This window comes from Hoplias malabaricus, chromosome X2 (assembly GCF_029633855.1).
Source record: "Hoplias malabaricus isolate fHopMal1 chromosome X2, fHopMal1.hap1, whole genome shotgun sequence".
NCBI lineage: Eukaryota > Metazoa > Chordata > Actinopteri > Characiformes > Erythrinidae > Hoplias > Hoplias malabaricus.
In genome coordinates, this window is record NC_089819.1 from 53958355 (window position 1) to 54101458 (window position 143104).

A 143104-nucleotide genomic window follows, 5' to 3' on the forward strand; every position below is an offset into this window, starting at 1 on the left:
CCATGCACACCTTCTACACACCCTCACACACACCATGCACACCTTCTACACACACACCATGCACACCCTCTACACACACATACCCCTCACATACACGCCCTCACACACACCATACACACCCTCACACACACACTATGCACACCCTCTGCACACAAATACCCCTCACACACACACACACATCATGCACACCCTCTACACACCAGAATACATACACTCTACACACAAATACCCATTCACCATAAACATTCACTACACATAAACACCCCCTCACAGTGCAGACCCCAGGGCCAAATTCACATTAATTTCTCTTGCCGTTGTTTCTCCTGAGCCACTGATGTTATTCCCTCAGGAATTATTTTATTATTATGTTTAGTGGTTTTGTAATTTGAGAGATTTGAGAGCAGTTTGTGTATTTTTCCTCGAGCTGTTTACATTATTTAACATCGTCAATGTTCAACTTGCTTCCCCAGTTCTAACCTTTACAGGCCCAGTTTGAACCCCAGACACGTCCTACATCAGGACAAAGTGGAAAACTGTCCATTAAACGACTGAGCAGTTCAGGAGAAATACAGATTACGTGATTTTAATACGGTCCCCAGTAAGAGTCCAGCCTTGTTGGGCATGAGCTGAAGACTCCTGAGATGCCCTCGCTCTCTGAGGACGTATTTGACCACAGAGGAATGAGTAATCCACTTGGCTTTTGTTGTTGCTTTAAGTAATAGATGGTGTGTGTGCAACAATCTATAGGCTGTGACTAAGTGACCATGGAGAAAACGTGAGTCATGCGTCTCGATGCTGTCCGTTGCCAGGGAAACTGTTTGAGACTGAGCCATAGAGAGGTGTCTCTACATCACTTACACAGGAGTTAACCAAAAAAGAACAGTGGATGAAAGAGAGAAAAGCCCAGTGACGTTTTTGATATAAATCTCATTTTAAGATTAAAAATGACTTGGTCACTGCATGTGCTCATTAATGTGAGGATCTGGAGCTACACACTATGAAATAACATCATCCTGTCAGTTTCTTGTATGATTCCTTGATTCATGGAATAAACCGCCGTTCTGATGCTGCTCCGCTTCTGACGTCAAGTGCAGAGACTTTAGAATTGCCCCGCCCCCTCGTCTGAGTCTGTCCAATCACAGCGCTGGACCTGAATCCAAAGATGATGTTAAATGTAGCAAAACAGACACAACGAGCGCGGAGAAATAAGAGCACTGAGTAAAAACGGAGAAGAAAGAGAACAGAGTGAAAACGACTAAAAACCAGAGCTTCTGCTCCTCGCTCCTCACTGCTGTGCGCTCGGGGTCGGGGTGAACAGCGAGCGGCTCTTTGTCATTTAAAGGAACAGGTGCTCAAAGCGGGCTGTTTACACAGGGGGAGAACACTACTGTGGGGTTTGGTCCTTGTGTTATTTTGATCAAAGGAGGTCACCCACATTTTATAAAGAACCCAGTGTCCCTTGTGGTGAAGGGTGTTCTATATCTCCTCCTAAAGGTGCCTGAACGTAACTAACTTTAAGCAGTTCTTCCATCATTAAATTGAGTTTCTGAAGCAGCAGGTTTCATACGAATACCCTCATTTAACCCTCTGATTTACACCCTACTTGACACAGTTGATTCCAAAACTGCAGGTCATAAGCCTCTAGGAACTATCACAGATCTGCAGACCTACCTTTTTTATGCAAAAACCAATGAACGGCGACAGAAATGCTGGTTTACAATGTGTATAAACCCCAGAACAACAGATATACGCACCTTTGGTGAACATATGAAGAGGGGGCCCTCATCCAAAATGGTGTAATCCAGTCTTTTACGTAGTTTAGGTTTCATTTGTTTAAAAACACTGTGTAAGAAATGCTTCCGTGTGCAGAAAGAAGGGCAGGGGCATGAAGAACCTTTAACTGACTGCTGTTAGATTCGCTGTTGTCTAAATACCTCTGCGAATATTGAGATTTCCTCTTCCGAATATAGTCCCAATTATATTTGTGTGAAACTGTCCACAGGGGTGTGTGTGTGTGAGAAATTACCCACAGGTGTGTGTCTGTGAAAATGACTGTGAAGCCAGTGTGATGCTGATCAGGATGAAGTAATTACAGACAATTACAGAAGAGGAATAAATGAATAGCGATACATTTTAAATTCACTATACGCAAAAACCCTTGTAGACACTGGTCAGATGGTCTCTAAACACCTGTATAAAATGGAAACTGTTGTGCAGACAGTGGTCCTGTGTTAGATACGAGCTGCGGTGGGGGGTGATAGGGGGCACCTGTTACACCTTGACTTCCCCTCCCCCCACAGCTTGTATAACGACCTCACCGTGGTACACCCCTGGGTTATAAAAAAAACGGTTTGGACACAAATGTCGCCTCGCAGTGTGTGAATGTGTAGAAACCGCACGGTTACTCTCTTTTCCGAGGCGTGTGAAAAGCTCCTATGGATTTTTGCACAGGACGTTTGCAAAGCTTCACTTTGCTCAGTTCCTGCTGTGCGCTGCCTTTGTGCCCTTCAGTAAAAGCTCTTAACTCCCAACGGCTCCTGTGGCGCGGACCTTTTAACCAGGGTCCTCTCGGCACACGGGGTGCTAATGAGTGGAATGTGCCCCCCCTGGGAAGGTAAAGGTTAGACGCACATGATCCTGAAGAGCTGGTCTCACCATGTCAACAACGTATTTTATTAAATTCCGAATCGGTCCAAAAAGACGTTTATTCTCATAGAAACATGATGCGCAAACATCAATCAAGGACGGAAGGACGGACGGATGGATGAAAGGAAGTGAGATAAAGGATGGTACAAAACTCACACGGTGTCAAAGAAGATTACAGCCTCGGTTTTGTTTTAAAAAATAAAACGATTTAAATTAATATTTTCATTAGGAACAAAAGCATCTGCACAAATACTGATAGTTTACTGAACAGCGGTCTCACAGGGGCATGACTGTGGCGTCAACATCTGGGGACAACACTGAGTGTGAAATCCAAGTAGGGGGTGATGATACACAGGTTAGACATTAAATGAATGAAGGCATGGGGTTATTTGGGCCGAGGGAACATGGGAAACTGGGGTGTATCCGTGTTGGTTTCAAATGTTCAGAAAGTTGTCCCCAGATATTTCTTCTTGATAAGGCCCTGCGAGACTCTTAAACATCTGACACAAATACCGTCAGCACATTAACAAAGCGCAGTCCTGTGTCCCTGCAGTCCTCAGTATTTCTGGTCCATGTACTGGGGCTGGATTTTAATTTTACTCGGACACAGCAGTTTGCTGAAGGCTCGTCTGAAGGAGGTGTGACACAGCGGGTAGAGGACGGGATTGATGGAGGAGTTAATCCACAGGAGCCAGAAGGAGATCTCGTAAAGGTAGTGCTGGACACACTGGCCTTGGCAGGCAGCTCGAATGATCATGAGGAGTGTGTAGGGTGCCCAGCACAGTCCGAACACACACACGATGACGGCCAGAGACTTGGCCACCTTTTTGTCCCTGGAGAGGCGGAAGCGGCTGGCCAGGCTGGACGACGCGTCCGGACGTTTTCGCCAGTGATCCGTGCAGTGACACTGCTTATCGTTCGCCTGCATCATTCCTCCGACTTGCAGAGGCGGAAGATCTGGGATTGTGCTGGCCCTCCGTTTCCGGTTTGCGTTTTCGGACTCGGTGGCCGAGACCCTGCCGTTCGAGAGCCGACAGCAGCGAGGCCTGGAGGGAACGTCCGCGACGCTGCTGGCCTCGGCCGGACGCACGAAAAACACCCTCTGCAAATCCGCGCCGACGAATTTCTTGGGCTCGCAGCTGCGCAGGCGCAGGCAGGTGGTGGGATCCTCCCGGAGAGCGCAGCGGTTCCGGATGTTGATGTAGATGCTGAGGTTGAAGTAGGTGACGCTGATGAAAGGTGTGAAGAACTCCACGGTGGACGCAGTCATCAGGAAGTACCAGTTGAAGTAGAACTCGGCGTAGCACTCTCCTCTGGGGACCACGCTCCTCCCTGCGATGTGCTCCCAGCTGATGATGGCTGGACCGTAGAGCAGGAAAGCAGCCAGCCACACGCACAGCATCTTCATCACAGCCTCGCGGGTCACGCCCTTCTGAGTGCGGTAACTCACCTGCAACACACAGGTACGGTCAGGGGCGGGGCTCACAAAGCTTGGCCTTTTGAGACCAAACTAAACACACGTGACATCACTTCACTGCTATAGCACTCCTGATCTTTTATCATTCTTTGGTAACTATTGTTACATTAAAAAAAGTATCTAAAATTAAGTAATATGGCAATGTGTTATGTTCACGTTCTCTAACATCTTTAAACCAAACTGTCACATACTTTTGGATACAATATTATCATCAAGAACAACAAACTGATCACATGCTTTTTCAGCACTTTTTCCAGTTCAGGGACGCGGTAGGTCTGGAGCCTACCTGGAATCACTGGGCGCAAGGTGGGAACACACCCTGGAGGGGGCGCCAGTCCTTCACAGGGCGACACACTCACACGCGCGCACACACACACACACACACACACACACACACACACACCTAGGGACACTTTTGAGTCGCCAATCCACCTACCAACGTGTGTTTTTGGAGCGTGGGAGGAAACCTGAGCACCCGGAGGAAACCCGCGCAGACACAGAGAGAACACATCACACTCCTCACAGACAGTCACCCGGAGGAAACCCACGCAGACACAGAGAGAACACATCACACTCCTCACAGACAGTCATCCGGAGGAAACCCACGCAGACACAGGGAGAACACACCACACTCCTCACAGACAGTCACCCGGAGGAAACCCACGCAGACACAGAGAGAACACACCACACTCCTCACAGACAGTCACCCGGAGGAAACCCACGCAGACACAGAGAGAACACACCACACTCCTCACAGACAGTCACCCGGAGGAAACCCACGCAGACACAGAGAGAACACACCACACTCCTCACAGACAGTCACCCGGAGGAAACCCACGCAGACACAGGGAGAACACACCACACTCCTCACAGACAGTCATCCGGAGGAAACCCACGCAGACACAGAGAGAACACACCACACTCCACACAGACAGTCACCCGGAGAAAACCCACGCAGACACAGGGAGAACACACCACACTCCTCACAGACAGTCACCCGGAGGAAACCCACGCAGACACAGAGAGAACACACCACACTCCTCACAGACAGTCACCCGGAGGAAACCCACGCAGACACAGAGAGAACACACCACACTCCTCACAGACAGTCATCCAGAGGAAACCCACGCAGACACAGAGAGAACACACCACACTCCTCACAGACAGTCATCTAGAGTGGGACTCGAACCCACAACCTTTGAATTTCAAATTACACGTAGACACAAAAATGCTTTAAAACTGTGCAAAATCAGAGACCACCATGAATTTATATCATTTCCAGTCAAAATAACCATTAACTACATGTTCTTCAGCCTCAGAAAACTAGGAAACATTTCACAGATGTAAATTTAGCAGTGGCTGTTGATCTGTCAAATATCAAAGCTGTTAGGAGATGAAACTCTGGGTAAAAATAGATTTTTGAAACTGAAGCAGTGGTAAACCTGATTTACCCTTTGTTTTTGCAGAGACCTTCTGTCAGTGACCAGGACTAGACCTGAGTGAACTACAGCTTTCACTGCAGTTTGGAGACGGAGGTCTTTCTCTAAAACATCAGGTGCTGGTATTTATCACCACAGACCTCTTACAGAGACTAACCCCCACTCCTCTGGTGACTGCGGGTGTAGGCTCAGTGCTCTACTCACCGCTCTGGTGACGGAGAGGAAGCGGTCGAAGCTGATGAGGACGATGTTGAAGACGGAGGCGGTGCAGAGCATGTAATCCACCACAAGCCACAGCTTACACAGCCCTCTGCCAAGCCTCCACTCTCCAGTCAGCACGTAGGGGATATACACAGGGATACAGAAGCCTCCTACACACACACACAGACACACACATGGGTTTCAGCTTCTCTTCAGCTTGGACAGGACTCACCAGACGAGTGAGTGCGGTTATCGTTTTGAAAGTGCGTAAATTGCCCAGTGCATTTAATCCACTGTACACCTCTTTAAAACCAGGAACACTGCCTTTCAGTTAACACCTAACTGTGGAGCTGGGTCCAGACCCGGACTGAGACAGTGATCTGGAGCTGGGCATATTTTTGATAAATACGTGTTCATGTGGTGTAATCCAGTTAACACAGCAACAGCTTCACTGGGTTAAGCCAATCACACTGTTCGTTTACACTCAGTGACCAGTTCATTAGAGACAGCCCGAGGGACATGAGCGTGGGGAAAGCACCTCTTGCTCCAAAATGAGGAAAGCTGATGCAAAAAAGTGAAATGAAAATATACAAATTAAAATGTGTCCGTAGGTGTGAGTGAATGTGTGAGTGTGTGTTGCCCTGTGAAGGACTGGCGCCCCCTCCAGGGTGTGTTCCTGCCTTGCGCCCAGTGATTCCGGGTAGGCTTCGGACCCACCGTGACCCTGAACTGTATAAGGGTTACAGACAATGAATGAATGAATGAATGAATATTAAATATTAAATGTTTTAATAGTTTTTACATTTTTTTTTATGAACAGAAAATGAGTCCTTCATGGTTCTGTAGTATTTTTATTTTATGCTGAATATTCTGTCTCCATCTGTCTTCTGACTTCTTTTACTGTAATGACAGTCTCGAGTTCGTTTGGAGACAGTCTCGAGTTTGATTGGAGACAGTCTCGAGTTCGAGTTCGTTTGGAGACCGTCTCGAGTTCGTTTGGAGACAAGCTCGAGTTCGTTTGGAGACAGGCTCGAGTTTGTTTGGAGAGAGTCTCGAGTTCGTTTGGAGACAGTCTCGAGTTCGTTTGGAGACAGTCTCGAGTTCGTTTGGAGGTGCCAGTTTATAAGGGTGAATAGAGCTGTTGTTTATTGGGTGCCGGACAAATTCAGTGTGTGTTAAACGTCTACTACTTCACAAGCCGCAACTAAATAACACTGAAACCGTACGAAACGCTGTACATTTTAATGGATGGATGTAGAGGCATCTGAAAGAGGTTATTTAGACTTTATGATCTGAAAGCAGCTGGACCTGGTGTCGTTTGAACCGAATGCCCCTGCACTCTTCAGGGATCAGTGTGAACATTCAGTCAGTGCTCTGAGGATATTATTTAGGATTGTAGTCAGTGTTAGCGTCAGCCATTTGATTGTCTCATGAAATGCAGCTGTCCACAGGACCCTGTTTGGACCGATGGAGAATGTGCTGAATATGGATCTATGCAGCACCAAAGAGGGTTCTCCTACACTCTTAAACATGATGGTTCTACAAGGGTTCTTTAGTAAAGAAAATGGGGTTATAGAGAACATTGAGCACTCTTTTTTTCATGATTTTTTTCATCATGAAAGGGGTTCTACAGATTGATGGAGAACGTGCTGTAGATGGTTCTATCCAGCTCCATTTAACAAAAGGGATCTATGTGGCACCAAATAGGGTTCTTTTGTTGTTACGATGTCAAGCGTATTACAATAGAAGGACCGTTTTAGGTGGTGCATATAACCCCTCCCTAAAAGGTGCTATTGTAGAACCATTTATAGCACATTCTCCATCAATCTCATGGTGCAAAATACCCTTTAATCAAACAAAAAGTTCTTTAAGTGCTCAGGGATCTGCATAGAACCGTTTTCTTTACTAAAGAACCCTTGTAGAACCATCATTTTAAAGAGCGTATGGGAAGTAACTGGACACCGTAACAACAGCAGAACACTTGTTGGACCCATGTTCAAAGAAATGCTTAGAGAACCACAGTCTTTTCAGTGTTTTTTTTTTTAAATAAAGGCATTGTTTCTATGAAAAGTCATGAGATTTATCCAGAACCATCTGTGTGCAGAAATGTATGTTTTACAGAACCTCCGTGGAAATGGCACCAAAAAGGCTTTTACTAAGAAGAGACTTTTAACAGAAGAACAGGTTTATCGCCGTTTAGAACCTTATTCAACACATTCTCCATCCATCTCGAGAACCATTCAGTCATGTAAACGGTTCTGTTAAAAATCTTTTTTAAAGAACCCCTTTTAAGGAGTGTATAACAGACACTCCATCCTTCTGAAGAACTGACTGTTTCACTAAGGGTCTACAGAACTCACGGCTGTAAACAGAACCTCAATAAAGAACCCTCTTCTTGGAGAGTTTAGGTCTGACGCGTTCCTGACGGTCCAGACCGGGTCAGGAGAACCTGGCTCTGCAGAACCACACCCCAGAACACACACACACACGGGAGCTTGGAGAACAGACAGAAATAAACTGACAGAGAAAAGGAGAGATCCAGAGATGTACAGCATGAAAATGGAAAGAAGCCAAAGGGACAGAGGTAGAGAAAAAGATGAATACAGGATGAAAGAGAGAGAAAAGAGGAAGAGGGGGAAAAGTAAAGTCTGTCTCTTTTTAGGCTGAATACTGAAGTCAGTGACCAGAGAGAGATAGAGGAATGAAAAGCCTGATATACACTCACTGACTAGAAATGATGGAGGGAGAGCGAGGATCACTGACCAGAGAGAGAGAGAGAGAGAGAGAGAGAGGTGCAGTCACTGACCAGAAGGTAAAGTCATGAAAAGAAACGGGATAAAGTGTGGTCAAGTGAATTTTATTGACCACTGACCACAGAGGGAGAGAGAGAGAGAGAGCACTCACCGACCAGGAAGTCAGCGATGGCGAGGTTGAGGAAGAAGACGTTGCCCTGCGTGCGCAGACTCTTCTCCACGGCGAAGGCGAGGATCACCAGCGCGTTCCCGAGCACCGTGGCGAACACGAGCAGCGTCATCAGCACCGCGAGGAACACGGAGACGGCTTGAGAGAAGTGTCCGTACTGCGCGTGCCGACTGTCCAGCTCCGCGAGCCCCGCGAGCACCCCGGGCTCTCCGGCCGCCGTGCCGTTCGCGCGCTCCTGCACCGACCAGTTGGAGAGCTGAGGGTCTCCGGACCTCCAGCTCGAGGACGCGGCGGTGGGCATCCCGAACCCGCGCGCCACGGCCAGCAGCGCAGACTGCATCACTATCACTGCCCCGGTAACCGGAGCTCGCGGACAGCAGCGCACAGGGACTCCGCGCGCATGGAGAAGGAAAGAGAGAGACAGAGAGACGGGAAAGAGAGTTACAACTGGAAGGAGAGGCAGAGAGCAGAGATTTATACTGGGGAAGAGAGGGAGGGAGGGAGAGAGAGGAACGGAGTGCTGAGGTCCTGACGATGGAGGGAGGAACTAGGAGAGAGTGAGGGAGGGAGAGAGAGATACTGAGGGGACACAGCGCAGTGCTTTATACTGGATTTATACTAAAATAGAAGTAGAAAAAGACGGGGCAGATTTCTGAAGTGTAAACAGAGAGAGAAGCAGAGTGCTGAGATGTAATGAGAGAGATAGAGAGAGACAGAAGCAGAGTGCTGAGATGTAACTGAGAGAGAGAGAAGCAGAGTGCTGAGATGTAACTGAGAGAGACAGAAGCAGAGTGCTGAGATGTAACTGAGAGAGAGAGAAGCAGAGTGCTGAGATGTAACTGAGAGAGAGAGAGAAGCAGAGTGCTGAGATGTAACTGAGAGAGAGAGAGAAGCAGAGTGCTGAGATGTAACACAGAGAGAGAGAAGCAGAGTGCTGAGATGTAACAGAGAGAGAGAAGCAGAGTGCTGAGATGTAACAGAGAGAGAGAAGCAGAGTGCTGAGATGTAACAGAGAGAGAGAAGCAGAGTGCTGAGATGTAACACACACAGAGAGAGAAGCAGAGTGCTGAGATGTAACACACACAGAGAGAGAAGCAGAGTGCTGAGATGTAACAGAGAGAGAGAGAGAGAAAGAGAGAGAAGCAGTGCTGAGATGTAACAGAGAGAGAGAGAGAGAGAGAAAGAGAGAGAAGCAGTGCTGAGATGTAACACAGAGAGAGAGAAGCAGAGTGCTGAGATGTAACAGAGAGAGAGAAGCAGAGTGCTGAGATGTAACAGAGAGAGAGAAGCAGAGTGCTGAGATGTAACAGAGAGAGAGAAGCAGAGTGCTGAGATGTAACACACACAGAGAGAGAAGCAGAGTGCTGAGATGTAACACACACAGAGAGAGAAGCAGAGTGCTGAGATGTAACAGAGAGAGAGAGAGAGAAAGAGAGAGAAGCAGTGCTGAGATGTAACAGAGAGAGAGAGAGAGAGAAAGAGAGAGAAGCAGTGCTGAGATGTAACGGAGAGAGAGACAGAAGCAAAGTGCTGAGATGTAACAGAGAGAGAAGCAGAGTGATGAGAGAGAGAGAGAGAGAGAGAGAGAGAGAGAGGGAGAGAGAGAGAGAGAGAGAGAGAGAGAGAGAGAGAGACAGAGGGAGAGGCTGTCTGTTGTTTTCAGCGAGGCAGTGGTGGATTGTTACTCTCTGAAGACCTGAGGTCACGCTCTGTTTTCGTGTTCAGACACTTAAACATAAACCAGTCAAAACACACCTGTTCAGTCTTCACTCATAAAGATGTACCGTGCTCCCAGATGATGGAGGATGGAAGGATGATAACAGTGGAGAAAGGTGGATGGATGGATGGATGGATGGGTAGTTTGATTCTCCCAAAGGACTAATATGGACAGATGAATGGATGACTGATCACAATGGTGAATTATGGATGGATGGATGGATGAATAAATGGATGACTGGATGCTACAGCAGCAGAAGAACAGTGAAGACCTCATCGCGTGATTACACACATTTACACAAACACTGGACCTCATTTAATTTGAACTGAATAGCTCTGTATTAATTGTGAAAGTGTCCTAATGACAAACAATCAGCGCGAGACACGGCAGAGCAGCACGACTCGTCCCAGCTGGGTCTTCACCACAAGTGTTTAGTCTGAGTGTCAGGACCATTGACCAATCAGAAAACAGCTTCAGACTTTATCTGTAACGGCTGGAGTACGCTACTGGAGCAGCACGACGCATCAGAAATACAATCTTAAAATTCATCAAAAACAGCGTGTCACTGCACACTGGCGCTCGTGGCAGATGTAGACAGCTGTGCCGATTATAACAGGAGGTTTCTGTTTTTTTGTTGCTGCTCACTCACATCGATTGCAGTTAGGACATTGTGCGAGGTGTACAGTCCTTTTTTTAAAGATAGTTCTGTGCGGCACACAGAAGAATTTATTCTCCGCATTTAACCCAATTCTTGCAGTGAAACACACATTTACACAGACTCTTGAACACTAGGGGGCAGTAAGCACACATGCAGCCCTAGCCCTAGCCATGTGAGCAGTTGGGGGTTAGGTGCCTTGCTCAAGGGCATTTCAGTCATGACCTGCTGGCACTGGGGATCAAACAGGCAACCTTCTGGTTACACGCCCAGTTCCCTATCCACCAGGCCACGGCTTTCAGAAACTGCACTATGTCACTTTTGGAGATTGGTAGGAAACCACCTCCCTCCATCCCCCTCCATTTTGATTTCAGGACAGTGCTGTAAATATGAATTACACTGCGGGGGTGGGGTGTGGGGGCGGACTAAAGAATAAAATCTTACCTAGAGTTCCTTTGAAGAAAACCAATTTGCCATTTGGATGGTGTAGCTCCACCCACTTACTTCTGGTTTCCATAACAATATTGTAGCTGTCTAAAGGAAAACGTGTCTCCATTTTGGCGATGAATGGACCAACAGAAATGCTCCACAATTACTTGAAAAAATAATATTATTTTTTACATTGACTTCCACAGGATGTTAAGAAAGATTTTCCTTCTCATGTAAAGTTACTATTTTGCAAATGCATGTTTTTGTGTGTTTTTGGAGCGTGGGAGGAAACAGGAGCACCCTGAGGAAACCCACACAGACACAGAGAGAACACACCACACTCCTCACATACAGTCACCCGGAGGAAACCCATGCAGACACAGAGAGAACACACCACACTCCTCACAGACAGTCACCCGGAGGAAACCCATGCAGACACAGGGAGAACACACCACACTCTTCACAGTCACCCACGCAGACACAGAGAGAACACACCACACTCCTCACAGACAGTCACCCGGAGGAAACCCATGCAGACACAGGGAGAACACACCACACTCTTCACAGTCACCCACGCAGACACAGAGAGAACACACCACACTCCTCACAGTCACCCGGAGGAAACTCACGCAGACACAGGGAGAACACACCACACTCTTCACAGTCACCCACGCAGACACAGAGAGAACACACCCCACTCCTCACAGTCACCCGGAGGAAACTCACGCAGACACAGGGAGAACACACCACACTCCTCACAGACAGTCACCCGGAGGAAACCCACACAGACACAGAGAGAACACACCACACTCCTCACAGACAGTCACCTGGAGGAAACCCACGCAGATACAGGGAGAACACATCACACTCCTCACAGACAGTCACCCGGAGGAAACCCACGCAGACACAGGGAGAACACACCACACTCCTCACAGTCACCCACGCAGACACAGAGAGAACACACCACACTCCTCACAGTCACCCGGAGGAAACTCACGCAGACACAGGGAGAACACACCACACTCCTCACAGACAGTCACCCGGAGGAAACCCATACAGACACAGAGAGAACACACCACACTCCTCACAGACAGTCACCTGGAGGAAACCCATACAGACACAGAGAGAACACACCACACTCCTCACAGACAGTCACCTGGAGGAAACCCATGCAGATACAGGGAGAACACACCACACTCCTCACAGACAGTCACCCGGAGGAAACCCACACAGACACAGAGAGAACACACCACACTCCTCACAGACAGTCACCCGGAGGAAACCCAGAGAAACCCACCCGGAGGACACAGAGAGAACACACCACACTCCTCACAGACACAGAAAGATTTGGTATTTTTGCTCCTGGCCTTCCAATACATTTACAGAGTGTAATTCACATTTACAGCACTGTCCCAAAATCATGAGGGAAGGGGTGATAGTTTCCTACCCTCCTCCAAAAGTTACATAGTGTAGTTTCTGCAGTGCTGAGCTCAGAGTAGCAACAACAGAGGCTCTATTCTCTCCATTACAGTTCAGTGGAGCGTCACAATAATTTTGTAGCTGTAGTTTTAAGGTAAAAATATTACCTAGTGTTACTTTAATAGCTGGGTAATATCTGAGTGTCCGCGAGTCTGATCGAGCTGGATTATGGCGTGCTGCTGCTATGAACAAATAGGATTCAGTAGAGGTTTGACAGCTTTTACATGGGTCAGTCATCACATAATTGAATGGTATGTCCACTGAACTAGCAGCACTTTTCATTACCCTGTGGCTTTCAATATAAAGGGCCCCTGGGGCGCTGTTGAGGTTTTCAACATGATAGTGAAGCATTTCTCACTCTAACCTTAAACTCTTAATCTTCGGTCCTGTGTTCTCTACATTTCTCTCTCACGGAATAAACCCGGTTCAAAAGAACACTGTGCATGTTTGTGCTTGAACCCACCCATCATCTCTCACTGATATGTGTTTTGATTAGTTTTTCGCGCCTGATGTAGCAGGGAAAGGTAATGAAGTTCATTGTTTTTCCTGTAAAGCTGGATGTTGCCGCGTGGCGGGGAGCCGTGATTAACTTCACCCTCCCACTCTTTTTCTTCGAGAACCTTAGGATGCAGAAAACACTCGATGCACTTCTTCATTCACTTAATTCTCCATTCTGAGGCGTGTGTGTTCCTCCTGAAGGCTCATCACTTCACTTCAGTTTTATATTCACAGCTGTTTTGTCTCAAATCAGGTTTTCGGAAACGTGTCTAGCTCCAAGAAACAATTTAGTGCACTACAAAACACGGTGTAGGGAGCAAATCATCGTAAATACAGGGTCCATACACAGATCAGCCAAAATATTAAAACAACCTCCTTGTTTCCTCACTCATTATCCATTTATCAGCTCCACTGACCACAGAGGAGCCATTTGTATGTCTACGATTACAGACTGTAAACCACCATGAATACTTTCACTATGCTCAGGACTACCACACTGGATCAGACACAGCAGTGCTGCTGGAGTTTTTAAACCCCTCAGTGTCTGGACTGAGAACAGTCCACCGACCAAAAACATCCAGCCGACAGCGTCCTGTGTCACTGATGAAGGACTAGAGGACGAGCGACACACACTGTGCAGCGACAGATGAGCTACTGTCTCTGACTCTACATCTACAAGGTGGACCATCGAGGGAGGAGTGGACAGAGAGTGGACACCTGTAGTTCATTTGCTTTGGTCTGCATCAGTTTGTAATCTTTTTCTTATTGGTTTGCTTTTACACAGGGAAACATTTAAGTGCATCACGGCAAACCACATGAACATTCACACCACTGACTGGTCAGACCTGACTGGGGCAGGAGCAAGAAAGTAAGCACAGGAAGTAGTTCTGTCTTTCTGATTATCAGCTGAACTTCAGCCAGTTGTTTCCCTGCTCCTCTGCATCCAATACACAGCGCCCCCTGGCTATGGGAGACGTTTAGCGCAGACTTCACCTAATAGTTCAGTCAAATCGAGGTTGGATCACATTCTCAACTGAAACAAACCACTCCAGACCACCACCTCTCGAGGACCTTGGTGCGGTTGATTCGGTCCTCATTCGAGTGCGATTTCCTTTCTCACACTTGCCCAAATCAACCACACCAAGAGTGAAAAGAATCCAGAGTTGGGTTTATCTGGACTGAACAGTGAACAGTTTTTCACTTGGACTGCTGCCCCCCGTGACCTGGACCCAGATAAACGGTTGATAATGGACTGGACTGAACAGTGCAGGCGTTAAAACGTCCTAAAAACTCCAGCAGCACTGCTGTGTCTGATCCACTCTACACCAGCACAACACACAGTAACACACCACCACCACGTCAGTGTCACTGCAGCGCTGAGAATGATCCACCACCACATCACACCTGCTCTGTGGGGGTCCTGAGCGCTGAAGAACAGGGGGAAACAAAGTATGCAGAGCAACCGATGGAATAGACTCTGTAATTGTGAAGCTACAAAGTGCTCCTGTGTGGTGAGTGGAGCTGAGAGAATGAACAGAGAGTGGAGAAACAAGGAGGTGGCTTTAATGTTATGGCTGACTGATGACTTCAGGACGACCAGAAGAACCCAGACTCGTCCTCCTCTGAGCCATGAGTCGGACAAAATGTCAGTGTTTTTAATAACGGTCAGCCCCTGGACATTCCCCTGTGCTGTGTCCAAGCAAATGAATGCAATATGTAAATACATGCAAATGAAGTATTGTGGAATAGAGGCCGGTTTAGTTGTTTGGCTGGAGTCAGGTCTTAGTTTGAGAACGTAATCAATTCCCACCTGAAGAACCCGGCCCCTCAGTACTGCAGTGGGCTGAGACGGATCGGGGCATTTGTTAGCCGTCCAGCTGATTGAGCCGCCCGGCTGGGAGGCTTCTTATCTGATCTCGCAGCGGCAGGACTTTAGCGGCTGTGACCAAATTAAATAGTGAAAAATTGAAATGAAAACTGGAGAAGATCAAACGGTGGGGGCCGAGATGTGGTGTGTCAGATCTGATCAGAATCCTCGGGGGAAGTGTGAAGGGCTTGTCAGGTTTAATTATGTCAAGTGGGCAGGTGCTGCTGCTGAGGCTCGCCCTCACACTTCTCAGTCTGCACTTCAACAACAAATGTCCAGATATGTTCAAAGATATGTGGCTCACACTTTTCTAATGAGTGAATCCAACTTCTTTAAAGGGCACAAGTTCTCCTTCTCTTCCACAAGAGAACACTGTTCTGGGTCTTAATGAAACATTTGTGACCTTTGGTCAAAATGCCACAAGGATAAAACCTCACAGCAGCGTTCTCCCAATGTCTAAAAAGTCCTGTTCAGAGCCGTGAGTTATAGCACGTGTTCCTTTTAAATGTGACTGAGCCACATACAGCTCACCACAGCCCTGAGCCCACAGCTGTGAGACAAAAGTTTTCATTGTCCGTTTTTGCTCTCTAAATTCTCCACTCTCGTTTTCTCTGTTTTCTTAATTCTCCACTCTCTGTTTTTGCTTTGTTTTCTTAATTCTACACACTGTTTTTGCTCTGTTTTCTTAATTCTCCACTTTCTTTTTCTGTTTTTGCTTTGTTTTCTTAATTCTCCACTTTCTTTTTCTCTGTTTTTGCTCTGTTTTCTAAATTCTCCACTTTCTTTTTTTCTGTTTTTGCTTTGTTTTCTTAATTCTACACACTGTTTTTGCTCTGTTTTCTTAATTCTCCACTTTCTTTTTCTGTTTTTGCTTTGTTTTCTTAATTCTCCACTTTCTTTTTCTCTGTTTTTGCTGTTTTCTAAATTCTCCACTTTCTTTTTTTCTGTTTTTGCTTTGTTTTCTTAATTCTACACACTGTTTTTGCTCTGTTTTCTAAATTCTCCACTTTCGTTTTCTCTGTTTTTGCTCTGTTTTCTTAACTCTCCACTTTCTTTTTCTCTGTTTTTGCTTTGTTTTCTTAATTCTACACACTGTTTTTGCTCTGTTTTCTTAATTCTCCACTTTCTTTTTCTCTGTTTTTGCTGTTTTCTAAATTCTCCACTTTCTTTTTTTCTGTTTTTGCTTTGTTTTCTTAATTCTACACACTGTTTTTGCTCTGTTTTCTAAATTCTCCACTTTCGTTTTCTCTGTTTTTGCTCTGTTTTCTTAACTCTCCACTTTCTTTTTCTCTGTTTTTGCTTTGTTTTCTTAATTCTACACACTGTTTTTGCTCTGTTTTCTTAATTCTCCACTTTCTTTTTCTCTGTTTTTGCTGTTTTCTAAATTCTCCACCCTTGTTTTCTCTGTTTTCTTAATCCTCCACTCTGTTTTTGCTTTGTTTTCTTAATTCTCCACTTTCTTTTTCTCTGTTTTTGCTCTGTTTTCTTAATTCTCCACTTTCTTTTTCTCTGTTTTTGCTGTTTTCTAAATTCTCCACTTTCTTTTTTTTCTGTTTTTGCTTTGTTTTCTTAATTCTACACACTGTTTTTGCTCTGTTTTCTAAATTCTCCACTTTCTTTTTTTTTCTGTTTTTGCTTTGTTTTCTTAATTCTACACACTGTTTTTGCTCTGTTTTCTAAATTCTCCACTTTCGTTTTCTCTGTTTTTGCTCTGTTTTCTTAACTCTCCACTTTCTTTTTCTCTGTTTTTGCTTTGTTTTCTTAATTCTACACACTGTTTTTGCTCTGTTTTCTTAATTCTCCACTTTCTTTTTCTCTGTTTTTGCTGTTTTCTTAATTCTCCACTTTCTTTTTCTCTGTTTTCTTAATCCTCCACTCTGTTTTTGCTTTGTTTTCTTAATTCTCCACTTTCTTTTTCTCTGTTTTTGCTCTGTTTTCTTAATTCTCCACTTTCTTTTTCTCTGTTTTTGCTGTTTTCTAAATTCTCCACTTTCTTTTTTTTTCTGTTTTTGCTTTGTTTTCTTAATTCTACACACTGTTTTTGCTCTGTTTTCTAAATTCTCCACTTTCGTTTTCTCTGTTTTTGCTCTGTTTTCTTAACTCTCCACTTTCTTTTTCTCTGTTTTTGCTTTGTTTTCTTAATTCTACACACTGTTTTTGCTCTGTTTTCTTAATTCTCCACTTTCTTTTTCTCTGTTTTTGCTGTTTTCTTAATTCTCCACTTTCTTTTTCTCTGTTTTTGCTCTGTTTTCTTAATTCTCCACTTTCTTTTTCTCTGTTTTTGCTTTGTTTTCTTAATTCTCCACTCTCTGTTTTTGCTCTGTTTTGTTAATTCTCCACTCTCGTTTTCTCTCTTTTCTTAATTCTCCAGTGTTTTTGCTCTGTTTTCTAAATTATCCACTCTCGTTTTCTTTGTTTTTACTCTGTTTTCTTAGAGGCATTCACACAGCAGCTCAGAGCACAGCCCTTCCAACAACACGGCAGGGGATCCAACTACAGGAGCACAGGGTCTAAAGGCGGTGTGGCGTTGCCCTTTCCGTCCTGGAGTAAAGCTTCAGAAAATGAGGGTTAGTGAAATTACAGAGTGAACCTTTCTGCATATCATCATCTTCAGGATAAAAGCTTGTTTCTCTAAGTTAGCACCTTTAAGGAAGAAGGTATAAAAACTGGCAGTTAATGGAACACGATTTTTCACCATGTAATACTCATTCCAGTCTCACACACACACTTCAGTTCCTGTCAAACCTGCATTTCAAAACATGTGCAGCAGACGAGTGAATGATGGACTGAACCAGTTCTTTCTCTTTCTCATTTTTTGCGAGGGCAGAGAAGGGTCATGGATTGGAAAATCCCAACTTCTTTCATAAATATTACATGATTCATGGGTTTATTTTGAGAGCTGAAGAATCATACTGTATTCAGCCCACCAGTCTCAGCTCTAGGCAGAGAGACGCAATGACACAGCGCGCCAAAACTGTGCTCTTAACTTTCAGAATGTCTGCCTTAATTCTGTTGTGGAGATGTAGACACAATCATTCAGGGTGGTTCTCCTCCAAAATAATTATTTTTCATTTCAATTTTCAAGAGATTTACTTCACCACAGAACACAATGTTCCTTGCTGAAGCCAACAACATCTGTGGTGTATAACAGTAGAATACTCCCATTTCTAACAGGTAAACATTGCATTTGCAAACACTCACACCTACGGACACTTACTTTTGAGTCACCACTCCACCGACCAACGTGTGTTTTTGTGATATCTCTCTTTATCAGATGAAGAGTGTGAATATAATAAGGTTACTCCTTGATTTTTCCTAGCTCCAGTAAAAAGCTTTTTTGCTCAGGAAAACTATTCCTGGAAGCCCAGGATGCACTTTTCTCAGCAAGAGCAAAAGAGTAAGAACCCCTCTTTTTCAACATTATGTAACACACCAGGAAGCAAAGGAAGAGTACAGCAGTTTAAATTTCTTCTCTGAGAGCGTCCTAATAGGCTCAACAATAGGATAAAACGGCCTAAAAGCAGCTTCGGAAGCAGTAGGGAGGACTTATGTGCGCTGTAGGAAGCCAAACTCCTCAGAGAAGGATAAAAAGCATAACATTTGCAACTGGCTGTAGCTCAGCAGGAAGAAAAACACTTGTAAAATTGCTTGAATTAGGTCAATAACACAAAAAGCTGATTATTTTCTTGGGCTCATCTGCAAAGAAAACACAGCTGGAAATGTTATTTTAGGGTAAAGAATGATATTTTAACATGAAGCTACGCTGCAAAAATAATATCTGTCATCTCAAATATATTCTGTATTTCTAACATTTTTCATCATGAGGTTTTTATATTTCATGGGATTAATATTAAATGAGTTTTTATTTGTTTTAAATCACTTTCTCTTTAGAAATGAACCAGAAAATTTAGTAAATATGTAAATTTACTGGTTAAAAAAAGATATTTATATATATTTGTGATATAAAACAATGAGGCTAAGAAAAATACATACTTTTCCATCCCTCCTCCTGTTCTGGTCCCATTTATCTTGAGTATCTGTCCGACATTTGGCTCTTTATCTTGGGCTGCATTGTCTTTATAAGCTTCAAGGCCAGACTTCCATTTGCAACAGCAGATCAAAAGAGAGAAAATATAACTGCAATATGGAAAGAGCCATTTATATAAAATCATAATATTTCAGTAGATTTCTAGCTAAATAATATCTCAACACTAAGGTAATGTGCTCTCTCTTATCTCATAATGAGACAGATATAGCCTACAGTTCAGACGTATTCACTTGCTGATATCATTTTAGCCATATAGGATTAGCAGGCTAAAGCGTTATGGATGCTAGCTGGCTAACATTAGCTAAATTTTTTACTGAAATTAAACACTGCACAAATATTGTTCAACACAGGAAGTCAGCTTTTCAGTAAGACGCAACACTGTTTTATCATTCGTTTTTTGACGTGATGTATCAAAATATTACAGCAGGGATGCTAGCTAGCTAGCTACTATACATTATTATTACTTTACACTGTTGTTTATATGATTTCTCCTCTCCTCTTCTCTTCCCTTCTCCCAACCGTAAAGGTTACAGCTACATTACCCTTTTCTGGTCGTATTTATCTTATGCTTTAGCCTGACTTTGGGTGCTTTATCTTGTGCTACATGGCCTTTTTAAGTTCGAGGCCAGACTCCTCAGTGACTCATTTAAACTGTCTGCAGCTGGGAGAGAAGCAAACAGAGAATGGCTTGAATAGGTCTAATAACACCCAAATGCACTTAGCAATCCTCCCATTACAGTTTGCAAGTAAAGTTTTGATACCAAAGCTGCCAGCATAATAACAGCATTATATTTTAGATTTAAAAAGATAGCAGTACATAGAGAGGGACTGTACTGTACAAAATGTTCCCAAAGGAAAGTACTCTGCTTGGAATCTTTGTGGAGGGAAAAAAAAACAACACTGAAGAAATGCAAATGTCTTTCTTTGTTTTTCTTAAGGGTGCAGAACTCAGAGAGTTTAGCTAATGCTAGGTAGCGGACAGCCTCTAAGTGCTTAACCTCATTAATCCACTTCTAAAACGCATCACTGTCCAATTTAAAACTGTGTTCAAATGATGTAGGAAATTAAACACCCACTAAAATGGAGATACATGTTTTTATTTGGACAGCGACTAAATATATTTTAGCAAATAAAAGCAATATAAAACCAGATAATATGCATCATGCTCCTCATTGTGAAATTAGAGTGTCTTTACATAAGTTTAGAGATTGTAGTTTGCTACATACCAAGTAATGTGTGTGCTTTCACGTGGCCTAACTGGTGACAGCGTGACTATAGGTGTAGGGTTAGGTTGCAAATAGTTGACAAATATATTCATAATTATGAAACTCTTTTACCCCCCAAAAAGCCCTTATTGCCAGATAATTTTATTCATTCACTCATTGTCTGTAACCCTTATCCAGTTCAGGGTGGCAGTGGGTCTAGGAAACATTTGGGTGCAAGGTGGGAACACATCCTGGAGGGGGCGCCAGTCCTTCACAGGGCAACACACACTCATACATTCACTCACACACTCACTTCAACGGACACTTCTGAGTTGCCAATCGACCTACCAACGTGTGTTTTTGGAGCGTGGGAGGAAACCGGGCGAACTCCTCACAGACAGTCACCCAGAGCAGGACTCGAACCCCCACCCTCAGGACTCTGGAGCTGTGTGACAGAGACACTACCTGCTGCACCACCCCATAGAAATATTTTAAGTTTTAACACCTTTCACACAAACCTGTTTCTTTTCTTCTTTTTTTTTGGCTGCTGCTGAGGTGCTGAAGGGAATGATCGAGCTGCCATTTGAACAATGTTTGCGTGGAGGGCGTGTATATGACAGTCTGATGTTGGCATCCAAAAAGATGCCAGAGAAATATTCTACAGAGTCAGAATCTACAGAGAAATATTTGCAAAAACAAAAAAAAGTTTGGAGATTTCTGACAGCCAAAGACAAACATTACTGGCGATTTAGGAGTCCAGGCTGGATATAATTTATGTCCCTAAAATATGACATGCCAAGGAAAAAGAGGACGTATGGTCACCTTAGATAAACACACCTAAAGATTTGATACAAACGGCAGTTCAGCTTTCCTCACACCACACAGCAGCCTGGACACTTCACAGCATATATTTGTTTGTTCCATTTATATACGGCATTTCACAGAAGAAACTAGTTCGACAGTAGAAACTGGCTCTCAAAAATAGAGCCAATGCTGGAACGAGGCTAATATCACAATAAGAAAATCAACAGTCCTTCCATTACACTTTGCAAGTACATGTTAGACCCCTGTGGTTTGGCAAGTATCAGTGGAAGGGTGGAAAGTTGCCAGTTGCGTAAAATCATTATAAGAAATAATTCTGACTCTCTCCGGCTGTTTGTAAAGGCCACGTTTGTGTGGGCGCAGCTCCAGGTGGCACTGCCAACACTTCAATTGTTTAAACATTATAACAGACCTGTTCCATCAGAAACTGTTTGCTGCGGACCGTTGGACAGTTGGCCTCGAGCACACCACGGTCACTTGACAGAGACGTGTTTTTCTTTCTTTTCGATTTCTGTACTTCTCCAAAAATAAAATAATAATAATAATAATAAATGTTCTCTTTTCAATCTGTGCTTTCCTTCACCACAGAACTCAGTGTTCCTTCAGCAGGTGGCAGCCAACGACGCACAGGACAGATTCAACACATTCATCAGCGACAAACACAGGGCAAATACGACTCATCACTTCTGTTGTAAGTAAATAAAACAGGAATAATCCCTTTATGAACATGTGAATGGAACTGGTTTGCTGTGTCTTTCAGAGTGGATTGATGTGGAACGGTTCATGGTTCTGATTTTACAGTCGTGGTGAATGGAACCAGACGTCGTCCTGTTTAAGGTCTTATTGTCCACAAACAGCAGTGAACTACACTTTTATTTGTGGAATTACAGACATGTAAAATAAGTCTTTGTTTGATGTTACAGAAGAAGAATGAAGGGGTGAATATGGATATTTACAGATGGAGGAGGTTATTTTGTCTAAAGTCTAAATCCAGACTGAAATCTCTTCTTAAAACTAAAAAATGTAATCTATATTTCCTCCTCAGACACAGATGAGTGAGTGTGTGTTTACACATTGCTAATGGTATCCGTAATTATTACTCATTGCTCGTGCTCTGCTCTGAAATCACGCTGAAGTTCGACTGCCATCTAGAGGCGGCGGACGGTGCAACAGTTTTTTGGTTTTTTTTTTAAAGAAAGAAAAACAATGGAGCAAATGAAAGTGGAGGTAAAAAAAATTGGGTCATGCATCACTTCTCAGAAATGACAGACATTCAGATAAAAAAAGACCAGCTCAGCAACAACTAAACACAGTTAATTCATCATTCATCAATGTTCCAGGGGGTCGGCTGTGACCTGTATTTTTAAGGAAAGAAGAGCTGTTTATTTTATATTTTTTATTTTTTACTTTTTTTAATGAACATGTCCAAATTTGTGAGTAATTGATTTATCTGGAGGTCATTTGCTCTTCTAAAGGGATCATAAGAGCAACAGAAGCTACTCATAAACAGGAACAGATGCACTTCAGCGAAATGATCAACAACGCACTTCACAACAGAGAAACAGCGGCTATTTTTAACAATAATCTCTGAAACTCTGATGTTATTCAGATCAGTTCTCTTCAGTTACACCACACTCTACAGCTTTCCACTGAGGTTTAGAAATGACAAGACGTTTGGTTTAATTATATTATTATTTCATTTACACACACACACACACACACACACACACACACACACACACACACACACTATATATATATATATTATTACCAAGAATGTGGAACTTATAACAACCACGCAAGGTAATGTCTCTTTTACTAAAACAGAACTTAAAATCTTTCATCTCAGAGAAAGAGAGAGAGAGAGAGAAAGAAAGAGAGAGAGAGAGAGAGTGTGTGTGTTAGAGGGAGAAAGAGAGAGAATGACAGAATGAGAGAGGAGAAGAGGAGATAACAGTAAGTGATACATAGAGAGAGAGAGAGAGAGAGAGAGTTAGAGGGAGAAAGAGAGAGAATGAGAGAGGAGAAGAGGAGATAGAGTAAGTGATACATAGAGAGAGAGAGGGAGAAAGAAAAATAATAGAGAGAGAGAAAGAAAAAGTAGTGGAGAGAGAGAGAGGGAGAAAGAAAAGTAATAGAGAGAGATAGAGAGAAAAAAGTAGTTGAGAGAGAGAGTTAGAGGGAAAATGTAATGGAGAGTGAGAGAGAGAGAGAGAGAGAGAGAGAGAGAGAGAGAGAGAGAGAGAGAGAGAGAGAGAGAGGTGAAAATCATGCTCCACTTTCCCTTCAGATCTGAACACATCCTTCCACTGTGGCACGGTGGATCTGAAAGAATGTGTAGCTTGAGAGGAGCCTTTATTGATAAAAGGAAACAGACACAAACATTTGATTTGTAAATCAAACAAGGGTTGTTTCCCACAGTGGACTGCCCACCCCAGAGCCCAGACCTTAACGTCGCAGAAAAAGTCGCCACCCTCCAAGACTGAAGCTGTAATAACGGCGAAGTACGACACACATCTGACGTTGCTGATGTTGTATTGAGTTGCCAAGTGTTTTTCTGAACCTTTGATTGGTTTCACAGTTTAATGTGCTGTTCTCACAAGGAATAAAATAACTGTTAGAACATAAGAAACCAGAACTGAGGCAGAAATGGAGAAATGATAGTAAAATGAGCCTAAGTTATAATCAGATCAGACACACAGTCTTTCTCTCTGCCAGGGATTTTGGCAAAAGCTGCAAGGCATTGTTCAGATTGTCCATTTCCTGTCAGCAGAGCAGTAAAGGCAGGAATTTGTGAGTGTGTTTAATTCCTCTCTGCCAGAGAGAGAGAGAGAGAGAGAGAGAGAGAGAGAGAGAGAGAGAGAGAGAGAGAGAGAGAGAGAGAGAGACAGTGTTTAAAAAAGAATATCTATATCATGTTGGAGTGAAAAGGAAGAGAGAAAAGAAAAGACTGAGATAAAAACAGATGCAGAAAAAGATGTCTGGGTGAAAAGAAAGAAAATAAGATGAGAGATGAGAAGGTCGAAGGGAAAAAGAATCACAGAGTGTGTAAAAGAAAAAGTAAAGGACAAACATGAAAATGAAGATATAAAGAGAGACTGAGAAGGAAGGGGACAGAGGAGAAGTGAAAAGAGAAATATAGATTGAAAAGAAGAGAAACCAAGGAGAGGGTGTGTGTTTAATTAACTACATTTGTTTATGGTCTGTTGAATTATTTTGCTCATTGTTGATTGGGCCTTGTCTGGACTCAGAACTGCAGAAACTGCACTATGTAACATTGGTCTGTGTTTGTCTAGAGTAGGAAACCACTCTCCCTCCCTCTCACTCTGACTTCAATTCATTCATTCATTCATTGTCTGTAACCCTTATCAAGTTCAGGGCAGCAGTGGGTCCGGAGCCTACCTGGAATCACTGGGCGCAAGGTGGGAACACACCCTGGAGGGGGCGCCAGTCCTTCAAAGGGTGACACACACAGACACTTTCACCACTCCACCTACCAACGTGTGTTTTTGGAGTGTGGGGCACCTGGAGGAAACCCACGCAGACACAGAGAGAACACACCACACTCCTCACAGACAGTCACCCGGAGGAAACCCACACAGACACAGAGAGAACACACCACACTCCTCACAGACAGTCACCCGGAGTAAACCCACGCAGACACAGAGAGAACACACCACACTCCTCACAGACAGTCACCCGGAGGAAACCCATGCAGACACAGAGAGAACACACCACACTCCTCACACACAGTCACCTGGAGGAAACCCACGCAGACACAGAGAGAACACACCACACTCCTCACAGACAGTCACCCAGAGGAAACCCACACAGACACAGAGAGAACACACCACACTCCTCACACACAGTCACCTGGAGGAAACCCACGCAGACACAGAGAGAACACACCACACTCCTCACAGACAGTCACCTGGAGGAAACCCACGCAGACACAGAGAGAACACACCACACTCCTCACAGACAGTCACCCGGAGGAAACCCATGCAGACACAGAGAGAACACACCACACTCCTCACAGACAGTCACCCGGAGGAAACCCACGCAGACACAGAGAGAACACACCACACTCCTCACAGACAGTCACCCAGAGGAAACCCACACAGACACAGAGAGAACACACCACACTCCTCACACACAGTCACCTGGAGGAAACCCACGCAGACACAGAGAGAACACACCACACTCCTCACAGACAGTCACCCAGAGGAAACCCACACAGACACAGAGAGAACACACCACACTCCTCATACACAGTCACCTGGAGGAAACCCACGCAGACACAGAGAGAACACACCACACTCCTCACAGACAGTCACCCGGAGGAAACCCACGCATCCTGGTCATGGTCGTGGGCCTAGCTGGAATCACTGGGCACAAGGCAGGAACACATCCTGGACAGGGCACCAGTCCATCACAGAACATCACACACTCACCCAGTCACTCACACACACACACACACACACACACACAGACAGAAGCCTGGAAACGTATGCATAGACAATCTAGTGAATGCTGTTAAACCATTAGGATCCTTACTCTTTTAATCATCATAGTACACACTTTCCGGTGGTCTCCTGGGGGTCCTGACCATGATTTTAAAAGTATGCAGAGCAACAAAGGGACTACAGTCTGCCACTGTGGAACTACACCGTGCTCTTGTGTGGTCAGTGTGTGTAGAAACAAGGAAGTGGCATTAATGTTACGGCTACTCAGTGAGTAACAGTGCAGCAGTGAGGATATGAGTAAGAGCTGAGCTTTTCAGCTTTTCTCCACACACTCATCCACGAGTCAGGGATTCCCCCCTCACCTCAGAGTCCTGGAAACAGCTCTTAAACGTCTCAGAGAAAGGTTAAAGCAATAGCTCAGCCAATAATTGACTGGCTTTCTCACAACTACAACTACAGCCTCCTGCTTTATTTTTACACTGGAGCTAAGAGGCTAACGTGGCTAAGTGACTGAAGCTCAGGAATTTGGGAAATGAGTCAAACCTGGCACTAAAAACATGGTCATAAGTGAAAGGTTTCCCATTATGAAAGTCCTGCCGGAAATGCCAACATGTTTTTAGGTTTGGTACACGTAGGAATTTGTTCTCCTAATTTAACCCAATCCGTGCAGTGAAACACACACTTACACACACACTAGTGAATACTAGGGGGCACTGTTTCAACCCTTCTTAGACTTCAGGTCATGTGACAATGTTATATTTTGATGGTGCATTTCCAACATATTTGTCTTGGGTTCATTTAAAGGTGCTAATTTTTTTTGCATTTTCTTTTTATAAATGATTTATTGCATAAAAGGATACGTTGTAGTGTTGCATTTAGAACAGTAACGTTTTTATGACTGAAAATTCAAATTGAATCTTTTCATTCGTATACATTAGGGGCTCAAATCTCACCTCGTTTCAGTTCATTTCATTGTCATTTCCATGTATTTCTTTATTTCTGGTGCCCCCCAGTGCTTTAGTTATGGAAATAACTGAAGGAGCAAGGCTCTGTTTGAATAGTTTTGTAACTTGTCTGTTGTTTTTCTGAGGGGTGAGAGGGCGGAGCAGTTATCTCCTGCTGTTCTTTTGACAAAGGTGGCAGCCGTATGCAAATAAAGTGGATTGTAAAAAAAAAAAAGTAGCACTCCCTGCTACACCTTACTCTACACATCCTGTATATTCACTGTTTCCTACTCTTCACCGAACCACAGGAAATCACACTATTATTAGTTTTATTTAAACAGATATTCTTACACTGGTAGTGTCTCTGTCACAGCTCCAGGGTCCTGTAGGTTTCGGGTTCGAGTCATGTTCCAGGTGACTGTCTGTGAGGAGTGTCTGTGTCCTACGGACACTTTTGAGTCGCCAATCCACCTACCAACGTGTGTTTTTGGAGCGTGGGAGGAAACCGGAGCACCTGGAGGAAACCCATGCAGACACACGGAAAACACACCACACTCCTCACAGACAGTCACCCGGAGGAAACCCACGCAGACACAGAGAGAACACACCACACTCCTCACAGACAGTCACCCGGAGGAAACCCACACAGACACAGAGAGAACACACCACGCTCTTCACAGTCACCCGGAGGAAACCCACGCAGACACAGGGAGAACACACCACACTCCTCACAGACAGTCACCCGGAACAGGACTCAATCCCCCACCCCCAGATCTCTGGAGCTGTGTGTCAGTGACCTGCTGCACCACTGTGCCGTCCTAGTATTACAATTGCCTATTGATAATTTAATAAAATAAGTACCTACAAATGAAGTATTAATACTCCATGTTCACCATCACTAACACTGAGATCCCCATCTGTAATTCGTCTAAACCACAAGTCACATGTACTTTTGGATACTTTTGGACACAGTATTATCCCCGAGAACAGAGCAAACCCATCACAGTCTTCTGCAGCTTTTTCCTGATGGAGCTCAGAACCACCGCAGCGTCCAATAAACTCTTCACTGTTTTTTGAACAGAACCTTATTCACTGGGTCTACAGAAGAGCTCCGGTGGTCTCTGCTCTTTGTTGAGTGCCAAAGCACTTTATAAATCTGGACTAAAGACAGAGATTTGCGCTGAAAGTTTATTGTTTTCTTTGTTGTCCTCTGGAGAGTCACGATCGCTGCTGAGAATAAAGACTGTGACTAATGTAAATGGCACAAAGAGACAGAGAAAGCCCCCTCCAGCTCTGGCTTTTCTGAGGTGGGCTAGTTGCTTGGTGATAGAGACGGTGGAATAAGAACAGCTGTCTCCTTGTGAGGGGAGAGGGTGGGGGGGGGGGGGGCTGACACAATCCAAACAGGTGTCTGACTCACTCCTGCAACAGATACGCTCTTAAATAGCTCTGCAACAAGCACGCTGTGATTGCAGTTATTTCACCGCAGCGTCAATGATGATTACTGCCATTTTCTCATTTTCAATAACTGTAACATCAGGAGCTGATTTCCTGTTAAATTCAGGGATAGTTTCCCTCTGATTTGCCAGAATGTGTTACGTATTACATTCGCTGGTCTGTAATCTGTTTGAGGGGTGGACAGAAGTAAAGTTATGCACTGGCCAGTGAAATCTAAAAGTTAAAATTCAGTGTTTCAGTGCACAATGTTTATTTATCTTCTGACAAATACACTCATCATCCAAAGCATTATCTCCACCTCCTTTTTTCTCCACTCACTGTCCATTCCCTCATCTCCACTGACCACACAGGAGCACTTGGTTGTTCTCTGTAGTCATTGTTAGACCCTCTTCTTCACTTCTCAGGACCCCCAGAGACAGGAGTTGGATCAGAGACAGCAGTGCTGCTGGAGTTTTTAAACCCTGTGTCCACTCTCTGTCCACTCTGTGAGACACTCCTCCCTCGTTGGTCCACCTTGTAGATGTAGAGTCAGAGACAGTAGCTCATCTGTCGCTGCACAGTGTGTGTCGCTCGTCCTCTAGTCCTTCATCAGTGACACAGGACGCTGTCGGCTGGATGTTTTTGGTCGGTGGACTGTTCTCAGTCCAGACACTGAGGGGTTTAAAAACTCCAGCAGCACTGCTGTGTATGATCCACTCTACACCAGCACAACACACACTAACACACCACCACCACCACCACCACCGTGTCAGTGTTACTACAGTGTTACCGTTTATGGTGGATGCTTTGGTTAAACTCAGATAAACAGGAAGTGTGCTTTAAAATGTGCAGAAGTGTATCCTCCACAGAGGATATGAACATATTGTTCATTTTTATAACTGTTCAAAAAGGGAAAAGGCCAAGCAGAAAGACAGATCACTCACTTCTGCAGCTGGCTCACTGCATCCACTCAAAATGTTCTACTGAGTTTGAACAGAGAAGTTCCCTTTAAAAAGGGAGTGAGTCAGAAAAGGAAGTAGAGTTTTCACAGCCGAGCTTCAGAGAGCAGTGAGTGAACAGAGACGAGGCCTTTTTTGGCTTCAAAGCACGTCTTTAAAGCAACAGAAAAAGAAACTCTGTTAATTTCTCTTCTCTTCAGTCACTGTGATGTAAACTCTGCCACTGTGGTCTGGAGTGTGGTGGTAGTAATGGTAACCAGACATCCCATACACAGCCCTTTACTATTCTCTACCACCACTGAACTACAGTTGCCTCCTGAACTTCCCATGGACATACTGTAATATTATAATGAGCTCAAACAGCACTGCTGTGCCTGATCCACTCACACCTGCTCTGTGGTGGTCCCGAGGGGTATACACTATGTAATCCTAATACAACAAAGTGAAGCTTAAGGGTCATTGGAGCTGATTAAATGGACAGTGAGCAAGTAAACAACAATTTGGGGTGTTTATATAAAAAAACAACAGCTCAGTATGTGTTCAATACCTCTGTAATAACAGGTTTTAGAGGCAGACGTCCGGCTCCATTCACCACCGCTGGGTTTCCAACGTTAGCTGGAAAAACTGGCTTCAATTAATACATAATTTAACAAATACCCACACAGACACAGGGAGAACACACCACATTCCTCATAGACAGTCACCCGGAGGAAACCCACGCAGACACAGGGAGAACACACCACACTCCTCACAGACAGTCACCCGGAGGAAACCCACGCAGACACAGGGAGAACACACCACACTCCTCACAGACAGTCACCCGGAGGAAACTCACGCAAACACAGGGAGAACACACCACACTCCTCACAGACAGTCACCCGGAGGAAACCCACGCAGACACAGAGAGAACACACCACACTCCTCACAGACAGTCACCTGGAGCGGGAATCGAACCCACAACCTCCAGGACCCTGGAGCTGTGTGACTGCGACACTACCTGCTGCGCCATAGTGCCGCCCCAAATGAATTATATAAATAATGATATTTTTATATACAGAACCAGTCAAATGTTTGGACACGCCCCCTCAGGGAGGATTTCCTTTGTCGTGGGCCGTTTTCCACATGTGGTGAATGTATAGTAGCAGCAAAAATTTGGACACATCTTCTCCTTCAATGGTTTTTCTCAGTTTTTATTAGTTTCTACGTTGTAAATGAATGTGGAAGACGTTAAAACTATGAAGGAGCACGTATGGAATTATGTAGTAAACAGAGAAGAATATGTTTTATACTTTAGACTCTTTAGAGAGTGATCTTAGCCCCCTGTTGCTTTGCTGACAGCTTCACACACTCTCTCCGTTCTCTCAGTCGGCTTCATGAGGTCGTCACCTGGAACGGTTTTCAGTGAACAGCCGTGGCTCATCGAGAGTTAATCTGTAGAACCGCTCTCTTCTGAATGTGTCTGAGACTGTAACTGGGGTTGTGCGGAGGTAGGGGCTGGTACACAGTTCTATACAGTGACTAGCTCTACTCCACCAATCACTGATGAGGAGATGTGTCCAAACTTTTGACTGAACACAGTTTATTTTTTAAAAAACCTGAGGGTGTTCCCCTTTAAGCACCCAAGAAAGAGAAATGAGAGTGAAGTGAACGTTTTCTTTGATGTTTAATGAACTCATAAAGAGAGTGAACATTACACATGGACACTAACCATCTTTGAAACAAACATTAGTAAAAATGGGAATAAAAATATAATATGCACTTAAATTATGGAGGAAGAGGTCAATAAATAAGCACTAAGCCTCACCCCTCCCTTCTTTTGACGGTGTTACTGAAACAGAACGGCTCACTGGCACTTCAGCATAAACACCGCGGATCAGAACACAACCGGCTCCAAGCCACAGATACAATACCAACCGTCCGATGAGCTTTAAACAAACAACTGGCCTTTTTTTGGTCAGCCTTCTCTGGCTAGAAACAGGACGGGGGTCAGTTGCCTGGACACACGTTAAACCAATTAGAAAATCATCAGTAACTCAATTAATACAAAACATGCCCAGGGAAATGACCTGAATGATTAGGGCAATGACTAGGAACACTGCAATGACTGAAGGTGACTGACTGTCTGTACTTTCAAAGGTGAGAGTCAGTTCTTCTGAGTTGTCTCTAATACGTGAGTTAGACGATAAACACTTGTGTGATAAGAATACCTTCAATGACCCAAAGACATCTTACTAAGTGTGTTTCTTCTTTTTTTCCAAAACTGCCAAAGCCACATTCACACTAGACTTTCCACAGCAAACTTTTGGAAACAAAATCCCATTCATTTTAATGGAATTCGACTGATTTTGAGTGAATCTGTGTCCGTGATGAAGAGTGCTGCTGCTTTAGCCCCGGTAACAGGAAGCGTCAGCACTGTCTACATCCTGTAAATCTACAACGCGGTGTGTGAGCATCGCATTTCATTTATTCACTCATTGTCTGTAACCCTCATACAGTTCAGGGCAGCGGTGGGTCCGGAGGCTACACGGAATCACTGGGCGCAAGGCAGGAACACACCCTGGAGGGGGCGCCAGTACTCCACAGGGCGACACACACCCACACACTCACTCTTTTGAGTCACTCATCCACTTACCAACGTGTGTTTTTGGAGCGTGAGAGGATTTCAGGGAACTGCAAAAATCTAGTGTGACTGTGGCTTTAAATAAAAGGTGATATTGTCAATCATTATCAGTCGATCAATACATCGGTCAAAGAGTCTGTGGCTGAAGTGAAGTACGCCACTCGTACGGCAGATTACAACTTATTTAAAGGGGAACATTTCTACGTAATTAAAAGGTTTTGCGGTGATGGTGAAGGGAACCAGACGTCTGACGATATCATTGCTTCTAAAAGCCCTGGTTATTATTGTTGTAGACATAGTGACACTGGATTATTTAGTTTAAACCTCAAAGACTTATGCAGGATTTGCTTTAAAAAGCAGCGGACTTCCCTCTTTAAAAGGAAAAAAACCTAATTTAAAAAACACCTATATTTTAATACATTCCATAAAATCTGATTTAACGATAAATAGATAAGATTCCTAAATCGTTCACGTTCAGAATCGAATTCTTCTCGAATACAGTCACTTCCACCTCCTTCATGAAACAGACCAGGTGTTTCTCACAAAACTGAACACCTGCAGCGTTCGTCAGCAGCCCCCCCTGGGTCCTAAAGCCCCTCCACTTCCACTCTCTCTCTCAGACTCAAAGGTCATCCGTAGGTCCTTTTCAGCAGGAGTCCTGATATTCACCCGTCAATCTCTCGCTTTAGCCCCCTCCCCTCTTCTACAGGATGAGTCTCTGGCCCAGGATCTTGCGGTTGATCTCAGCCAAGGCCACGGAGAAAACAAAGGCCTTCTCATCCGAGAGGTTGGCATAAATATCTACCTCCTTTTCCTGTTTATCTGAAAAACAAAAACAAACAAACAAAATCAGTCAATCGATGTGTGTTTAAGATCGGGGCGTACTGAGGGTCTCACACACACACACAGACACACACAGACAGACACACACACAGACACACACACAGACACACACACAGACACACAGCAATGCTCAAAACTGACCCTCAAGGTCACATGTTTGTGTCAGACTCCCCTTTCATTCAGATCACAGCTCTAAAGGTTTAGTGTGTTTCTGCCTGAACTCTTCAGCTCTCGAACAAGGCTTTCGTGACGTGTTCAGTGCAGATCATATCACTGCAGAGCTGTGGCCTGTCGTAAAGTAACCACCGGGACCCGAGGTAAACCCCCTGTTTGTGTACTACAGCTATCAGAGATCGGTTAAAGTGGTAGAGAAACCCTGCCTTTGCCTCAGAGCAGCAGAAAACAGAGCTGGGCAAGGAACTGCATCACAGTTCTTGAGACAACTTCATCAGACAAGATACACCTTCTGTTTTTCTGAGGTCGTGAGCTGCAATGTTTTCCTGAGCCTATGTTGCAGACGCTGCTTATCTGCCTTTTTAGACTCTCTGGCTTATAGCCACCATTTCCTGTAAGCGTATCCCAACGGTAGGAGCAATAACTACACAGTCATCACTTCAACTGCTCTTTAGTTGATCATTTTCCAATAAGATGTGGTCACATCTTTATCGAATCCTACAGATATTCGGGGACTGGGCCTCTTCTAAGAACTGGGGTTTCGGCCTCTCTCCCCTCTCAAACCGTACTGTTTATGCCACATATCTAATCTTAAAACTTCCGTTTTCACTTGTCTATAACTCAACACGGTCTAAATCTGGTCTTCAGCTCTTAACATGCTTCCTACTTCAGTTCGCTCTTCACATGTGTGCCCTGGTATTCATCTCTCTGCTGTATGTTCCTGTTGTCTTTTATTTCTGTGCTGTTAATGTTTGTATCCACTCTGGGATCCGTTTTCCGATCTCGTGGAATAGAAAAGCACTTAATAAAATCCAAAATATCATCAGAATTATAAAAAGAAAAAGGCTCCGTCTCTTGTTCTCCGACAGCGACAGCACCATTTCGAAACCTCTTTTTAATGAAAGCCGCAGCTGCTGAGAAAGGAAACACAATACTCTGAAAAGTCATTTATCATGATAACGATAACACACTGCCGTATTCCTCTGAGCTGATCACACACCGGAACTTCAAAAACAGCAACGCTCTTTATTCAGCTCTCAGTGTAAATCATTCATCTACAGCACAAAGCAGCCACACTCCTCCAGAGACTGAGGAACACTGAAATTAGTTTCCCACAGAGCATCGAGAGCATGCTCAAGTTTATCAGTGGTTTATGACATGGTTTGTTTATTTTATTTAAGAGGAAGAAAAGAAAAGATTAAAGCTGCACTCTGTAAAATTTGATTTTTTTCTCCCACACTTCTGAGGTCATTTTGTCAGTTTCAAGTTGTTGTTTTGTTGGTAATTAAAAGAGTGTGTGTAATAATTTTGACACAAATCTAATTCCATTAAATCCAAGGCTTTGAAGGCTCCTTCAAAAACGTTCACACTCTACACTTCAATCTGCTTATGGAAATGTTCTTCCACACATTTCATGCAATTACATATTTCCACCAGAGAGGTCGCCAATGCACCAAACTAATCTAGTGCAGCTCTAAAGAAAAGTACAAATCCACCACAGAAAACTCACTTCTACACATTTCCATTCACAGTTTGAAATAAATATAATGCTAAAAACTATGAGGGAAAGATAATAAACGGAAAGATATCATGTCTTTTTTCTATAGATGTGTATTTGAAGCAGGTATCTTTACCAGAAGCATGCACATTTTTGCACAAAAGCGCAAGTTGATTTAATATTGGGATATTTTCTGCTCATCAGATAAAGGTAATTAATAAATCAGTGGTCAATCACTTGCAAAAACCACTCATTTCCTAAGAATAGCGCACTACATTTCATTATAAATCCTTTAAAAATGAAGTGGTCTCATTGGATTTGAACGTTCGAGATATTTTTTCGCTCCTCTGACACTGACAGCTGAGCTGAGAACCGTTTTAAAACAGATGTGGAAAATGAGCAGTTGCGTGGATGACTCAAAAAGGAGAGAATGACTGCAGTGACTGGTGCTGGAGGAGAGAAAAAAAAATGACAAACTGAGTGCGGCCACGAAAGAGGAGAGTTTCAGGGCATTGAATCAGCTACAAAGAGAACCGTAATGAAACTGTCAAACCCAGCAAAAGATGAATCACAACTTACATGAATGAGAACCTGTTCACTTCTATTTGAAGCACAGTGAAAGTAATGAATTTGGTCATCTTTCACTTTTAATCAAACGGAAGGATGATGACATCTTTTAAAAGCAGCGTTCTGCATCTTTTAAACATGAGGGGATTCTTATAGCTTCAAACAGATCTGTTCCAAATCAGAGACCACCCTTCATTTATTAATGGCCATTAAGTTCAAGATATTAATTTTTCAGGGGAGACATTTCAAAGATGATTAGACCCAGGAGTTCCCGAATCTGGAGTTCAAAATAAATAAATGAATAAATAAACAGCAGAGGGCCTCCGTGGGAAACGGCAGGAGATGTGTCCAGTGTCCATTACATTAGACGCCGTTTGAAAAGGAACGGTGGGTTTGGTCATTTTTTGTTGTTGATTTATTGTCCGAGAAATAACTGCGATAAACGATATTATTGTCATTGTATGCCACTCGGAATTGGATAATAAAACTGTTTAAATACCATAAATATATAAAGCATAACCAATATTTTCAAACCAAACCAGATAACGGCTCCAGAAGAGAGAGAGATCAGAGAAAACCAGAGAAGAGAACAGAGCGAGGGGCTAAAACACTGGTAACGTTCGTTCTTATGTAAACATCTTGTGTAAAAAATGATATGAATCTGTCGGAAAGCCCACACTGAGAAAAGGAAATAGACACAAAAGAATATTTGCCGTTCAAACTGCTGGTGTTTCTCATAATGGCGGAGTGGCTCGGAGCCCTAGAGCCGAGAGCTCAGTATCACTGAAAGTGAGAAACATCAAGTGCAACCAACACCTCAAACTGAACTTTGGAGATGTGGCTGCAAAGTTCTTTCAAACTGAAAGTGAGTCTCCTGAACAGACTGGAAGTGGGAATAAAACAATAAATGTGCTGTGATATTTAGCTGTTAAGGCTTTTGTGGAAAACTTTAGTTCCTCCTTTGTTTGCTCCAGACACAAATGTGTATTTGATGACCATTCTGTGGAAATGACATAAACAAAGGGATGGTCTCTGAGTTTGAATATAATCAGAGCATAGTTGAACCTACTCCACTGCATTTCCAAGTCGTTTACCTTTGTCCTCCTCTTGCTTCTTCAGGCCAACCGTCTTTGGTCTGCCCCGGCCTCTCCGGATCTGATCGGACTGGCTGTTGGTTCGCGAGCGTCTCCTGTTCTCCATGTCATTTGTGGGTGTTAAGTTGATTTTCTCCTTCCTAATCCTTTCTGTTCGTCTTCTCTTCGCGTCCAGTTGTCCTGAAGAAAGATCACAACGGAAACCTGAAGAGTCTAATATACATAATAATAGATTTATTTTTTCATAGAAATGTATTTATTATAATTATTTTAAAATATATAGTGCATTTTTTTAGAAAACATAATGACTGCAATTAAAAAACAGAGTAATTCTATGTGATTATTAACACGGTAGACTGTCCATCTTGATTAAAGTGAAGTGAGAACCCTGAGCACAGCAGGCAGTGTCACATTTACACAGCTCCAGGGACCTGGAGGGTGTGGGTTCGATCAGGAGTGTGGTGTGTTCTCCCTGTGTCTGCGTGGGTTTCCTCCAGGTGACTGTCTGTGAGGAGTGTGGTGTGTTCTCTCTGTGTCTGCGTGGGTTTCCTCCGGGTGACTGTCTGTGAGGAGTGTGGTGTGTTCTCTCTGTGTCTGCGTGGGTTTCCTCCGGGTGACTGTCTGTGAGGAGTGTGGTGTGTTCTCTCTGTGTCTGTGTGGGTTTCCTCCGGGTGACTGTCTGTGAGGAGTGTGGTGTGTTCTCTCTGTGTCTGCGTGGGTTTCCTCCGGGTGACTGTCTGTGAGGAGTGTGGTGTGTTCTCTCTGTGTCTGTGTGGGTTTCCTCCGGGTGCTCTGGTTTCCTCCCACAGTCCAAAAACACGTTGGTAGGTGGATGGGAGACTCAAAAGTGTCCGTAGTTGAGAGTGTGTGAGTGAATGTCTGAGTGTGTGTCACCCTGTGAAGGACTGGCGCCCCCTCCAGGGTGTGTTCCTGCCTTGCTCCAGACCCACCGTGACCCTTAATTTGATAAGCGTTACAGACAATGAATGAATGAGAACCCTGAGTCGCTGCAATATCCCAGAACACTTTTTTGTCTTTAACCCACTCCCCATTTGTGTGAGTCTGAGGTTTAACTTTGACATCCTTTCGAAAAAATAAAAATAGAAAGGCTTTGTGACCAAGAACCACACTGCACAGATCGTTCACAGATATAACACCATGATAACACCACCAGGACTAGCCCAAGTCTAGCATTAATGCAGGGTTCATTTCTAAGCACACATGCACACAGCTCCACACACAGTTATTAGATTGTGGCTTCTACACTCAAACAATGCACTGTGTTGGGAATCCAGAATCTCCCAGTGTGGCACGTTAAGCACCGTCTGGCTGCAAAAGGCATTACTTTAAGACGTATGTTGCACACTACGTAGGACACACAAAACTTTAAAGTAGGTTTGATAAGAGAGGGTAGAGAACGTATAAAACAACGTGAACCGATGGCTTACACCAGCACGCCTCGTTAATTCACCGCTCCACACAGACACAACATGATCTTTCACTCTCAAACAATCGCTCTCCTGGACTTCTCTCACATTAACCCTTCCCATCCCCCCACATCTACAGCACAAAAAGATGTAGGGGGGGCGTATGTTTGAGAGGGAGAGAGAAAGAGAAACGGCATTTCAGTGAACACACAGGCATCACTTTTTAAAGGCTGTTCTAATTAGTGGTGAGACGCTCATTAGCACAGGAGACCTTAGCTACTCTATGCAAGGTTTATTTATAGTCTCTCTCTCTCGCTGTTCTGATTACATCATCAGCTAGTTTAACTGTAAGTTGCAAATATCACTCGATATAATCAGCCAACCGTCACATTATTCAGACCCTAGGGGCTCCATTAACCTGCACACACCCTGCTCTCAGGGGATCTGACAAAAGTGTCCTGTTTCTAAAGCGTATCAATTGTTTTTGAAATTTTTGTGCAAATGCAAAGTGCAGGAGACGTGTAAATTATGTCGGAAACAAACCAAAACTTATTATTTAAGGGGTTTGTCCCAATGGCGTTGACAAAGACACAGCAATGCAAACAGCCTGTTTAACACTGAAGGAGAAAAAGGGACTGGAAATGGTCTGATAAAAAAAAAAATTAAGGAATGTTGTTGGTTACTAAAACCACACGTGTGGGTAGGACCTCGGGGAAAAGAAATGAATTCAGCAAAACACAGCAGATGGGCTCTTTAAAGCTGTATAGTGTGTGTGGATTTATTATTTTTTTTAAATAATATTTTAACTGGATTTTTCCATAAACAAGAACAGAGAAAAAAAAACCCACACAAACACCTCACAATTATGTTATTATTTAGAATTGAGAATTGAATTGAGTAATAAAAATAATTAGAAAATGTGGTGGACGTTCCAAGTCCTCGTCAACATCCACGTCACGGAAAGCTCCAACAAACAAATAAATAAGTAAATGGAAAGGTTTCAGGAAAAAATGAGTGTGTGGATCTTAAAAAGCTGGTGGTATTTTATTACAGTGTGGTGTTATTCCACCCTCCCCCCTCCCCCCTCTGTCTGTGTTTGGCCAGGAATCCATCGCTGTCAATAACCTGCCCTGACAAGAACTGCCCTGTTCTGAGAAGACTTTCTCCGATGAGTAACTTCACTGCACAAATCACAAGAACAGGCCTTGTGTCAACACCCCTCACAGGTCAGACGTCTTTAAAACCTTGATATAACATTTATCCGCAGAGAACTGCTGGGTTCGTCCTGTAGAGGACACGTATATATTATAATTGGAGACAGCAGGCAGTTACATTTAACACTGTAATAACGCAGTGCTCATAGTAACGTGGCTGTCTGTTGTCTCCAGCTGAAAAATGTAAAGCGGGATGAGGACAAACCCAGATAATTCTCTGTTGATGGAGAATGGATGGTCTTATCAAGATTTAAAGAAGTCTAACACAGGAGGAGAAGGGTTGACATAAAGCTGTGCAATGCATGCGCTTGTCCAAGTTGGGAATAAATCCAAAATAATAAAAGAAAACAGAAGTAAAATCAATATTTCAGCTGATTTTCAGCAGCGCGAGAGACTGGAGCGGCCTGAATACAAGCCTGACCTATTTAAAACACAGAGGAACATTATTCTTAGCTTTGTGAATATAGAGTGCACACTGCTTTGAGAGGAGGAGGCTGGGAGGACAAGAGAATCTTATACTGTGTGTAATAAATTCTGCTGTACACAAATCAGCCACAAGATTAAAACCACGCATAAGTGAAGGCAGTAACACTATCACAACACATGACCTGTTGGATTTGATTTTTAATTATGTATTAATAACTTAGTACAAAGATTTAGCTAAAAGATTAGTCTTAAAATGATAATAATTCTGTTTATTTATTTCAATTATTCCTGGGACAATAATTCCCTCAAAAAATAAAAGGCCTAAGAACCACATTGTGATGTTTATAATGTTTTGGTCAGAACACCTCCAAGAGCTCCTACTTTAAAATGGTTGGTAACTATCAAAAGTGGTGTAAAAGGGGACAAGCAGTGACCTGGGGGTGGGGTCACGGGCCCCACGGCTCACTGATGTGTGAAAGAGCGAAGGCGACTCCGTCTGCTGCGATTCAATAGAAGAGCAACTGTAGCACACAGCGCTGAAAGAGTTAATGCTGCTCTCCTAGAAAGGGGTCAGAACGCAGTGGAGCACAGCTTGCTCCGTATGGGGTTGTGTGGGCCACCTGCTGGCCCCTTCACTCCCCTAGCACCAATGATCCTTGGACACCCACAACCCTGTCGCCGATTCACCGGTCATTTGACCGTGCGCACCACGAGAGCGCCTGTTTGATGACAAGCTGCTGAATATTACATCACTGTAACCAGATAATTAACGGTTTTAATCTTGTGGCTGAACAGTGTTATAATAAATTGTATATAACCAGCTTAATTCGTTCAAGGCGTCTTTTTTGCTCAGCTGCTTAAATATAATAATAGTTTATATTATTCTGTTTATTCGTTCATTCTCCTCTGTGTCTTTGTCTATTGTTCTTTTCTTCTTTATAGTCAGAGTATTGTATTGGCTGCAATATTGTTGTCACGTCCTGTTTATTATGTCCTGTGCACACTCACGAAGACAATTCCCTTTCTGCGTGAAATAAAATACACAGCTCTGAACCCTCTTTTGTAACATATTCATTTACTTATTCCCTTCTTGAGAAGAAAAACAGCAAGTCATAAAAAATGTACACATCACAAACAGATCACGGCGATACGGACACAGTTCTCATGCGACGATGACACGTGGTTCTGTTATTTGTAAGAGCTATGTTAGTATTCCTGGGCTGGGTTATGTGTCAATACGAGATAACTGTAGACTATATCACATTATACACAGTTTATTAGTCTTCCCAGCGTTCCATAAAGAGAGGGTCTGTGTTAAGCATTCCATTCATAGCTCCCAACCTCGCAGCACACCCAGCGGTTACGCCACACAATGCCAAAAATATGTGCCTCAAAGAAACACGAAAAGGCAAGACGCAGTCATTTTAAATGATTCTGATTCCCACTGCGAGTCTTTCTTATACGATATGTTCCTGGAAATGAGGAAAACAAAACAAACAAAAACCAGTGGATCTGATTATATCAATAATAATGCAGTATAAACTTTGCCTGAAAAAGAGCGGAGCTGCAACACAGGCTTTTAAAATGATTCATATTCAAACTTATATATTCCTTAAAATCCCAAGTACAATGAGAAAACAAGGGTATTAAAGGACACAACTCCAGCATAAAGTACCAACGAAATCTAAGTAAAAGCCACAAACTACAAACTGAAAATGACAAATACAGACACAAAATGGAGAACAAAAAGAGGTTTCTTATGTAGAACGTTAAACTAATACAGTACAGAGAGCCTGAAAACAATGTGCTGAATAATACAGGTCTGTTCAAATGACTCTGGATCCCAGCGGAGGGTTTCTATATTCAATAGGTGTATTCCTGAAAATGAGGAAGCACCGATAAAACAAAAACCCTATAGAAAAACAGGGGGCTTCCATTCTATAGAATAAAAACACAGTTAAACAGAGCCCAGAAAAGCTCAGTAATCTGTGAATCTGTTCTCCTTTGCTGCTGCCAGGTTAAACAAGCTCATTACAAAACAAGCTGCTCTCATCATCACTTACATAACACTGCACTCAATTTACAACTCGGATCTGTTTTTTAACACACAGCCTCCTCAAACGAATGCAATAAAACCAAAAAATAAACGTCTGAATGTGAATGTATTTCAGCGTTTAGTTAAAGATTGTTTACTGCTCATCAGCGGTGAGTTAAACTATTGTCACACACTATCTATCTATATATATATATTTCAAAGAGTGTGTTCAGAGGACTGGAAATGTTAAATGTGATGTGGAGGAGGGAGGCTGGGAGACTGAAGCCTTTCAGACGGATTTAAAGAGCCCATCCCCCTCGTTTCCACTCCTCTCTCAACTCACTCAAGCAAACATTCATTTCAGCAGAGGCCACTAAAGCCCTTCAGTCCTGACTTTACCTGACCCAACTTTATTCTGCTGACCACACAATGTTACCTAGGCTTTGCCGGGCCGGCCTTGAAGAGAGGTTAATGAAACAGAGACTGATTCAGTTTAATGTAATCTTCATAAATCATGTGGGTTTTTTTTTTTTAACTAATAAATGTCTGATTTAAAAACCTATTTTATTTGAAATAATCAAAGCCTTGTTTGTGACTATTTCATCACGTTCATTGATGTCTTTAAAAGGTGCTCTGTGACACGAGCAGTGCATTGTTGCACAAACACTACAATAGGTGTGGGGCTGGGAAAATGCCATCGCTGTTATTCAGCTTTATGTTAATCTCATGCACGAAACACGCCTCTGAGTAACTGAAATGTTAATTATTTCCATATTTCTTAGAGGGAAGTAGGTGTTACACAAACACCCGGGCCTATACTTCACTGTAAGAGTCTTAAACATAGCATTTTGTTAATGTGGTCACAGTTGCAGAACCACATTCTTCACACACACACACACACACAGCCAGCCCAACAGTCCCAAATACAAAAAACAAACATTCACAAGCTCTTAAACCAGGGTTTTTTTTCAAAGAAGCAATGCCATTTTTACCACAGTTGTTTGAACCATAAAATAGTTATTATTTTGACTCTTTTCTGTAAAGTTCCCAGCTTCATAAATCAATTTCACTTCCATGGGGAGGCCATGTTTAAAACAGTTAGTCTTTATGATGAATGTAGGCCACGAGGTGGGAGTATAGCAGTGAAAAGTCATCACTGGAGATGACTGATAGATTCCTCCTGTAAATGTGAAGATATAGCCTTTACCTAAACCAGGAGGAGATCTCTCACTCAGCTTTGCGTTCAGAAGTTTTCGGCTGATGAAGACGTAGCCACAAGGACAGGATTTACACGCTACAGGAATCTGAGCCAGAGAGAAACACAAACATTACCACGCTCTCCTAACATTACAGCACTTCATTTCAGTCTTAAAGTCCCCCTCCGGTCACTGATTAATCCCCAAAACTCCTCTCTGTTCAGACACACACACACACATTATTTCTAAGAAAATAAAATCCCATAAAATGGCTTAGTTCCCACCTCTCCCTCCTCTTCCCATTCCTCTCACACTGCATCTCAATATAACCCCAGCCCCTTAATTTGACAGGAACAGTTACATAGGTTTGTGACATATGAAACCCCATTCGTCTGAATCTGTTTTTGAGACGGTGTCTGGAACGCTGTCGTCTAAAATGCAGAGCCAAACGCTCCTCAAAAACACAGGAATGTGGACTACCATTAAACCCTCAGTGTTTTTGAACCAAATATTGCACATTATATTGTATCATTTCTATAAATTGTGGAATGTTTTAAGTAAAAATGCTAACATCCCTTTATTTAGGTGTCAAAGATACATATCTAACAGGGTATAAATGTCTAAGAGGGTGTAAATATAATATCACTGTGTATTTGTATGTATCCTGTAACAGTGACCATAATATGGGCCATCATATGAGGTTTTGTTTCTACACTGACTGTCTCTCTCTCTCTCTCTCTCTCCACCCCACTAACTCATACCCTCCCTCCCTCTCTCTCTCCTTCCCTCTCTCCCTCTCTCCTGTTACTGTTGTGACAAAACCAAAATGGTAGCTTTACAGGAGAAAGGGAAAAAAATGCTCTTAACCTGTAATAGAAGTTAATGGATTATGAAAGTTAAAAGACACCCCCCCCCACCCAAGTCTGAGTCATTTCTATTTATCCATTCATTGTGAAACAGGGACACGCTCTTAAGGCCCTTTGGCATTGATAAATAATATAATGAAATAAACAACAGAAACTGAGATAGAATATGCCATGAGCGTGTCATGATATAGGCCAATACTTCATTACACGTACATACATGCCTATCCCACATGTTATACAGACAGTACACACAGGCGTAAAATACATTATAATAAGCATGTCATAGAAAAATAAGTAAAGATGGCAGGTCAGTATTAAAATACAAATGTATGTATTAACAAATGCTCTGTACATTCAGTGGAAAATGTATTTAATATATTCATCTGCATATGTTACGTTAACAGTTGAACATATTGTACATTATATATATATTTTTTTCTTTTGTATTTCAATTGTTATATATATTTGGGTAATATTGTACAACATGTAAACATCCAGCAGTATATTAAGCAGTCTAATCCTCTACTGTGTTTATGAAATTACAGCATAAAATAATAAAAGCTCTATATCAATCTATAAGAGCACTGTAATATATCTAATCACTAATATCTAATAAATATCTTACAGTCTGAGAGCTGCTAGAGGAGACAGCTGAATTAATGCTGTTAAGAAAATAAAGCAACAGCACTTTTTACCTCAGCTTTACCGAGTTATATTTAGACCAAAACAAAGAGCAGATGTTTTAAAGAGCTAAAAATATCATATTAATGCCCTATAATATTACTTAAGCTTCGGAATTGCATTACTGCAATGAACTCATACTGAATACAAATGAAAGTCAGGCCCATTTCACCAGTATTTTAATCGAATTTTCTGGTCCACCTTAAATGCCGTTACAGCCCCATACAACTGCAGCGTTATTTAAGGTGGACCGGAAAATTCCACATAAGAAGCTGGCGAACAGTGCAGCCAACTTCAGTATTGCGAATATATACTTCAAAAATGATATTTTGACAATTAAAATAGGCTTTAAAAGGGTCGTAATTGTTTAAATACAGCCAACATTAATCGCTTTGAGATTCAGGTACGTGTATTATAAAGATATTCAACCTATTTCGCTACATTTTACTTCTTTTTAGGCTAATTTGTCTTATTGTGTTCTATGGAAAATGTAAATAAATGAGTTAAATAAGAAAAAACATACCAGAAAATGCTAAGCAGTTTAACATTATAATCAATACTGGGAGATATTAGATATATAGACCAGATTTACTAAATTAAAAATGATTTATCTGGTCAATATTATTTTTATTTATTTATATAATGGATATTTATAGATATTACATTTTATATCAGAGACGAGAGATATCTGGGAGTGCATTAAAGGTCCTGTCAACACAACTTTACAATTTAACTGTCCATAAACATTAATATTAAAATTAAAACCGAAAATAATAGTAATTGTTAATAATAATAATAATGACTTACCTGTTGGTCACATTCTGGACAAGATTTAGTGGCCATTTTCACTTTCTTCACTTTATTTGTAGACATGATTAAAAGTAAGTCCAGTCTTTATGTCTCTTTCTTTTTCTTGTGTGTGTGTGTGTGTGTGTTGCAGGCTTTGCTTCAACACACACACACTCACATCACACACAGAGATACACTCTCTCTCACCCACACTCCACCAACACTAACACCAATTCCACACTCACTCACTCACACACTCAAACACACACACACTCACTCAAACACACGTACAGACACACACACACACACACTCAAACCATATGAAATCTAAACTCCAAACGCTTTCCCATTCTTTTCAACTGCGCATGCGCCCTGCGCACATGTGTCGTTTACCATCAAGTCGACTCTTTTAACCGACTCATTTGCGTGAGAGCTGAATCTCTTTGAAAAAAGAACACTGTTGTCTCAGGTAAATTAAAGGGACCTATGAGGAAACCTTGAAATGCCTCCACTTCTCTAAAACAAAATGAAATAAGTGGGATGGTGAATAATGCAGAATGTACATTCATGTCCAGAGCTGTGTTTGAATTGTAAACTGCATTAAAACTTTAAAGTCCTTCATCTTTCCAATAGGAAAAGAGCTTATAAGAAAGTTCCTATTAAACAATTCTCAGATCTCAGCTCATTTATCTAGCTAACTGAGCAATCTTGTTGTGTGGAATACCCCCCTGATTGGCTGCTTCATTGTTTATTGTGTTTTTCTCAATGTCACAACAATAAAAAATAAAATATATAAAACAATCTCAATCTGAATTTGCAACTTAGTTTCCTTCTACGAGCGGTACATCATAGTTTTGAAACTATTAGTCATTTCATACTACACCAGACAGAAAATAATTTAAAATGAATGGAAGACAACATCACTAAGATGATTCAGATAAAAAAAAAAATAAGCCGCTGAATGAGGATTCATTTGAGAGCCGACTCCAAAGAATCGACTCTACCGTCATTGCTTCCTTGTGTTAGCCGCACTGGGCATGCGCACTGCGGCACTCAGGCATCACGTGGTGGAAGAACAATAAAGAAAAATAATACATGTAAAAGAAAAAAGAAATTCATGTTTTACAGTTGTTATTTAAACACGGCTTGGTAACAGTTTGATGATAGGCTCAGTGCCATGTGTTTGTTTGTGATTTATTAAAATAATAACAGTTATAATAATATAAGGAGACTGGGACTACAGCTCGTGCATTTTTTCATTTGTGTGTGTGTGTGTGTGTGTGTGTGTTCTTTGTGTGGCTCTTTGTGTTCCCAGGAAGTTGTTGAAAACATGAACATTTTCACGTTGTTAAGGCACTGCTCTTCAGAAGAAAAATATAACTCCCCCATCTCCATTCTCCACAAACAACACACCATTAAACACTGCAGCTTTTATTAGAAAAAATAAAACACAAACACAAACAAATAAAAACAGTAAACACAGCGGTAAAATAAACCAACACAAAAACACCAAATATGAGAGGAAACTAGATCATTTTAAAAATAAACTAGATTCTATAAAACTGATAATTTACACAAAGGCTCCAGGTTTGTGTGAATCTTATTGCAGGAGGTTGATAAATGTTTTAAATTTAGTTTAGCAGCTTAAACATATGTATAAACATTTCACACAAATGTAGATTACTTCAGAAACATACATTTTTCAAATAATTTCAGTCATTTGTAAATTTAAATAAAAATATTAACTGGAAAAGCGGTTAAAGATAATGAATGAATGAATGAATGAATGAACATCCTCTAAATACATTTCAAGTTGAATAGTGTCCGAGATAAAGCCAAAGTCTTTGAGAACTGTGTAACAGCAGGGCCACATGGAAAAGGCTGAAACTTAAAAAGAGGAGGAAGTTCATAGTACAAATAGCTGAATAAATCAAGGGTGTCGTAATAAAAGGCGTGCCATCCAATCAGCTACAGATGTTTAAAAATAGATTTAGAAATGCAAAATAATCAGTGTTTTTGAATTATTGTTTACGTCCTCGTGTTATAGAGAAATAAAGAAGAAGAAGCTGTGTGAGATCTGTCTCTTTGTCACCTCTGAGTATGACTCAGTGGAGGGGTTTTATCAGATAAAATGAGTGTGTATAAGAACAACTTTTAAAATATTATATTTCTAGAGAATGTTGTAAATTAGTTTATGGATTTGCACAGTGTGTGAACTGAAATTACTCACATTTATTTAAAAATATATTATATATACTCATTTCTAACATGAGGTCATTGTAGTTGTAAGTTCATTTGTCCACCAGAGGGCAATGTTTCATTATTCTCTGAAGCAGCTCGGCAAACCTGCTGAGTGTGCATAGCTACTGTAAACCCATTTTCATTTGATTATTTTAGAAAAAGTCCATGTATACAAACCAGTGTGTGTGTGTGTGTGTGTGTGTACAAAAATTGTACATCCAGTATACATTATGTGTACTCCATTCACAATCCTGGGCTACATGATGTAGCGTAGTTACCCCAAGTTCAGGCCACTTTAATTACAATATTGGAAATCTTAGCTAACTGTAAATAAATAGAAGTACTTTACTCACTCCAATCAACATTTTTCAGGAGTCAAATGTGTGTAGATTATTGTCCAAGACTTCCTTTACTTTGAAAGAAAATATGTTTTTAGATACAAACGCTTTTGTTTAAGTAGGTGCCAATACTGCTAAGATTACTAGCGCCCCCTAACTTCGGCCACATCCCCTGCAAACGAGACAGTTACTACCACATTCAGTGGTTTTGAGAGGTTCACAATGAGATTACGTTTGTCCTGTGTTGGTATCCGTACTCTACATGTAAGGAATAAAATGGCGGTAGATGTTCCCCTCAGAGAAAAGGAAGCTAAGCTAACTTTTACACTGAGGGAAATATGTCGCGAAATGGAAATGTGTTGTTTTCCACATGCAGATTTGCACACAACTAATTACATCACTGTTAGAGATACTTAAATATTGTTAGATGTGTGATTTCTTGCAAGACTGATGTTTAAATGCCCTACTAAGGCTTGATCTTACGTTTTATCGTTTTACCCAATGCGACTGGTGAAAAGAGAGAGCGGAACTGCACCATATACAGCAGTGGCCCGAATTGGGGGAAACACTGATAGTTATGATGTTATATATACACAATACAGCCATAACATTAAAAATTACCACTTATTATTATATTATTGTATTTATCCTCATTGCCCAGTAAACCCAGGTACGCTTTGGATTCACCGCGAACCTGCTCAGTGTGAAGTAATTACAGGTGAATGTATGAACTTCATTCATTCGTTCATTGTCTGTAACCCTTATCCAGTTCAGGGTTGCGGTGGGTCTGGAGCCTACCTGGAATCATTGGGCACAAGGCGGGAATACACCCTGGAGGGGGCGCCAGTCCTTCACAGTGCAACACACACACACACACTTACGGACACTTTTGAGTCGCCAATCCACCTAAACAACGGAGCACCTGGAGGAACACACACACAGACACAGGGAAAACACACCACACTCCTCACAGACAGTCACCCGGAGGAAACCCACACAGACACAGGGAAAACACACCACACTCCTCACAGACAGTCACCCGGAGGAAACCCACGCTGACACAGGGAAAACACACCACACTCCTCAAAGACAGTCACCTGGAGGAAACCCACGCAGACACAGGGAGAACACACCACACTCCTCACAGACAGTCACCTGGAGGAAACCCACGCAGACACAGGGAGAAAACACCACACTCCTCACAGACAGTCACCCGGAGGAAACCCACGCTGACACAGGGAAAACACACCACACTCCTCAAAGACAGTCACCTGGAGGAAACCCACGCAGACACAGGGAGAACACACCACACTCCTCACAGACAGTCACCTGGAGGAAACCCACGCAGACACAGGGAGAACACACCACACTCCTCAAAGACAGTCACCTGGAGGAAACCCACGCAGACACAGGGAGAACACACCACACTCCTCACAAACAGTCACCTGGAGGAAACCCACGCAGACACAGGGAGAAAACACCACACTCCACACAGACAGTCACCTGGAGGAAACCCACGCAGACACAGGGAGAACACACCACACTCCTCACAGACAGTCACCCGGAAGAAAACCACGCAGACACAGAGAGAACACACCACACTCCTCACAGACAGTCACCCGAGGAAACTCACGCGGACACGGGGAGAACACACCAACTCCTCACAACCGGACAGTCACCCGGAGCAGGAATCAAACCCACAACCTCCAGGTCCCTGGAGCTGTGTGACTGCGACACAACCTGCTGCGCCACGGTGTCGCCCAATGTATGAACTTGCTACTCAATTTTCATTTATTTATTTAATTTTAAGTGCATGTCAGAACTAGCAGTTGCTAGGGTAACAACATAGTAACATCAAGGGGTCCATTTTGGAAACACCAACTATATCCTAGGAACCACCTGGGACCCCATAGCGCCTACCTAGAGCAACACTTACAACCTCCTGGATTTCCAAAGCAACCACCTGCTAGGCTTGGAACACTAGGTAAGATTTGATATTTTGGCTCATGGGTGCCCCCTACAGTGGCATAGTGTTATTCACTTTAACAGCACTGCCCTAAGGGCAAGTGGGCTTGGTTTGTATATCCACCTCCAAAAGTTAGAGTGCAGTTTCAGCAGTGCCGAGCCCAGAGAAACAATGACAGAGGCTCTGTTCTCCCTGTGACTGCTCAGTGGAGCGTCATAATGATTTTGAAATTGTGAAATTTTACAAAAATACATAACTGTGTTTGTTCTTTCCTTCTCGGCATATTTCTCTCATCTACTTCAGTAACACTGCATTAATTTGTTCAGGGGAGCCACCCTCCTCAGCTCCAGCTGATGAAACTCTATCCAGCAGTGACGCGCCCCTCTCCGCGGCGCGCTGTGGAATTGTGGGTAATGTAGTCCTTTGCCCATTACTACACCGAGGAAGGTAAATGGATTCCTCTAAGCCCAGGGACTACATTACCCATGATAGAGAAGTGTACTTTCACTTGGCTCGAGCTGATGAAAGGCGGATAGAGTGAGTGTGGGAGTGTGTGTGCGTGAGTGCCGCCTGTGCAGTGTGTTACACACACTCTGGAGGCTTGTCTTGTCTTGGCTCGGCTCGGTGCGCTGGACGCATCTCTGGAAAAGCAGAATAAGTCCTGAAGTGCAGTTGTTTTGTAGAGTATTAAAGCCTCAGTGATGTACAGACTACAGTCGGTAGCCACACGCTCGGTCATGGCCGCGGTGCTGGACCCGTGCCCCGCTCCAGTGGCGGTGGACCGGCGGCCGAACCGCGCCGTTCCCAGGCTCTCCCACGCCGGGGTGAAGCGCTCCAGCGCCGCCGCCGGAGCTCCGGCCGTGCGTAGCGGGAAGATCCGAGAGAGGAGCCTGAACATGGAGACCCTCAACCCGCAGGTCCGGGCGCTGGAGTACGCGGTCCGGGGACCCATCGTCATTAAAGCCGCGGAGATAGAGAGGAGTTTGCAGGAGGTGAGTAACAGTTACACCTGCGTCTTAATGCGGTATCTGTGGTGCAGAACTTCTCAGTTTAGCCGGATAACTTAAGCCTAAAGTCCACCCTGTCCCAGAACTGAGGGGTGTTTGGGTTTGGACAGTCCATTCTGCTGGATGTCTTAAAGAGACTCTCCTCTGTATGAGCTTGATTCTTAGGCTTAAGTTATCTGACTAACCTAGTGATAGTTGTCAGGAGAGTGTTTGAACAAGTGGTTATCCCTTTTGTCTCAGACTTTGGGTTTAAGGAAACCAAAGGAACATCTGTGAACAGTGACTGTGTGGTTGAAACATTCTGTAATGGGACGAATGACAAAACACTAACAGGCATTAAAGGATGCATCTGCAATTCTGGGGAACTGCAGTTCTCCCTGTTTTGTTTACGTTTAGAAGCTCCATATTTTTTAAGTGGGGGGAAAACCCTGAAGTGTAACTTGCCACCTTAATTACCACAGACACACAAGAATTGTATTAATTTTGTAGCATTTTCTGTCTGTGTACACTTTCATGGTCAATGTTACCCACCTATGCAGCTGGAATAAAGTTTGGAGGTCTCTCTACTGTTTGTCAGTTCTGTGTTTTTTATTTTTTTGCTTGTGTACTGACATTAGAGCTTCATAAACACATTAGACCAGTTTCCAGCACAAACTAGAGAGCAGCGAATGGTGAGGAAACATCTGAATTTAATGAAAAGTGTTTTTTGATTCCTATCCTGAATGTTGCCTTTAAGGATGTTCTAGATGTCATCAACTCATTTCCATTGTAATGTTTGTAAAGAATACACACAGCTGACCCTGTGAACTATTAACCTCTTCAACCCATAATGCCCAAATCCTCTGTTTTTACTCAGGGTGTGGGGGTCAGACACGCTTATAAAGTGTTTAACGTTCAAGGAGATGGTAAAGAAAGTGTCTAAACTGAGCAGAAAAGGCCTGGGTACGTTTTCTCTCTAGTGCTGTGTGATTTTAAGATCCTTCACGTTAATATATGGGGATTAGTGGCCGTACGAAAGCATGTGGGTGTGTGAATATGGCCTTTCCTTGTTTTATAAATATGTCTTTATATACGTTTGTGAGTGAGAGTCACACACACATTCCCTTGAGCCTAGTTTAATACCTACACATTTCAACAAGACAGATCTGACCTGAACTGACCTGGAGTCAGACCTGGAGCTTCAGGAGGAGCTGGGCTGGTCATCTGGGTACACAGTGGTGAGAGACCGACGACAGGGCGAACAAGAAAGAAATTGTTGATGCGCTGACCTACATCCAGCAACACTTATCAAAACAAGCCAATGAAGCGACTGACGCTGACAGGACGGAAGTTTCACTTCTCGCTGTAGAGTGGGTTTTTACCCGGGAGGCTTCAGTGGGAGCAGATAATGGGGCAGAAATGTGACCTCACAATAGCTAGAGACTTGGTGCTGCAGAGTGTCCATCACAATATTTCGTTTTTCCAAGGTTTGTGGACGAAAGGCTTAGACGGGATATGAAAAAAGAGCCACATTGCCACGCACACGTAATAATTCAACATTTAATCGATTTTAGAACAAGTCTATTCTCTCAAATAAGGCATTTTCATTGTTTTAAACGTTGAAGTGTTAAACAGATATTCAGTTTTGAAAGCATGCCCCTCGAGCTTTTCTCTCTGCGATCATTCTGACAGATGGTAATACTGTACAGGAAGTGTAGGGGGCGATATGGCTTCTGTTTAGCTGAAAGGAGAAGTTGCTTCTCGCTTATTTGATGAATAAATGTTTCATTTACAGTTCTACAGCCTTCCCCTGAATTCCCAGTGTATGAACTTCCCTGTGTGCTTTCAGAGAAAGAATTACTTTCCGCTCTGTTTACATTTATCTGTCGTGACGCAAATAATGGAAAAGTTACTTGAGGACAGCAACGATTGAAAAGGTTTTAAAGGTTCAAGCAGAAGCCCTCAGGGCAAGTCTTGAGCTGACACACACACAGACTGTGACTGTGTTCATTGGGAATTGCTAGATTTCTTCTAACCAAGAGATAAAAAATATCCTGTCTGTGCGCATGCGCGAAAAGTGCGTGCAGCCTTTACGGTAGCTCCCGTTTGTGTATTCGTTTTTTCTTTTTAACTATAGTTTTATCTTAACAATATCTATTTATTTTTACAAGGTAACTTAGCGAAGTTCTGCCCTCTCGAATCATGCTAGTAGAGAGAGTTTTGGTCAGTTTTTTCGCTGTGAAAGTTCTAATTTCATGGTGCACCGCGGCGCAGGAGCATGGTCCCTTTGTTTACACCCGGGATCAGCTGATCGCGCTGAAGCCGGCCGGCATGGAGATCAGGGCCGCGAACATCCCAGACGAGCTCTGGAGACGGACGCACAGGGGATGTAGAGGAGGAACGAACCAGCGCTCGGGGAAATCGAGGGCAAAAAGACGGAGGCTTATGGAGAAAAAGGGATATAAGCCGAGTCTTCCCACCGTCGTCATGGGCAACGTTAGATCGCTGGCTAATAAAATGGACGAGCTAACAGCGTTAGCCATGAGTCAGAAGGAGTATCGGCAGTGTAGTTTAATGTGCTTCTCGGAGACATGGCTACACCAGGACATTCCAGATGATAATGTTTCAATCGCTGGCTTTCAGACTGTTCGGGCCGATCGGAACCGCACCGAGAGCGGTAAGCGTAAAGGGGGAGGGCTGGCTGTGTTGGTTAACAACCGCTGGTGCTCTCCTAGTCACATTACCATCAAGGAGCGTATCTGTTGTCCGGACATTGAGCTGTTGGCTGTTGGACTCAGGCCATATTATTTGCCGAGGGAATTTTCCCATGTTGTTGTGGTCGCTGTGTACATCCCCCCCTCTGCCAACCCGACGTCGGCGTGTGACGTCATTCACTCCACCATAGCGCGTCTCCAAACTCAACACCCGACTGCCTTCATTGCCATATCAGGTGACTTTAACCATGTCAATATGGCCAGGACATTACCAAACTTCACTCAGTATGTGGACTGTCCTACCAGAGAGGAGAGAACATTAGACCTGATGTATGCTAATGTTAAGGAGGCATACAGCTGCTCCCCCCTCCCCCCTCTGGGTGGATCTGACCATAACTTGGTCAACCTTAGTTCAAAGTATGTGCCTCAGGTGAAGAGTCAGCCCGTGACCATGAGGACAGTGAGGAGATGGTCAGAGGAGACTTCTGAAGTACTGCAGGACTGCTTTGAGACCACAGACTGGACAGCACTCTATGAGCCTCATGGAGAGGACATTGACGGGCTCACAGAGTGCATCACAGATTACATCAACTTCTGTGTAGAATCCACTGTCCCAACCAGGACTGTTAAATGTTACCCAAACAACAAGCCGTGGGTAACAAAAGACATTAAAGCACTCCTCAATAAGAAGAAGAGGGCTTTCAGAGCTGGAGACCGGGAGGAGGTGAGAACGATTCAGAGGGAACTGAAGAGAACCATCAGGGAGGCTAAGGAAAGATACAGGAGGAAGCTGGAGTGGAAACTCCAGCAGAACAACATGAGGGAGGTCTGGAGTGGTATGAGGACCATCTCTGGCTTAAGGTCCAGCAATAATAGGGGAGTAGTGGGCAGTGTGGACAGGGCCAACGAGTTAAATTTGTTTTTTAACAGATTTGACACTGTGAGCCCTGACTCCTCTGCTGTCGGGCCTCAACAGCCCACTCCACTCCCCCTCCCCCCCTCCTGTGATAGTCCACGTCACACCTCCTGTGATAGTCCACGTCACACCTCCTCTCCTCCCCCACCAGGGACCTCTACAGTGAATCTCACAGCTGACCAGGTGAGAAGACAGCTACAGAGACTCCACACGAACAAGGCTGCAGGCCCTGATGGTGTTCCCCCCAGGGTGCTTAAAGCCTGTGCCACCCAACTTTGTGGAGTCCTGCAACATGTCTTCAACATGAGCCTGAGTCTCCAGAGGGTCCCGGTGATGTGGAAGACGTCTTGCATTGTTCCTGTGCCAAAGACTCCGCGGCCCAGTGACATCAAGGACTACAGGCCGGTGGCACTGACGTCCCACATCATGAAGACCATGGAGAGACTTGTCCTGGATCACCTCCGGCCCATGATCCAGCCACTTCTAGACCCCCTCCAGTTCGCCTACCAGCCTCGTCTGGGGGTTGAGGATGCCATCATCTACCTGTTGAACCGAGCGTATGCTCACCTGGATAAGCCAGGCGGCACTGTGAGGGTCATGTTTTTTGACTTCTCCAGTGCGTTTAACACCATTCAGCCTGCTCTTCTGGGTGACAAGATGAATGCGATGCAGGTAGACGCCCCCCTCGTGTCCTGGATTGTTGACTACCTGACTGGCAGACCACAGTATGTACGTCTGCAGCACTGTGTGTCAGACAGAGTGGTCAGCAATACTGGAGCCCCGCAGGGAACTGTCCTCTCTCCCTTCCTCTTCACCCTCTACACCACTGATTTCAACTACTGCACAGAGACTTGCCACCTCCAGAAGTTTTCTGATGACTCTGCACTTGTTGGATGTATCAGCAGGGGTGATGAGGATGAGTACAGGGAGACGGTGAACGACTTTGTTGCGTGGTGTGAGCTGAACCATCTGCAGCTCAACGTGACAAAGACAAAGGAGCTGGTGGTGGACCTGAGGAGGGACAAAACGCCGGTGACCCCTGTGTCCATCAGGGGGGTCAATGTGGACATTGTGGAGGACTATAAATATCTTGGCGTACACATTGACAATAAACTGGACTGGGCTAAGAACACTGACGCCCTTTACAAGAAGGGCCAAAGTCGTCTCTATTTTCTGAGGCGTCTGAGGTCCTTCAACATCTGCAGAACTATGCTGAGGATTTTTTATGAGTCAGTTGTGGCCAGTGCCATCCTTTATGCTGTTGCATGTTGGGGCAGCGGGTTAAGGGTGGCAGATGCCAACAGACTTAATAAATTGATCCGTAGAGCCAGTGAGGTTGTGGGGGTAGAGCTGGACTCGCTGACGGCAGTGTCTGAGAGGAGGGTGCTGTCTAAACTGCAGGCTATCATGGATAATGGCTCCCACCCTCTTTATCATATGGTAATGAGACACAGGAGCACGTTCAGTGCAAGACTCATTCAGCCAAAATGCACTACAGAGCGCCACAGGAGGTCATTCCTACCAGTGGCTACCAGACTTTATAACTCCACACTTAAAGCACGACACCTTTCACATGTACAGTAATTACAATAGAACAAATTTTTTAATTATGAGTGTAACAACTCAAATGTGCAATACTCATACTGCTGTATACAGTATATCCGTATTTATTATTATAGATGTGTACATATTTGTAAAAAATTCCTTTTGTGTTAAATTTTTATTAGAGTGTTTATTCTTTTACAACTGGCTGCTACTGTAATAACTGCAATTTCCCCCTGGGATCAATAAAGTATTTCTGATGATTTCTGATCTGATGATTTCTGATCACTGGTTAAGGAAACATGGTTGAGTCACCTGATTGGTTAAAGTCTGCCGAGCCCTTTTGGCAAGAGAAGTGGTAGCAGCTCAGCGTGTTTCACAGACGACTGATAAAGCTTACATTTACTTTATCAAAGACTTAACCATATTAATAATCATAATAACTAATGTTACTTTGAAATAGCTGAAGCAGGGACGTTTTCCAGCCTGCTGCCTGTGAACTGAAGGCACCCAGAACTCATCTGAAGTAAATTTCCTGGTGGATTCCAGTGACTATCAAGTGTTTCTTCATAGCAAAGTTGCTGCTGTTGTGTATACTCCATTGTTGCTACACCTTGGGCAGTATGTCGACCTGGGGAATAAGAACAGGAGTTATGAGATTGGATATTAATATTATAGCCCTGTGTTTGAATTCTGAGCAGTTGAATGTCCAATAACACATCAGATTTTCAAAGGAGTGTTGTCTTATTTAGATTTTACTCATGGGACAATGCTGTCTCTAAATCTTTACAAATATATAAACCCCTAAAGGGAACGTCCAGGGTGAAGAGTCGTCGTTCAGACGCTAAAAGGTTAAATCTACACCGCACGGACATTTAACTGTAAATCTACATCCAAAATAAAATATTAAAATGCAACACTGGGATTTCTTTGCTCTTATGATTTCTGTTCCTTGAATTTCCTCTAAAATGTTGTGGATAAAACTGCAGTATGATGTTCTCTGGCAGCTCCTGTCAATGGGGATTCATTTATACACCGCAAAGAGGAGATTGGTTTATTTTTGTATTCGGTAAGTTATCCTAGCGCCGTGAAGACGTTTCGAGTTACTGTTTATTTCACTGAGCTCTGAATGTGAAGGCAGTTAAAATGTATTTGAGTCGACTTGCAGTAAGTGGAAGGTTCTGAAAGACACTTCGGATATAAAATAAATGCTTTTGTGTTGTGGGATAATAACAGCACCTGCTGTCTGTGTGTGTTTAGAGTGCTATGAATACGCAGTGGCTCCTCAGGACAGGTTTTGGGTGATGTGTGTAATTTGAGTGAAGCCTGTAATTTGTGCGCAACAAAACTGTTTACAAGACGATTCCAGACCACTGTGACGTTAAGTGAGTGGTTTAGCGTTCTCAGTTAATGGGTTTAAGGCATTCAAGTTAAGACTGAGGACAATGCAGATACATTAAAGAGAACTCAAGGTGTTTCTCAGAGTTCTTATATTTTCTATACAGACTTGATTACAGGCACAAGCTAAGGAGCTGTGTGGTAAGTGAAGGGTTAATTGGATACGTGTTTGCTGATGATTCTCTCTGTATTTTCTAACAGGGAGATAAAAAGCCCTTCACTGAGGTCATCAAAGCCAACATCGGGGATGCCCACGCCATGGGACAGCAACCAATCACGTTCCTCCGACAGGTCAGTGAGGGGTGTGGCAGGGTGGGTGTGTTTGTTCTGGAAACTTGGGGACAATGAGGACAACGATGTGCTTTGCGCTTTCTCCAGTCCAAAAACACACGTTGGTAGGTGGATTGGCGACTTAAAAATGTCCGTAGGTGTGAGCGAGTGTGTGTCGCCCTGTGAAGGACATGCGCCTCCTCCAGGGTGTGTTCCCACCTTGTGCCCAGTGATTCCGGGTAGACTCCAGACCCACCGCGGCCCTGAACTGGATAAGGGTTACAGACAATGAATGAATGAATTATGATTTTTAATTATGGAAATTTATGGTTTTTGATTTTTAATTTAAATACTGAACCCAATAAAGAACAAATACACTTTCAAGAAATTTCAGACACGGGTTAAAATATTTGTGCTTGAAAGTCCAGATTGAAGCACACTTTATCCCAGATGAAGGTCGCAGGCCGCCGTTTCCCAGATAACTTTAACTCTACTCTCAAACTCTAATTTATTTGTTTATCTGATAAAACACGAGGGGACAGTGGAGTCTACAACTGTCTCTAAAATTCAGTTTCAACCCTCGCAGCAAGAGATGGGCCAGTAGTTTGTGGAAGAAGATGAAAGACAAAAAAAACCCAGTTGTGTTGCACAGATCTTTAACAGCTGTTCGTATTCAGTTTGATCTTTTTCATCGCTGCCTAATGCTGCTAAATCAGCCTCGGCCATCACCTGTTAACTGTGTGAAAAACCTAGAATTGGATACCAACCCTAACCCTAGTCTCAACCTCAGACGCTCCGCCCACAAGGAGGCGGAGAGTCTAATACCTTCAGCCTGTTAATCTGCATTCTATCAGCTGCATTTGGATTGGCTCTCTGTACATTTGCATATCCGCATTTCCATGTATGGTTTTGTTCTGGCTCTGGTATTGGTCCAACGTGAATCAAACACTGCCGCCTCCTACGCGTCATGCCAAAAATAGCACACGTGTGATTGGTCGTATTCCTTTTCCTACAGTAGTAGACGGTGCTTGGCCACGTTAAGTATCAGATTCTCCTGAGAGAGACTGTCAATGCGAGACTGTCCTATCCATAACAACTTTGAGAAGCTTTTCGTTTATTTTCTTCTAGAGCTGGAAAAATATACATACATTTATTTAAGAATTATTCTTGTTAGATATTAAATGTGTTGTATATTTGTAGTTCATTATTGTAAGTTTTAAAACATGGCACTAAGTGTTAAATCAGTGTTCCTGCGTTTCTCACCTCGCCAATTTCTACCCTGTTCCTTTTGTCCGATAAGAGCCTGTTGATGTTATTCTAGCTACAGTGTGATATGCCCCAGAACGAAGAGGCCTTTGTTGATGCTGATGTGGACAGTGCACATTCCTGTTGAAGATGACCCTTTTGTAATTACAGTTTGTGTGGTCAGCTTTGCCACAAAGTGTTGATCTAGGCTTTCGCTGACAGAACAAAAGACTTCACTGGATGAACTCTGTCTCTGTGCCTGTTTTATCTGGTGCAGTTCACGTGGAAATAAATATTCCAGACAGGCCCCAGTTTCCTCCCGTTAAACTTGTGATTAGAATCAAGAGAAGGAGTTCAGATGATGCTCTGGGAAAGCGTTTCTCAGCCCGGGTCCTGAAGGCCAAGTCCTTTCAGAGTCCAGTGAGAGTGATAAAGCAGGGAAACCACTATAAGGGCGTGTTCACACTTGAGCCGAATGTTCGAGTTCACACCCAGGACTGATTCTGCTCTCCTTTGAGCAACTCCACACATCTACATTTGGCAGGAAGAAACTTCGATTTGCTGCTTTTTATTACTTGGATACATTTCCTCAAGCGGTGAGCAACAGCACTTTTGGGAAGCAGAGCGTTTCACCTGTAAACAAAGAGGTGTTCTCGTGAGAACATGAAAGCCATTGTGAGACGTGGCTCAATATTCTCAGTCCATGTTCAAAAGTGCTCTGGACCATTCCTGGGCTCACAACAGCTTTCATACTTGACCAAGGAGTGGGCAGCCGTGGCCTTATGGTTAGAGAAGAGGGCTTAGGGCTGAAAGATCATTGGTTTGATTCCCACGAGCGGCAGGAAAATTGGGGGCAGTGGGAGTGAAGGAACAGCACTGTCCTCCTCCTCAATCCACGGCTCAGGGGCCCTTGAGCAAGGCACCGAACCCACAACTGCTCCCCGGGCTCCAGGGATGTCTGCCCCCCATGTTTGTGGTTGCCAGATCCACTGACTAGTTTTCTTGAGTCCTAACTAGGGCTGTGCCGTATTGTATCGTGTGCAATAATATCGCAGTTTTTTTTTAAACATTATCGTGATATTCTGACTTGCTCACATAATGACGTCATGCGTTTACATGTAATACAGCATACATATAATGTTGTATATATAATATATATAATATAATGTTTAATGTATAAAAAGAAAACACACTATGTAAGTGTTATTTGATTCATCAATAATGTGCTGGAGCTGAGGGACTGAATGCTGACTGATGGAGAAGATGAAGTGAGTGTCCAGAGATCTGAGGGTTAACTGTGGAGATTGGTGTGGGTTCACTATTTGGCAAAAAAAAACAGGTCACTGTTGCCCTTTCTTTGTGTGTTATAACTGATTATTAACTAGACTTTTAATATCTATTTAATAACCACTAAAAAACAGACTGTAAACACTATATAAACCTTCATTTATTCTTATTCTAAAGTGGTTCCATGACGCATTTTGTGCTGGAAATGGTCGTTTTATTTCATACCGTTTTCCCTGAAAGTTGATGGAAACGAAACTGTTGGTGGTAGTGTTACTGAAGGTGTATGGTATTGTGATGTACTGTGTTATTAGAGGTGTTTACTGTACTGTGTCCTGAGTATTGAAGGTGTTTACTCTACTGTCTGCAGGTGGTGGCTCTCTGCACTTTCCCTGAGCTAATGGACAGTCCCAGTTTTCCAGATGACGCCAAATGGAGAGCACGGCGCATCCTGCAGGGCTGCAGTGGACAGAGCCTTGGTGTGTGTGTGTGTGTGTATGTCATCTGTGTCAGTGTTAAGAGTTTGATAGTCTAGTTTTCCGCATTTCACCAAAACCATGAATCTCCAAAATAGCAATTTTATAAAAGAATATGTTCGTGTAAAATTACTAAACCATCGCTGTCCAATTAAAAACACCTCTCCAAAAAGCTAACTTTTCAGAAACAGGAGAAGACTATTTCTCAGAGGGTAACAGTAAAAATGGACGTGTGTTTTTTAAACAGTAAATATTCACAAACACAGATCCACGTCCACCTCCGTGTGACCACAGCCCTGCAGCGTATTCTCCTCCAACACCGACCCCCACTGTGAATCAGTGTCTCAGCGAAAGCAGAGTGTATCATCACTGAACTACATCCACATCACCGTGTTTAACCCTTACTGTGATTCATTATAGTCACGCTGCTCTAAAATCTCACGTGAGTAAACGTGAGATCAGCCGTTAACTTTAGCGCAGACACTCGGACAGCGCCGGGAGAACGGGGGAGGGGGGAGATACGTGGTTTTGACTGACAGGCGAGAGACTGATTAAAGAAACTGTGATTTTTCAGCTTTTCGTTGGTCATTGTGATGTCAGCTGCTGGGAACAGACGGAGATTAACGCCCACCTTTAACACGTGTAGAAAAGTGAAAACTGTTGAAAATGGAGGTGTTTTTAATCAAGGACTGTCCTTGTCCTTGGTGTTTAGCTGAGTGTAACCACAGTGGAGTCGGGTGGCAGAGTGTCTGAGGTCTCAGGAAATGGATACAGAAACAGTAGATAAAGACCAACTGCTCCAGCTCGGTCAGGGTCAGAGAGAGTTTTGTAGCAGTAAGTGTTTTTACATTCTCTTCCTCTTGCTGACGTTCCTCTTCGCTGTCAGGGTCATACAGTGCGAGTCAGGGGGTGGACTGTATCCGGCAGGACGTCGCTGCACACATCGAGGCGAGAGACCAGGGAGTGCCGTCCAACTGGGAGAACATCTTCCTCACTACTGGAGCCAGCGATGGCATTATGGTACATAGCTTTGTTGTTGCGGTTGATATTGTTTTTTGATTTTCACTGCAGTTTTGCTGAATAAACGTGATGTTGATTTTTCATAACCACGAGAAATGCATTGTTTCAAAGAAGGGTTTACCAGTGGTCAGGTACACGCCCTTAAAAAAAATCTGCAAATGCATGTGCATGTTCATGCTGTGCAGAGTGAAATAAATCAGTAGAATGAAAGCTCCTTGCCTCCTGTCGCTGTAGAAATGATGCACAAGGAATCTGTCCTTTTGGAGGCGCTGTTTGTTTCTGTGTGAGTAAGGGAGCTTATTCAAGGTGTGGTTTGGACTGCCAGCAGCATCAGCATTTATTATTAAGTCCAAGACACAGCCTCTGGGTGTCTCGAACTGTACAGGTGTTTCAAACCCTTAACTCTGTAACTAGGAAGGAAGCATTAATGAAGGATAATGTCCTGTGGCGTACTGTAAAGATACAGCTTTGTGTCGTTTCTCAGAGCATGCTGCGGCTCCTGGTGTCTGGAGAAGGACGCTCTCGCACCGGAGTGATGATCCCTATCCCTCAGTATCCGCTCTACTCCGCCGCCATCGCAGAGATGGGAGCTGTGCAGGTCAATTATTATCTGGATGAGGACAACTGCTGGGCTTTAGATGTTAATGAGCTTCACAGAGCTTATCAGGCAGCAAAACAACACTGTCAACCCAGAGTGCTCTGCATCATCAACCCTGGAAACCCCACAGGTACCAGAGCACCTTTCAGACCGGATGCTAACAGTAACTAAGCAGACACTAACGTATCTTAAAGGCAGTGTGTGCACATGTTCTTCAGAGGTGTGGCACAGGTACAGGACGCAGGAAAGAACAGTGTTAAAGCAGCACTAGGTAGTATTTCTAACTTAAATCACTGAGATGGATTACTAACCAGTAAAACAGACTCTGTCGTCGCTTGTCCATGCTCAGCACTGCAGAAACTGCACTATGTGACTCTGAAGATGGGCAGAAGGCCAGCTCCCTGTCACTGTAAATGTGATTTACCCTCTGCAAGGAGTCCAGGAGCAAATATACCAACGCTTACCTAGTGCTGCTTTAAACCACGTCCTTTTTTTATTTACAGCATCTCGTATGTGGAATGAATATCAAATGAGCTGTGTGTGAGGCTGGAGATTGTAACCGGGATATTTCCCCTCTGCTCTGTGAAGGGTGTCAGTGTGAGTTATGTCCAGGTTTGATCCTCTCCCTGTCCCTCTGTAAATTCTCATCAGGTCAAGTCCAGAGTAAGAAGTGTATAGAAGACGTGCTGCACTTTGCCTACGAGGAGAACCTGTTTGTGATGGCGGATGAGGTAATTTCCATCACCTCTTACAGGTTTACAGTAAGTGACAAAGAAGATAAAGCACCCCCTGTTTAATGTCCATCCACCAGGAGCTTTGTTTTCTTCCCTCACCCTTGACTGTGAACCTTTTTAGGCCTGACACTGTTTAATAAACTGTTTGCCTGAGGCCTGGTGTACGCTCTTATCCAGACTGAAGGGTTGGACAGCCGGGAGCTAGATCTTCTCCAGCCACTTGCGTAACTTTGGCCTCGCGTTTGAACGAAAAACCAGATGACTGCTGCGTGACGGCGGGTGTCATCACTGTCAGGACTTAAGCTTTGGAAACTTCACAGGGACACTGTAGAGACGCATGCTGTTTCTGTTCAGAGTCGTCTCGGATCCTTTTATCTTCGGGAATTAACTATAATATAAGTATAAAAATATACTGATTAAACAGTATTTAAAAATGAATCAGTAAAATACATCTGCTTTTCACAACATTTTCAAATGTGACCTGAGTGACCTGTACTTTCCAGCTCTTCTGGCTTTGAGTCGTAACGTGCAGCAGATGTGTGAATTCTCCTCATTTTTCAAACCATTTCCTGCATTTTCAAACCCTCTCAGATCTGTGTCTGCAGTTGGAGGAGGGTGAATGTAGGCTGTGAACCAAAGAGAGACTCTTTTCTGGTCGAAAGGGAAAGATTGACCACACTGATGTTACGGCTGAAAGATAATCACTGATAGAAATTAGTGAAGTTTAAAAATCACTCAGAAAGGTTTAGTTCTAGTCTACGTTTATTAAGAACGATGTAATAACGGGTTTTAAATGGAGTTATCTTCTGTAGCAGAGTTAAGATGTAGACGTCTACGTTGGAGGCCATTTGTAGAAAATGTGCTTTTTAAGTCAGTCATTTATAGATTAGAAACATTAGTTTATGTTCTTTAGCCACAAAACCAGTATTTTTTTTAAATTATTATAAGTATTTATATTCGATTTACCTCAACAATGGACAGAAAGTGCCCTTCCTGCAGCGACTAAAACACTTCTACCTTCATCAGTTTTAAAATAATTGAATACAGGGGTTCCTCGACTTACGACGTTGATCCGTTCCTTCGTCGCGTCGTAAACCGATTTTCGGTGTAAGTCGGAACATACGCACATACTGTACGTAAATAACACACTGTAAGCACTTATCCTATCCTCACACCTATCCTCCTCGGTCCCGAGCAGCGTAACCGTGTATTCTTCCGCCGCGCCGCGCACACCACACATGAAGTTCACGTTACGACGTTTATGACACAAAACCACTTAAGTCGAAACAAGGCTTTATACAGTAAATGGGAGATGTGTCGTAACCACGAAACATCGTAACTCTGGGTTGACGTAACCCGAGGACCTCCTGTATAGAGGCATTTTTAAATGTTATTTTTAACACTTTTCGTTATTTTTATTCTTGTTTCTTGTTTTAAGGACATTTGAAATGTTGTTTTATTTAGGGCTGTGTCAAATGGTTTGCAATAATATAATTTTTTTAAATAATTTTTCGTGGTGATATTCTGACTTGTTTACGTAGTGACGCCATGCGTTTAACGGTAATACGGCGTACTGTCTTTACATGAGTCATTTGACAAAGTGAAGTACGGTGTAAAGTGGCTCTGAGGTGGAAGGGTTTGCTCCAAAAAAAAAAAGGGAAGTGACAGAATATCAGATGTACAATAATCCATGGTATTATTATTACATATCTTTAATTTATTTAAATTTACTTTTTATCTTACTTTAATATATTTATTTTAATAAAATTAATACTAATTTTACATTTTTTTTTGCAATAGCTTGTTCTTGAAATTAATAAAAGTATTTTTCAGCGTTTTGTTCGTATCGTCAAGAATATCGTTATCGCCAAAACTCTGAAATATTGTGATAGTCCTTTAGGGCCGTATCGCCCGCCCCTGGTTTTAGTTTGTTTCTTATCCTCTTTAACTCGGGTCTAATTTGGATTTTATTTTATTTTACTATTAATGTGTTTGATATTTATTTATTATTTTTTTTAATAGAAGGTCTTTGTAAGTGTCACTTATTTATGATGTTTATAGTATTAGTTTTACAGGGTATTGGGTGCATTAACCCCTGTTATTCTGGTCTTCTGCAGGTCTATCAGGAGAACATTTATGCTCAGGACTGTGAGTTCCACTCCTTTAAGAAGGTCCTGTATGAGATGGGTCCCGAGTACTTCACCAGCGTAGAGCTGGCCTCGTTCCACTCCACTTCCAAAGGTTACACTGGAGAGTGAGTCCAGCTGAGTCAGCTCCGCACTACAATTTCACCTACTCTCACCCCCACGACTCTGCTTTCACCGTCACCTCCTCCCTGCTCACCCTTACAGCCTCAAAACAACCTCGTTCTGGACACAGATTAACCCTTTAAACTGCTCCAGCTAAAAGTCTAGTAGCTACAATCACTTACAGTATTCACTGAGTGCTTTACAGTGGTTTCCAAACCATTCCTAGGAGTTTCTGAATGATTTCTGGTAGTTGTTAAATAATTATTGGAATCATTGATCAATCAATGAATAACTGAAGGTAATAAATAGACCATTTGTAGTAGTTCCTGAAAAATTCATAATGGTTATTCAGTGATTCTTCTGAAGTATTGATTCACTCAGTGAATAATAGAAACAACTCCAGGTAGGTGCTAAATGATTTAAAGTAGATGGTAAGTCTTAGACTAATCACAGTAATCAGTAACTGAATGAGTTCAGTGAGGATTAATGTTTTTCAGGTCAGTTGTGGCACACACTGGAGTGTTTTCAGAGTCTGAGAGGAAGCCGTGTTCCTGGGGGTGAAACATTTCACTCAGATCAGGTTCACATGAGCAGATGAGACGAGGTCATGCGCAATTCCTGCGACAAATCGCTGACAAACTGGAATAACACCAGCGCGTCCCGGTCAGAAAAACAAGACCCAGAAGTTCTAACACTGTACAAACATGCAGCTCAGAATATAAACACCTAATAATAAACATAAAGGCCTGAGTTAGAGCAGGGCTCTACAGGGGTTAAGCTTGTACTTATTATTTAATCTGTTTGGTTAAAATTGAAAAAGGTCGATTATATAAGTGCCCCCCCCCCCCACACACACACACACACACAAAGGGAGTGCTCCCTTCTCCACAGCTCTGGCTTTTAACCAAACGTCTGTGACCTGCTTTGGTCCAAACCCCACGAGCCCCACAGCAGTGTTCTCCCCCTGTGTAAACAGCTATTAGTTTTTATAAGAAGGGGTAGAGTTGCTGGAAGCTGATTGCGACAATGTCCAGAGTTTACAGTGATACCTGATTAAACCTGATTAAGGTTTATAACGAACAGGTGGTTGTTTTGAACAGATGTCAGTTTTAAATAACACACTCCCACACGTTCCTTCAATGTTGCTGTTTGGTTTTATGTAGTAAATAAAATGATAGGAAAAGGTTAAATTTACATTAGCGCAGAGGGTCTAGTGGAAAAACTAGATGTGCGTTTCAGACGTGTATAAAAACATGATCTTGGCTGGTGAGATGCATTTAAAGGTCATTTTCTGTCGTCTGGAAATGAGAGCTGACACAAAGCTGTGCTCCTCAGGTGTGGCTTCAGAGGAGGTTATATGGAGATCATTAACCTCGACCCGGAGGTAAAGGCCCAGCTGGTGAAGCTGCTGTCTGTCAGACTGTGTCCTCCAGTGGCTGGGCAGGCCGCTATGGATGTGATTGTGAATCCTCCACAGACGGATGAACCCTCGTTCGCTCAGTTCCACAAGGTCAGAACCGTAAAGAGAACGAGCTGCTTACATTACTGTTCCCAGCCGTCGGCAGACAGCGCTATCCACAGTGACTAATCTCACAGATGTAACTGCACGAGGACACACACTGCTATAGTGTTTCGTGCCTGAGCTGGGAATTGAACCCATTAACACACAACCTGTTGTAAATATTTCAGAGAAAAGGAGTTGAGAGATGGATTCATTTTAAAAACCTGTGCTAATACAATTTACATATCTACTTTAATAGTTTAAGTATTTGATGAGTGTTGATCTTCTGTGTTTTAACGTGCCGTACGTGCTGTGTTTAGGAGAAGGCCTCCGTGCTGAATGCTCTGGCAGATAAAGCCAAGCTGACAGAGGAGATCCTCAGCTCTGTGCCTGGAATCAAGTGTAATCCTGTCCAGGGAGCGATGTACGCCTTCCCCCGGATCTTCATCCCCCACAGAGCCGTAGAAGAGGCCAAGGTACGTCCTGGTGATGATCTAAACTAGGTCTTAGTACCTTTCTAAAGGAGGTATTTCTTAGCCTTCAACAAGTCTTCTTAATAGTGAACTTATCCTGTGCGTCCCTTACACACTGAAGCTCCCTGTACGTTTTTTGGGCTCTGTCCCATGTCTTATCTGAACAACCTCTTAAAAGTGCACACTTTTGTAACATCCTTGGAGCGTCAACAACAAGAGTGAGTTTTTTAAAGGGATCCGAAGATTGACAACAGAATTGGGACACATCCCCTTTAAGTGTGTGTATTTTTTTAACCTCCTAAATGTGCTGTGTTCAGACTCATGATCTTCAAAAACATTTGTACTTAATTTTAACAACAAAACAAAAATTATCCAACTTCAGTTTGTTTTTCTCTAAAGAGAAATTCTCTCAGAGCCCCTTTGTTGGAGAAAATGTGAGAAATGGCTCAAACTAAGGCTTTGAACACTTCTAAATGACTATAATTAGAGGGGTAAGGTTTCAAAAGTGAGATAAGAGTCAGGGAAAGTAGGGCAGCACACTGTCCAGAATCTGGAAAATAGGTGTGTTCCCTTGCCCTGGGGGTTCATTAATGTTATTAATTCATACACTGCTTATTCCCAACGACGTGATCCGATTGGTTGAAAAGTTCGAAATGAAGTGTTTACACAACAGTCTTCTACTGATCACTGGTGTTTGTTTTTGCTGCTGTAGACCATTATTACTTTTCTACTTTAGTACTTTACTAGTAAATACAGTTTGGTCTAATTCTGTAAAAGAATGACAACAAGCCAACGTCAATTACTTTTTAAAAATATAGTTTGAAGTTTGAGTGGAAAAACACTGACTCTTGTTTCTGTAAACGTCTGTCTGACATTTTCACTGCAAGACATCAGCATTTAAAGAAATCAAAGAAGATTGATTTTGGGCCCTTAAACAAACAAACAAACAAACACATGTATCTCCCAAAACAGTAACTTTACAGAAGGATAAAAACCTTCTTAACTTTCAGTGGAAGTGAAGGTAAAAAGGAGTGTTTCTATTGGTCGTTCGTCAGGAAAGTTTCACACCATGTGAAGAACAGCGGCTGACGTAGGAAACTAAAAATCAACATAAATGGAGAAACGTTTTTAACTGGACACTGTCGATATTATAATAATAATAATAATATAATAATTGAATGCCTGGGAGTGTAAGGGGGTGTAATCTGAAGGTATTTTGACACTGACACAACGCACCATATTTAAAATGTCCCATTACAAACTCTGTACATTTACCAGTTAATGCAGGTTTAATTTAGTTTTTCATGATGACCTCACACCGCATTGACCCAATGTAAACTGTGTTACTCCCGTGGCTGTTTTTAGGCTCTGGGAATGCAGCCAGATATGTTCTACTGCCTCAGGCTCCTGGAGGAAAAGGGTATCTGTGTCGTCCCTGGCAGCGGCTTTGGACAGAAAGAAGGAACCTATCATTTCAGGTACAGCTTCCTCGAGTTGAGCAGTGCCCACGTACCCTGTAATAAAAGCCCAGTCAACATTTCTGTGGAAGGGTGTCTATGTTGGGTTGTGCTCCCTGCGCTGCAGAAACATCCTCTGCTTTTTGGGGGGGGGTGTTAAGTCACGAGAGCACTACTGACATCTTGTGTCATGTACTCTCATGTCTCTGAGCTCTTCTCCTATTGGACAGGATTGATTTGGGGTTAAGTTACCTAGCTAAAGTGACTAATCCGGGTTTGTGGAGTACTCCCCTGAAGGAGAATGCATTAGGAGTGAGGTTGTTGTCCTAAAGGTAAGCGTAGGAGGAAAAGCACGTGAGCTGCATTCATCACATTCTCTACAGGGGGCCTCCAGGTCTCAGATTTCATGAACAACAACCCTGCTTCACACAACCTGACAAGTGAAACCCCACACTTCACACCAGGCCTCTACTGATTGTTGGTCGTGTGAAGAAGGAGCTGTTACACTGACCCCTAATTTAACCTGGTCCCACACTGTGGGGCAAAAACTGGTTCATTCAGGGTCTAGACATCAGTGTCTAACAAACAGTGAGACGCAGAGTGAGGGAAAGGAAGTAAAATCACTTTCATGAATATTGATTCTTATTTAATTTGATTCAAAAAGCTGTGTCTTATGGATTGGCGACTCAAAAGTGTCTGTAGGTGTGAATGTGTGAGTGTGTGTTGCCCTGTGAAGGACTGGCGCCCCCTCCAGGGTGTATTCCCGCCTTGCGCCCAATGATTCCAGGTAGGCTCTGGACCCACCGTGACCCTGAACTGGATAAGGGTTACAGATAATGAATGAAGGTGTGTCTTAAGCCAAGTCCTGTCTGTGGAAACTGGCTGTAGGTGTCACACCAACACACACACATTCAACACACACAGAAATGTTTGTTTGTCTTTACAAAGTAAAAGTAAAATACATTTAATAATAGTTTCCTTTCAGTAATCACTTTACTTCACCAAGTATGTTAGACATACAAGGAAACTGTGGTGAGTGCACACACACACAAACACACACTCTATAAAATGTGCTTTAGAAACTATTATATAGAGGATATTACAGAGTCATAAAACAGATACTGCACAGCTGTGTAACAGAGGAGTGTTACGTGTTGAAATTCCTCCATTCCTTCATTTATTTACACACCTTCTTGACCATAGGCTGTTGCTATGAGGTAGTGGGTCACAGCACTGGCTCCGTGTCACACATAGGTTTACAGTTTCCAGATTGAGGAATGTAAATTGTACAGTCGCCTACCTCTGGAACATGACTGAAATTGAAGATGCTCTGGATGAAAGCACCTGCTAAATGTCTAAATTTAAGTGTATGTGTGTGTGTGTGTGTGTGTGTGTGTGTTCGTTCCTGTAGAATGACCATCCTACCGTCTACGGAGAAGCTGAAGGTGCTCCTGGAGAAAGTGCGAGATTTCCATATTAAGTTCCTGAAGGAATATTCGACTCTGGACGAGCAGCAGTGCCGAGTACAAGCCTGAGGAACCTGGACGTGCGAGAGATTAACACTTCATACAGTAACCACACGTTACAGCAGTGTTAAGTGATGTTTGTCGGGGGACGTCTTGTTTGTTTTTATTATTATTTTATTTTTTATTTAAATCTAATTTGTAAAAATGATACACAGAGTCGAAGGAGCTGTTCTGTTCTATTTGTGCCTTTTGTGAAACATCTTTTTAAAGATAAAAAGGGATGGGGTCAATTTCCAGTAGCATTCAACACTGAGGCTCACACGATTACAGCAGCGTCTTAAACCGGTCATTTTCTCTGATATTTCTCATTTTGAGATCATTGTTAGAGTGTTATACATTATTTTAACTATTTTTTGCCAAATATTTTAGTTTATTTCAGGGATATATCTTTGAAATAAGCAAAATTAGCTTCCTTTATAAAGTGATCATTTCACTTGATGTAGTTATTTAAGTCGTGTCTCACTCAGTGTCTTTGATGTGAAGCGCAATAGCACCCTCTTGTGGAGAAATGTCTAAATGAGTGTCAGAAATGGCGCCCCTTGTGGTGCAACTTCTGTGTCTGTTGAGTGTGTGTGAGTACGTTACAAACAAGTTCCATGAGGTGCTTCAAAGATTCAAAGGTGCGTCTAAAGATTAATAATAATATTGGTGTTCAAACAAGGATCTCAAAATGTGAAATATTATTTATAGATGAAATATAAACTGGAGTTAAGAGAATTTCAACTGTCAAGACTTTATTATTTTACAGTGTGGGTGGCGGAATGGGCTATTTTATTATTTTATTTTTTTCTTGTTCATACACAGTGTAAACACACAGAACCTAGCCATGAGTTTGTCTCCAAACTTCTTCAAAATGAGCATCATTGCATTTTGTTTTGTTTTTTAAACATGCTTCCTATTTTTTTTTACTCATGTTGTATTTTCTGTTTCGTAATTTTGCACATCACCAGAGAATTTGTTGAAGTGGCATTAATTCTGTGTAAATGCAAACAAGGTCTGTTTACTTTTAAATGTAAATGCTTTTCACTACGATGAAAGGTGTTTATTTAGAAGTCTTTATTTAGTGTAGTTTATTCTACAGCATTTTAGACACTTATCATAAGAGCGATTTCAAGAATGATGCCAGAATATTTCAAGAAAAATATCCCACCCCAATTTTCTGAAAATGAGGTGCCAGTATAAAGTTATATTTTATATAAAAACAACAATATTTCTGTAATAACCTCATATATAAAATGTCATTTATTCTGAAAAGTTTCTGAAAATATTCGCTAATTACGCTCTGGTGCTGACGTTTTATTTATTTGTGAAACACGTACAAAATTGTTTCACCAAAATCCAGTGTCCTTTCTTTTGTAACACGTGAAGAGTGCTGCCTTTCAGCTTTCGGCCAAATACTGAGACTTTTTCCAGAAAAGATGGCACTTTGTTCATGACTTCGAAAGTAGTTTTAACATCACTTTATTGTAGAAATATTGTTTTATTCTTGAACTATGTCTTCATTCTGAAAATCTATTTTTTAATGGTGTTCCTAAAATGCTGAGGTCATTATTTTAAAAGCTATGTGTTGATTTTTTTTATTTTTATTTTTTTTTAAATAATAAATATAAGCTCATGTAGGGCCTCATTGCTTATCTCTCCTTTTTATTTTTATTTTTTATTATTACTATTATTATTTTTTTGAATTAACAACTGTAGATTGAAAATAGACAGTCCAATGCTAATGCTAGCTAAAGTAGCTACTGGTACAAGTTTACCACGAATGAATAAATGCAGTGTGTATGCTCGTTAGCACCATTAGCTTTATTTACCGAATTTACAACTGTACATAAATATTTACAACAGAAACTAATTTTCCTCATTTCTTAGTATTTCTGCTAAATATTTAGCTTTTACTAAATATTTACTTTAGCTTTTAACGCACAAGAATTTAACAAGAGTCCTCTTTCGCGAAGTGGATTTGAGGTTTACTAGAAAATTCTGACATCTTAAATTGCTGCTGTTTCACAGAATTTCGTTTTCAAACCTCTCCCTCATTAATGTGTTCATTCATAAAGAGATTTATGAAATGACCACCTCCCCATGGAGTCACTGTATTGTGCCAAATGGTTTCTTTTATAAAAATGCAAATTCTATTACTATCCTCATGTCATTCTGTTTACAATGTTTTGTTTATTAGGTTTTTTTTTTTTTTTGTATGAAATAAAGTAAAAAAAACAAAAAACAATTACACATGTTTGGGATGCTTTTTATTCTGAGATTTTTCCCCTATTTCCTTTTTCATGGGTCTAATGTGGTGTTTTGTTTAGTTTTTTGTTTAATTTTCTGATTGTTCACTCTTTCAAAACGGACTCCAGCATTAATCGTGTCCTGTAAAGATTACGGAAATTTAAACACTAATTTTGTTTGTGATAAAAAGGAAGACTGTTATATGACCCTTCTTTGGGCTGTCCTTGCAAAAGCCATTGGATTAAAGGAAATGCAGTGATATCAATATATGACCTGTCTTTATTTATCCGTAGGGGTCAGTGTCGAGGGGGGCCTGTGTTTCTGATGCCAAAAGAAAAGAGTGGTATCTGAAGAGTTGAATGTCTCTTACAAATTCTCATCGAAAGTTATTTCACTAAACAGAGAAACTTAATCCTGTGGCTGAGAGGCACACACTGGAATCATTGGGCGCAAGGCAGGAACACACCCTGTAGGGGCGCCAGTCCTTGACAGGGCGACACACACTCACACCTACGGACACTTTTGAGTCACCAATCCACCTACCAATGTGTGTTTTTAGACTGTGGGAGGAAACCGGAGCACCCGGAGGAAACCCACGCAGACACAGGGAGAACACACCACACTCCTCACAGACAGTCACCCGGAGGAAACCCACGCAGACACAGGGAGAACACACCACACTCCTCTCAGACAGTCACCCGGAGGAAACCCACGCAGACACAGGGAGAACACACCACACTCCTCACAGACAGTCACCCGGAGGAAACCCACGCAGACACAGGGAGAACACACCACGCTCCTCACAGACAGTCACCCGGAGTCAATCAAGTGTGTTACATCGGAAAACACGCTCCAAGACGCTAAAATATACATTTAATTTCATCACAGAGTGGAAAAACCGCTCATAAGTGGGATTTAGCTGCTAATTGTTTTCCATGGCAACAGCAAAGTCACGCCGTTGCTAGGATACCGACACTACTGGTTGTGTTTAGTGCCATCTGGTGGTCGTTTGCACTCCAGGGCAAAGTAAATGGAAAAATAATGAAATAGAAACACGTTTTGGCCTCTTGAAAAATATTCAGGCATTTTTTAAACTTACAATAACGAACAAACATCATCAGTCATATCCAAGTCAGCACCTGGAGAGGCCAGGCTGGGTCCATATGGGCAGCGTAGCTGAAAACCATGGATACCACCTGAGTACCACAGGTACCCTCCAGTGTCAGCGATGGGTCCAGGGTGGGATTGCGTTTATATAGATTCAGTATGAGGATCCTACCTGGAAACACAAATATCTCTATTTAAAGACAAACCCATGTAACCCATGTAAAGACCCAATATACAGAGAATTACAGGGGTGCCCACATTTATATATCACTAATATAGGCAGCTTTCCTGGGTCCCACATGATTCTGTGCTCCACTGTGTGCGCCCCTGTGCTGGCTGTAGACATAATTATGATAAAAGGTATATGTTATTAAGCCATAATAAGGAGATACTAGACTTAGAAGCTAACCTCTCGTGATGATGACCTGACTAAACATTATTTTAAGTTGTTGAAATATAAAAGTATTGAAGATAATTTATAAAAAATGTTAACGTCCTAAAAACATTGGAAATCATTAGGGATTTCTAATGGTTCTAATTGATTTTAATGGATTCCAGTCTGTAATGTTCTTCCTTTTAGTTACTGTTGGGAAAACTATTCTGATTCTATTGCTTTCTGGTGGTATTTTATAGTTTTAAAACGGTTGTGTTGTTGTTGTTCACCTGCTTGGCCGCTAGAGGTCACTTTGACTAATGCACCGGTCAGGTTTATCCTAGGGTGACCAGATCTGAGGGGGGTGTCTCGCCCCTCGCTGCCGTTGTATTCTTAGCTGAACCTATGTGTGCTCTTAGGTCCTTTACACCTTTATTTGCTACACAAAACATGGGGCATTTACGTTTCGGCATAGCTGCTCGATATGAGGGTAGGTACATGAGCTTTGCCTGACGTAAACAAGGACTACTGACGTGCAGACTGACCAATTAAATGTTTACAGAGAAGGTTATCGACCAATAACGGTAGCGCTACAGTCAGAGCGTCCAATCAGAAGATTTTAGGCTACTTCACCACGCCCCCTTTTCACTCAAACGAACCAATCGGAGTAGGGGAGGGCGGGACTAGTTTGTGAAAGAAACTTCTCGAAGTTCTATGTCAGCTCTAGAAAACAAAATGCCGGACGTTTGTGAAATTCCGCCTGGACATTTTTTAAGTCTAAAACAGAGGACATGTCCGGGTAAAAGAGGACGTCTGGTAACCCTAGGTTTATCCTGATTTTTTTTAGCTACATTTTAGAGACGTTGTAATTCAAACTGATATATGACACGTCTTTGTGAAAAGAGTCAAGCCGACTCCAGTTTACTGAGCGTTAAAGTATGAGCTCACACACTGACACTGTGGAGTCGAGGAACCGACTCTTTAAGAGTTGACTCCCCATGACTGAGCAGGTGTTTCTAATTAAGTCACTTCCATCCTCCGCCTCTGATTCTGCTGGAGACGCAGGGTTATTAAAGTGAGAGACTCGGCGGTGAATGTAAGTTTGGTCGTCTTCAAACATGGCTGCGCGGAAAGGGCGTAAAATGAGTAACAGTGTCGACTCTCAGTTTGAGGGACAGCACGGAGTGGACAAACTCAGGAAGAGGAAGTTGCTGTTCATCCAGCAGTTCCGGAAAGAGGGTCTGAGCAAATGTTTTACTCTTTAATTTGTTAAGGGCACATTTCCATTTCACACCCGACACTAAGGGGTCAGTCCCAAACGACCCTAGTCCCCACACAGTGCACTGTCTGAGGGAAACAATACCCAGAGAGCAATGACTGGCCCAAAATTGGTTCAAAAAGTGGCACAAACTGGGCTCACGTGTCTGTGTTGTGGCTCTCTGGATATATATCATTCCTGAGTCACATTTGTCTTATGCTTATGTGCAATAACTATGTGTATATATAACACCATTTGTTTTTTTTATAGTATTTTGTAACTGTATAGAAATCCTCTTCTGCACTGTTTTGCACCATTTTACTTTATTTATTTAACTTATTCTTAGTGTTTTATATTTTATATTTCACTAATATTATTAATCTCATTGTACACGTGTGTGTACATATATATATGTATATGTGTGTCCAGTAGGGACATTGTGCACTAAATAATACATGGTCTGAAGACCCTTGATGTGCACTCTGTAGGGAGTCTGGAGCAGTTTGGGATTCAGCCAGGAACCACATTAATTTAGTTTCTTTCAGCTTTAGACTTAGACTTGAACACACCTTGGGAGACATCAAACCAAGTATGCAGAGCAACAGATGGGCCAGTCTGTAATAGTAGAACTACAAAGTGCTTCTGAGTGGTCAGTGGAGCTTGATACATCAGCATAGTTCACACTTTTGTTGTATTCATTCATTCATTCATTCATTTTTATTCTCTTCTGAAAGAGTAAAGAATTTGCTTAATTCTATTTGCATCAGTCGATTGTTACCCTGGAATATTCTTAAATATTAAACTTGTACCAACAACTAGTGGAAGAAGCATAGTTCTGTTTCTCTGAAGCTTAAAGATCTGGCAATTTGTGAAACAGTAAGATGCCAGACATTTTGAGGCAGTAGAATTAATTACTTTACATACAGTAGAAAGTTGAAGAGAAAATAATGCTAGAAACAAAGCTATTAAATCAACTGTGGGATACAACAACATTATTCCTCTGTCTTTTCCAGCTGCCAGAGAGATAATGTTACTCCAGATCATACTCTGAAGCAATTAACCAAACCTCTGAGCTGCTTCTCTTCCTCTGTCTCTCAACAGCACAGGAGCGCATCAATGAAATGGAGGCCAAAGTGGAAAAGCTGCTGGCCACAGTGGACAGGGCTTTTAAGATAGAATTGATGAAGGTGCCTCAGTCGCTCCACACCACACTGATAAAGGATATGATGAACGGTATGGTCCCCACACCCCTGAAGCCTTTTGTCGTTTGAATGTGATGTAGTTGACCACGATGTTGATGATGGCTGTGTTTCAGCTCAGGAATCTTCTGTTGGGGAAGTCACCATGGCCATCGCTGTAAGTCCTGGTTTTCTCATCGTTTGGGGGAAGGAGGTGGGAGTCGTCTCTTAATTCCCAGGGTCTTTCCAAAACGGTTTATTTTTCTCATCTACTCTCAAGTGCTACAGAGTGATTCCCTCCTCCTTAAAGCTCCTGTACGTCTCAGGGAACACTCGTGAGCATCTGTTTAGCTCTGGTTTTATGTTAGATGTGGTGCAACTTGTAATTCACAGTCTCACCCTTCACAGGGTTCAGTGCTTTACATCAGTGACACTGTCCCTGTTTGGTCTGACGTTATTTGAATCCCCATGTGTTTTACTCGTTTTTAAATTCATTTATTTATTTACTTCACGTGTCCATGTTGCAGTCTGCATCTCCGGACATCAGCAGGCCTCTCAGCAGGAAACCAAGCAAAAAAGGTGAGTGCTCCATGCTCCACCCTAAACTTAACAAACTCAACTTTTTGGTTTCACTTACACAGCGCCTTCCTAGAAACCCAAGGGTGCTTTAGAATGAACACGGCTCAGAACGGCATTCACTTCAACACTCGATCCACACACACACTGGTGAGACCAGGAACGACTGTCCACCTGGAAGACTGCATCGGGCACTGGGGTTTCAATGAGGACAGGGTGCCAATCCATATCTGGGGATGCACACATTCATTCACTCAGTTATTACAGAAGCCACCTGTGTTTTTTGGATTGTGGGAGGAAACGTATGCAGACGCGGAGAACATGGAAACTCCACCCAGATGAGACTAGAACCCCAGATCCCAGCGCTGGGAGGCGGACATGATTTGACTTATTATTGTCATATTAAGCACAAATAAGAGACCAATGGGTTATTTAATTAATCAGAGCCTGCTATTGGAGCCATTTTTCACAAAGTAAACCCTTGCTGTTAAATGTTTTCTTTCTGGGTGTTTCACATTCCTTCTGGTGAAATTTGACTTGTTCTTGTGTAAACTCTTCTCACACTTCTCCCACAGGAAAGACCAGTACCTCAGCAGCTCTACAGAAAACAGGACCGATTAAAACGGAGGAAGGCACAAAGGTATGAAATGATTCCTGATGCCTTTTTCGTTGATTCTCCGGCAGAATCACGTCTGACTCCAGTTCTTGTTACAGAGACCAGTCAGGAAGAAAATGCAGAACAGTAACAGCACCGGAAATCTCAGGTAAGTCTTGTGTAGTTGCGGGTCCTTGTGAATAAGGTTTTGTAATCATTATAAACCACCTGCCTGCTGTTGTGCAAGTCCTCCTTATGCCACCATAACCACTCCAACGTGCTGAGACATGAACTCCACCTGACTTCAGAAGGTCTCCTAGTATCTGGCGGTTGATTCTTTACGTCCTGTAAGGCATAAGGGCTTGGGTTTTTTTTAAAGCCGTCCCACAGACGCTTGATCAGAGATCTGAGGAATTTGAAGGCCTCAAGTCAACACAATGAAGTGTTCCTCTGTGTAAAATGAGTGCCAGAGGACATTATCCTGTTGGAACAGGCTGTCGGCACTCGGGGATACTTCTGTTTACAACACTTTATTGTGGGGGGTCGTGTCCAAACATCCACATGAAAAACGGTACCCAAGGTTTCCCAGCAGAACGTCACCCAGATGACCACCAGCTTGCTTTATTACTAGTGTCCAGGTACCACCTTCTTCCCAGGTCAGTGCTGCACACACCAGGCCAGCCACAGTGTCTAGAGGAGAGCTTCATTCATCAGACCTGGTCACGCTGGACATGAGCCACCTTTCTCTCAGGACTTTTAACTCTGTAGTTCTTCGGTGGGATCAGACCACACGGACTCGCACATTAGTCAGCCTTGGGAGGCCATGACTGTCGCTGTGTCGGTGGTTGTCCTTCCTTAGATCACCTTTGTTGGGTACTAAACACTGGACACCAGGAACACACCATAAGACGTGTCTCAGATGCTGTACTTGGCCATCAGAAAGGTACAGTGGAGGTACATTATTGGTCACTAAGTACAAACTAATGTATCTTTAAAGGTACAGCAGAGGTGTTAAAGTCCAGTTTTGTTCACGAAAGGTACATTACATTCTTATCTCCTGAAGGAGAGGGGGGTGTTTCTAATCTTTCATAATACAGCTGTGTAAAATTTAAAGAATACTGGAGACAAAATGGGGCATAGGAAATCAACACATTTTTAAAACCTACAGTTATAAGAGAAAAAGGTACAGTTCCCTAATAATGGTACAGAATATGTACCTATCTACAGGAGGTCCTCGGGTTACGTCAGTCCTGAGTTACGATGTTTCGTGGTTACGACACATCTCCCATTTACTGTATAAAGCATTCGCCTTACGTGGTTTTGCGTCGTAAACGTCGTAACGTGAACTTTCGTGTTTGGTGTGCGCGGCGGAAGAATACACGGTTACGCGGCTCAGGACCGAGGAGGATAGGTGTTGGGATAGGATCAGTGCTTACAGTATGTTCCAACTTACACTGAAAATCGGTTTGCGACGTAGGAACGGATCAACGTCATAAGTCAAGGACCCCCTGTATATGTAAATGAGGTTGTACTGATTTAACGCTTTAGAGAAACACAGGATGGCGTACTCGGTTATAGAAAAATTAGGGATATCCCTGTGTGGCGTTTTACTAATATTTGAAAAAAGTAATTTCCCTGTTTTTTAACGTCCTTAATGTTTCCTTCTCTGGCAGAAGTGCCTCGACCATCAACTCGACAAGAACAAACAGCAGAGTGGTGAAGCTCAGTGACCAGGCGCTCGTGTCTGGGTGGAAAGCCAGGTGAGGTGGGATCTTTAAGTACAGGATGGTTGGTTGTTCTCAGACGTTTTGAGTCCCTGTTTCATATTTGTTGCAGATCAGTGAGTCGGTCACTTAGCGAAGACCTCTCAGGGAACGCCACAGCTTTGATTACAACGTCTCATGGAGAGGTGAGCGGACACAGTGCAGATGTATCCCTTGTCTTGTTCTGATGGTGCATCTGCTAAAGTTGGAGAAAATGGAGATGCATGGTTTTCTTTGGAGAGTGACTTTCTGCTGTTCCTGTCTCCCTCGTAGACCCTGCTTCTGTCTGAGGAGAACAAAGATCAAGTTAAACTGGAGCTTCTGGATGATTTAGCTTTATGCCAGATGCAGAAGATCAAGGTCAGTAGCGTTTGAGGAAGAAACACAAATGTCCACACTTTGCACTTTTAAAGTTTATGAAGCAGCTTGAAATTGAATGCCTTTCAGGAACTGATGGAGTACCTCTGCAACAAGGTTAAGATGAATCAAACTCAGTGACGTGGCTCTGTCTGAAGAACGCTCATGTTTTAAATGTTTTCAAGTATAAATAAATATTTACATCAGGTTTTCTGCCTTCACTTGGGTGCTCTTCTGTGAACAGTCTCCACTTGTAGAACCTTGACTTTGTTTTAAGGGCCCATTACATGGAAAAATGAATTATTTTCTCTGTTTTAAAAGTTTACAAATGACATTTACTTTCAAATCATACACTTCACCCTCCAGTCTGTGAGGGGTATTCCTCAAAGCAATACCTGGGCTTATGTTCAGGGGCCAAACTCATAAATCCTGGCTTTTGGAAATGAACACATTTGTGAGGATCTCCACTGAAGAAAGTCTGTAACTCTTATCCAATTCAGGGTCGTGGTGGGTCTGGAGCCTATCCAGAATCACTGGATGCAAGGTGGAAACACACCCTGGAGGGGGGCGCTAGTCCTTCACACAGTGCGACATTCATTCACACCTACGGACACTTGAGTCTCCAATCCACCTACCAACATGTGTTTTTGGACTGTGGGAGGAAACCGGAGCACCCGGAGGAAACCCACGCGCAGACAGGGAGAACACACCACACTCCTCACAGTCAGTCACCCGGAGGAAACCCACGCAGACACAGGGAGATCACACCACACTCCTCACAGACAGGTCACCCGGAGGAAACCCACGCAGACACAGGGAGAACACACCACACTCCTCACAGACACCCGCCCGGAGGAAACCCACGCAGACACAGGGAGAACACACCACACTCCTCACAGACAATTAAGGGTCGTGGTGGGTCTGGAGCCTACCTGGAATTACTGGATGTTTAAAAGAGGTGTAATACAGAATCCAGGGCACTAGGTGTCAGTGTAAATGCTGATACAACATGGACAAAAGCACTGGTTGTCCTTTTTAGTATCTTTTAAAGGCACTCTTAGCAGTTTTACACCATGGTAGAGCCTCTTGAAGTCTATTGTTTAAAAAGAGATTTTAACGTTCAGTTCGGCCGTTTCTCACGTTTTAATGACAACCATAAATATCCAAATCTAGTCATTCATTTTAACTCCAATCTCGACTAATGGCACTTGAGGTATAAATGCTGTATTTAACTTTGTAAAGACCTTTAAAAATGAGCCACATTAACTGCTTAAAATAACGTGTATTTGGAAAGATTAAAGACCCACTCCAGTGAAAATCAAGTGTTTAACTTTGTGTGTGTGTGCTGTGGTTTATTCACTAGAATAAACACCCGGAGTGAATAGGTGGTCAGTGCCTTGGCTGAGCATTTCCACTCTCATAATATTGTTCTTAAGACAGATTCAGACAAACAGGGATTCTTCTTACACCACAAAACTACAATCAGGCAACTCAGGGGGCAGGGCTTTCAAGCTGCGGGTGAATGCTATGAACTGCGTATTCATAGATCTGTGTGCACTGAATAAATGTGGAAAATGTACATCAAAGACACGTTTGTGATGCTGGGGGTCATTGTTTTTCTATGAATTCTGAACAGATCTGAAACTGAAGAGAGAGAGGACACAGTGTTTGAACCATTGGATGCACATGGCCCCCAGACTGCTCCAGTTTAGCCCTGAAACAACCCACACTACAATGACAGGTGTTTCACTTTCATTGTCCAACCCCTGTACGTGTACTGTTTCGCATCACTTAAGGCGGAAATGTTCAGTAAAGTTCAAACTTGTTTTTTCCACCAAAACACACTGTTCCACCTTAAAAAAAAAAACGGCATATCCCCACAATCGCAGATGTCACTGCTTCTATTCACTGATGTCCTTCCTATAGATATAAGGATGGGGCGTTTTAGTCACTGATATCTGCGTCCTGAATATTAGTCAAGGTCAGCCGGTCCCGCTCAGTATTTTTATTCACAAGGCATTATAAGGGTTTAATGGCATTAATGGATCATGCAGTGTGCCTCTCTCTGGAAGCATGTGACCTTTGTTTCCCCCCTCTCTCCAAACTCCTGCTCTGAAGGATGAAGGTGCTTAAAAAAAGGAAAAGGTTAAATTGCTTTTGAAGAGATACTGAATATTTTATTTAACAACTTCATAAACTTTATATTTCACAGAAGTTATAAGCCTACAACTGCTTTCCTTTCGCCTCGCGCTTATGATTCCCACTCACTCTGAAAGTGGTTGTTTATACTCAGTGCAGGGAGAAAGCTTTCCCAAACATGCACCTGGGCTGGAAACAGATACAGGCAACTGATTTATTTTAGATCAACTAGTTTATAATAAATCACACTTGGCATGTGACAGCAGCTGAAGAAGCTTAAATGACAATCACTTTAATTTTATACACAATGTTGTAGTCTCTTGTTCCAATTCTCTTAAAATATAATAGAAAGGAAAACAAAGTAAAAATCTACAAAGAAAAGTGGTAAAAATCAAGCACAGATACATACAAACCTAAAAATGTGATGTTGATAAATGTCCCAAAGGTGTGTGTTTTTTTTTTTTTTTTTTGTTTTTTGTATTGATTTTTTTTTTTTATTTGAAGGACCTTTTTTACTCACTTTCTCACAGCTCACTCTTCCCAAATAAAAAGGGCTAGAGTCCAAGGCCAAAACTGCATGTCGTGGTTAGTTTTAAATTAAATCTAAATACTATGACAACAACAATAACAAAAACGAAAAAAGGAAAAAAAAAAAAAAAAATGCAAAACTTACACAACAAGTAAAAGAGAAGTTACCGTTTCTTTTTTCCTCCCTGTCAGATGTGGGTTTGCCTGTACACATGGCCTGAGTGTGATGGGCAGACCAACTCGGTGTGTGTTTAGAGGGTGGTGGGGAGAGGCAGCTGATTATAGGTTGTGTTATTTCTCATTGGTTTTAAGGCAGACCCCAATCAGATCAGAAGAAAAAGAAGAAAACCCTTTTTTTTTTTTAATGTTGTGCAACTAGAACATTTTCTTTGTTCCTGTTCTGGAGCCAGACAAATCGGAACGGTCGTATGCAAAAGCCCAGGCGCCCTCTGCCGGTCAAATGACCTGTTTTGTTGATATTCTAAGTGAAAATATTTTAGGCTTAGCTTTTAAATCAATCAAACAAAACAGGTCACCAGACCAGGGAGTCCCAAACTTTTGCATCCTGCAGCATGGTGGAGCTTACTGATGAGCACACTGCACCCCGGGGCCATGGTGCCCACCCTCTTCATCAGAGCTGTCGTTATAGGCTTCGCGGCGATGTCCGCTCGAGGAGCTCTGACTGATATCGTAGTCCTGCAGATCCACTTCCTCTGTCTCTCCGGTTACAACAGGAGCCTCTGAGCGTGTGGGCAGCAAATCCTCCAGTTCCTACACACAGACAGAAAAAAAAAAAAGAGCTCAGAGCTGGAACCACCTTTTGAATTCACTCTTTTCCCTCCCCTACATTTTTAAATACTATTTCCCCCTTTTTTCCCCTGCTTCAAATGATTTGTAATCCTACACACTGTTAATTTATACAGTTCTCATGGTCAGAATAAAGTTTAATCTCTCTCCACACATGCCATACCCATCTCTGCCCATCCATCCAATTGTCTCCTGTTTTTAGCAAGTCCCCAGGTTTCAGAACAAGAAAAGTGCATCGTGTTAAGCACCCCCACCCCTCACACAATAAACACTCCCGGGGTAGCAGTTTGAGGCTGATTAATAAACACAGCAGTTAAAAATGTGGGTAACTAATATATTTGATGTTCTACACCATTTTACATTAAAGCTGCACCTCTTTTAAAAACTGCTTTGTCAAAGACTGACTGTAAAGAATAAATACACAATATACAGATTGTGAAAAGACTTACTGCTAGTTTCTCTGGGCTAATCCAGTTGTTGTCTGGGAACTGCACGTCAAACTTGATGAACAGGTCGCCTTTCTCAAAGGGGTTACGATACTGTGGCATGCCCTCTCCTCTCACCACTCTGACAGAACCTGCAAGAGACATGACAACACTTAACTTTCACAGAGACCAGGCACAGAGGACAGGGACGCTAAAGGCTTATTTGTGCTTCTGTGTAAAATCTACAACAAAAGTTCAGCATAGGTACTCCATAATGGTACAACCATTCTATCGCCAAGGGGATTGCAACAGATCATGGTGGCACGGTGGCTTAGTGGTGAGCATGTTCGCCTCTCGGCACTGAAATCTTGGGTACAAGTCCCACCTGGGTGGAGTTTCCATGTTCTCCCCGTGTCTGCGTGGCTTTCCTCTGGGGTCTCGGGTTTCCACCAACAGTCCAAAAACATGGAGGGTAGGTGAATTGGCTTCTCTAATAAAAATGCCCTGGTGTGTGAATGAATGTCTGTTTGTGTGAGTGAATGTGTGTGTGCCCAGATATGGATTGGCGCCCTGTCCCGGGTGAACCCCTAGTGCCCGATGCAGTCCTCCAGGTGGACGGTCGTTCCTGGTCGAGAGTACGCTGTGCGTTTGGCTGCCGCTTCTCGCCAGTGTGTGTGTGGATAGAGCGTTCTGAGCAGTGTAGATTGTAAAGCGTACTTGGGTGTCTAGAAAGGCGCTATATAAGCGTAAATGATAGATCATGGCTGCTTCAGTTTCAGCGTTACTACAGCTGTGTGATTCTGTATCCGCAGTGGTTCGCAAACTAGTTAAGCAAGAACATATAAAGCCGTGATCACACGGGGTTTGTGGCCCAGAATACTGACGGGTAAATTTGTGTCCCTGACCAATAGTGCTGCTGCTCTGTCTCTGCCCTCTCTGAGCCAACACAGCTTCAAAACAGGAGATATTACACTAATTACAACACAGTGAGAAACACACTATACCCTGGTGTCCTGTGCAACCATTGTTCACTTTTATAAGTACAGCTGCCTAAATAAAAGGTAGGATATTTAGAGTATATTTTAGAAAATGCTCCCAACAGAATTATAAGCACGAGTTATGCACAGTCTAAAGCCCCATATGAGGGGAAAGAGTCTTTAAAAGGTATTTACAGTGATGATAAATTGATAAACAATGTATTTTTTTTTTTTACATTTGTTTCAGCAACTAACAGTTTTGGAACGCTGAAGTAAATAACAGTAAGCTACGGTTGTATAATGCACTGGAGGAAAACAGATTTCCCATGAAAAAAAAAACAGGTTGGTCTGAGCAAGCGCAGAGCTGCTGTAGGATAGTTATCAATAGGTAGCACAACATGTCAGAACACCTTTTTTAGCTCCTACAGACAGCTTCAGGCACTGAGCACCACTACAGCCAACACTCAGCTGTACATCAACAAACTCAGTAAACCGTTTGATTTTACTTTGTTTTTTAAGAAGCCTAAGCCTGGAATTTACGCTGGTAGATCTTTCGTTCGTTCAGATTTCTTGTACGTAAGAGGTGGTTAAGTGCCACTTGCGCAGGCGAAAGCATAGACTCTGTACTGATGTGAGGCAGAAGCATGAAGATGGGCTAAAGACTCTAGAGAGGACTCACCTGGCTCGATGACTTTGCCCGCTGGATACTTCACCACGATCTGTCTGTCATCCAAATGTTTCAGAGTGAACTGAAACCCACAAAGTGCTTCGACGAGGCCAATCTTATGGGTCATGTGCAAGTCATGGCCTTCTCTTTTGAAAGTCTAATGAGAAGAGAGCATAGGAGAGAGAGAGAGAAAAAAAGTCAGCTTATCTAATGCAATCCAGATCACAGCATGTCCACGGAAACAGCTCCACACTTTCACACTGCTGTGGTTTGGGACGGTTCTCAGGTTTGCGAGACATGCAGCCACTTTCGGTTTCACAGTTCACACAAGTAGTTTCATTATTCAGAGTCTATGGGAGATAGTGTGTGTTACAGTAGGAGTGGATCAGACACAGCAGTGCTCATGGAGTCCATAAACACTTCAATCAAGCCAACATGGGCCTGTCCACTCATATCAGCCCATCACTAATACCATATCAGTACCATGGCAGTGCTGACAATGATGCTCCACCCAAAGCATACCTGCTCTGTTGGGGTCCTGAGCATTGAAGAACAGGGTGAAAGGGGGCTAACAAAGCATGCAGAGCAACATAGGCACTACAGTCTGTACTAATCAAACTACAACATGTACATTGAGAGACATACAACATTTATTTTAGAGATGAATTTGTCTTAGTCTCGAGACCTACAGCTTCAGGGAATACAGCACGAACATGTAAACAGGTTCTTTTATAGTAAAGGTGTGTGGCTTGGTCTTAAATAGGTAACAGAAACCAAAAACAACAAACTTCACTACTGACCATACTGCCCACTAAAGAGCCAATGACAGTAGTGTGGTCCTAGTGACACCACCCCTCCCCTGAGTTTCCCCAAATGAAAGCTTGTGTCAGCACCATGACCTGCAGGCTATTTTAAAGAGGGCTTCAGAGGCTTGCAGACCTGGAGGTGACAGTAGCACAGAGGCTCAGTGGAAAATGTGCCTCTCCCCAACAAACATGCCACTGAGAGAGGTCTGATATGAAACAGTCTGTTCTAAAGAAACCCAGCAAGTCCGAATTAATGCGATAAAAGTCCCTCACAATGTTTCGCCATGTTTCTGAACGAGCATCTGATTCCTGAGTGCTTTATAATGCACAAGACAAGTCTTAGGCCTAAACGTCTTTATACATTTGTTTGCTATAAACACACGGGTCTGTCCCGAAACCTAGTGAGCTGTCGAAGTAGAGAGCATTTTACCTCATAGTGTGGGCGCTCCTGACACGTCGGCTGTCCCGATTCTTAGACCTCATTATGCTGTCTACTAAGATATCTTAATTTGATTTTAAGGCGGCATTGCACCCTTCCTTAGCCACGAAGGCAATCCCACAACAACTCGCGTCCATTTCGCTCTTCTCCCCCGAGCAAAAATAATTTAAATCACAATAAAATTTGGAAAACTACAATCCACTGAGCTGAAAAGCTGAGGCAACGTTAGCCGCTAAAGTAAGTAAACACCAGTTGCGTGCGGTGGGCGGGAACAAGCCATGATGCAATCGCTCTCTAACTACAGCTTCTAAGTAATCTGCCTCATTAGGACAGACGCCTGTCACAACACCGTCTATTTAAACAGCTGTCTACGTAGTCAGCTCACTAGGTGTTGGGACAGACCCATAATTCAGATTTATCACAAGCAATATCTATAGCGAAACTAGGAAAACGTATGCACTCACTGGTCTTAATGGATCATATATAACCCTGGTTTCCATCAACACAGCTGCAAACAGGTTTGGGTTTAACATGTTCAAAAAAAAGCACATTTTTTCTTGAGTTATTGGAAGTAAAACTGTTCATTTGTAGAGAAACGATTGCTGGATATTCTCATTAAAACAGGCACAATACATAATCAGTGGACTTCCTCAGAAATAAGGATTTCTCAACTAGCCATAAAACTTAAAATGTGAGGACTGTCCAGTTGAAATGTCCATTCTCCCAATGTCCAAACTTAAAGGGTATTTAAAGTCCTAGCTTCGTGTATTTTGAGCTGTAGTTAAACTGTGAAAAATACTCTTAAGTGTGATGTGCTGTTGTGTAATTCACAGTGAACGGAGGCGGTGCTGCATTGTTTACCAAGCTTCAATAAAAACTGCGACATGACCAATACTGAGAGGACGTGAGCAAGAGGATGTTTAGTTTGAATGCTGCTCAGGGGCTTGCAATTTCACATAGTTACATGCCTTCATAATTCTGCACGGAGGTTCATCACCTGTGATCACAACAGATTTAAACCTGATGGCAGGGGCAGAACTGACCAAAGTCATTTGTTTAATTACCCCTCGTTACAGCTCTGACATATATTTCTGAACTAAGCAAGGTTCGTGTAGTACCCCAAAGGACAAACAATTCTGCTGTTAATTCAATTAAAAAGGAACTTGGGGTTTATTTACCCTTTAAATTTAACTAATTAACATTAATCATGCTTTGTGAAATACCCCATTTACAGAAATAGATACAGATTCAGTGAACCGTAACTGCATCTTCTCTCATCCTCAATTCACAAAAACCCTGCTGTTATAAGAACTTGAGCAAATTCACCATCAAACCTGTCAGTCACTGCATTCATCAGTAAAGTACTTACCTGCACAGGTGAGAGCAATTAATCACTTAACAGTAAGAAAGTATAAGATACATAAGAGCTGGCCTCATTAGCAGAAGTCAGAAGAAAAGTTGGAGGACGAATAACAGCCGGGCCCTAGTAGAGCACCCCATGCTCATGACACACAGCAATCTGTGCTTTTTCCTCACAGAAGGCCAGACCTCCTCTAGAGCTTTGCCATACAAAAACTGCATAACATGAATAATATTTTGGCATGTTTTGGACCTATTTACGCACCAGATGAATTCTATTAACCGTGCCTACTGTTACAGACCGAAGGCCAAATCTCAGATGGACTGTTCTATAAATCAAGTACCACTCTGAAATCACTGTCCAAATAAAAACGCAAAACACAGTGGAGAAAACTCTAGCCCGACACAAAGGGTTACACCACATACCTCATTCTCCTTTTCTTGCAAGACAAGGACGATGTCTCCAGGCTCCACACCTGGTGCCTGGTCTGCCTCTCCTCCAAAGGTGATCTTCTGTCCGTGCTTCATGCCTTTGTCCACGTGCACCTCCAGAATCTTCACCTCCTTCACCACCTTCTTCCCTTCACACTTTTTACAGCGGTCTTTCTCGCTGATCACCTCACCTGGACAACGCATGCATTTGGGTGTTACACAGCACAGTCAAGCCAGAAAGCACCTAATATTCAACAATTCTGAGTAGAGAGAGATCTCTTTATGACACTGGAAGTGCCTCAGAGTGAACGTCAGCTCTACACTTTCAGCACCTCATTCACTCTTTACAAAATACCTAAAAATTCACTCAGATTTAATTCTACTGCGCATGCTCTTCAATGGAGATGAAACAAGCAGTGTGTGCACAGCTAAAGACATGTGTCAGCAATGGTTGCACCTTAAAAGTAGCAAAAATAGCCTTTTTTAAAGATATGTCTATAACTTAGAACGTAAAACACTATGAGCCTGTTTGCACCTGACATTAAGATGTGTTTTTAGTGATCGGATTTACTGCCAGATCTCTCAAACCGGAGATGGATCTGTATTCCAGTTTAAATGTTTATTCCTGAGTTTTGAGAGTGTATAACACACTGGGAGCAGCAGGAGAGAAACCATGAATACGGCCAGTTACTGAAATGAACGCGGTGGTGTACGTATGAGGGAAAGTAAAATTGAACCTCATCTGTTAAGACTGAGGATGCATTTTGATGAAAAGTAAGCAGAACCCATTCAAAGGATATCCAGATAGATACACTGTAGATATATTATGTTCAGACACTCCCAGAATCTAGCGGTATTATTATTAAAAACTACACAAACATACACACACCTATACACATTCATGTACAAATAAAATAGTATCTGAGGAGAGGTAAATAACTAAAAGACCAATGAAGCTGAACATAATGCAGTGTATTTAGGGGAAAAAAGCTAACGTAAAATAGATAACACCTAGTGAATTACAATTACTCTTAAACATTGATAAAATGCAACATGCAGATTTTATTTTATTTTTTTCAAACAGATGTAATATGTAATTTGGGAAAATCAAGCATTGGAGAGCATTATGGGATAGACTATGTATTATTCACAGCCCTCATCTAAGGAAGTGTGGGGCTGTTTGGTACATGTTTGTGTGCAAAGGTGGTGTTTAAAAATGTTACAGCTCTAGGGAACAATCTATATTTCAGACCGTAACCTGGGTGGGTCCTTACTGACGTTGCTAGCCTTCTAGTGTAAGTGATTATCATACACTGTGTTCACATGAACATCAAGGATCTGCAGAGCTTGTTACGTAGCTGCTGGATTCACCCCCAGCCGAGAAAACAGCAATAACCTATGGGTTGTGATTCACAGGAGTATCATACCTTCCCCATTGCAGTCAGTACAGACAGACTGCATCTGTTGAACCATGCCAGGAGCCAGCTGTCTGATCATGATGCGCATACCACGCCCCCTACAGGTCGAACACTTCTGAACTGCGCCACTCTTTCCACCCTGGCTGCAGAAACAGAGGAACAAACGAGAATGAATTTACTTTGAACTTGAGCCAGCGCGAGTCTGAAATGGATTAAGTGGGAAAGATGATGACAACGAACGAGTCTTTTCCATCATGTACATCACAGATTAGCCAGGATACTTTATAGTCACCAGTAAGATCTGTCATTTAAACGTTAATCCAGACATTATATAGACTTTATTACGTTCTGTAATCAAAACCAAGGACATGAATCACTTACCCATTACAAGTGCTACACAGAACATTCTTGCTCAGCTGTAATTTGGTTGTTTTGCCATTATACAAGTCTTCGAGTGATACTCTATAAACAGAGAAAAGTTGGTTTTAGACACGGAAAACAATCCCACTTTCCTTATTACTTACAAACACAGGTCTCTACTAAGACTTTGGAAAAGAGTGCAGCGGTGACGCTCAAGGACATCTCTCTTGTTTTTGTTATAAAAGCCCTCGTCTGTTCCACACCTTCATTTCATGACACTCTCATTACTCCCACTTTACGGCAGGGATCAAAGATTAATTACATTTACACATTCTCATCGGTTGAAAGAGCACAATTTCCAAAACTCCAAAGCTGTATTTTTTTCCTTGTAAACTTCAATAATAAGAACACAGTCCGATAAACATTTTTAAACATTTTGATCTAAATTTAAAACAAAGTAAAATCTGGCAGGGACTCCACATTCATTCATTTTCTGTACCCACTTTTATCCTGGAGCTGTGTAACAGTGACATCACCTGTCGCCGGCCCTAATATGTACCCAGGTGTACTGTAAATGACTGCTCACGTGGTTGTTTTTATTTCTGTTTCTTTTCAAACACTTGATTCTTCTTTATGCAAACCCTTAGATTTAAGGCTGTAAACATTCTGTAATCATGTCTTCTTCACTCACGCATGAGTGCGTCAAGAACCCAGAACTTACAGGTGTAAAGTATTGTTCAGATAAATTGATTCTGATCCTTACTTTAAAGGATGAACCATATCTTCTCCTCTACGCCGTCCACCATTCCGGCTGCGACTCTGACCGCCCATAAATCCGAAAAGGCCGCCGCCGAAAATGTGGGAGAAAATGTCGTCCATTCCCGAGCCGCCTCCGCACCCTTCCCGCAGCCCCTGCTCCCCATAGCGATCATACAGCTCTTTCTTCTCTGGGTTTGACAGGACTTCATACGCAAAGCTGATCTCCTTAAACTGAAAACAAAACAGAGTACTTAGATCATCCGCTGAGGTTCTGTTCTTTTATGAAGCACAAATGATTTGTCGGATTACGAAAGTTTAACACGCACTGCACAACAAAGGCTCACAGACATTTCAAGCCTCAAATTAGTTCAGATTTTTTATTCAGATTGGATATGACTTTCTCAACAGGTACATGTTCATAAACGTAAACTGTTTTTAAACTGCCTTTAATGTGAACAAATCTGTCTCTGAAAAAGGCACATGTGCACCGTAATACATTTACACATGTGGCCTCCTTCACCAACAACTAAAACAACTATTTCCACCTACATTACAAGAAACAGACACATTAGTAGCTGGTGTGTATCCCGGGAGACCAGGAAACAACTCACAGAATGTACATTATTAGGACGAGAGGTTGGAGGACAAAAAGCTGGTTTCATTTTACTGCTGTGGCAAGTGATTGGCTGAAACTCAAATGTCTCCATACGTCTTTGTAGTGCATATTATAGGTCGTAAATAAACGGTTTCCACACTCACAGAGTGCAATTGTCAAATTACAAAACTACACTTTTCATCACAGTCTGCGTTTCCTACTTAACTTGACTGGAATGAAGAAAAACATGTTTTATAAAATGTTACTGTTATTTTCTGTTTCCACCGCAGTTTTAAAGGAGGAAACCTTTTCCTGTAAGAAATCCACTTGTTAATATTTCAAAATTATAACAGAATGGTCCACTTTCTTTTAAAAAAAGAGAGGTTTCATACCTTGTCTCCAGCATTTGGGTTCTTGTCAGGGTGATATTCTTTTGCTAATTTCCGGTACGCCTGAAACAACCAAGCAAGAGGTGGTTAGACACAAACTACATTTTGGATTTTCACATAAAACAAAGCATATTAAGATTCAACATGTGGTGTGTGTGGGAATCAGCTTAAATTTAATGATACAATGAAAATAAATTTCAGGGCATGAAATATCTGATTAAAAGAGGAACCGAGTTAATATTAAAACACATAAAACAAATAAAACCACTGTTAAAATCGACCCCAGAATAGAGACCAGAGAAAACCAGAATACAGTGAGACTGGTGAAAATGTTTGAGAGGTTCATTCTAATGTAAATAAACATGTAGGTACACAAAACGATGGCGAGGAAATGGCCATATGTTGTACGACTGGTCAATAACAGATTTATTGTGACAGGTCACGGTGAATACAAGCAGAGACCCATCAGCTGTTTCTCAATAGCAGAAATACGAAGAATGGACTAATTCTAAGGAAGAACAGTATGTTCTTAGGAAGTAAACTTCTGTATCAACAGCTGATGCATCCTCGTTGTTTGCGGTGAATTGAGATTCTAAATTCAACAGTTATTGGCACGTGTTCTTGTCACTGTGAGTTCCTTGAGAATGGAAGTGATGTGATCTCAGTGCTGCTTGTGATAAGATGATGCTGCTGCGTATTGTACGTCGTAAAGGATGCAGGTTTCTTAGGAAGCCCTGTTAAGAGGGTATTACAGTAATCGGTCCTGCTTTTAAACACATGAAGAGACTCCTCTGTGTTGCTCTGGGGGAGAAAATGCCTCACTTTAGCAATGTTGCTCCATTTGAAAAAGCTACATAAACAAGCTCCAAATCTAAGGTTTCAAACCAGAAATGTATTTGTTGAAGGAAGCAAAGACGGCAAGTTCCTGACAAAGATGTATTCCACAGTGCAGTTTATTCTTGATTTAATAGTGGAAATATTTGTGACGTCCACTGACAGATATCTGGTAATTCTGTTAACAGTCTTGATATTCAGACTTAATTTATTTCACGTTTGATTAGTCAGACCAGCAGTGACAATGAGGCGTCAAACTCCAACAGCACTGCCGTGTCTGATCCACTCAAATTAGCATAACACAGACTAACACACCACCACGACGTCAGTGTCACTCCTGAGAATGATCCACCACCTCATACCTGCTCTGGCGAGATCCTAACCATTGGTAACAGGGTGAAAGGAGGACAACAACGCATGCAGAGCAACAGATGGATCACAGTCTGATTTTAGATCTACCAAACGATCCTATATGACCAGTGATCAGCTGACAAAATGAACAATGAGTGTATAAACAGGGAGGTAGCTTTATTGCTTTAGCTGATACAACAAATAAAAACAGATCTCAGGCCTAGCTCACCAGAGCAAAGATAGCTAATCCCGCTAATAGCAGCTGGTGCTAACGAGACCAACCGAAAACGAATTACAAATAAAAAAAAACATAGACTTCCTTTTTAAAAAACAAATAGTAATAAAATCGTGAAGTTTGATTGTAACAGTGAGTGTAGAGCAAATGACAGGCTGTTTTTTTTACTGCAGGAGCTTAGACTGTTTCATAACAGCTATCGCTAGGCCCGTCAGCACCTCAGCGGGGAGTCATTCGTCTATGTACCGATTTAGAGAAGAGGATTTGGGCGTCGAGATCCGCCGCGGACCGTTAAGCTCTAAAAAGAACGAGACAAACTACAACAACTTATCGTTAACCATAACACTTCAATTAACACTGATCTCTCAGTTCCACCTTAACTGAGGTCGAGAGCTTGTAACAGGACTTTCCCAATCCACCTTAAACGGTGAGGCAGTTACATTCTGAAGGCTAACTAACGTTAGTTTCCCTCTCCTGTCCCTCATTTAAGGTGGAACCGAGCTAACTTACGCCTCACTGAAATAAACTCGCCTGATTAAAAATGAGAAAGCATTGTTCGAACAGTAGGCTCGTAAAGGGGCTCATTTAAGGTGGAATTGAGTATTTTAATTTAGCTAAGTACATCCTCAAGTCTTGTTTTTAAAGTGGATTACAATATTCGAACACAACTAATTTCAGCCTCACAGTCACATTTATTGTGGAATATAATGATTCACCTCTTGGCTTCAGACAGATTACATACATACATCTCATATAACATGTTTCCATATTTAAGGTGGAAATTGCTATTGAAAAAGGAAGTTGACGCAAGTTTCGCTTATTTAAGGTGGAACGAAAGATTAAAAGACTGCTAAATTCAACCCTATAAAGTCATCTGCTTAAGGTGGAACAGAATATTGAAATACAACTATTTTCCACTCCGTAATGTCGCCAATATAAGGCTTAATTAAATATTCGTACATTTCACGAAGTCGCCATTTAAGGTGGAACGGAAAATGTGGAGACAAATGCCGAATAACACCGTTAGGCCACAGCAGCTAGACCTACTCTGGAGCTAAGCTAACGCGGCTGACCGCTGCTCCTCTCCCCGGTGTTGGGGGTCGTAATCCCCGCGCGGTGGTTACCTTTTTGAGCTCGTTCTCTGAGGCGTTTGGAGTAACACCGAGAAGATCATACAGCTTCGTGTCGACGACGTGAGCCATGGTGCGCGCTGAAAGAGCGGAGAGCCGCACGCGGACAGAAAGAGAGAGAGAGAGGGGGCGAGAGATACACAGAGAGAGAAAAAGAGAGAGAGCGGTGAGTGGGCGAGAGAGGTTGAGAGAGAACGAGGGAGAGAGAGGGGAGTGGGAACGCGCAGGCGCGCCGCCGCCGTGCTCTAATCATCGTCTTCCTCCCTAGAAGTGCACACTTAGGCAGTGACCTAAAACTGGCCTCCATTTCAACTCTTTAAAGGAACTCTAGGTAAAACGTTGGTCTTTGGCTCTTGGGATTCCCCCTAGTGTATTTGACTTTTTCAGCACTGCACTGAAATTAATGGAGAGAGGGATGGTCTATTACCCTCATCTAAATGTTAAATAGTGCAGTTTCTGCAGTGCTGAGCATGGAGTAGCAATGGCTGAAGCTCTTTCTCCATAACAGCTCAGGGGAGCATCACAATGATTGGGAAGCTGAAATCTTGAAGTAAAATTATTACATAGCGTACCTTTAAATACTTCATAGAAACAATAATGAGCATCTATATATACATAGGGGGGGTACCCCAGGTGTGTGTTGCTACCCCAGGCTCAGTACTATAGAAACTGCACCATGTAACTTTTGGAGAAGGGTAGGAAACCACCCGACTTCCCTGTGATATCAGGAGAGTGCTGTAAAAGTGAATTACATTCTGCAACTGTAGGGAGAGCCCAGGAGCAAAAATACCAAAACTTACCTAGTGTTCCTTTAAACCTGATATCAATCATATTCTATGCCTTTATAGCCATGTTATATTAAATATCCCCCCATTTCCTTATTGTTCCCTTCATTTTATATTGTGTGGACACATGTCAATAAAAGTCTTTTGGATTATGAACACTCGAGCCCACTCATGACGGGAATGGTGACTTTACGCTCATGTGCAGCTGCTCTGAAGCATCCCATTTCATTTTATAGTGTAAAAGTAACTCTGTAGATGTAACAAATAAAGGACTAAGGTCTGAGAACCGCTGCTTTAGTGATAGTCTGCATAAAACTCAATACCACGTATCTCCAGCAGAGGAGGACACATGACCACAAAGGGCGGTGTTAAACTGTTTGAACTTTTACCCACATGTTCCTTCAGAGTCCAGGCCCAAAGATTAAATTTAACAGCAGCACAGCAGAGACACAACTGTATCTCCAGTACTCTGTTTACAATACAGCGGCAAATGCAGTGGTGTAAGCAGTGTTCCTGACCTGGGACAGAGTTTATTATGGACTCAGAACTCATTCATTCATTCATTCATTCATTCATTCATTACCTGTAACCACTTATCCAATTCAGGGTCGCGGTTGGTCCAGAGCCTACCTGGAATCATTGGGCGTAAGGTGGGAATACACCCTGGAGGGGGCGGACTCAGAACTCATAGCTCTCAAATTCTTTCACTTTCAGATCAGTAACACACGACTGCTTTCAGTTTCTATCAGTCTGATTAGTCTGAATCTCACTCCTGGGACTGACGTTTGAAAGAAAGGACCTTCTTTGCTGACAGAGGTGTATCCGAGTTTCTAAAGATGTCAGGTTTGAAGATTTCCTGTTTTATTTCTACATTCTAGAGTTCCTGTACTGTAGTGTATAATTCATGTGAACATATTTTATCCAGAAGGTTCATGACTTGACAAGTTGTGTTGGATTGGGTAATATTCCACAAAACAATGGGCACATTACTTTCTTCTCCACATTTCACCGTCCTTCAGTGCTCAGGACCCCCACAGAGCAGGTGTGACGTGGTGGTGGATCATTCTCAGCGCTGCAGTGACACTGACGTGGTGGTGGTGTGTTAGTGTGTGTTGTGCTGGTGTAGAGTGGATCAGACACAGCAGTGCTGCTGGAGTTTTTAAACCCTGTGTCCACTCTCTGTCCACTCTGTGAGACACTCCTCCTTCGTTGGTCCACCTTGTAGATGTAGAGTCAGAGACAGTAGCTCATCTGTCGCTGCACAGTGTGTGTCGCTCGTCCTCTAGTCCTTCATCAGTGACACAGGACGCTGTCGGCTGGATGTTTTTTGGTCGGTGGACTGTTCTCGGTCCAGACACTGAGGGGTTTAAAAACTCCAGCAGCACTGCTGTGTCTGATCCACTCGTTTCAGCACAACACGCACTAACACACTAACTGAATTTCAGCTGCAGCAGCCTAACACAGCTGAACTATAACCTATCGGCATGCTGCACATGTCCATGCATGTATGGCAAGCCGTTTTAGCCTGAAATGACGCCAACAAAGTCCTAACTTAGTTTTTACTAGTAAGTTCTCTCTAATTTTTACAGTGGGCCAGGAGTGCTGCGTCTCCGCTGGAAGAGACCCACATCCACATGCTCTCTGAGTATCACTGTAGTGTGTGTGGAAATTTAAAGCTCCAAAAGGGAAGCACTGTAAGGGGGCAGTAATATCTCTGTGTTCAGATATATGAAGCCAGAATTCCCCAAAACAGCAGTGGTCTGAAGGTTTGAGAGGTGGGTGTGGGGGCCAATGGTTCTCCTGGTTCTATCCCAAAGGCGGGTAGTAAAACAGCACTCCCTGTTTTCCTCAGAATCCATGACCTTGAGCAAAGCATCTAACCCCCAGTTGCTTCCTGGGTGCCAAGGGGTTAACTGCCCCCTAATATGAGTGTGTGTGTGTGTGGTTACTGCCACAGACTGGTTAAAGGCAGAGTCCATATTGTGTTGTACTATTGTGCAATGAAGATTAAAGTACATTTCACATTATTGTTGACGAAATGATAATCTGCAGAAATGTGTTGTTTTAAGTACATTGACACACTCTGTTTATGTTTTTCTTGCAGTAGTTTCTACCATCTTCAACCTCATGGTTTGGTCATTTAAGCTCCTTTGGGTTGGTAATATTTATGTACTTTGGATAAAAATAAAATCCACTATAGCTACACCGTACATCGTATATAACTACTATATAAAATCCACTATCAGCTGTAACATTTAAACAGTTCATTCATTCATTGTAACCCTCATCCAGTTCAGTGCAGTGGTGGGCCCAGAGCCTTCCCGGAACCATTGGGCACAAGGCAGGAACACACCCTGTAGGGGGCGCCAGTCCTTCACAGGGGACACACACTCACACATTCACCCACACTCTCACACCTATGAACACTTTTGAGTCTCCAATCCACCTACCAATGTGTGTTTTTGGAGTGTGGGAGAAAACCGGAGCACCTAGAGGAAACCCACGCAGACACAGGGAGAACACACCACACTCCTCACAGACAGACACCCGGAGGAAACCCACGCAGACACAGGGAGAACACACCACACTCCTCACAGACAGTCACCCGGAGGAAACCCACGCAGACACAGGGAGAACACACCACACTCCTCACAGACAGTCACCTGGAGGAAACCCACACGGACACAAAGAGAACACACCACACTACTCACAAACAGTCACCCGGAGGAAACCCACGCAGACACAGGGAGAACACACCACACTCCTCACAGACAGTCACCCGGAGGAAACCCACGCAGACACAAGGAGAACACACTACACTCCTCACAGACAGTCACCCAGAGGAAACCCACGCAGACACAAGGAGAACACACTACACTCCTCACAGACAGTCACCCGGAGGAAACCCACACGGACACAGGGAGAACACACCACACTCCTCACAGACAGTCACCCGGAGGAAACCCACACGGACACAGGGAGAACACACCACACTTCTCACAAACAGTCACCCGGAGGAAACCCACACGGACACAGAGAGAACACACCACACTCCTCACAGACAGTCACCCGGAGGAAACCCACACGGACACAGGGAGAACACACCACACTCCTCACAGACAGTCACCCGGAGCGGGACTCGAACCCACAATCACCAGGTCCTTGGAGCTGTGATGGAGACACTACCTGCTGCACCACTGTGTCGCCCCACCTTTAAACCACCTCCTTGTAAACAATACAGTGCCTGATGATCCTATAATTTATAATGTGATATATATGTAATTTTATTTAATCTACTGTTTGTACAGCACCAAGATCAACAACTCATTTTAAAACAATCCTTCGTACTCTTGAATCAGATATAGGCACTGGTTTTCAGATGCACACAGTGTTTGTTGTGTCTGTGCTTACAAATATGATAATGTGATCATCTGTATGAAAAACATATTTTCAGTACACTTGTTTTAACATTGTCTTGCCTGCAGGGCGGCGTGTTATACATCCTATACTTACTAAACAAAGGTGAGTGCCCCCTACAGCAGTGGAGCAGAAACTTTAACTTTTACTAACTTTGGTACAGTACGAGTAGAACAGCCGTATCTTTTCAGGAAGTGAGGTGAATCTGTTTTGTGCTGAGGCCAAACAGGAGTTTATAAATATATTGGTCAGTGTTGGCTCAGAAGCAGTTTTCCAGCACTGACACTGGGCCAGCAGTGATTCATATAGTTCATAGGACACTTGGTTATTATGCTGTTTATGGACAGCTCTCTGATGTAGTTTGTTCCTGACCCTTCATTTATATTTCCTTCTCACAGTGAAGTCTCTCCTCATCAAGCTCTGGAACCTTCTGATTTGGTTACTACAGTATCTTTGGGTTGGTAATGTTCATGTACTTTTTTTATTAAGAAATCACCTGTGGCTACAGCTTCATAAACACAGATGAGCCATGATTTTTAAACTATTTATATCTTCATCAGATGATGAGTTTGTACTTACAAATATGATAATTTATATATGATATATACATTTCCAGTGCACTTAGTTTGTTTGTGTATCCTACAGGATGTCTTACAGAAATTACTAAACACAGGTGAGTGCCCCCTACAGCAGTGGAGCTGAAATCATTACATTGTACAGTGCAATATAAATAAATTCATCACTGTCTGTAACCACTTATTCAGTTCAGGGTGGTGGTGGGTCCGGAGCCTACCTGGAATCACTGGGCACAAGGCAGGAACACACCCTGGAGGAAGCGCCAGTCCTTCACAGTTAGATTTTAACACGTTTTAACAGATTTATTTATAACAGAATGATGTAATTAAATAATTAATAAATCTCATTTTATTATGTTTTAATCTAATTTTAACACACACACACACACACACACACACACACACTCTCTTTTTTTATTTGGAGGTGCAGGTGAAACCCGTGATCATGTGATGGTCCTTGGAAAGACATTCGATTCTCACAAAGAATTCATGAAAAGACTCGGTATCAGGTGCAAACATGAGGCTAAGAAAGATGTCATCTTCGCTTTCGTCCCCATCGTGTCTCGAGCTGGAACTGACATTGAAGCTGCTCTTCAGAAGATTCCTGGTAATAATACAGTCCTTTGCCGTGATGTTATGTGAGAATATGTGTTCATTTTGCTCATTCTAAGGTGCTTCCTCACAGGGTCCCGGCCTGTTATTCTGGTGGTCCTCCACCACACGTTTGATCCATACTTCACAGCTCCAGAAAGCAGATGCAGTATAAACAGGAGTGAAATATTCACGGTGGACTGTCTGTATCATGAAGAGCGAGGTCTACTGCAATGTCCCCGTAATGACAAGGCTCTTAATGACACAGCAAATTATTTGAAAGTCATCAGGAAGGGGAAGAAGTAGATGGTAAGATACATACGAAGAATGCTGGAGTGTGTTTGCACTTTTATATAAACACCTGTAGCTTTTATTGTCTAGACAAAGGTGTTTTTTTTTTCTGGGTATCATGGCCATAGGTAAAGCGGCATGGTACAGTTTCAAGGCCACATTTTTACGTGCATCTAGTCTATCTGTGGTTGTGTACATTACTTTATAAAAACAGGGTGGCACGGTGGAGCAGCAGGTAGTGTCTCTGTCACAGCTCCAGGGTCCTGGAGGTAGTAGGTTTGAGTCCCGCTCCGGGTGACTGTCTGTGAGGAGTGTGGTGTGTTCTCTCTGTGTCTGCGTGGGTTTCCTCCGGGTGACTGTCTGTGAGGAGTGTGGTGTGTTCTCTCTGTGTCTGTGTGGGTTTCCTCCGGGTGACTGTCTGTGAGGAGTGTGGTGTGTTCTCTCTGTGTCTGTGTGGGTTTCCTCCGGGTGACTGTCTGTGAGGAGTGTGGTGTGTTCTCTCTGTGTCTGCGTGGGTTTCCTCCGGGTGACTGTCTGTGAGGAGTGTGGTGTGTTTTCTCTGTGTTTGCGTGGGTTTCCTCCGGGTGACTGTCTGTGAGGAGTGTGGTGTGTTCTCCCTGTGTCTGTGTGGGTTCCCGCCGGGTGCTCCGGCCTTGTGAAAGACTAGTGCCCCCTAGTTGGTGAGGTGGACGTTACAGACAATAAATGACAGAATGTAAATACAAAGAAAAAGGCCCTTCTCCAAATGTGATATGAAAAAGTTTTCATGATTTGAGAGGTGTTTTCTGCTCAGATGAACAGAGATGGATCTGTGTAGCCATTTTATTGGTGCTGTTCATGGAGTAAAATATTGACGTCATTGATCTAAATAACACCTTCCTAGCTGTGAAGCACAAAGGTGGTGGCATCATTTTGTTGTAATGTTCTGCTGGAGGAGCGAACGTTATCTAGAACGATGTGGTCCCGACTACTCTTCCATTAGATCTTAAACATTTCCCTACAGTTGTGACAGAATTGCTTTAAGGAAACCAAGGCTTTTGGCCCAAAAACGATTACAGAAGTAATTCCTGTTAATCCATTTGGCATATGATATTCGCATTGGACTTTGGAGATAATTGGACGGACAGCGAACATTTAACACCTGAAATCCACTGAATCCTGCCGAATCAGAAGGGGTCCATGTTTATTTTTTACATGAAGTAATTTCTTTTACTCTTGGATTTTGGTTTGGGAACAGTTTCTAATTATATTCTAAAACATGTGAAAACAATTGAGTCATTCTGGTAGTTTTTCTACTTCAGCAATAATTTTTATATAAACTTTGTGTCAAGCAGGAAGTAGAAAATTTAACCGAATTGTATTGAAAATAATGCCATTGCTTTTAAAATCATCCAAATGGTTGTGATTTGCTTTAACAGTGATATGGATGCACTCCTACTTTCTTCACTTCGTCTGAGGTGAGTAAGAATGATATACTTTGACTTAGTAAACCAGCCTTGAGCACATGACAGGGCTCAGCTCTGTTTGGAGCAGGGGGAACCTCTTAAACATTCTGGACAGTGGTACTCCAGTGGAGAACAACTGATACAGTCTTTAGCTGATTAACAGCAGTGTTAATGTGTGTCTGATATATCTCTAGACATCCTACTAATCCCTTGATCATTTATTTTTACAGTTTAAAAGTTTCTTCCGTAAGATCATCGCTGTTCCAACATCTGTAGAAATTCTACTGTCTACAGAAAAGAGGACATACACTGATTGTATCATACGTCAGCAGTGTTAATTCCAGAAGCGTTTTCTTGTTGTTTAGAACCGCATCCCATAGGTATAAACGGTATTGTTTGGTACCTTAATTATCGTATTAATATGGATTGCTATTGTGTGTAAAGCAAACATAGTTCTGGGAAGTTTGGTGCTGGTCCCACAGGGCTCTATCCTCGGGTCAATCCTCTTTATTTCATGAATATTATAAAACGGCTAGAAAAATGTTTTTAAAAATAGTAGTAATAATATGATGTATTTTTATACATTTAATAAAATGTAATTTTTTAATTATGTAACATTTAATACTTTGCATAATAATGGCAAATGTGTGAATGGTACAGTGACTGATGGGGTTTCAGTTTTATTAATGTGAGGCCAAGCATTCTTTTAGGACACAGTTGTTAATAAAAATAATTAGACTAAGATTTTAAAGCTGAAATAGAGGTTATCTTTCTTCTGAACATTGAAATAATGTTGTTCAACCTATGGTACTATTTGTGTTGGATTATTATTAATATTATGTTTATTTTTATTAATATCTATGGTGATGTGGTCTGTACGAACACAGCTCTGTCTTTGGTAAAACCCTAGACACTGTCTGTACCAGGGCAGTAGACTTTCAAATAAAAGACTGAGAAAGAATGGCTGACTCTTTCAGATTTTTCACACTTTTTCTTTTTTTTGATGCAGGTATTTTGAACACTGTTAATCAAATTATATGCTTTATTCAAAAACATATGAACATGTCTTTGGCAGGGATCATCATAGTTCAAATGTTTATTTATTTGTGAAGTTTAACATATTACAAAGACATAGACCTGATTTGGGTCACTTTATATGCTGCTGCCACATGGTTCTCAGGGTCCAAGGGTCTGGGGTTTGAGTCTTTTCTTGGGTCACTGTCTCTGAGGAGTGTGGTGTGTCATCTGTCTGCGTGGGCTTCCTTCAGATGCTCAGCTTTCCTCCCACAATCAAAATGTTGGTTGGTGAATTAGCTGTGGGAACCTGTCCTCAGGTGTGTGTGTGTGTGTGTGTGTGTGTGTGTGTGTGAGTGACTGGGTGAGTGTGTGAAACCGTCCACAGGTGTGTGAGTGTGTGAGTGACTGGGTGAGTGTGTGACACTGTCCACAGGTGTGAGTGTGTGAGTGACTGGGTGAGTGTGTGAGTGACTGGGTGAGTGTGTGAAACTGTCCACAGGTGTGAGTGTGTGAGTGACTGGGTGAGTGTGTGAGTGACTGGGTGAGTGTGTGACACTGTCCACAGGTGTGAGTGTGTGAGTGACTGGGTGAGTGTGTGAGTGATTGGGTGAGTGTGTGAGTGACTGGGTGAGTGTGTGACACTGTCCACAGGTGTGAGTGTGTGAGTGACTGGGTGAGTGTGTGAGTGATTGGGTGAGTGTGTGAGTGACTGGGTGAGTGTGTGACACTGTCCACAGGTGTGAGTGTGTGAGTGACTGGGTGAGTGTGTGAAACTGTCCACAGGTGTGAGTGTGTGAGTGACTGGGTGAGTGTGTGACACTGTCCACAGGTGTGTGCGTGTGAGTGACTGGGTGAATGTGTGAGTGACTGGGTGAGTGTGTGAGTGACTGGGTGAATGTGTGAAACTGTCCACAGGTGTGAGTGTGTGAATGACTGGGTGAGTGTGTGAGTGACTGGGTGAGTGTATGACACCGTGAGTGTTGTACCCAGTGATCTGGGGTAGGCCCCAGACCCACTGGAGATTATAGACAGTGAATGAATGTATAATGTATTACTGTGATCAATAGGTATAAAGCCCCTTGTCTGTTTGCAGTCAGTCAACGGAGAGAGACTCTAATCACATGAACTCTTCCTGGATGTTAGTTGAATAACCAAACTGCACTTAATTCTTCCTACATCTCTCTGAGATTTTAACTTGTGTTGGCTAACAATGACGTCTTATCTGTGCAATAACATCATTAAGCTTTATGTGTGTGTGTGTGTGTGTGTGTTTCTGAATCGAGCAGCTGAGATTTCTAGAAGTCATCTACTGTCACGAGGGTGACCTGTCCTTCTAAGGGTTATGACCCCTGTGATGGAACAATGCAAACTAACAATATAATGCATGAATATAAACTAATACTGTGGTTAGTCAGAACGTATTATGATACACTGTAATCAATAAGGGTTGATTATGAAAAAGAACGTTCTGTGCTTGAATACATGACTTTTGAATTCCCACTGAGGAGAGAAAAGTGCCTTGCAGTAAATTTCTTTAGTTAGATTTAGGGAAGTCAAACTGAAGTGTGTCAATGTGCGTCCTAATTTGGAAGAGGGCCTGGAAGAGGGACCTGACCCTCTTTGAGACGTGACGGAGACTAGGGAGAAGTGAGAGTGTATATGGTAACAAAACAGATGCATGGTCTAACAGAACAATATTGGGAACGTCTGGGTAATCTGAGACACGATGTAGGCGTCAGGGAAAGGTACGTGAAAAATGCTCTATATTTACTGCTGTGAATGACTGATTAAACAAGAGCTTGGAGAGGAGGCCTGACTCTGTGTCTTTATTCCTCTGGTTTCTCCTCTGGCCTCCTCCTGAGAATCATTTTGGAACTCTGTCTTCTTTTCTGGCGGCACTTAGACTATTGCCACAACAGTCCCCATCCTCTGCACTATACTATATATTTATACACAATAATATTATGGAGATTATACAAACTGTGTGTGAATCCTGATGCCGGTGTCAGTAATGAGTTCACACAGAATTAGCTGAATTCACTCATTAAAGAGAGGTGTGTGGATACTTTTGGGTGTAGGTCTTGTGCTCTTATCTGAAGAAGCCTAGGTCTATTTCTGCTTTACGTTTATTATTAGAGCAATTTAAATCTTTAAATGTCAGAATGTGAAACCACTCAACACTAAAAAGGTGTGTTTTATTATGTAAAGTATTTATTATTTAAACATTAGATCATTAAACTTGATTCAGAAATATGTCGTTCCACATGAAAGTGAAAATCCATCAGTTCAGGACTCATTTTCAGTTTTTGCTTTCCGCTTGTTTTCTGCTGGTGAGTGAGAAAGTGAAAGTGGAAGTAAAAGACACAATAAGATCAGACGTGAAGCTGCAATTTCCAAAGCAAGGTTTGACCTTGTTCTATTAAATGTTTTACAGCATTAAACCTCATCTGCCAAACAATGAAGGGTCTAAAGGTGTGGAAGGTGTGCAGCCACAGGAAAGAACTGCAATAAGAAGAACTTTTACAGTTCCAAATGTTGTGTTTCATCATAACTAAGGGTTATAGGGTGGTAAACACCACCCCCCCTCCACCTCTTTTGTTTGCTGCTGTACAGAGAAATGCCTGTCTGCTTGTTTCACTCTCATAATTAGTTATACACTAGTATGTGGGAGGGGGGGAAACTTTTCAAGATGGGTGGTGACCATGGTGGTCATTTTGAGGTCGGCCATTTTGGATCCAACTTTTGTTTTTTCAATGGGAAGAGGGTCATGTGACATTCCAAACCTATTGAAAATTTCACAAGAAAAACAAGAAAAACAAGAAAAACAATGGGGTGGGCCAGTACAGATACTGGAAGCCTGTGCTAGCATTTCTCCTGCAGTGTTGCTATCAGTGCGTGAAGAGTTGGAGAAGAGGGTTGCATTGACAATACAACACAATGGCAGCACTTTGAAAACATTTTATAAGTGGTCAGAAACTTATAAATAACTCATGAAATAATAAAGTTACGTTAAAAACACCATTGTTTTTCTTGTGAAATTCCCAATAAGTTTGATGTGTCACATGACCCTCTTCCTATTTAAAAAACAAAAGTTTGATCCAAAATGGATCCAACTTCAAAATGGCTGCCATGGTCACCACCCATTTTGAAAAGTTTCCCCCCTCCCATATACTAATGTGCCACAAACAGGAAGTTAATATCACCAACCATTCCCATTTTATTAAGGTGTATCTATATAAATGGCCCACTCTGTACATGAAATGCTCTGCACTGTCAGAGTACATATTTGTACCTTTAGTTAGGGAACATCATTGTACCTTATTTTATTAGAATTAGAATTTAATTAGAATTTTAAAATTGTGTTGACACTTCATTTCATCTCCAGGACTTTTATTGTTTTTTTTTATATGACAAAGTTCTATAATGAAAGATTACAAATATGTATCTCTCCTTCTGGAGAAAAGAATGTAATGTACCTTTAAGGAACAAAACTGGTCTTTTAAACACTGTTGTACCTTTAAAGGTACGTTTACACAGTTTGTACTTTTAGTGACCAACACTGTACTTTTACCATACATTTTTTCTGAGAGTGTAGAAGTATAATATCACATTTTATGCCATTTCTCCAAACACAGGAAGTAACCCGTGTCTACTCTACTCTTATGGTTTAATGAGAAGTGTGTATTTTAACGACCCAGTAGCGAATGACAGTCTTGTTTTGGTAGTAAATATTGAAGATGTTCTTCAGGATATTCCAATAAAATTCCACTAAATTAATTTTTTATACATTTTATATCAATTTTAACATTTTTTATATATTTATATAAGTAAAACAAATTGTAAAAATGATGAAAATACAGTAAAAATGGATTTATAACAGTTGTAATTGATTGTTTACTTTTTGAACACCCAGTTCTCACCTGTGCCCCTCCAGGAGGAAGGCACATCCCACAGTTTGAGTATCAATGCGTGACGCACTACATTATTTTATCAGGGTGTTCGTCTCAGGCTCTCATTCCTAGAGCTGATGTTGCCTGTGCTTCACTGACAGAGGTGTATCAGAGTTTCTAAGGATGTCAGGTTTGTAGAATGCCTGTTTAATTCATGTTTAATTCCTGTTTAATTCCTGTTTGTTAGATTTCTGGTGCTTGTGAATGTAGCTGATCCAGGAGCTTTATGACTTGAGAAATTGTGTTGGATTTTGTAAATGTATATATTAACTTTCTGAATTTGTCAGTGTCTGTACTGTTCCTCTCTGATAGCACAAATATTTGTGCAGCGTCCTGCAATAAATCAACTCTCACTCTCTGAATTTACTATAAGATCAAAGTGTCTGACCTTCAATTGACATCCATTATCTGAGGAAACTGAAAGTAAAGATTGCACCAAGATTAAATTCTTAACTTTTGGATTCTTGTTTATCAGTTTCTTTTGGCCCCATTCTGCTCTGGGAAGTGTGACATCTCCTGAGAGGGGCGTGGCATGGTGACTGACAGCATAACAATGAACACTCACACCAATGTTCAGGGTTTAAGTACAGACTTTAGTGACAAAGTCCTGAAGAGTGACAACGTTTGGCACCAACTGCAGTAAAAGAGTGATAAAATCTGCCAGACGAAGATACAAACATCATTGTATTCTTCATTAGGCCAATTGTTCATTTTAAATAAGCACTTAATTACATAGGTGCAGGTTTACTACAGGAATGAATGTAAATCAGAGTTGCCCACCGTGCAGCGGAGATATTTCTGATTCTACATTTACACTTTTGCTCCATCTGTTGATTTTGGCAGATATGTTTTTTCCAGAGCAGTGTAGAGTGTAAATTTGTTGTTGTAGTGTGGTTGTGTTTATAGTGATTGTCTGTTTTAATGATCTTAATGCTTAGTTGTTTTAATGTTACATTTTTTTAATTCTTAACTCACGCCCATTCATTAGTCTTTATTTCTCTCTCTCTCTCTCTCTCTCTCTCTCTCTCTCTCTCTATCTCTCTCTATCTCTATCTCTCCAGACTGGAGGCTCATGAAATTAGGTAAGCCCTGTTACAAAAAATCTTTCGGATTAGTAAATAATATAATTATTTTAAGTATAATTCCTGTAAGGTAATTACACACACACACACACACACACACACACACACACACACACACACACATTCTTTCTCAGTGGGAGGGTTAGGAGAAATTTATGTCCTTGAATGATCACAAAGGCGTAACGAAAAGAGTTGGACCTACAAAATGTTAGGACTGTTTCACAGAGACTAGTGTTGCTGTATCATCACCGAGTGGGGAATTAAACCCTCAGTCAATGGTGTTATCTACGTTTCTGTGGTTCCTGGGTTTCAGCCAAAGTGGTTATCACCATGTAAACTCTAAACAATGAATATTCAAAGTCTTGCAAATGACCCTCAGCAGAATTCTGGGAAAGGATAAACAAGATGATTGATTTATAACTGTATTATATTTTAATTATTATTGATTCATTTGGACATACAGGGACATGTGATCAAAAACAAAATGTTAGTATTGATTTCAATCATGTAATGCCTCAGTTATGAATGTAAATGAACCTGTTCCTGTACCTTTTATCCATCTCCCCTTAAAGGTACAGGACTTGCTGATAAAGTCCAGCTGTCCATTACTATTCATGGAGATAATCACACTGCTACTGGGATGTCTGTACGTTCAGACCAGTGGCGATTGCTCTAAGACTGCAAGGGAAGCTCAGCTTCCCCTAAAATGTAAAAAAATAAGTGATCAAATATATACTGTTGTGTGTACATGTCATTGAATAAATATGCACTACAACACGCTCAACTTTTGTTCAGAATCAGCTTCTTATCACTAGTAAAGACGCGGCTTTCCTCTCAGTCATTCCCACAGCTTCACAGTGCTTTAAACAGTGAGGACGCTGAGCGTCACAGAGTTCAATAGCGAAGCAGCGAAGTGCAGCGAAACGAGACGAGTCATTGGATAAATGCTGGGCTTTGTCCCGCCCATCGGACGCTCAGCGTCTCTGGGGGTCTATGGGGCAGTGGGTTTGTCCTCGGCTGGCCCGGACGCTCAGCTTCTGCATGATGATTGGATGCTCTGTCTGAGGCCGAATCCCTTTTTGATTGACAGCGAAATGAGCGAATCAGCGATCCTTTGGTGTAAAGATCCGTGGGAGCACAGGTGGACACACTTCACATGGGCCAAGGCCGTTTAAGCCTAGCTCTGCTGGCTATTGAGAGGACACTAGTCAAGTCCCTGGAAAAGACGCCTTGTTGGTACAACAGGGTACAGATCATTTTCTTAAAAAGGAACGGAGGGTAGAATTTACGTATAAATAAACCCACACATTTTATGACGTAGGCCGAAATTGAGCTTCCCCTCCTTAAAAGACCAGCAACCGCCACTGGTTCAGACATAAGAAACAAAAAATCAAACAAAAACAGCAGTGGTGTGAAGGCTTGAGAAGCAGGCGTGGGACCAAAAATTCACCTGAATCAATCGGCAAGGGAATATGATCATGGCAGGAGTGAAGAAACAATACTTTATCCTCCCTCAACATCCACAACTGAAGTGTCCCTGAGCCTCATACCTAACCCTTAACTGCTCCCCAGGTGGCAAGTTCACTGCCTCCCACTCTGGGTGTGTGTGTGTGTGTGTGTGTGTTTGTGCGCACTGCCCTTAATAATTAGTGTGTGTTAAATGTTGTTGACTGCTATGCAATGAATATAAATGCATGTTAATAATATTAAAATGATATTCTCCAGTACATTAACACACAGCTCTCTGACATGGTTTGTTCCTGACCCTTATTTAATTTTCTTCTTACAGTGACTTCTGCCTTTATCAAGCTCTGGGCCCATGTGATCTCGGTACCTCAGTTCTTTTCGATTCTTAATGTTAATATACTTTTCATTAAGAAATAAAACCACCTGTGACTACAATGCAAACATACCCAGATCAATCTCTTTGATTCTACACTCCGCTGTCCATGCTCTCAGCTCCACTGACCACACAGGAGCAATTTGTAGCTCTACAGTTACAGACGGTAGTCCATCTGTTGCTCTGCATACTTTGTTAGCCCCCTTCCCCCCTGTTCCTCAGCACTCAGGACCTCCACAGAGCAGGTGTGATGTGGTGGTGGATCATTCTCAGCGCTGCAGTGACACTGACGTGGTGGTGGTGTGTTAGTGTGTACATAATTCACAGTCTGGTGGTCCTTTAATTTATGATGTGATTATATAATTAGGTTTTAATTTATATGCTGTTTTTGTACAGCACTAAGTTCAGAGATTACGTCTGAACACTAAGCACTTTAGTAAGTCGCTCTGGATGAGAGCATCGGTTAATGTTATAAATGTAAATGAGAAAAAATCCTTTTTAATGTGTACTCTGAGCATTATTATACTCTGATCTTTGGGTTAAAAGCACTTTATAAATGTAATGTGTTTTTAAATTTACTTAATTTTTTGTCTTGCCTGCAGGAATACAACATGTTTTACAACATAAATATATTACGAGACAAAAGTGAGTGTCACCGACAGAATTAGAGCAGAAATTCATATTTTACAATACTTTGGAGGGATCTTTGGGACTTGTCACATGTCCTATAGTCCTTCTTCACAGAGTCTTGGGAACTCAAACTAAATGATTGTGCTGTTCCACATAGCTGTAATAGAGCCTCTGTGGCTGCTACGTCAGGTCCACTGCTGGTGTACTGCACTAAGAAACTTCTGAAGAACAATGCGGAGGGCTCTTGCGAGAAATATGTCATCTAGCTTAGTAGCAAAGAAGCTAGCTCAGTATTCCCGGTATAGACATTATAGTAGAAAGAGCAAGGAGGAGAAAAGGAGAGAGAGAGAGAGAGAAAGAGAGAGAGAGAGAGAGAGAGAGAGAGAGAGAGAGTAGTTGTACAAGAGTTAATACTGGACTGAATTTGTTGCGGTAATAATTTTAGTTTACGAAGTGTTATAATCAGATTTTGAGAGTTACTGAGCTGTGAGGCAGGGGTTTGCAGCTGCTAACTTTAGCCGAATTAGCTCACTTTTTTGTGTTAGACATCGATTCTGGTAGTAAGTGGTTTTCTCCGATTGCTGTGTGGATGAAATGACTGATGTTACACTGTGTCGACGGAACCCAAGCTTTGTTGAGGACCGCGTTAGAACCAGGCTTTTGAGAGTTACTGGTGAATGAGGGCAAGTGGTAGCGACTGCTAACTTTAGCCAGATTAGCTCACTTTTTAGCTTTAAGTGGTTTTCTGTGGGTTGCTGTGGTTATAACAGCTAGAGTACCACCAAATTTACACTTTATGGTTGTAATAACATGGTTTTATCAGGTAGTCAACGTTACTCTGTGTGTTGGTGTGAGTGTTAGAGAGAGAGAGGTGTGCGGGTGTGTTTGCCTGTCAGAGGGAGACAGGGTGAGTGTTAGCAGAAGCCCAGAGAGACGGTCGTTATTCTGTGAGTTGGCGAGCGAGAGAGAGAGAGAGAGAGAGAGAGAGAGATGTGTGAGACTTCATTTCATCACAGTACTGTAAATGTGAATTACCCTCATCAGCAGGTAATGCCTAGCATTTGCGAAGTCTTACTGAGTGGTCTTTATACTGTTCATTTCACGTCTCTGACATCTTTTGCTTGTCCTAGTTCACAAATAAGCAAAGAAAAAACGAGTAAAAGTATAGCTAAGTCTTTAGGATTTTAACACACATCTCTCTGACATGGTTTGTTTTATTTATGTTTTATTCTTACAGTGTTGTCTGTAATCTGGGCTTTCCAGGTCGCAATATTTCAAAATATTTGGGTAGGTAAATTCTGTATACTTTCTATTAAGAAATAAAATCCACTGTGTCTGCAGCCCTTGTCACTGCAGAAGGGCCGTGTCACTGGGAGGCACCCAGTAGAGTCTCCCATGAGAAGCAGGTCTCGAGCAAAGCTCCTTAAAATATAATCCCAAAAAAAGAGTAGTTAGAAAAGGAAGTCATTTACCTTGCTGGGAAGGGGGTCGTCGTCTGATGGCTGGGCAGCTCACATAAACATTGGGGGCGACATGGACTCACTACCCACAAGGTGCTGAATGTGGGTATGGTGCAATGCCCATTAGGCACTGGGAAGATGTAAAGGTGCCAATGGCTTTGAGACCCTTTGTAACACAAGCTGAGTCTTGACAGGGGGAATGTAACCTCACTGGGGGAACAGATAAAGCTGGTGCAGTAGGTTGAGTGATACCAACTAATTATATTTGGGACCATCTTTATGACTGTGTGGGAACCAGAAACCTTAGGTATAAGACCAGGTGTGATGTGGTGGTGGATCATTCTCAGCGCTGCAGTGACACTGACGTGGTGGTGGTGTGTTAGTGTGTGTTGTGCTGGTGTAGAGTGGATCAGACACAGCAGTGCTGCTGGAGTTTATAACCCCCTCAGTGTCTGGACTGAGAACAGTCCACCGACCAAAAACATCCAGCCGACAGCGTCCTGTGTCACTGATGAAGGACTAGAGGACGAGCGACACACACTGTGCAGCGACAGATGAGCTACTGTCTCTGACTCTACATCTACAAGGTGGACCAACGAGGGAGGAGTGTCTCACAGAGTGGACAGAGAGTGGACACAGGGTTTAGAAACTCCAGCAGCACTGCTGTGTCTGATCCACTCTACACCAGCACAACACACACTAACACACCACCACCACGCCAGTGTCACTGCAGCGCTGAGAATGATCCACCACCACATCACACCATTTACATTATTATTAAGATATATTTATTTTTGTAATTTAAAATACTTGATCATTTATATGACAATACATATTTTCAGTACTCTTTTTTTGCCTTGCCTACAGAATGTTGCAATACTTAGTATAAAGGATTTACCAGTCACAGGTGAGTGGTCCCTCCTGCAGTGCAGCTGAAATTCTGAAACATATTGTTCAATCGTTTGGAAGCGAAAGAATGAATGATGAATGAGAATAGTGTGTTCCTCATCAAGGCACTCAACCCCCAACTGCTCGTGTGAGGCTGAAGCAGCTGCCCACATTTCCAGATCACTAATGTGTGTGTGTGTGTGTGTGTGTGTGTGTTCACTGTTAGTATATGTAGATGTGTTAAACGTAGAGCCCACTTTCTATTGACTGCTGTGTAATGACGATTAAAGCACACTTTGTGTTAAATCTATCAAAATTACATTCTATAGAAAATGTTGTTTGGTTTGTTCCTGACTCTTTATGTTTTATTCTTACAGTAATTTCTACAGCCTTGGGCCTCCTGGGCATAGTACTTCAGATCATTTGGGTAGGTAATGTTTATACAATTAAGAAATAAAATTTAATGTGACTACAGTACCCCTGGACTGGGGCCTTGTTATTAAGGCAGGGCCTGTGTAGTCTAATGACTTCGAAGGCTACGTTGTGGGGGAGTTGTTGACTCACAGTAGGTTCTCCAGTGAAGAACAAGTCTGGACTGAAGTTCCAGACACACACTGTCTAAAATGTGTGGTAGAACAAGGAAGTCCTTTACAGGTACCAGAACCAGAGATAAATGGATAGAGTCAGGACAGAGTCATGGTTTATCCACTGTTTACAGCAGGGTCAGATCATAATGATATAAGATACACCTGTGTAAATAATCCTGACCTCTCTTTGTTTAAGTTCAGTTAGTATTATGGGGTTTGCTACTAGAGCCATCCTGCTTATGAATGAGAGCAGTGAAGAAATGTAAAAGAGAATGTGCCTCTAACCGTGCGGACCACAGCTGCAAAAAAAAAAACACAGATGCAGCATTTTCCTCTTTGCAATTTTGTGTTTTCTAATCAAAAAGCAGATAAAATGTCCACGCTGTAAGTTTTTAGTCTTTATTCAGTTTCTTGACATCCATTAACAGTTTGTGCAGAGGATTGCTATTGTTTGGAATTAAAATTAATTCATTCTTTGTCTGTAAGCCTTATCCAGTTCAGTGTCGGGAGCCTACCTTGAATCACTGGGCGCAAGGCAGGAACACCCCTGGAGGGCGCGCCAGTCCTTGACAGGGTGACACATTTTCACACATTCACTCACACACTCACACCTACGGACACTTTTGAGTCGCCAATCCACCTACCAACGTCTGTTTTTGGAGCATGGGAGGAAACCGGAGCACCCGGAGGAAACCCACACAGAGACAGAGAGAACACACCACGCTCCTCACAGACAGTCACCCAGAGGAAACCCACACAGACACAAGGAGAACACACCACACTCCTCACAGTCAGTCACCCGGAGGAAACCCACGCAGACACAGGGAGAACACACCACACTCCTCACAGACAGTCACCCGGAGGAAACCCACGCAGACACAGGGAGAACACACCACACTCCTCACAGACAGTCACCCGGAGGAAACCCACGCAGACACAGAGAGAACACACCACACTCCTCACAGACAGTCACCCGGAGGAAACCCACACAGACACAGAGAGAACACACCACACTCCTCACAGACAGTCACCCGGAGGAAACCCACGCAGACACAGAGAGAGCACACCACACTCCTCACAGACAGTCTCCCGGAGGAAACCCACGCAGACACAGGGAGAACACACCACACTCCTCACAGTCAGTCACCCGGAGGAAACCCACGCAGACACAGGGAGAACACACCACACTCCTCACAGTCAGTCACCCGGAGGAAACCCACGCAGACACAGGGAGAACACATCACACTCCTCACAGACAGTCACCCGGAGGAAACCCACGCAGACACAGAGAGAACACACCACACTCCTCACAGACAGTCACCCGGAGCGGGACTCAAACCCACAACCACCAGGAACCTGGAGCGGTGACAGAGACACTACCTGCTACAGCACTGTGCCACTAGGAACCTATTTAGTGTTCAGTTAAATTAGTATTCAAATGTGTTTTGGTGATTTTAAATCACTGCATTAATATTCAAATCAACACACGCTGTGTCTGTTTGTTATGTTTGTTTCTCCAAATATGATGAAAGTATTATTTATATCAAAAAAATAATGAAAGGTTTTCAGTGCATTTGTTTTTTTTATCTTACCTGCAGACTGGTACTCTGTTTCTCACAAAGAAATTCCTGTACACAGGTGAGTTTTTTAATAGTTTTTAATTCGATTGAGGAACTTAAAATATCATTAATTTAATCAATAATATTTATTTTCATTATAATTTTGTAATCACAGGTATAACTACAGGTATGACGTTAACTTTATGCTTTTGTAACGCTATGCATTAATATTTCCATCTGATGTTCCTTCCCTCCTCACACACACACACACACACACTCTTTTATTTTATTTGAAGGTGCCGGAGAAACCCGTGTTCATGTGATGGTCCTTGGAAAGACATTCGATTCTCACAAAGAATTCATGAAAAGACTCAGTATCAGGTCTCAACATGAAGTGCTCTCTGTGGCTGAGAGTGATGTCATCTTCGCTTTCGTCCCCATCGTGTCTCGAGCTGGAACTGACATTGAAGCTGCTCTTCAGAAGATTCCTGGTAATAATACAGTCCTTTGCCGTGATGTTATGTGAGAATATGTGTTCATTTTGCTCATTCTAAGGTGTTTCCTCACAGGGTCCCGGCCTGTTATTCTGGTGGTCCTCCACCACACGTTTGATCCATACTTCACAGCTCCAGAAAGCAGATGCAGTATAAACAGGAGTGAAATATTCACGGTGGACTGTCTGTATCATGAAGAGCGAGGTCTACTGCAATGTCCCCGTAATGATGAGGCTCTGAAACAAACAGCAAATTATATTAGTATCATCAAGAAGAAAAAGAAGTCACAGCCATAAAGTAAGGAAGCAACAGAGGAGTCATACAGTGTGTGTTTACACTTTGGTTTCTTTTATGCTCTTTATTTAAAATCCATTTACTTGTCACTTAAACGCATTGAGATAAATTCAAAATTATTATGTGATTTAAAATAGCTTCTGATCAAACAGCAATGTCAGTAAATACTTATGTAGGTTACTTACTTGTGTGAGTCTTGTGCGCTTATCTGAGGAAGCCTTCGGTCTTTTTCTGCTTTATGTTTAATATTGTACTTTAGCATAATGATACTTCACTGGTGATAATTTAATATTCAATCTATAGTTTGATCAGAGGAGGATGGGTTCCCTTTATGAGTCTTGGTTCCTCCCAAGGTTTCTTTCTCCGGCCTCGAGGGAGTTTTTCTTTGCCACTGTCGCCTTCGGCTGCTCGCATTGGGCTTTGATTTAAATGTTCTGTTCTGAAACTATGTGAAGCTGCTTTGTGACAACGTCAGTTGTAAAAGGTGCTATATAAATAAATTTGATTTGATTTTAATATTAGAACACTTTAAATAAAATGTCAATGTCAAAACACAACTCTAAAAGTGTGTGTGTTTTATAAGGTAAAGTATTAAACATTAATTCATTAAACCTGATTCAGTAATGTGTAGTTCCACACAAAAGTGATAATGTGTTTAGCTCATAACAGGCCTTTTCAGGCTTTTACTTCCTGTTTGTTTCCTGCTGGTGAGTGAGAAAGTGAAAGTAGAAGTAAAAGAAACACAATAAGATCAGACGAGAATCTCCAAGATCCAGCTTCTGGACCATGGCTCAAGGTTTGTGAATGTCCTCCAGGTTTTATAGACTGCTGTGAATATGTGTGTGTTCTGATACAGACTTGTTTGGTTATTGCTCATAAAACAAGTCAAAACACTGATATTTTCAGCACTAACTAATGCACTGACCTTGTTTCCTGAAGCTCATCTGTATGTAGAGGAACTTGCAGCATTAAAGTCACTGTTTGGTTTAGACTCACGGCTTAAACTTACTGATGTGGAGCTAAATCAGAGTTTGTCTGAGGTAACTAGGTGTTGAATAATGAAGGGTGTAAAGAGAACTTTTGTTCAGCCACAAGAAAGAAGAGCCACAGCAAGACATTTTACAGATGCGTGCATGGCATCATTTGTCATGTATCTGTACATATCACAACGAAGGGTTAAAGAGGTGTAACCCCAAAGTTGACTTTGCATTTGTTGTCTATTAAAAAATCACCTGAGAGCAGTCACTGGCGATGGATTATTTTAAAATAACGTATTTACATACAACCACTGCATGTTCATAGACTGGATTGAGGCAAAAATAAATAAATAAATAAACAAACAAAAACACAGGAAGTACTTTTATTTGGACACATATTTGAGTCCAGTTTTAACTCAGCATTGGAGATTGTTAGAAGAGTGCATCATTGCTTTCTCTGAGGAAGCTGCAGAATGTTATACGACACATTTCTGTTGCCTCTGAGGTGAATTCTAAAGAGGTACATCCTGTACTCTCGGATTATGATTGCTGCCTCTGAAGAAGCTGCAGAATAACACAATGCTCCACTGACAGAGGCTAAGACAAAGTGGAATAACACATGCTCCGCTGCTGGCCACATGCTTCTGGAAAACAGCTACAATTATTTATTCATGTGATTTCAATAAAATATTGCAGTAGGATTCAAGCCTTCTGTGGAAAAGCCTTGTGTCCTTTATTAGGCAGGTCACATGAAATGTTGCATGAAATTTAAATGTCAAATTTTAGGCAATATTTAAAAAAAACAGGCCATTGCCCAAGACTAAATTTTGTTTTATGCTCCGGTTTCCTCCCACAGTCCAAAAACACACATTCGTAGGTGGATTGGCGACTCAAAAGTGTCCGTAGGTGTGAGTGAATGTGTGTGTGTGTCTATGTTACAGCTTTGTAGCTGATGGCAGTCCAGCAACGCAAGGCTCGTCTGGTCTGGTCTTGATGCTGTCGCCTCTCTGCCTTCATCTTAGGACTTTGAAATGAGCTGTGGTTATTTACCCCCTTCTCTAATCTGCCCCTGTGTGTTGTCTGTCTCCAGGATCAAGAAAGATGAAATACTTCATGACGGCACATGGGCAAACCTTCACTTCTCACCTTACGTTTTTGGAGCATCTCAGTAATCGTCTTCATCTCCGTGAAGTGAATTCTCTGGATGAAAGCGACATTGTTATTTCTTTTGTCCCAGTTGTGGCTCGGCCGGGAACAGACATTGAAGCTGCTCTTCAGGCAGTGCCACAAAGTGAGGACATTCTCAGGGAGCTGCAGTTGTTGAGTCCTGGATAAACATAACCATTTTATTTGTAGTTTATCTAAAGGGCAATCAGCTGGTTTCTCCAGTGATTCTAGTTCTCTTTATGAAACAGCTGATATACAGACACCTAGTGGCCTGGATGTACCAGAGATTCTGTACTAAAGCTGATTACAACATAGCCACAGATCGTTTGCAGCTTAAAACTTGAACTAATATTGAGTGACATGTTATAAATATATTGTCATCTCTCTCTCTCTCTCTCTCTCTCTCTCTCTCTCTCTCTCTTTTAGCGACTAAGCCTGTTGTTCTAGTGGTGCTCCACCACACTTTTGATCCACATTTCATAACAGCAGAGAGCAGCCTGAGTGTAAACAGAGAGAATGTGTTCACTGTGGACAGTCTGTTCCATGAAGACAAAGGTCTGCTGAGATGTCAGCGCAATGATGAGGCTCTGAGGGCTGTCACTGATTATCTGACAGCTATAGGATCATTGCCCAGGTCACAGGAAGGTGTTAGACCTGTTACGGTGTGTTCAGGCTTGTAATTCAGTTCCTTGTTCCAGATCAAACAAGAAAATTATACTTTGTTTCATCCTGTTTTGGTTTAAGGTTAAAATACAACCTAGTGCTGCTTTAAACTGCTGCTGGAGCAGTTCCCTCAAGGGTCTGTCCTCTGTGTTTTTAAATTTCTCTCTCTATATATTTTATTTTTCTGATATAAAAGGTGAGATTATGAAAGAGTTCAAATGTTTCCCCTGGGAATGTGAAACTAGTGTAAACCTTTAAACCCAGTGTTGTATCTGAGGGAACATTTACACTGTGTATCTCTGGTGAAGAACACTGTACCATATTTCACTTCAGTTTCTAGTACAATCTTCAAAATAAAAGTGCTGAAGGGTTCTTTGAGCGATGCCATAGAGGAAGCACTTTTGGTTCCATAAAGAACCAGGTTTGTTTAAGAGATAAGAGAAATGTCAGATCTGTTTTTTTTTTCTTTTTTGTTTCACTGGTTGTGTCTCATTGGTAATTTTGTATTTCTTTTTATCAGGCATAGATTTATCTCACTGCTTTCTGTCAGTATCAGAAAGTCTTTCTGATCTTCATCTGGATTGTTCTGGGCATGATGTCTGGAGCAGGTATTGGATCCATTGGGACTGAACTCGGGGTGCTTGTTGGCGGACTGATTGGAGCATTAGCTGGGTGCATTGTTCACCTCTATCTTCAAACCAAGTAAACTCCAGCAGGAGTGTTGTCCACTGTGGAAGAAAACTACAACAGCCCCTGAACTAACAACACATCTGATTGGTCTGAACTTAAAAACCTGTAACATGTAAAACATTTTTACTTTAATTCACCAAACCCACAAACGAAGGACTCCCATGAAGAACCAAACATGGAGAAGCAGTGTTTAGCAACTGCTCTGCTCCTCAATCGAAACCGAGTTGAGTTACAACAGCCCTGATTTCAGACACGTTTAAATCCAGGCTGAAAATTACAGCTCAGTTTTAAAATACTTTTTACTCTCTAATGATCTTCAGTTCTTTAATTTCTTGCATATTTTACTGCCTCTTCTTTTATTGCAAAAATCAGAACCATTTTGTTGGTACAAGACATCAGGAATGTTTTTTTATTCTTTTTGCACTCTTATTTGCTTTATATGATTTTATATTTTTAATTCTTATTTTTAATGAATGTTTTTTACTGTCCCTCTTCTCTCTGTAAAGCATTCTGAATTGCCTTTGTTTGTGACAGATGCTCTATAAATAAACTTGCCTTGACTTACTGCTCTTTGTCGTTAACTGTGTTCTTTTCTAATGCTAAGCATTCGTATTTCCATCTGATTTTTCTTCTGTCCTCAACACACACACAGAGCATTTACAAGGAACACCGGGGAGTGATAACAAGAGGGCAGGACTACAAAGGAGACACTGACAAGAGGGCGGAGCTAAGGCAGGACTAGGGCGGAGACATTAACAATAATAAACAGAACCATGTGCAAGAGCACATGGTGGGGAAAACAGACATGACAGGACCATAGCATGACAGATGCCCCCTCCTAAACGTGCAACTCCCAGGGCACGTAAACCTAGAGCCCCCAGGAGCTGGCGCAGGAGAGAAGCCTGAAAAACAAAACAAGACTGACAGAACAATTAACCAACAGGTGACAGGACTCAGGGCTAGACAGGAGCAGACACGGGAAATGGAGCTGGGGACATGACAAGACTGGAAACAGGAGACAAAACTTGAGACAAGACAGGGGAATAGACAGGAGACAAAATGCAACTAGAACTTAGACTGGACTCAGGACAAGGGCAGAAACAGGAGACTGAAAACTATAATGGAACAAGGACAGGAAGGGAGATTGAACTGGGGACAAGAGACTAGACTGAAATGGAGATTGAACAGGACTAGATACGGGTGAGAAAGCACTGGACTGAAGAGAGGAATGGTCTGGAGACAAGTGGGGACAGAAGACTGAACTGGAGTGGATACACAAGACTTGACAGTACAGGGTGGGTCATTTATATGGATACACCTTAATAAAATGGGAATGGTTGGTGATATTAACTTCCTGTTTGTGGCACATTAGTATATGGGAGGGGGGGGGGAAACGTTTCAAGATGGGTGGTGACCATGGTGGCCATTTTGAAGTCTGCCATTTTGGATCCAACTTTTGTTTTTTCAATGGGAAGAGGGTCATGTGACACATCAAACTTATTGGGAATTTCACAAGAAAAACAATGGTGTGCTTTCTGACCAATTATAAAGTGTGTTCAAAGAGCTGCCCGTTGTGTTGGATTGTCAATGCAACCCTCTTCTCCCACTCTTCACACACTGATAGCAACACCGCAGGAGAAATGCTATCACAGGCTTCCAGTATCCATAGTATTTGTAGATCCCCAGGAAGTACACCCGTTAGCCTCACCTCGGTCCTGAGAATAACCACACCAACCCTCAAAGCGTACCCAAAATCTTTGTACCTCTTTTTTCCCCTGGACCTGAGGGGGTAGTCCTCCAGAGAGGGGGAGACTCCAACACGCAGCTTCCATGGGCTCCACTTTTTACAGGGTGTGGAGTACATCATAGCCTCCAAAACATACCCCACAGGATCTGCAGGGCCTGAACAACAAGGAGTCCAGCAAATAGTACAACCAAAGAGGTTCCGTGCTATGCCCATTATCAATGGTCGGTTCTCCTATCACAGCTGAGCAGGACAGACAAGAGAGGCGGACGTACATACAATGATTTTATTTACAAAACAAAACAAACACAGGCAAGGCAGATTGACTAACGAGAAGACTAAACTAAACAAGATTAATCAAAAACAGACAGGAGACAGCCATAAACTGGTGTAGACAGGGGAGACATAGACGGAAACCCAGACACAAGAACCAACAAAGGAGCACTGAAACAAAGAGACTATATATACACAGAGCATTGACAAGGAACACCTGGGACTGATAACGAGAGGGCAGGTCTACAAAGGAGACACTGACGAGAGGGCGGAGCTAAGGTGGCACAAGGGTGGAGACAGGAACAATAATAAACAGAACCATGTGCAAGAGCACATGGTGGGGAAAACAGACACATGACAGGACCATAGCGTGACACATACACACACACACATTCTTTTTCAGTGGGGGGGTCCATAGAATCCCAGGTTCACGTGACCCACAACTCTAAAAATGTGTGTTTTATAAGGTAAAGTATTAAACATTAAATCATTAAACCTGATTCAGTAATGTGTAGTTCCACATGAAAGTGATAATGTGTTTAGCTCATAATAGGCCTTTTCAGGCTTTTACTTTCTGTTTGTTTTCTGCTGGTGAGTGAGAAAGTGAAAGTAAAAGAAACACACAATAAGATCAGACGAGAAACTCCAAGATCCAGCTTCTGGACCATAGCTCAAGGTTTGTGAATGTCCTCCAGGTTTTATAGATTGCTGTGAATATGTGTGTGTTCTGATACAGACTTGTTTGGTTATTGCTCATAAAACAAGTCAAAACACTGATATTTTCAGCACTAACTAATGCACTGGCTCATCTGTATGTAGATGAACTTGCAAAATTAAACTCACTGTTCGGTTTAGATTCACAGGGTTAAACTTACTGATGTGGAGCTAAATCAGAGTTTGTCTGAGGTAACTAGGTGTTGAATAATGAAGGGTGTAAAGAGAACTTTTGTTCAACCACAAGAAAGAAAAGCCACAGAAAGACATTTTACAGATGTGTGCGTGGCATCATTTGTCATGTATCTGTGTATATCACAACAAAGGGTTAAAGAGTTGTAACCCCAAAGGTGACTTTGCATTTGTTGTCTTAAAAAATCACCTGAGAGCAGTCACTGGCGATGGATTATTTAACAATCACGTATTTACATACAACCACTGCATGTTCATCGACTGGATTGAGGCAAAAATAAATAAATAAATAAACAAACAAAAACACAGGAAGTACTTTTATTTGGACACATATTTGAGTCCAGTTTTAACTCAGCATTGGAGATTGTTAGAAGAGTGCATCATTGCTTTCTCTGAGGAAGCTGCAGAATGTTATACGACACATTTCTGTTGCTTCCTGTACTGAGCACATCCTGTACTCTCGGTTTATGATTGCTGCCTCTGAAGAAGCTGCAGAATAACACAATGCTCCACTGACAGAGGCTAAGACACAGTGGAATAACACATGCTCCGCTGCCGTTGAAGAAGCAGGTGCAGAGAAAAGTGGTTTCTTGAAAATTAAAATTAAATTAAAACAAAAGTCTGCACTTTGAGGCCACTTTCAGAATTTAATTTCAAGTCCCTTGGGTCCCTTCACAATATTTTGTGGCACAGGATTAAATTTCAGTGTCGAGTGGAGTAATTCTATCGAGAGCAGATTCAGTCCTGTGCAGACCTCTGATGTAAGAGATTCTGGAAAACAGCTACAGTTGTTTATTTATGTGATTTCAATAAAATATTGCAGTAGGATTCACTCATGACTCTATTTTGTTTTAAATACATCTAATGAAGAGTATGAATATCTGGGACCCACATTATTACTGTCTCCCCATTACTGAAATATCTGAGACACATGAGACAGATGCTTTGTAGCTGTAGTGGAAATAGTATGCACACGTTGCAGTGGCATAAGCACTGCATAGCGGAGTCAATGATTATTAATGATTATTTAATTAATTTTGATAAGCTCCATGTTTGGGAGTCATTAAATAATATGTAGTGTCTTTACCTGTATGATTTTAGCTCAGACAAGTAGGCCGTCTTCACATATTATACAGCAGAATTAGCTAGAATTAATTATTATTAATGAATTATGCTCATTGACCCGCCGTAGGTTCTGAAATTGAATCTGAACTAGAAGGAATCATTCCGTACAAGAAAAGTGCACACACAAATAACCAAGGATTGGTTTTATCACACAACTGGTTTATTAATAATAATATCAAATAATGAATATTGATTATACATTCATATAATGAAATGGATTACAGCGATACATAAGGGAGCAGGGAGATTAATATATGAGAGAACTTCTCTATGATAATTACCCTAAATTCTAGAAAAGTCTATAGTTGATCCCAGCAAGCATTCAGCACCAACCCTGAGCAATGAAAGAAATGAGACCATGTGACCTCACGTATCCATGGAGATGGACTGGAGACAGCTGGGGTGATGTCGCTGACGCGCTGTGCTTTCCGGTGCTGGCTTTCTGCCGTGGGCTTTGTAGCGTTGCAGCCACGGGCGTTCCTTTTCTCCCCCTTTCCAGACACGGCGACCCCTCCGTCGGAGCTGGTGGTGTCCTGAAGTTCTCTGTGGGGATTCTCCGCCTTGCTGATCTGCCGCCTTGTGAGAGACATGTCCATTCTCTCCTGGGCCTCATCTCAGAAGGTCATTCTGAGGGTGCGTGTGGCCGTGTTCTCCATCACTGGTCCGGAAGCTGTTGTTATCACTTTGAAGGTCTGAGGTCTCCTTCATGCTCTGGCTGTGGCGTTGAATTTTGCTGGAGTTAAACTACAGCTTTTCTTAAACTATAGCTTTCTACAAGAGATAAAATTAAAATAGAACTTCTGTTCTATCTGGACCACGCTTGAGGGGCAAAAGACTGTTTAAGAAAGCCATGAGAATCTGACACCTGCAGAGGAGCCTGCAGAGTCATTTCAAAACCTGAGTCATTTTCCTCTTTAGCCTTGAAAAAGGCCAAAAGAGAAAAAGTGTAGTGAAGTGAAGCGAAGGTGTGTGAAAAGAAGAAGCCTTGTGGGGGAAGAAGCCTCTGTCATTTGGCGGCACTGGGCTTTTTAACCAGAATTTAGAAAACCCACCTTGAAGACCTGATTGGAGCCTCTCTTGCTCCTGATTGGCTGTTTCCTGTACTTTGGTAGTGACATCACATAAAATTTATGACCCTTGACAAGACAAAGACTTGAAGACCATCCCTTTTTGGATGAATGTCCCAGGATTCTGAATCATACTTTTGCAATATAAAAGATTATATGTTAACACAAAATAATATCATTAAGACAACCATGTTTTACATAATTATTAACCAAATAACACACAGATTATGTGGCTACCTTGGTTCTACATAAGTTTATATAAAAAAGTAATGACTTTAAACACATGTAAATTAATCCCACCCATTTTGATTGTTCAAATGGAATTAATTTCAAACAACTGTGCACATAGGCAACTTGTTGCTTTAAACCAATGGGAATTAAGGTTTAATTCTATAGTTTGAGAAGTTCTTCATTAAGCAGTTTTACACAGAGCATAAACTGATCCTTAGGAGTGTCTCCCAAAAGATTCTTCACTTGACCCTGTGTGGCCTTGGGTCATAAAAAAGGTCCCTGGAGAGTGTTTTTTATGACTCTGCTCTGTGTTATCTCAAATTCCATCTGCTGTTGCAAGGAGGGGATGTCTCTGAGAGCCAGCTAAAGTCTGGGTGTTAGAATCAAATCTCAGAAAGTCAAATTTCTTAAAAATTAATACACATTCATCATATCACACTACATAGCCGATGTCAGTCCAGCAACGCAAGGCTCGTCTGGTCTGGTCTTGATGCTGTTGCCTCTCTGCCTTCATCTTAGGACTTTGAAATGAGCTGTGGTTATTTACCCCCTTTCTCTAATCTGCCGCTGTGTGTTGTTTGTCTCCAGGATCAAGAGAGATGAAGTACTTCATGACGGCACGTGGGCAAACCTTCACTTCTCACCTTACGTTTTTGGAGCGTCTCAGTAATCGTCTTCGTCTTCGTGAAGTGAATTCTCTGGATGAGAGCGACATTGTTATTTCTTTTGTCCCAGTTGTGTCTCGGGCGGGAACAGACATTGAAGCTGCTCTTCAGGCAATTCCACAAAGTGAGGACATTCTCAGGGAGCTGCAGTTGTTGAGTCCTGAATAAACATAACCATTTTATTTGTAGTTTATCTAAAGGTCAATCAGCTGGTTTCTCCAGTGATTCTAGTTCTCTTTATGAAACAGCTGATATACAGACACCTAGTGGCCTGGATGTACCAGAGATTCTGTACTAAAGCAAATTACAACATAGCAACAGATCGTTTGCAGCTTAAAACTTGATCTAATATTGAGTGACATCTTATAAATATATTGTCATTTCATCTCATCTCATTTCTCTCTCTCTCTCTCTCTTGCTCTCTCTCTCTCTCTCTCTCTCTCTCTCTCTCTCTCTCTCGCTCTCTCTCTCTCTCTGTCTCTTGCTCTCTTTTAGCGACTAAGCCTGTTGTTCTAGTGGTGCTCCACCACACTTTTGATCCACATTTCATAACACCAGAGAGCAGACTGAGTGTAAACAGAGAGAATGTGTTCACTGTGGACTGTCTGTTCCATGAAGACAGAGGTCTGCTGAGATGCCAGCGCAATGATGAGGCTCTGAGAGTTGTCACTGATTATCTGACAGCTAAAGGAGCATCACCCACTTCACAGGAAGGTTTGTGTGAAACTATGAGGCCATTTTCAGAATTTAATTTCAACTCCCTCCCATGGGTCCCTTCACAATATTTTGTAGCACAGGATTATATTTCAGTGTTGAGTGGAGTAATTCTATCGAGAGCAGATTCAGTCCTGTGCAGACCTCTGATGTAAGATATTATAGAAAACAGCTACAATTATTTATTTATGTGATTTCAATAAAATATTGCAGTAGGATTCAAGCTTTCTGTGGAACAGCCTTGTGTCCTTTATTAGGCAGGTCACATGAAATGTTGCATGATATTTAAATGTTAAAAATGTAATATTTTTTAAAAAACAGGCCATTACCCATGACTCTATTTTGTTTTAAATACGTCTAATGAAGAGTATGAATATCTGGGACCCACATTATGACTGTCTCCACAATACTGAAATATCTGAGACACATGAGACAGATGCTTTGTAGCTGATGGCAGTCCAGCAACGCAAGGCTCGTCTGGTCTGGTCTTGATGCTGTCGCCTCTCTGCCTTCATCTTAGGACTTTGAAATGAGCTGTGGTTATTTACCCCCTTCTCTAATCTGCCCCTGTGTGTTGTCTGTCTCCAGGATCAAGAAAGATGAAGTACTTCATGACGGCACATGGGCAAACCTTCACTTCTCACCTTACGTTTTTGGAGCGTCTCAGTAATCGTCTTCGTCTCCGTGAAGTGAATTCTCTGGATGAAAGCGACATTGTTATTTCTTTTGTTGCAATTGTGTCTCGGGCGGGAACAGACATTGAAGCTGCTCTTCAGGCAATTCCACAAAGTGAGGACATTCTCAGGGAGCAGTAGTTGTTGAGTCCTGAATAAAAATAACCATTTTATTTGTAGTTTATCTAAAGGACAATTAGTTGGTTTCTCCAGTGATTCTAGTTCTGTTTATGAAACAGCTGATATACAGACACCTAGTGGCCAGGATGTACCAGAGATTCTGTACTAAAGCTGATTACAACATAGCCACAGATCGATTGCAGCTTAAAACTTGATCTAATATTGAGTGACATCTTATAAATATATTATCATCTCATCTCATCTCTCTCTCTCTCTCTCTCTCTCTCTCTCTCTCTCATTTAGGGACTAAGCCTGTTGTTCTAGTGGTGCTCCACCACACTTTTGATCCAGGTTTCATAATAGTAGACAGCAGCCTGAGTGTAAACAGAGAGAATGTGTTCATTGTGGACTGTCTGTTCCATGAAGACAAAGGTCTGCTGAGATGTCAGCGCAATGATGAGGCTCTGAGGGCTGTCACTGATTATCTCAAAGCTAAAGGAGCATCGCCCACTTCACAGGAAGGTGTCAGACCTGTTACGGTGTGTTCAGGCTTGTAATTCAGTTCCTTGTTCCAGATCAAACAAGAAAATTATACTTTGTTTCGTTTTAGTCGTGTCTTGGTTTAAGGTTAAAATACAACCTAGTGCTGCTTTAAACTGCTGCTGGAGAAGTTCCCTCAAGGGTCTGTCCTCTGTGTCTTTAATTATGGATCAGAACTGAACTGTTTAAATTTATCTCTCTATATATTTTATTTTTCTGATTTTAAAGGTTAGCTTATGAAAGAGTTCAAATGTTTCCCCTGGGAATGTGAAACTAGTGTAAACCTTTAAACCCAGTGTTGTATCTGAGGGAACACTGTGTATCTCTGGTGAACAACACTGTACCATATTTCACTTCAGTTTCTAATACAATCTTCAAAATAAAAGTGCTGAAGGGTTCTTTGAATGATGCCATAGAGGAACCACTTTTGGTTCCATAAAGAACCAGGTTTGTTTAAGAGATAAGAGAAATACACCGATCTGTCTTTATACCTCTTTTCTGTAGTGATTTGTTTTCTTTTTTTTTCACTGGTTGTGTCTCACTGGTAATTTTGTATTTCTTTTTTTTTCAGGCACAGGTTTATCTCACTGCCTTCTGTCAGCATCTGCGGCACCTTTTTCTAACAAATAAAAAGATAATCTTTCTGATCGTCCTCTGGATTGTTCTGGGCATGGCGTCAGGAGCAGTCATTTATTTATTTTTTTTGGGACTTTGGGACTGGTTACGGGGTGCTTGTTGGTGGACTGATCGGAGCATTAGCTGGGTGCATTGTTCACCTCTATCTTCAAAGTGAACAAACTCCAGCAGGTGTGTTGTCCACTGCGGAAGAAAACTACAACAGCCCCTGAACTAACGGCACATCTGATTGGTCTGAACCTACAAACCTGTAACATGTAAAACATTTTTACTTTAATTGACCAAACCCACAAACGAAGAACTCCCATGAAGAACCAAACACGGAGAAGCAGTGTTTAGTAACTGCTCTGCTCCTCAATCGAAACCGAGTTGACTTACAACAGCCCTGATTTCAGACACGTTTAAATCCAGGCTGAAAAAATACTGTCCGAGCAGCTTTCAGCTCAGCTTTAAAATACTCTTCACTTTTTATTCTCTAATGACTCTTCAATTCTTTAATTTCTTATATATTTTAAAGCCTTTTGTTTTATTGTGCTATTTTTAATTGCAACAATTAGGAAAGGACAGCACGGTGGTGCAGCAGGTAGTGTCTCTGTCACAGCTCCAGGGACCTGTCTGTGAGGAGTGTGGTGTGTTCTCCCTGTGTCTGTGTGGGTTTCCTCCGGGTGACTGTCTGTGAGGAGTGTGTTGTGTTCTCCCTGTGTCTGCGTGGGTTTCCTCCGGGTGACTGTCTGTGAGGAGTGTCGTGTGTTCTCCCTGTGTCTGCGTGGGTTTCCTCCGGGTGACTGTCTGTGAGGAGTGTCGTGTGTTCTCCCTGTGTCTGCGTGGGTTTCCTCCGGGTGACAGTCTGTGAGGAGTGTGGTGTTTTCTCCCTGTGTCTGTATAAGTTTCATCCTGCGGTTCAGACAATTTTCAGACAATGAATGAGTATCAGGAATGTTCTAGTGCTATTATTATTTTATGTAAGAATCGTTCGAATTATGTTTATATTGCACTTTTATTTGCTTTATACGATTTTATATTTTTATTTTTGATTAATGTATTTTACTGTCCCTCTTCTCTCTGTAAAGCATTCTGAATTGTCTTTGTTTGTGACAGATGCTCTATAAATAAACTTGCCTTGACTTACTGCTCTTTGTCGTTAACTGTGTTCTTTTCTAATGCTAAGCTTTCGTATTTCCATCTGATTTTTCTTCTGTCCTCAACACACACACACACACACACACACATTCTTTTTCAGTGGGAGGGTCCATAGAATCCCAAGAACACGTGTCCCACTGTAGCGGAGATGAACAGACTATTCATTTTAATAAAAGATATTTTACGTTTTGGGGACTTAATATGCCAAAGTTATCTTATTATGCTGAAGCACCTCTCTTCAATACATCTCCACAATACATCTTTGAAGACATGTATGACATGTATGTCAAGAAAAGAATCTTTGCAAAATGCAGAGTGTGCACCTTTCTTGTATGGAATTATAACTTCTAGTTCAGATTCATATTCAGAGCCAAGAACCTACGGCAGGTCAATGATCATAATTCATTAATAATAGTTAATTCTAGCTAATTCTGCTGTATAATATGTGAAGATGACCTTCTTGTCTAAGCTAAAATTAAGACAGGTAAAGACACTACATATTATTTAATGGCTCTCAAACATGGAGATTAGCAGAATTAATTAAAAAATTAATTATGAATAAAATAATAATTAATTATCATTGACTCTGCTATCTAGTGCTTCTGCCACTGCAACGTGTGCATAACTATTTCCACTACACCCACAACTCTAAAAATGTGTGTTTTATAAGGTAAAGTATTAAACATTAAATCATTAAACCTGATTCAGCAATGTGTAGTTCCACATGAAAGTGATATTGTGTTTAGCTCATAATAGGCCTTTTCAGGCTTTTACTTCCCGTTTGTTTTCTGCTGGTGAGCAAGAAAGTGAAAGTGGAAGTAAAAGAAACACAATAAGATCAGACGAGAAACTCCAAGATCCAGCTTCTGGACCATGGCTCAAGGTTTGTGAATGTCCTCCAGGTTTTATAGACTGCTGTGAATGTGTGTGTGTTCTGATACAGACTTGTTTGGTTATTGTTCATAAAACAAGTCAAAACACTGATATTTTCAGCACTAACTAATGCATTGACCTTGTTTTCTGAGGCTCATCTGTATGTAGAGGAACTTGCAGCTCAGTCACTAAACTCACTGTTCGGTTTAGATTCACGGGTTAAACTTACTGATGTGGAGCTAAATCAGAGTTTGTCTGAGGTAACTAGGTGTTGAATAATGAAGGGTGTAAAGAGAACTTTTGTTCAGCCACAAGAAAGTAAATCCACACCAATTTTACAATCACATACTTACATAAAACCAGTGCATTTTCACTGACTGGATTGAGGCAAAAAAGGTTGATTTGTTTGAGGTTGTTTTATATATATATACATATATATTGCTGCTGTAATATTTGGTCTCTAGAATATCTATAATTTCAGTGTCGAGTGGAATAATTCTAACGAGAGTAACAGCTGCAATTATTTATTTATGTGATTTCAATAAAATATTGCAGTAGGATTCAAGCCTTCTGTGGAAAATCCTTGTGTCCTTTATTAGGCAGGTCACATGAAATGTTGCATGAAATTTAATTTATTTTAAATACGTCTAATGAAGAGTATGAATATCTGGGACGAACATTATGACTGTCTCCACATTACTGAAATATCAGAGACACGTGAGACAGATGCTTTGTAGCTGATGGCAGTCCAGCAACTCAAGGCTCGTCTGGTCTGTTCTTGATGCTGTCGCCTCTCTGCCTTCATCTTAGGACTTTGAAATGAGCTGTGGTTATTTATCCCCTTCTCTAATCTGCCCCTGTGTGTTGTCTGTCTCCAGGATCAAGAGAGATGAAGTACTTCATGACGGCACATGGGCAAACCTTCACTTCTCACCTTACGTTTTTGGAGCGTCTCAGTAATCGTCTTCGTCTCCGTGAAGTGAATTCTCTGGATGAGAGCGACATTGTTATTTCTTTTGTCCCAATTGTGTCTCGGGCGGGAACAGACATTGAAGCAGCTCTTCAGGCAATGCCACAAAGTGAGGACATTCTCAGGGAGCTGTAGTTGCTGAATCCTGAATAAACATAACCATTTTATTTGTAGTTTATCTAATGGATAATCAGTTGATTTCTCCAGTGATTCTAGTTCTGTTTATGAAACAGCTGATATACAGACACCTAGTGGCCAGGATGTACCAGAGATTCTGTACTAAAGCAGATTACAACATAGCCACAGATTGTTTGCAGCTTAAAACCTATTCTAATATTGAATGACAACTTGTAAATACATTCTCATCTCCCTCCCTCTCTCTCTCTCTCTCTCTCTCTCTCTCTCTCTCTCTCTCTCTCTCTCTCTCTCTCTCTCTCTTTTAGCAACTAAGCCTGTTGTTCTAGTGGTGCTTCACCACACTTTTAATCCACATTTCATAACAACAGTAGGCAGACGGAGTGTAAACAGGGAGAATGTGTTCGCTGTGGACTGTCTGTTCCATGAAGACAAAGGTCTGCTGAGATGTCAGCGCAATGATGAGGCTCTGAGGGCTGTCACTGATTATCTCAAAGCTAAAGGAGCATCGCCCACTTCACAGGAAGGTGTCAGACCTGTTACGGTGTGTTCAGGCTTGTAATTCAGTTCCTTGTTCCAGATCAAACAAGAAAATTATACTTTGTTTCGTTTTAGTCGTGTCTTGGTTTAAGGTTAAAATACAACCTAGTGCTGCTTTAAACTGCTGCTGGAGTAGTTCCCTCAAGGGTCTGTCCTCTGTTGTTTTTAATTATGGATCAGAACTGAACTGTTTAAATTTACCTCTCTATATATTTTATTTTTCTGATTTAAAAGGTGAGATTATGAAAGAGTTCAAATGTTTCCCCTGGGAATGTGAAACTAGTGTAAACCTTTAAACCCAGTGTTGTATCTGAGGGAACATTTACACTGTGTATCTCTGGTGAACAACACTGTACCATATTTCACTTCAGTTTCTAGTACAGTCTTCAAAATAATAGCCATAGAGGAACCACTTTTGGTTCCATAAAGAACCAGGTTTGTTTAAGAGATAAAAGAAACACACCGATCTGTCTTTATACCTCTTTTCTGTAGTGTTTTTTTAACTGGTCTCACTGGTAATTTTGTCTTTCTTTTTTTCAGGCACAGATTTATCTCACTGCCTTCTGGCAGCATCTGCAGCAACTTTCTCTACCAAATAAAAAGAGAATCCTTCTGATCTTCATCTGGATTGTTCTGGGCATGGCGTCAGGAGCAGTCATTTATTTTTTTTGGGACTTTGGGACTGGTTACGGGGTGCTTGTTGGCGGACTGATCGGAGCATTAGCTGGGTGCGTTGTTCACCTCTATCTTCAAAGTGAACAAACCCCAGCAGGTGTGTTGTCCACTGTGGAAGAAAACTACAACAGCCCCTGAACTAACAGCACATCTGACTGGTCTGAACCTACAAACCTGTAACATGTAAAACATTTTTATTTTAAATAACCAAACCCACAAACGAAGAACTCCCATGAAGAACCAAACACGGAGAAGCAGTGTTTAGTAACTCCTCTGCTCCTCAATCGAAACCGAGTTGACTTACAACAGCCCTGATTTCAGACACGTTTAAATCCAGGCTGAAAAAATACTGTCCGAGCAGCTTTCAGCTCAGCTTTAAAATACTCTTCACTTTTTATTCTCTAATGACTCTTCAATTCTTTAATTTCTTATATATTTTAAAGCCTTTTGTTTTATTGTGCTATTTTTAATTGCAACAATTAGGAAAGGACAGCACAGTGGTGCAGCAGGTAGTGTCTCTGTCACAGCTCCAGGGACCTGTCTGTGAGGAGTGTGTTGTGTTCTCCCTGTGTCTGTGTGGGTTTCCTCCGGGTGACTGTCTGGGAGGAGTGTGGTGTGTTCTCCCTGTGTCTTAATCCATTTCATTATATGTATCTATAATCAATATTCTATTTTACAATTAATAAACCAGTTGTGTGATAAAACCAATCCTTGGTTATTTGTTTGTGTGTGCACCTTTCTTGTATGGAATTATAACTTCTAGTTCAGATTCAATTTCAGAGTCAAGAACCCACGGCAGGTCAATGATCATAATTCATTAATAATAGTTAATTCTAGCTAATTCTGCTGTATAATAGATGACCTTCTTGTCTAAGCTAAAATTAAGACAGGTAAGGACACTACATATTATTTAATGGCTCTCAAACATGGAGATTAGCAGAATTAATTAAAAAATTAATTATGAATAAAATAATAATTAATTATCATTGACTCTGCTATCTAGTGCTTCTGCCACTGCAACGTGTGCATAACTATTTCCACTACACCCACAACTCTAAAAATGTGTGTTTTATAAGGTAAAGTATTAAACATTAAATCATTAAACCTGATTCAGTAATGTGTAGTTCCACATGAAAGTGATATTGTGTTTAGCTCATAACAGGCCTTTTCAGGCTTTTGCTTCCCGTTTGTTTTCTGCTGGTGAGTGAGAAAGTGGAAGTAGAAGTAAAAGAAACACAATAAGATCAGACGAGAATCTCCAAGATCCAGCTTCTGAACCATGGCTCAAGGTTTGTGAATGTCCTTCAGACTTTATAGCCTGCTGTGTGAATATGTGTGTGGTCTGAAACAGACTTATTTAGTTATTGTTCATAAAACAAGTCAAAACACTGATATTTTCAGCACTAACTAATGCACTGACCTTGTTTTCTGAGGCTCATCTGTATGTAGAGGAACTTGCAGCTCAGTCACTAAACTCACTGTTCGGTTTAGATTCACAGGGTTAACTTACTGATGTGGAGCTAAATCAGAGTTTGTCTGAGGTAACTAGGTGTTGAATAATGAAGGGTTTAAAGAGAACTTTTGTTCAGCCACAAGAAAGTAAATCCACACCAATTTTACAATCAAATCAAAATCAAATCAAATTAAATTTATTTATATAGCTCTTTTCACAACTGATGTTGTCACAAAGCAGCTTCACAGAATTCCAGTAAGACAAAGATTTGACATGAAATGTAAAGACAAATGTAAAACCCTCAAGTGAGCAAGCCAGGGGCGACAGTGGCAAGGAAAAACTCCCCCAGCTGAGGAAGAAACCTTGGGAGGAACCAAGGCTCACAAGGGGTGACCCATCCTCCTCTGGTCAATCTACTGGTGATGATAGTTAGTAGTCCATGAGAACTTCAGTGTAGGGACAGCTTCAAGGCACTTGGTGGTTGCTGGAGCGTGGGCAGCTGGTCTGAAGCGTGGAGGAGGGTCTCGACAGTCATCCATCAGTGTCCAGACAGACAGGTGGGCAGTCGTTTACTCGGAAAGATGTAAAGGGATGGAATTAGTTTTGAACTGTTTTGTGTTTGTAAAGTAGAAAATATGAACATTTCCAGAGTGTGGCTAATGACTCCGGCAGATCTGACTATGACAGCATTAACTAAAAGGAGAGAACCAGGAGGACACACAGACACGGGAGCATCCTGAAACACTGGCATCCCTCCGCTCCACCGTCAACAAACCTGAGTGATCGCGAGAAGCGGCGGGACGACAGCACCAGCGTCTCAGTATACTATAATTCCCTGTGTCCATGGACCCCCCGGATCTGCCGCCTTTATCTATGGGGGAGCATTAGCTACCAAATGATAAACTAAACAGATGAGTTTTTAGCCTACATTTGAAGATTGCGACTGTGTCTGAGTCCCAATCACATACTTACATAAAACCAGTGCATTTTCACTGACTGGATTGAGGCAAAAAAAGGTTGATTTGTTTGAGGTTGTTTTATATATATATACATATATATTGCTGCTGTAATGTTTGGTCTCTAGAATATCTATGATTTCAGTGTCGAGTGGAATAATTCTAACGAGAGTAACAGCTGCAATTATTTATTTATGTGATTTCAATAAAATATTGCAATAGGATTCAAGCCTTCTGTGGAAAATCCTTGTGTCCTTTAATAGGCCGGTCACATGAAATGTTGCATGAAATTTAAATGTCAAATGTTATGCAATATTAAAAAAAAACAGGCCATTGCCCATTTATTTTAAATACGTCTAATGAAGAGTATGAATATCTGGGACCAACATTATGACTGTCTCCCCATTACTGAAATATCTGAGACACGTGAGACAGATGCTTTGTAGCTAATGGCAGTCCAGCAACGCAAGGCTCGTCTGGTCTGTTCTTGATGCTGTTGCCTCTCTGCCTTCATCTTAGGACTTTGAAATGAGCTGTGGTTATTTACCCTCTTTTCTTATCTGCCCCTGTGTGTTGTCTGTCTCCAGGATCAAGAAAGATGAAGTACTTCATGACGGCACACGGGCAAACCTTCACTTCTCACCTTACGTTTTTGGAGCGTCTCAGTAATCATCTTCGTCTCCGTGAAGTGTATTCTCTGGATGAGAGCGACATTGTTATTTCTTTTGTTGCAGTTGTGTCTCGGGCCGGAACAGACATTGAAGCTGCTCTTCAGGCAATGCCACAAAGTGAGGACATTCTCAGGGAGCTGCAGTTGTTGAGTCCTGAATAAAACAACCATTTTATTTGTAGTTTACGTAAAGGACAGTCAGTTGGTTTCTCCAGTGATTCTAGTTACCTAGTGGCCTGGATGTACCAGAGATTCTGTACTAAAGCAAATTACAACATAGCCACAGATCGTTTGCAAACTTTATCTAATATTGAGTGACAATTTTTAAATACATCCTCATCTCTCTCTCTCTCTTTCTCTCTTTCCCTCTCTCTCTCTCTCTCTCTCTCTCTCTCTCTCTCTCGTTTAGCGACTCAGCCTGTTGTTCTAGTGGTGCTCCACCACACTTTTAATCTACGTCTCATAACACCAGAGAGCAGATGGAGTGTAAACAGGGAGAATGTGTTCACTGTGGACTGTCTGTTCCATGAAGACAAAGGTCTGCTGAGATGCCAGTGCAATGATGAGGCTCTGAAACTTGTCACTGATTATCTGACAGCTAAAGGAGCATCGCCCACTTTACAGGAAGTTGTCAGACTTGTTAAGGTGTGTTCAAGCTCATAATTCAGTTCCTTGTTCCAGATCAAACAAGAAAATTATACTTTGTTTTGTTTTAGTCCTGTTTTGGTTTAAGGTTAAAATACAACCTAGTGCTGCTTTAAACTGCTGCTGGAGTAGTTCCCTCAAGGGTCTGTCCTCTGTGTCTTTAATTATGGATCAGAACTGAACTGTTTAAATTTATCTCTCTATATATTTTATTTTTCTGATTTTAAAGGTGAGATCATGAAAGAGTTCAAATGTTTCCCCTGGGAATGTGAAACTAGTGTAAACCTTTAAACCCAGTGTTGTATCTGAGGGAACATTTACACTGTGTATCTCTGGTGAACAACACTGTACCATATTTCACTTCAGTTTCTAGTACAATCTTCAAAATAAAAGTGCTGAAGGGTTCTTTGAGCAATGTCATAGTGGAACCACTTTTGGTTCAAGAAAGAACCTGGTTGGTTTAAGAGATGTGTGAGTGTGGAAAAACCTTTTAAAGGTTTACTTTAAGGTTCTTTACACATTAAAATGTATCAATAAAACAAGAAGTGGTTCTTCTGTGTCATCGCTCAAAGAACATTTATTTTTAAGAGTGTATGTTTAAATGAAGTTGTAGATTCTGCAACGAGAGTAGATAGCACTAAATGGAGTGTGCATTTCTCAAAAACACAGTTCTGTTTTTATACCTTTGCCCTCATTGTAGTTTTTATATAGTTTTTTTAACTGGTTGTGCCTCACTGCTCTTGGTAATTTTATCTTTCTTTTTTTTCGGTCACAGATTAATCTCACTGCCTGCTGTCAGTATCAGAAAGCCTTGCTGATCTTCATCTGGATTGTTCTGGGCATGGCGTCAGGAGCAGTCATTGGATACTTTGGGACTGAACTCGGGGTGCTTGTTGGCGGACTGATTGGAGCATTAGCTGGGTGCATTGTTCACCTCTATCTTCAAAACGAACAAACCCCAGCAGGAGTGTTGTCCACTGTGGAAGAAAACTACATCAGCCCCTGAACTAACAGCACATCTGACTGGTCTGAACCTACAAACCTGTAACATGTAAAACATTTTTATTTTAAATAACCAAACCAACAAAAGAAGAACTCCCATGAAGAACCAAACACGGAGAAGCAGTGTTTAGTAACTGCTCTGCTCCTCAATCAAACCGAGTTGACTTACAACAGCCCTGATTTCAGACACGTTTAAATTCAGGCTGAAAATATACTGTCGGAGCAGCTTTCAGCTCAGCTTTAAAATACTCTTCACTTTTTATTCTCTAATGACTCTTCAATTCTTTAATTTCTTATATATTTTAAAGCCTTTTGTTTTATTGTGCTATTTTTAATTGCAACAATTAGGAAAGGGCAGCACGGTGGTGCAGCAGGTAGTGTCTCTGTCACAGCTCCAGGGACCTGGAGGTTGTGGGTTCGAGTCCCGCTCCGGGTGACCGTCTGTGAGGAGTGTGGTGTGTTCTCTCTGTGTCTACGTGGGTTTCCTCCGGGTGACTGTCTGTGAGGAGTGTGGTGTGTTCTCTCTGTGTCTACGTGGGTTTCCTCCGGGTGACTGTCTGTGAGGAGTGTGGTGTGTTCTCTCTGTGTCTGCGTGGGTTTCCTCCGGGTGACTGTCTGTGAGGAGTGTGGTGTGTTCTCTTTGTGTCTGTATAAGTTTCCTCCTGCGGTTACAGACAATGAATATCAGGAATGTTCTAGTGCTTTTATTTTTTTATATAAGAATCGTTCGAATTATGTTTATATTGCACTTTTATTTGCTTTATATGATTTTATATTTTTATTTTTAATTAATGTATTTTACTGTCCCTCTTCTCTCTGTAAAGCATTCTGAATTGTCTTTGTGACAGATGCTCTATAAATAAACTTGCCTTGACTTACTGCTCTTTGTCGTTAACTGTGTTCTTTTCTAATGCTAAGCATTCGTATTTCCATCTGATTTTCTTCTGTCTTCAACACACACACACACACACACACAAACACACACACATACACACACACACACACACATACACACAGACACACACACACACACACACACACATATGCAAACATTCTTTTTCAGTGGGAGTGTCCATAGAATCCCAAGTTCACGTGACCCACTGTAGCGGAGATGAACAGATAATTAATTTTAATAAAATATATTATATTATAAGTTATCTTATTATGCTGAAAGACCTCTCTTAGTTCAGAGACATCTCCAGAGAAGCCAGATGGAATTTCAGATAACAGAGCACAGGCTCATAAACCCCCCTCCAAGGACCCTTTTTTATGACCCCAGGACCCCCAGGGTCAAGAAAAGAATCTTTGCAAAATGCAGAGAGACACACAGACCCACCTTTATTCCATGTCCTCTTAAAGCTTTTTAAAGACTCTAAAAGACTCAAACATCCCAAAGTTCTTACATGGAAAACAGGTTGTATTTGGGCACAACTGTTTGAAATTAATTCCATTTAGACAATCAAACCGGGTGGGATTAATTTACATGTGTTTAAAGGCATTTTTGTTTTATATGAATTTATGTAGAACCAAGGTAGCCACATACTATGTTTGTAGTTGGTTATTAATTATGTAGAAAATGGTTGTCTTAATGATATTACTTCATGTTAACATCTAATCTTTTATTTTGCAAAAGTATGATTCAAAATCTTGGAGATGGTCTTCAAGCCTTTGTTTGTGCAGGGTCATAGATTCTATGTGATGCCGCTACCAAGGTTCAGGAAACAGCCAATCAGGAGCAAGAAATGCTCCAATTCTCCCTCACTGAAGACGAGTCAGGTATTTGGGGCAGGATTTCTAAACTCTGGTAAAAGCCAGTCACACCACACACTTAGACTTTACTCTTTTAACACTTCTCTGAGACACACTCTTTGAGAATTTTGGAGGGGAAGAAGTTTTTCTGAAGAACATCTCTCTCCTGCTTCCAGCAGACTATGTTTCTCAGATAGGGTAGTCAGAGAGCCCTCCTGCTCTGCAGATGTCTCTGCAGGCGCAGGCTCTCTCATGTTTTATAAGGTAAAGTATTAAACATTAAATTATTAAACCTGATTCAGTAATGTGTAGTTCCACATGAAAGTGATATTGTGTTTAGCTCATAACACGCCTTTTCAGGCTTTTGCTTCCCGTTTGTTTTCTGCTGGTGAGCAAGAAAGTGGAAGTGGAAGTAAAAGAAACACAATAAGATCAGACGAGAATCTCCAAGATCCAGCTTCTGGACCATGGCTCAAGGTTTGTGAATGTCCTCCAGGTTTTATAGACTGCTGTGAATATGTGTGTGTTCTGATACAGACTTGTTTAGTTATTGCTCATAAAACAAGTCAAAACACTGATATTTTCAGCACTAACTAATGCACTGACCTTGTTTCCTGAGGCTTATCTGTATGTAGATGAACTTGCAGAATTAAACTCACTGTTCGGTTTAGATTCACGGGTTAAACTTACTCATGTGGAGCTAAATCAGAGTTTGTCTGAGGTAACTAGGTGCTGAATAATGAAGGATGTAAAGAGAACTTTCGTTCAACCACAAGAAAGTAATCCACACCAATTTTACAATCACATACTTACATAAAACCAGTGCATTTTCACTGACTGGATTGAGGCAAAAAAAAGATTGATTTGTTTGAGGTTGTTTTATATTTATATAAATTCTTGCTGTAATTTTTGGTGTCTAGAATATCTATAATTTCAGTGAAATAATTCTAGTGAGAGTAACAGCTACAATTGTTTATTTATGTGATTTCATAAATCACATAAATGATTCCAGGTAGGCTCAGGACCCACCGCGACCCTGAACTGGATAAGTGGTTACAGATAATGAATGAATGAATGAATTGCAGTAGGATTCAAGCCTCCTGTGGAAAATCCTTGTGTCCTTTATTAGGCAGGTCACATGAAATGTTGCAAGAAATTTAAATGTCAAAATGTATGCAGTATTTTCAAAAAACAGGCCATTGCCCATTTATTTTAAATACGTCTAATGAAGAGTATGAATATCTGGGACCCACATTATGACTGTCTCCCCATTACTGAAATAACTGAGACACGTGAGACAGATGCTTTGTAGCTGATGGCAGTCCAGCAACGCAAGGCTCGTCTGGTCTGGTCTTGATGCTGTCGCCTCTCTGCCTTCATCTTAGGACTTTGAAATGAGCTGTGGTTATTTACCCCCTTCTCTAATCTGCCCCTGTGTGTTGTCTGTCTCCAGGATCAAGAGAGATGAAGTACTTCATGATGGCACATGAGCAAACCTTCACTTCTCACCTTACGTTTTTGGAGCGTCTCAGTAATCGTCTTCGTCTCCGTGAAGTGTGTTCTTTGGATGAGAGCGACATTGTTATTTCTTTTGTCCCAATTGTGTCTCGGGCGGGAACAGATATTGAAGCAGCTCTTCAGGCAATTCCACAAAGTGAGGACATTCTCAGGGAGCTGCAGTTGTTGAGTCCTGAATAAACATAACCATTTTATTTGTAGTTTATCTAATGGATAATCAGTTGATTTCTCCAGTGATTCTAGTTCTCTTTATGAAACAGCTGATATACAGACACCTAGTGGCCTCTCTCTCTCTCTCTCTCTCTCTCTCTCTCTCTCTCTCTCTTTTAGCGACTAAGCCTGTTGTTCTAGTGGTGCTTCACTACACTTTTAATCCACATTTCATAACACCAGTGGGCAGACTGAGTATAAACAGGGAAAATGTGTTCGCTGTGGACTGTCTGTTCCATGAAGACCGAGGTCTGCTGAGATGCCAGCGCAATGATGAGGCTCTGAGAGTTATTACTCATCATCTGACAGCTAAAGGAGCATCGCCCACTTCACAGGAAGATGTCAGAACTGTTTCGATGTGTTCAGGCTTGTAATTCAGTTCCTTGTTCCAGATCAAACAATAAAATTATACTTTGTTCTCATTTAGTCGTGTTTTGGTTTAAGGTTAAAATACAACCTAGTGCTGCTTTAAACTGCTGCTGGAGCAGTTCCCTCAAGGGTCTGTCCTCTGTGTCTTTAATTATGGATCAGAACTGAACTGTTTAAATTTACCTCTCTATATATTTTATTTTTCTTACTTTCGTTACTTTTTACAGGTTTCATAGTATAGGGCAGCAGATTCTGGCCATTATTAATAGCGGTCTGTCTTCTGGTGTTGTTCCTGTGAGTTTTAAACATGCTGTAGTACAACCCCTGCTCAAGAAACCTGGCCTCGACCATACGGTATTGGCTAATTATAGGCCTATTTCCAAGCTGCCCTTTATTTAAAAAATCTTGGAGAAAGTTGTTTATGCTCAACTGAGATTATTTTTGTATGAGCATAATATCCTGGAGGTTTTTCAGTCTGGTTTTAAAACCCTGCATAGTACAGATTCAGCGTTGCTCAGGGTTTTCAATGACATCCTCCTGGCCAGTGATTCTGGGGATCATGTAATTCTTGTCCTTCTGGATCTAACTGCGGCATTTGACACAGTGGATCACAGCATTTTAGTTTCCTGCTTGAAGCATCTAGTTGGCATTTGTGGTAGTGCTTTTGAATGGTTTAGGTCCTATCTGACGAACAGAACTTTGTGTGTGATTTTTGCTGGCTCAGAATCCTCCTCAGCTCCCCTATTATATGGGGTTCCACAAGGCTCAATCTTAGGTCCCCTTCTTCTCTCATTTTATCTGCTCCCATTGGGCTCTTGAGAAAACATGGCATTGCATTCCATTGTTACGCTGAAGACAGCCAGATATATGTCCCATTGAAGAAGAAAGATGCTTTCTCGATATAATCACTTTTGTTATGTCTCAATGGCATTAAAGACTGGATGGTTTTTACGTTTTAATTAAAACAAACAGAAGTGATGTTGTTTTGTCCCAGTGGTCCCTGTGAAGCCCCTCCAGTTGATTTGGGCCCTTTGACTTTCTACGTGAAGCCAACGATCTTAAACTTGGGTTTTAAGATGGACAGTGATTTTAAATTGGGTCGCTAAATTGGCACAGTAGTTAGATCCAGCTTTTTCCACCTGAGGCAGCTGCAAAGGTGAAGCCAATTCTTGCACATGAGCACTTTCAAACAGTAATCCATGCCTTCATCACATCCCGGCTGGATTACTGCAGTGCACTCTATTTTGGAGTCAGTCAGTCCTCCCTCAGATGTCTTCAATTAGTTCAAATTTCTGCTGGCCGACTTTTAACGGGTTTGTGTAAGAGGGAATATATTACTCCCATTCTGGCCTCTCTCCACTGGTTGCCTGTGCATTTTAGAGTACATTTTAAAATTCTCTTATTTGTTTTCAAATCTTGAAATGGACTCACCCCACCTTACCTCACTGACCTGCTACATCCCCACGTCTCTGCACGGTGCCTCAGGTCAGCTGACCCTCTGCTCCTGGAGGTGCTGAGGTCAAAAATGTAAGCTAAGGGAGGATAGAGCCTTTTCAAATGCTGCGACAAAACTGTGAATTAACCTACCATTATACATTAGGCAGGCTTCGTCACTATCGATTTTTAAAACTTATCTTAAAACCCTTTTTAATTCCTTGGCTTTCAACACAGCGTGAGATTTTGCTTTGTTTTATTTGAGTTTCCTTCAGGTGACTGTGAGGAGTTTGGTGTGTTCTCCATGTGTCTGTATTAGTTTCCTCCTGTGGTTACAGACAATGAATAAATATCAGGAATGTTCTAGTGCTTTTATGTTTTTTTATGTAAGAATTATTCAAATTATGTTTATTTTGCACTTTTATTTGCTTTATATGATTTTAGATTTTTAATTCTTATTTTTAATGAATGTTTTTTACTGTCCCTCTTCTCTCTGTAAAGCATTCTGAATTGCCTTTCTCTGTGACAAATGCTCTATAAATAAACTTGCCTTGACTTACTGCGGTTTGTTGTTAACTGTGTTTTTTTCTAATGCTAAGCATTCGTATTTCCATCAGATTTTTCTTCTGTCTTCAACACACACACACACACACACACACAAACACACACACACACACACACACACACACACACACACACACATTAGCGGAGCTAAGTTGGCACATGGTGGGGAAAACAGACACATGACAGGACCATAGCGTGACACACACACACACAGTGGGGGGGTCCATAGAATCCCAAGTTCACGTGACCCACAACTCTAAAAATGTGTGTGTTTAATGAGGTAAAGTATTAAACATTAAATCATTAAAGCTGATTCAGTAATGTGTAGTTTCACATGAAAGTGATAAAGTGTTTAGCTCATAACAGGCCTTTTCAGGCTTTTACTTTCCATTTGTTTTCTGCTGGTGAGTGAGAAAGTGAAAGTGGAAGTAAAAGAAACACAATAAGATCAGACGAGAATCTCCAAGATCCAGCTTCTGGACCATGGCTCAAGTTTTGTGAATGTCCTCCAGGTTTTATAGACTGCTGTGAATATGTGTGTGTTCTGATACAGACTTGTTTGGTTATTGCTCATAAAGCCAAAGTCAAAACACTGATATTTTCAGCACTAACTAATGCACTGACCTTGTTACCTGAGGCTCATCTGTATGTAGATGAACTTGCAGAATTAAACTCACTGTTCGGTTTAGATTCACAGGGTTAAACTTACTCATGTGGAGCTAAATCAGAGTTTGTCTGAGGTAACTAGGTGCAGAATAATGAAAGGTGTAAAGCGAACTTTCTTTCAGCCACAAGAAAGAAAAGCCACAGCAAGACATTTTACAGATGCGTGCGTGGCATCATTTGTCATGTATCTGTGTATATCACAACGAAGGGTTAAAGAGTTGTAACCCCAAAGTTGACCTTGCATTTGATGTCTATTAAAAAATCCCCCGAGAGCAGTCACTGGCGATGGATTATTTTACAATCACGTATTTAGATACAACCACTGCATGTTCATAGACTGGATAGAGGCAAAAATAAATAAATAAACAAACAAAAACACAGGAAGTACATTTATTTGGACACATCCTGTACTCTCGTTTTATGATTGCTGCCTCTGAAGAAGCTGCAGAATAACACAATGCTCCACTGACAGAGGCTAAGACACAGTGGAATAACACATGCTCCGCTGCCTGTGAAGAAGCAGGTGCACAGACAAAGTGGTTTCTGGAAAAATTAACTTAAAATAAAACAAGAGTCTGCACTTTGAGGCCACTTTCAGAATTTAATTTCAACTCCCATGGGTCCCTTCACAATATTTCAATAAAATTGTCAAGAACGCGGAGTCGGACTGACGGAGGTGGACGCACACGCTACCACACAAATACTTTTATTTACAACAAGCATGTCAAACAAAGGGAAACGATGACGGAGGGACAGCGGAGACAGAAGCTACAAAAT

The 143104-nt window shown here is 42.1% G+C and overlaps 9 protein-coding genes across 12 annotated transcripts; 6 read left to right on the top strand and 3 right to left on the bottom strand.

Moving 5' to 3' along the window:
• Positions 1-2717: 2717 nt before the first annotated feature.
• Positions 2718-9076, bottom strand: LOC136677214 (histamine H3 receptor-like). Its single transcript, XM_066654682.1, has 3 exons — positions 8668-9076; positions 5767-5933; positions 2718-4096 (listed from the first exon to the last, which is right to left on the bottom strand). Exons 1-3 carry the CDS (start codon positions 9023-9025, stop codon positions 3203-3205), a joined length of 1419 nt encoding a protein of 472 aa, XP_066510779.1. The 5' UTR covers positions 9026-9076; the 3' UTR covers positions 2718-3202.
• Positions 9077-30865: 21789 nt separating this feature from the next.
• Positions 30866-44940, bottom strand: LOC136676870 (UPF0547 protein C16orf87 homolog). Its single transcript, XM_066654138.1, has 4 exons — positions 44660-44940; positions 42317-42413; positions 36008-36187; positions 30866-32653 (listed from the first exon to the last, which is right to left on the bottom strand). The coding sequence occupies exons 1-4, from the start codon at positions 44723-44725 to the stop codon at positions 32535-32537; spliced, it is 462 nt and encodes a 153-aa protein (XP_066510235.1). The 5' UTR covers positions 44726-44940; the 3' UTR covers positions 30866-32534.
• Positions 44941-49117: 4177 nt separating this feature from the next.
• Positions 49118-72048, top strand: LOC136676937 (alanine aminotransferase 2-like). 2 transcript variants are annotated; one of them, XM_066654249.1, is made up of 12 exons: positions 49118-49204; positions 49870-50178; positions 56944-57033; positions 59912-60020; positions 60904-61037; positions 61522-61765; positions 62287-62366; positions 64487-64623; positions 65954-66128; positions 66440-66595; positions 67958-68070; positions 69461-72048. In XM_066654249.1, exons 2-12 carry the CDS (start codon positions 49888-49890, stop codon positions 69582-69584), a joined length of 1653 nt encoding a protein of 550 aa, XP_066510346.1. In that variant the 5' UTR covers positions 49118-49204; positions 49870-49887; the 3' UTR covers positions 69585-72048. The 2 variants fall into 2 exon arrangements, with proteins under 2 accessions (XP_066510346.1, XP_066510345.1); XM_066654248.1 differs by lacking the exon at positions 49118-49204 and having other exon boundaries at positions 49735-50178.
• A 2237-nt stretch (positions 72049-74285) lies between these two features.
• On the top strand, positions 74286-79226 carry LOC136677121 (borealin-2-like). Of its 2 annotated transcripts, none has more exons than XM_066654538.1 (10): positions 74286-74523; positions 75644-75775; positions 75858-75898; positions 76248-76299; positions 76872-76936; positions 77011-77060; positions 78565-78651; positions 78728-78800; positions 78928-79014; positions 79102-79226. In XM_066654538.1, the coding sequence occupies exons 1-10, from the start codon at positions 74403-74405 to the stop codon at positions 79150-79152; spliced, it is 759 nt and encodes a 252-aa protein (XP_066510635.1). In that variant the 5' UTR covers positions 74286-74402; the 3' UTR covers positions 79153-79226. The 2 variants fall into 2 exon arrangements, with proteins under 2 accessions (XP_066510635.1, XP_066510636.1); XM_066654539.1 differs by having other exon boundaries at positions 74395-74523; positions 75649-75775.
• A 1947-nt stretch (positions 79227-81173) lies between these two features.
• On the bottom strand, positions 81174-93814 carry LOC136677234 (dnaJ homolog subfamily A member 2). Its single transcript, XM_066654707.1, has 9 exons — positions 93656-93814; positions 91115-91174; positions 90132-90358; positions 89390-89470; positions 89018-89151; positions 87585-87781; positions 84567-84711; positions 82935-83062; positions 81174-82449 (listed from the first exon to the last, which is right to left on the bottom strand). Exons 1-9 carry the CDS (start codon positions 93731-93733, stop codon positions 82261-82263), a joined length of 1239 nt encoding a protein of 412 aa, XP_066510804.1. The 5' UTR covers positions 93734-93814; the 3' UTR covers positions 81174-82260.
• A 1363-nt stretch (positions 93815-95177) lies between these two features.
• Positions 95178-101658, top strand: LOC136677521 (uncharacterized). 2 transcript variants are annotated; one of them, XM_066655090.1, is made up of 10 exons: positions 95178-95289; positions 96551-96600; positions 97932-97968; positions 98262-98320; positions 98509-98536; positions 98628-98714; positions 98869-99045; positions 99124-99338; positions 100739-100777; positions 100996-101658. In XM_066655090.1, exons 1-8 carry the CDS (start codon positions 95283-95285, stop codon positions 99333-99335), a joined length of 657 nt encoding a protein of 218 aa, XP_066511187.1. In that variant the 5' UTR covers positions 95178-95282; the 3' UTR covers positions 99336-99338; positions 100739-100777; positions 100996-101658. The 2 variants fall into 2 exon arrangements, with proteins under 2 accessions (XP_066511187.1, XP_066511188.1); XM_066655091.1 differs by lacking the exon at positions 98628-98714.
• Positions 101659-120711: 19053 nt separating this feature from the next.
• Positions 120712-127767, top strand: LOC136676172 (uncharacterized). Its single transcript, XM_066653012.1, has 6 exons — positions 120712-120756; positions 123998-124198; positions 124570-124788; positions 125377-125577; positions 125886-126121; positions 126694-127767. Exons 2-6 carry the CDS (start codon positions 124009-124011, stop codon positions 126913-126915), a joined length of 1068 nt encoding a protein of 355 aa, XP_066509109.1. The 5' UTR covers positions 120712-120756; positions 123998-124008; the 3' UTR covers positions 126916-127767.
• A 968-nt stretch (positions 127768-128735) lies between these two features.
• LOC136676220 (uncharacterized) lies at positions 128736-131723 on the top strand. The gene is made up of 4 exons (XM_066653067.1): positions 128736-128781; positions 129650-129850; positions 130185-130420; positions 130957-131723. Exons 1-4 carry the CDS (start codon positions 128772-128774, stop codon positions 131227-131229), a joined length of 720 nt encoding a protein of 239 aa, XP_066509164.1. The 5' UTR covers positions 128736-128771; the 3' UTR covers positions 131230-131723.
• A 604-nt stretch (positions 131724-132327) lies between these two features.
• On the top strand, positions 132328-135943 carry LOC136676267 (uncharacterized). Its single transcript, XM_066653129.1, has 4 exons — positions 132328-132380; positions 134088-134288; positions 134580-134815; positions 135591-135943. Exons 1-4 carry the CDS (start codon positions 132371-132373, stop codon positions 135819-135821), a joined length of 678 nt encoding a protein of 225 aa, XP_066509226.1. The 5' UTR covers positions 132328-132370; the 3' UTR covers positions 135822-135943.
• The last annotated feature ends 7161 nt before the right edge of the window (positions 135944-143104 follow it).

Coding starts and splice junctions, on each gene's coding strand:
- LOC136677521 (XM_066655090.1), top strand. Junction 97,969..98,261: donor CCTATACTTACTAAACAAAG/GTGAGTGCCCCC, acceptor TCCTTCTCACAG/TGAAGTCTCTCCTCATCAAG. Junction 98,537..98,627: donor ACAGAAATTACTAAACACAG/GTGAGTGCCCCC, acceptor CCACTTATTCAG/TTCAGGGTGGTGGTGGGTCC.
- LOC136676267 (XM_066653129.1), top strand. Junction 134,289..134,579: donor TCTTCAGGCAATGCCACAAA/GTGAGGACATTC, acceptor TCTCTCGTTTAG/CGACTCAGCCTGTTGTTCTA. Junction 134,816..135,590: donor AAGTTGTCAGACTTGTTAAG/GTGTGTTCAAGC, acceptor TTTCGGTCACAG/ATTAATCTCACTGCCTGCTG.
- LOC136676870 (XM_066654138.1), bottom strand. CDS start 44,725: ATGTCTACAAATAAAGTGAAGAAAGTGAAAATGGCCACTAAATCTTGT. Junction 42,414..44,659: donor GTCCAGAATGTGACCAACAG/GTAAGTCATTAT, acceptor TCTCTGGCTCAG/ATTCCTGTAGCGTGTAAATC. Junction 36,188..42,316: donor GAGATCTCCTCCTGGTTTAG/GTAAAGGCTATA, acceptor ATCTTTCTTCAG/GACAACTGGACGCGAAGAGA.
- LOC136676172 (XM_066653012.1), top strand. CDS start 124,009: ATGAAGTACTTCATGACGGCACGTGGGCAAACCTTCACTTCTCACCTT. Junction 124,199..124,569: donor TCTTCAGGCAATTCCACAAA/GTGAGGACATTC, acceptor GCTCTCTTTTAG/CGACTAAGCCTGTTGTTCTA. Junction 126,122..126,693: donor AAGGTGTCAGACCTGTTACG/GTGTGTTCAGGC, acceptor TTTTTTTTTCAG/GCACAGGTTTATCTCACTGC.
- LOC136677214 (XM_066654682.1), bottom strand. CDS start 9,025: ATGCAGTCTGCGCTGCTGGCCGTGGCGCGCGGGTTCGGGATGCCCACC. Junction 5,934..8,667: donor CATCGCTGACTTCCTGGTCG/GTGAGTGCTCTC, acceptor GTGTGTGTGTAG/GAGGCTTCTGTATCCCTGTG. Junction 4,097..5,766: donor TCCTCTCCGTCACCAGAGCG/GTGAGTAGAGCA, acceptor TGTGTGTTGCAG/GTGAGTTACCGCACTCAGAA.
- LOC136676220 (XM_066653067.1), top strand. Junction 129,851..130,184: donor TCTTCAGGCAATGCCACAAA/GTGAGGACATTC, acceptor TCTCTCTTTTAG/CAACTAAGCCTGTTGTTCTA. Junction 130,421..130,956: donor AAGGTGTCAGACCTGTTACG/GTGTGTTCAGGC, acceptor TCTTTTTTTCAG/GCACAGATTTATCTCACTGC.
- LOC136676937 (XM_066654249.1), top strand. CDS start 49,888: ATGTACAGACTACAGTCGGTAGCCACACGCTCGGTCATGGCCGCGGTG. Junction 50,179..56,943: donor TAGAGAGGAGTTTGCAGGAG/GTGAGTAACAGT, acceptor ATTTTCTAACAG/GGAGATAAAAAGCCCTTCAC. Junction 61,766..62,286: donor CAACCCTGGAAACCCCACAG/GTACCAGAGCAC, acceptor AATTCTCATCAG/GTCAAGTCCAGAGTAAGAAG.
- LOC136677121 (XM_066654538.1), top strand. CDS start 74,403: ATGGCTGCGCGGAAAGGGCGTAAAATGAGTAACAGTGTCGACTCTCAG. Junction 75,776..75,857: donor GATAAAGGATATGATGAACG/GTATGGTCCCCA, acceptor GCTGTGTTTCAG/CTCAGGAATCTTCTGTTGGG. Junction 79,015..79,101: donor GCCAGATGCAGAAGATCAAG/GTCAGTAGCGTT, acceptor AATGCCTTTCAG/GAACTGATGGAGTACCTCTG.
- LOC136677234 (XM_066654707.1), bottom strand. CDS start 93,733: ATGGCTCACGTCGTCGACACGAAGCTGTATGATCTTCTCGGTGTTACT. Junction 89,471..90,131: donor GATATGGTTCATCCTTTAAA/GTAAGGATCAGA, acceptor CTCTGTTTATAG/AGTATCACTCGAAGACTTGT. Junction 89,152..89,389: donor CTGTGTAGCACTTGTAATGG/GTAAGTGATTCA, acceptor CTGTTTCTGCAG/CCAGGGTGGAAAGAGTGGCG.